This window comes from Mesoplodon bidens (assembly GCF_964165515.1).
Source record: "Mesoplodon bidens genome assembly, chromosome: 4".
NCBI lineage: Eukaryota > Metazoa > Chordata > Mammalia > Artiodactyla > Ziphiidae > Mesoplodon > Mesoplodon bidens.
This window is the reverse complement of record NC_138160.1, coordinates 36,875,754-37,019,932: the sequence shown is the minus strand read 5'-3', so window position 1 is coordinate 37,019,932 and position 144,179 is coordinate 36,875,754. Positions and strand designations below refer to the sequence as shown.

Here is a 144,179-nt window from a genome sequence, read left to right as displayed (position 1 = left end):
GGGAGGTCTGGGCGGCGGGCGCAGGTGCCTGCGGTTCCAGGGTCGCGGCGGGGGAGGCTCGCGCTGGCGGACGTCCGTGGGCGCGTGAGCAGCCCGGCCACGACGCCGGTCGCGTGATGTTACCCTCCCGGAGGCGCACTCCTCATACTTGCCCGCTTCTCCGCTCCCGCGCCCTCCCTGCGCCGCCCGCACCAAACACCCGCTGAGCGAAAAGCAGGCCCACCTTGCCTGTGGCGCCAAGCAGGTGGCACAGGCGCAGAGACCGGAAAAGCGGCGGGACGTGGCCCAGACAAGCGACGACAAGCACCACCCGCTGCCCGCGGCGGTCGCCCCGCACTCCTCCTCCGCCTCCCCTTCTTTGGGCCGGGGCTTCGGCTTCAGCACCTAGTCTCCCGATCCACGGCCGCCTTGCCTACAGATAGGTGTAGCGCGACAGCCGTAAAGCGCCGCAGCGTCGTGCTGGTGTCTTTTTCCCATCTTCATTTTAGTTTCCTCTGATTTTCCTTTTCTAGGGTCGCGAGATGAACCCTTTATTTTATCGTGTTTGTGTTTTAAATAAATGCACTTAGGCTCAATTTAGCTGTATCCTACCTGTTATAATAAATAGCACCTCTGCTGGTTTCCAGAATAAATATTTCGTGATTTCACTTTTAACCAACGAGTCCAATGCATTTTTTAGTTTCTAAGCAAATGATTTTTGTAAATTTATAAATATATTTTCTTTATTATTTAGACCCAGATTTTTAAACGGTTACTTTGCACAGGAACTGCCTCTTCAAACACTATATACTAAAAAAGAACTCAACTATAGATACGGTAAGATAGTGCTGTGATGTAGGGAAGGAAAAAAAAAATGTTTCCTTCTACCCTTCTAGGTTCTGTACTAGGACCCCTGTAACAAAAGACAGATTAACAAGAGAAAAGCATACAAATTTATTTAATGGGTGCTTTTGAGGCAGGAGATAGATGGGCCCCAAACTAGGCATTTACAACTGGCCTCCCGTTTACATTTCTTGGGGCAGGAAAAAAGTGGGCTTCAGGCGGGACCCTTACAGCTAGCCTCCTGTTTGCATTTCCTGAGACAGAAGTTAGATGGGCTCCAGGTTAGACATTTAAAATCAGCCTCCTGTTTACTTTCCAAAATGGAAGCTATAACAGGGACAGGGTAAATAGCCAAGCTTTGTCTCTTGTGGATGCCTTAAGATAACAGTTATGGCAAGAACAAAGAGGGGCAAAACCTTGTTTGAGTAAAGGATCAAGGGATCTCCTCCCCCCCCCCCTCCTTGGGGCAAGGGAGACACTAAACATACACAGAAAGTCTCCTTGGGGGTCAAAAGTCAGGGAACAACGCCAGGCCATGATGAGTCTTGCTTCCCCCCTCCCCGAATCCTTTGTGTTGAGATCCCTCTTAGCTGAGAAGTGCGTGCGCACCTACGGGGAGGGTCCTGAGACAAATTAGCCTAGGGGGACAAAGCAAGATGATTGGCCAGAAGAGAGACAAGGACCCAGAAAACTGCCCCCTCATAAAGGATTTCAACTTCCCAAAGGTGCGACTCTCTCTCGGAGTTTGCCTGTGCGTCTTTGCGCATGTACTCTGCTTTTGCAAAAAACTTTTTACTTTTCTCTTTACCTTCTGCCTCCTCGCCTGAATTCTTTCCTGACAAGGCAGGCAAGAACTGGGGGTTTAGGCCTTAGCCGCTGGCCTCTGTGGTCTAGCAGTTAGGACTCCCGGTCAGGGAACTAAGATCTTGCTTCCAGCTACTGCTCACTGCTGCTTGCTACAAGCTGCCGCTTACTGCTGCGTGCGTCCGAAATCACCTTCACGAGGAAATGAAGACCCAAAGAAGCAGTTTGAGTTACTGAAATGGAGCAGGACCCTATCGTCCTTCCCCCCACCCCCCATGTCCTCAACCTGCCTTTTATCTGTGGAAAAAATTGAGCCAAAGAATAAGTTTCATCAGAGAAGTGAGAAAATGCAGAAACAGGAAAACCAAAGGAGACCAAATTATAATAGTTTAGTCATTAAGCAAAGTCAAGGACTTCTAGTTTCTCCTTAAGGTCTATAGATGATATTCTGAGCCATATCCTGTGAGCTGTACATAAGCTGCCACAGTTCCAAGAATTGGCCTCGAAAGAAATGGGAACAAACCAATCCCGGAACTGAAGATTAACTGTACCTAAAACAATCGATATGACGCTGGTCAGACCACCGATGACTGTCAGAGCTTCTGCACCACGTAGCCCCCTCCCTCTGTCTATACAAGCTCTTGCCCCCCATTGTCGGGGGGGGGGGAGTCGGACTTTGGACAGGAGTCTGCCCTCCATACCCTGCCCTCACCCCGGTTGCCGGCATCCAAAATAAAGCAAACTTTCCACCAACCTGGCCTCTTTATTGGCTTTTGAGCGGTGAGCAGCTGGACCTGGGTTCGGTAACATTACGACTTATACATTAAGTTGGACAAAGAGTGGTAATTGTGAAAACGTGAGAAGACAAAGGAACTTGGGCTAAAGCAGTTAACCATGGAAAAGTGACTAGGAACATAAGGCTTAGTTTAACAAGGTTCGTTTGTGGTTCGTTTGTGCAGATTTTCCTTGTCTTCAGCTTCCTGTGGGGTGGAGATACCATCTCACTTCACCCAGAAGGTGGGGTGGTACCACCCTCTGCTGCTAAACATTTCTTTCTTCCCCAGATGTTGGGAGAGTACCTTTTACGTGGAAGTTTTCTCTCTTGCTTTTAGGAAGGTCATTTCTGCATCTGTTGGTTTTTTAAGTGGCTTTAACTTAAAATAATCAACATGCCAGAGAGGCTTATTTTGGGGTGGCGTGTTCTGAACTCTTTCAGTGACAAAACATTAGAAATTGTAGATGAAATGTACAATTTCTTAGAAAGCTAAGATATCAAAATTGACTGGAGAAGTTACAGAAAATCTAAATAAACATGTAACTACTAAGGAAGTTAAGTCAGAATTGAACATCTTTTCTTCAGACAGACAGCAGGCCTAAATGGTTTTAGAGGTTTTACCGAACATTGGAGGGACAGATAATCCTTGTCTTACACAAACTTTTTCAAATAATAGAAAAACAGAGAAAGCTACCCAATGCATTGTTGAGATTAATATAATGTTAACACTCAGAACATTCAAGGATGATATCAGGGGATAAAAGTATGGACTAATCTTTTTTATGAACATAGATGCAAAAATATAAAAATGCAAAAATAAAAATATGTTTTTATATTTGTCATCGAAATCAGAGGAAGTTCCTGGTGGTTCTTTAAAAATGGAAATATTGATAGGAAGCTGCTCTAGAAAACCTCTAGGGGGCAATGTTATCTAAAAGAATCTTACCTTTGCCCTAGTCCAAACCACCCTGTTAAGATTCTTCATTGCTTAACTCCTTGTGCACGCTTCAGAGGATTCCATCTTTCTTGGCCTTTTACATTTCCAGCTGCCTCACTAGGGCACCAGTCACATCTGTGAACATATGATAAATACTGGCTTGCCTTTCGATAGTTAATCTGTCTTAGGTTAAGTGATCTCCAGGTGAGCCCAGCCTACCTTTATGTCTGAGAAATATAATTCAGTTTATTAAGTACATATAGGTCCTGAGTGCTTTTCTGCCTTAAAACTGTGCTTTGAATTGATGTCAGCACTCCGAAAACTCAAATTCTTAAGCACATAGGTTTGCCTATGATTCTTAATTCCCACAATGCTTCTGAAAGTGCATTTCATATTTTATAGTTGCCTGGGTTACAACTAATAACAGAAGTATGTGTAGTAGTAACTCTTCATCTTTCTACCCCCAGGGCCCAGCATAGTGATTCACTGTAAAAGAGCTCGTAGACGTAGATATAGATAGCATTTCATTTATAAAAATTCACATAGTAATTCTTATATAGTAAGATGGGTGAATGAATGAATGGTTACATGAATAAACCCAAAACCTTGTTTGGGATAGTAAAACAGTTTGACTTGAAGAATGGGAAGCACAGTGTAGCTAAAGAAAGAAACAATTAGTTTAAGGAAATCAATGCATTAATAAATGTGAGGACAGCCAGTGTCCTTCTCCCATCGTACTTTTTAAAAAATTGAAATAAGGAATTCCCTGGTGGTCCAGTGGTTAGGACTTGGCGCTTTGCTGCTGTGGGCCTGGGTTCAAAGCTCAGCATGCCTCCACCCCCCCAAAAAAAGCATATAATTCGGGGAGTTCCCTAGTGGCCTAGTGGTTAGGATTCTGGGCTTTCACTGTCATGGCCCGGGTTCAATCCCTGGTCAGGGAATTGAGATCCTGCAAGCTGCGGGGTGTGGCTAAAAAAACCAAAAACAAACAAAAAAAGGGGTACAGTTCAGTGATTTTTAGTATATTCACAGAATTGTACAACCATTACCACTGTCTAATTTCAGCCTGTTTCATCAACCCAGAAAGAGACTCTTCACCTATTAGCAGTCATGTCCCATCCCCTCCTACTCCCACCCCTGGCACCCAGTAATCTGCTTTCTGTCTTTATGGATTTGCCTATTCTGAACATTTCATATAAAGGGATCATACAATATGTGGCTTTTTGAATCTGGCTTCTTTCACTTATAATCTCTCCTTGTCCCAAGAGCAGGGACCTCTATGGCTTAGAGCTGACACCACTGAGGGGTTTTACTCGTTTCTTTTAACCTCTAATTCAGGGGCTAACTTCTGTCTGTTATTATGAGACTGCCACCTGCAGCCACTGTTGACTATAATTTCTAATTTTTTAAAAAAAAATGTATTACCCACTTGGAAGAATGGGGAGCATAGAATACTGTGTGCATGTGGCATGTAGGAATTTGCAGATACACATTTTAGTAGGAAATTAGGTTTCCTTGCATATTTGTGTTGCCCTTTTCTCCTTATATCTGGGTAACATAAGCTCCTTCTAACCTGGCTTCCTGCCCCGGTCACTCCTCCCTTATCTTATCCCCACTTGCTCATCACTGCAAGACAAATTTTCCTAAAACCCTTCTCCTTTCTCAAATCTTTAATGGACTCCATTTCAAAAAAGATAAACCTCCTTAGACTGACCTTCAATGGGGTGTGACTTCAGTCTATGCTTTGAACATACCTCCCATTACTCAGCTTCCCAGCCACTCAGCTCAGACCAAGTGGTCTATTTTTCTCTATTCTCTAAATGTGCCCTGGGCTTTCCTATCTCAGAACTCTTGACCATGCACTTCCTTTGGCTTGGACAAGTTTTCTCCATTTTTCTCCACCCATCCAAATCCTTAAAGATTCAGTTAAGAACTTCCCTGGTGGGTCCATTTCAAACCTGCTCCGGGGACCCATGTGGTTGCTCCCTTCTGAGCTCAAGGGACACTTTGTCAACCTCACTTCTTTAAGCCAGCACGGTTGCAAGCCCAGTAACATCATCTGAAGCTGTTTCTCAACTCTTGCCTTGTTGTGTGTCTTTGCTTGTGCTTAGTTTTATCTCCCCGCCCCCAATACAGTGTAAGTTCTGGAGGGTAGAGACGTGTCCTGCCCTGGAGTCTGCATGTACAAAGCCCCCAGTAAGTGTTTGCCTCTTGCTTCAGTGGGTTAGCATTCTGTTTCTCTAGAGTCTTCAAGATAAGAGCCCGGGCAGTACTCGGTAAACTGTAAGAGCTCACATTTCTTTCTTCTCCTCTTTCAGCCATACTTCCCATTGCCTCCAGCTGCTGCACGGAGGTTTCACATCATATTTCCAGAAGGCTTCTGGAAAGAGTGACCACATGTAGCATTCAGAGAGCTGACGGGGACTGTGACTTGGCTGCTGTCATGTGAGTGTTCTTGGGCAGGGAGGTCTAGACCTGCAGCGTGGTCGTTTCTCGTCTAGCGAACAATAGGTTGGGGAGACTTTGCCTGATACACGGCATACAAATAATTATTTGAACAAGGGAGGGGAGGGTGGCGTGAATGCGCACTCTCTCTGTGCCAGGATGTCCAGAGGCACATGCTAACCCTCCGTTCCCTGCACTGCACCGCTGTGCTGAGAGGGAAATGCCTTTAGTCACCAAACAGTGTGCACGACTTTCCTCAGCCAAACAAGGGACATTCTGAGTGAAAACAAAAGCAAAAACAAAAATAAAAACAGAAGGTGACTCTATTCAATTTCATGGCTTTAACTATAATTTTTCCCTGCAAGTAATGGGCTGCTATCATTTTTCCTCTCTGAATTCATCAGAAGTGTATGTAAGATTCAAACAGAAGCGTGGAGGTGTCCGTACCTGTCACAAGTGCTGCATGCAGTCAAGTTCAAATGCCCTTCTTTGCTTTTGGTTCTGGGCTATTGGTTCTTGGTGAATCTCTCACCCCTCGTACCTCCACCCGTGGCTCAGCTATTCAGAACTCTGGACTTATATATGTACTCAACATCTCCACAGAGACCTTAGAATCGAAATGCATTGGTACTTAGGAAATCTGGGTTCTGACAATAATGCTGTGAGGAAGGCATAAATCATATCCATGTCACACAGGAGCACGCTGTCACTGAGCAGATGACATAGCTCACCTGGTGACAGATAGCTAGTGAACAGCAGAAATGAGATGAGAACCCAGGTCTCTTCATTCAGAAGACTATATTCCAAGGCCTCTCAAAACACCGGTGGGACTACCCATAAAATGTTCTCCGAAACTCCAAAGCATTTGGCACCTTTAAATCATAACAAGGGCACATTAGGCATCTCCCAGGAGTGCTGGTTTTAATACCACTTGTGGCTCCAGGTGACACAAAGAAGCCCAATGCCGATGCCTGAGTTCCTGAGTCACTGGGGAACCTCTTTATTTTATTTATTTATTTATTATTTTTTATTTTTTTGGCGGTTCGCCGGGCTGTCACTGTTGTGGCCTCTCCCGCTGAGCAGCACAGGCTCCGGACGCGCAGGCTCAGCGGCCATGGCTCACGGGCCCAGCCGCTCCGCGGCATGTGGGATCCTCCCGGACCGGGGCATGAACCCATGTCCCCTGCATCGGCAGGCGGACTCTCAACCACTGCACGACCAGGGAAGCCCGAACCTCTTTATTAATTGAATGAATTCAACAAATATATATTGATTAGCGATTATGTACCAAGTACCCTTCTATGTGCAAAGATACAGCAGTAACAAAACAGACTCTGCCCTCCTGCAGTCCCCAGGAGACTCTATCCAACGGGGTCCTGCAGACCATTCTCTGAGGTTTAAGATACATTTTCCCCCCTTTCCAAGGAACCCATCCGTTACTCATCCTTGAGAAACACTTCTCCAAGAAAAGATTCTCAGAAGTTCAGAGGAAGAGTTTGTAAGCTGTCCATGGATAGACTTTTTTCCGGTCAGGGGGCTATGAATTCCCTGAAATTTGTGGGTCTGAATGTGTGAGCATTTTCTTAGGGAGAAGGTCCATAGAATTTACAAGCTCCTCAAAAGGATCTCATATCCAACAAAGTTTAAATATCACACTTGGGGTTCGATGTACAGAGGAAGACAATTCCTGACCCAAACTTTTAATAAGCATGGGTGTCTGTGGGGGAGAAGCGAGAGGACCGGAAATCCTCTCAGTGTCTCCGCAGATCACACCCCCTCACTGAAGCTGTCAGCTCAGGAGGGTGGGTCGGCGGGAACCAGTGACTCCCATAGCAATCCGGGGAATACTATCTGACGAGCTCCCTTCTGAGGGGTTGCTTCACGTTCCCAACAGGCTTGAAAAGCTCCCATAGTATATGCCTGGCCAAGATCCTATCAGTTTTTATTTAATCTGAATAAATAGTGCTGGTAATAGTTGCAGAGTGAAAATTCATAGGCAGGTCACGGATAGGCAATGCTCTGGAAACACCTGGGTATTTGTGTCAGCCCTACCTAGCTGAAGTAAATCTGCCTGAGGCTGCTCTCAGAAATGGTAGATTCTCAGCTTTCAATTCCCTCCACCTCACTGGCATATGTCACCTCAGACTAAAAAAGCCTTCAGAACTTGTAAGGGCTCCCGTGGGACTCCCAGAAAGCCACAGAGAAAGAACCAGAGGAGGTGTCTGTGCGTATATGAGTTAGAGATAGATACCTGGGGACTCTCAGGGGACGCTATTCTCAGAATTTTCAGAGAAGTTTCTTTGGGTTAAGCAGGTGTGAGATAGAGATCTAAAAGGTATAGGTACAGGGACTTCCCTGGTGGTCCAGTGGGTAAGACTCCATGCTCCCAATGCAGGGGCCCTGGGTTTGATCCCTGGTCGGGGAACTAGATTCCCCACGCCGGAGCTAAGAAGCCTGCATGCCGCACTAAAAAGTCCGCATGTCGCAACTAAGGATCCCACATGCCTCAACTAAGACCCAGTGCAGCCAAAATAAATAAATGAATAAAATAATAAATAAATATTAAAAAATAAAAGGTATAGGTACAGAAATATTGCAAATCCTCACTTCGATAAGGGAAAATATGATCAAAAACATGATTCTTCATTTTAAAAAGGACTCAATCCGCCTGCCGATGCAGGGGACATGGGTTCGTGCCCCGGTCCGGGAGGATCCCACATGCCGCGGAGCAGCTGGGCCCCTGAGCCATGGCCACTGAGCCTGCGCGTCCGGAGCCTGTGCTCCGCAACAGGAGAGGCCACAACAGTGAGAGGCCCGCGTACCGGAAAAAAATAAAATAAATAAAATAAATAAATAAAAAGGACTCAATTTTAATTAAAGGGAAACTCTGAAGCCAATCACTTGGATCTAAAAATACTTCATCCAAGTACAAGTTTTTAAATTGGCCCCTCTGTGCTGATAAGACAGCTGAAAAATACAGAGTAGTTATGACCTGGTCTCAAATAAGATGAAATTGGACTATGTAGTATTTTGTAATCATAAATTACAGGTCATCTCTGTTGTGTTTTCTGATTCGACATAAATAAATAAATGTTCTCTTGTTTTCAAATTGTTTTACTACAGCCCATGTTTTTACTTATCCAAAATGTAGTCCCTTAACCTTGACTGTGTATAAAGACGTTAAGGTTTGAGACAAGTGTTTTAGATGTAGAAAATATTGCAAGCGTTGAAAATACAATTCCCCAAAAGCATGTATCAATATTATTAATCACAATTAACTAATATAAATGAACTTACATTGAACTCACTAGATTGATTTCCTTGTCCTTTCTGCCTAGGAATAGGTCCTTTGTTTCACACCCTTTAAACAATCACTGGAATATTTGATGTCTGAGACAGCAGTTTGTTTAAAATTTCTCTCCAGTGACTTCATTAAAGAGCTTCTAGCTCTTTCTAAACATAAACACAAGGCAAAGTTGTATATCTTGAGAAGAGCACTGCGTTTTTTTGTTTCTGTTTTTGTTTTCATCTTTTGGCCCTGCCGTGCAGCATGTGGGGTCTTATTTCCCAGACCAGGGATTGAACCCTTGACCCCTGCAGTGGAAGCGCAGAGTCTTAACCACTGGACCACCAGGGAAGTCCCTGAGTTTTCTTGAATCATATAGACAGTATCCGTTGGGAAGAAAATTTAGAGTTATTGAATAAAGAGATTTGGGGATCTTTAGTACCTTTTCAAAAGTGGTGTTGAAGGGCTGTTGTGCCTAGAGGAATAGGTAAAGAAATAAAGTTTAGGGATCAATTATAGGTATAGTCTATGGCAGGGCCACCCCTTTAAATCCACTGGACTGTCGCTAGCTACTCTCTTATGGGTAAAAAAAAAAAAAATCAAGGGATCAGCCTAATGGTTTCTTAGAGTCAAACCTCTTCACCTAGAAATTCACAACCAGGTGGGTCAGTGCCATCAGAATATCAGGGAGTTGGGGGGAGGGGAGGGAGTGTGAAATAGGCTACCTCCTTGCCCGACATTACCTCATCTCTTTTTATCCTGATGGAGACACATGGGATACAAGTGGAAGTTTAAGCAGTCTTTAAATTTTAGGGTTTTAAAACATCAGAGCATCTTGGATTTTGGAGCTGTGTTCTGGCAGCTTATTTTTCCCTTTGTATTGCACTGAGAGGTTGAGGCCCCAATGGGTAAGCCTTTGAAAAGCGTCCCACATGGCAGGTGTTGCCTGTTTTCCTGTGGCTTTCTTCCTCCCTGGATCCTCTGTCTGTATTCCCCCATCCAGGTCTCTCCTGCAGCCCCAGAGCAAGTGCCCCTCCCTGAGGCTCCCCCAGGAATAGTGGCCTTGAGTCCTAGTTCTCTGCTGTGTAACCAATGGGCTTATCTGGGTGTCGGTGGAGTCTTTCTCCACTGGATGTCCACTCAGGTTCTTGCTGACATCACAGGGAGAGGAGAGAATTTAGTCCTTTGGAAAGGGTAGGAGCTTCAGCTCTTTCTTGTTTGTTGTTTTTTCCTCCACATTAATGCTATAGCCACGTTTTCTCCTATAATAGCTTAAGGCAAATCAACTGGCCATAGTGAGAAGTAGCTTCTCTTTTGAAGCCCTCTCAATCTACTACACTTAGAGAATGTGTTGCCCTCCTATTAAGATGCCTCACTTCTTTCAAATTAACAATCCCGGACTTCCCTGGTGGCGCAGTGGTTGAGAGTCCGCCCGCCGACGCAGGGGACATGGGTTCGTGCCCCGGTCCGTGAAGATCCCACATGCTGTGGAGCGGCTGGACCCGTGAGCCATGGCCACTGAGCCTGCACGTCTGGAGCCTGTGCTCCGCAATGGGAGAGGCCCGCGTACCAAAAAAAAAAAAAAAAAAAAAAATTAACAATCCCACATGCTGGCTTTATTATGCTCAAGTACATTCAAGCCTTTCCCAACTTTTCCTCCCATTTTAGGAGTCCCCACATTAGCTGATGATTCCTCTTGGGTCATCTGGAGAGATGGCAGCCTGCTCTCTATCACGGTTTTTTCCCCCAAAGAAAAGGGTAGGGGGTTTCAATTGATGCAGATACAGAAATATTGTATATGTAGAGCCAACAGGATCTGCAACATTTAATAAAAAGCTGGATGGCATCTGATGGGGTATTAAAAGTCACAATATCTTTTGTAACAAGAAATCCTTCTAGTTACCAGAAATTGTGAATGGTGCTCTAGGAGCCCCCCACCCCAATGTCAACATTTCATACAGAAAAATGAAAACGAAAACAAATTCTGAGACATGGTATAGATCTATATTATATTAAAATGTTAATAAATGTCTGGAACATTTTAGTTGATTGTTTTGTTGAAACAAAACCAGATTGTCCTTATTTTGAACAATTTTCACTTCATATCCACAACTAATTACTGGATTCCTGCTCTGAACAAGGCCTTTTCAAGACACTTCCAAACTATTCCTCCTTCGAGGCTCCACAGAAAAAGGAGAGAGTCTGAGACAAGTACTCAGATAAAAGGTGGAGTAAACTAAGTGTCAGAAGAGAGGTAACAAGCACCACGGAGGTTCAAAGGAAAAAGGAGGACATTTAGCTGAGAGGATCTAGAAAAACCTTAAGGAGGAGGATGTGTTTAAGATGGGCAGTGAGGAAGGAATTGGTTTTGTTGGGTGCTTGGGGTCAGTAAAGAGAATTGTTTTCACGTGGTTTCTCTCCTTCCTTCCCCCTCCCCCTCCCCCTCCCCTCCCCTCCCCCTCCAATTCCTTCTCCTTCTCCTTTTAGTATTTTCTGCAGGTGTCTGAGGAACCACAGGCAGCACCATAGTAAAGATTCATCCTTGTGGTCCTCAGCTTTAGGATTCAGTCTATGTCCAAAGATACACTGTCCCAAAGTGGGAACTGCCTATAAGTTCACTAAGTTTTTACAGACTTGTACTTTCTATCAGTGATTTTTTTTTCTTCCCTTCTTGGCAGCCTTCACATCAAGCGCAGAAGAATCTGTGTCAGCCCGCACAATCACGTTATTAAGCAATGGATGAAAGAACAAGCAGCCACGAAAGATGCTAAAGGCAACATTTGCCATAAGAAGAAACACCACGGCAGGAGGAAGAGTAAAGGGGCACATCAGGGGAGGCATCAAACACATGGCCATAAAACTCCTTATTAGAGAGAGTACAGATGAAGCTACACAGATGAGTCCTGAGTGAACTTGGCCATGGCTGGCTATAAATATATCATATGAATGTTCCAACAGGGAACAGGGCAAAGCAAAATATTTTTTTAAAGGAACAATTATACAGATGCAAATGTAGCCAATAATATACTCAACTAAAAAATGAAATGAGGAGAGAATACTTATCTTCACGTAATATTTTAAGCGCAGCATACAAATCGAATTTCTCCAACTTTTTTATTATGATGTTTTCCAAACCTACAGAGAAGTGGAAAGAATGGTATGCCTTTACCTAGATTAATCCTTGGTAGTATTCTGCCACATTTGTTTTGTTCTCTTGCTTCTCTCCTTGTACATGTATATATAAAACATTATATACATAAAGATATAATTTTTTTTCCTGAACCATTAACCATTTGAAAATAAGTTACAAACATCATGACACTTCATTCCTAAACTGTTTTTAGTGTTACAACTTGGCAGCCTTCAAGAATAAAGACATTCTCTATATAATCACATAATCAGCTTTATACCTAGCAACAATTTCATCATATTTATGATACAATATATATGCTCATATTCCACATTTAAATTTCCCCAACGATCTCCAGAGCATAGATTTTTTTTCAACCAATTAATCAAGGTTCACATATTGCAATTGTTATATTTCTTTTTTTGGGGAATTTTGGAATTTTATTTATTTTTTTATACAGCACGTTCTTATTAGCTATTCATTTTATACATATTAGTGTGTATATGTCAATCCCAATCTCCCAATTCGTCACAGCACCACCCCCCGCCGCTTTCCCCCCTTGGTGTCCATACGTTCGTTCTCTGCATCTGTGTCTCAATTTCTGCCCTGCAAACCGGTTCATCTGTACCATTTTTCTAGGTTCCACATATATGCATTAATATATGATATTTGTTTTTCTCTTTCTGACTTACTTCACTCTGTATGACCGTCTCTAGATCCACCCACATCTCTACATATTTCTTTAGTATCTTTTCATCTAAGAAAGTCCCTCTGCTTTTTTTCTTTCTTTCTCCCCATGGCATGAACTTTTTTTTAAAAAAGAGTGTAGGCCAGAACCTGTTCTACATTCTGGGTTTGTCTGTTTCCTCAGGATCATGTTCAGATTTAACATTTTTTGGTAAGAATGCTTCCTTTGTGAATTAGTATATTTCTTATTGCACCATTTAGAGTTCATGAACAGTGGAGTTCATTTTCTACATAGAAAACTTTTAGCTGACTATCACCTTAAAACATGTACTAGTTTGAGTATTGCTGTTGTTTGGACTGACAAATTTGGCTGCTGATAAAAACGCCTGCTTTGCTCTGGGGGCCATCTGCCTCCTAGAGTCAGTTCTTGGCGCTTGTAAGCGGTCCAGAGTTGGGTCCTGTGTGGGATGATTTTATGGTGTCCTAAACAAGGAGCCTACATCCTTTCATTCCTAACCCACCTCTCAAGGCTCTGCTGCTCTTTTGACCTCCTTGCTCACAGAGGCTTCGGGATGTAGAGTAAGAGGTAGTTTTCATAAACAGCCACCAGATGGCAGCAGCACAGGGTCCACTCAGCCGAGTGTCAGGCGTCTGAGTCGCTGCCGGCCACTCTCTGGCACTGGTGTTGCCAGCATGACTTTGGAGGTGTTAATGAAGCACACGGAGGTGCTGAACCTAATGTAGGTTAAAAATATCACCAAATGACCGTTTGTCTAATACTCCTCATTGACACTAATTTAGCATGTGATTTATTTATTCTTACTGTCAATCCTGCGAGTTTTGTATTGATGTTTACACTTTATGGATGAGGAAACCAGAAGCTCATGGGGTAAAATGACTTGCTCAAGGGCACACAGTAAATGGCAGAGATGGCCTTGTACCCAGGTCTCCAGACGCTTCCTGTTCTCCCATCAGCCCCAGCAGTCGAGCCTAGAAGGTGTGGACATGGAAGTGGGGTAGAAGAGGAGGAATTCAGGTAAAGATCTGGGCATCAGGTGCTCCACAAAGGGCCAGGGATGCCTGCTGACAGTTTTGCTTGGGTCTAGAATTAAGACATGTTGCTACTGGCATTGGTGCTAACACTGGCAAAAAGCGTCTTCATAGATTAGAATAGGCCCCAACATGATTCTATTGTCTTGCACTCTTAGGCAGTGAAGGAAATTGCACACTATTTATGGCCTTTGTTCTGCAAAATCTCCCTTACCAGCTGCTTCTTTTCAACTTAAAGACAGATTTTGTCAGAAAATGAGGCATGCTTCCACTCAACTCCATCATGCTTTTTAATATGCTAATATGATAAAGCAGGTAATCCTGAGGAAAATAATTCCTAAATGTCTTAGTCCATTCCAACTGCAATAACAAAATCTAATACCGCAGATTGGGTGACTTATAAACAAACCTTTATGTCTCACAGTTCTGGAGGCTGGGAAGTCCAGGATCACAGTGTTGGCAGATTCGGTGTCTGGTGAGGGCTCTGTTCTGGGTTGGAGACTGCTGACTTCTCTCTATGTCTTCACAAGGTGGAAAGGACTAGAGAGCTCTCTGGAACCTCTGTCACAGGGCACTAACCCCATTCGTGAGGGTTCTATGCTCATGACACCTCCCAGAGACCCCGTCTGCTGATCAACTTTGGGGGTTAAGATATCAACATATGAGTTTTAGAGGGACACAAACATTCAGACCATAGTGCTAAATATTCCCTTTTGATCTTGTAGTCCTATCAACCAATGTCATCAACTTGCAAGTTCTAAAAGCTGAAGAAAGTGACATTGAATTAAAAATAATTAATAAAATAAGATAATAATATGGGAGTGACTTAAAGTCAATCACAAGTTTTAAAATTAATTAATCATAACAGACAACATTAATGAAAAATTAAAATAAAAACATTGGTCTCTAATCCTCTCAACCAACAACTTGAATTATTTTCAATTTTGTCTCCCTTCCAGTCCAGATCCAGAATTCTACACAATTTTTTGTAGCTATAAGGACAGTAAGTTGTATGCGATATTTTAAAATTTTGATTTTACTGCAATGCAAATAAATGAAGCTTTGTATAAGGACCACATGCCTGGGAGAACAGCTTCTTAAAGAAATTCCATTTTACAGGCCATCACATGTGCTTATTAAAACATTACTGTGTCACCAATACTGCACTATGAATATATCACACAGGTTAACCCTCTAAGTTTTTTTTTAGATTACATTTTTATTAAAATAATGCAAGTGTGTAGTAAAAAGAAAAAGTGTAGCAGAATTTATCATGAAAAACAACACCCTCTCACTCTGCCCTCCCTCTTCCCAGACCTGCTTCTTTGAGGCACCCTCTTCACCTTTTTAAAAGTTTTCCTTCTTCTGGAGGTGTAGGGGAGGAAACAGTTTTTCTCCTCCTTCTTATTGTCCCCGGCTGGGTCTGCAAACTAAACTGACAAAGACAGATTAACAAGAGAAAACATACACATTTATTTAATATACATTTTATGTGACATGGGAGCCTTCAAAGGGAAATGAAGACCCGAACAAACAGACCTGAGTATTTTTATGCCCAGTTTGATGGTGAGTGGATAGTCATAGAGGAATGTGATAGGTCAAAGAATACGAAGGCAGTGTAGTCAACTGGGGGAAACTTAGCAAGACCTGTTTGTTAGGATTCTTTTCTATGTCCCTTTGTCCTCAGAAATAAGGCTGTTCCTCTCCTCCATGTATAGGGAGAGCACCTGTCACCTGAGGGTTTTATGACCTGTTTCAGGGAGGAAGGGTGGGGAAAGGTCAGAGTGACCTTCCTGCTTCTGCTATTTTCTAAAACTCCTTCAGCCTAAAATATTCAATATTCAAGGTGCCGTATTTTGGAGTAGTGTGTACAGAACCCCATCAGTGGTTACCTCCATAATTTCAAGTGAAATGCTTAAAATATTATTTATTTGTTTATCAATTTTAGGCAATCTCTGTTGTCTCCTCATTACGTCCTATTTCCCTTCCCTTCTACCTCCTCATCTTGATAGTTTTTTTTTGTTTGTTTTTTGTTTTTTTGCGGTACGCGGGCCTCTCACTGCTGTGGCCTCTCCCGTTGCGGAGCACAGGCTCCGGACACGCAGGCTCAGCGGCCATGGCTCACGGGCCCAGCCGCTCCACGGCATGTGGGATCTTCCTGGACTGGGGCACGAACCCGTGTCCCCTGCATCGACAGGCAGACTCTCAACCACTGCACCACCAGGGAAGCCCTCTTGATAGTTTTATCACTATTGTTTATCCTTATCTTTATAACTTACAACATACCCACCTTCCATTCATTAGTCTGTTAATCCTAGAATTTCAGTCTCCTCTTTATGGAAGATGTAGATAATACCCCCATTCTCCTTTTCTTTTCCTCCTGTCCTTCCATCTTGCATCTTGTGTCATATCAGCTATATTTTTACATTTATGTAACTATAATTCTGTACTATAATAATAATCATCTTTCATGCTTTAAGGCAAGGTCTCTCAACTCTAGCACTACTGACGTCTTGGGCTGGGTAATTCTTTACTGTGGGGACTCTCCTATACGTTATAGGTGGATTAGCAGTATCTCTGCTCCCTACCTACTACGTGACATTCAGAAATGTCTCCAGATATTGTCAAATATCTCCTAGGAGAGAGGAGTAAAATTACTCCCAACCCTAGTTGGGAATCACTAGTCTAGAATCTAAGGTAGGTTCTAAAATTGAAAACTATATTGCTGGAAATTTTCTAAAATGATCCCCAAAATTCCCTGCCCTGACACACACCTTCTCCCAAATACTAATCTAGGTATTGCAGCAAAAATTTTTAAGGTCACAAATCAGTTGACCTTAAGATAGGGAGGGACTTCCCTGGGGGTCCAATGGTTAAGACTCCATACTCTCAGTGCAGGGAGCCCGGGTTCGATCCCTGGTCAGGGAACTAGATCCCATGTGCTGTAACTAACACCCGGCGCAGCCAAATAAATAAATATTAAAAAAAAAAAGATAGGGAGATTATCTGGGTGGGAATGACTTAATCACGGGTGTCCTGTAAGTCTGGGTCTAGAGGTCAAAGACAGGGTAGTCAGAGAGTTTCAAAACATGAGAAGAATTCAACATGCCATAACTGACTTTGAAAACAGGAGGGCCAAGTCCCAAGGAATGTGGATGGCCTGTAGTTGCTGAGAGAGGCCCCAGGCTGACAGATAGCAAAGAAACAGGCACCTCAGTCCCACAGCTATAAGGGACCTTATTCAGCCAGGAACAAGAATGAGCCCTGCAGCAGATTCTCCTGTGGAGCCTCCAGAGGGAATGTAGTCCAGCCAATATCTTGAAGATTTGAAAGATTTGAAGTCTAGAAGATTTCAGCCTTCCGAAACCCTAAGCAGAGAACCCAGTCACACCACGTCTGGACTTCTGGTGTACAGACAGTGAGCTAATAAATGGGTGTGGTTTAATTCATGGTACTTTGTTATGCGGCAATAGGAAATTAACACAACCAATAAATGGCGCTTTTATTTACCATCCTGACTATGTAAGTATTGTTCGCTGCCAGGCCAAGTAGTGTGCTAGAGTTTAATATCCTTCTCTAACAATGAACTGTGTATAATTCACTATTCAGGCAACTTGAGCCTAATGAAACATGACTACTTTCTATATTACTCATGCGGTTTAGGTATTTTACTTCTTTCTCAGGAGTAGCCAGGTCTCCCTGTGAGCTCTGGATTTTTATATTATCCATGAACAAATAGAAATCTGATGTGTTTCACAATTTATATAACCAATTTGATGCTCTTTTGACAATTGTAGCAATTTTCTTCTTATTATTTTATTTTTATAAAATCATGCTTTCCCTGTGGTAAATATAAGAGAACTCCAAGTTCATCCCATCTTACCCCCAATGCTGTGATTATGCTCTTCCTTATAATTCACTGATGGATAATTTGATCAACTGGTATATTGTAGTCTCTCCATCTTGTTGCCATTCTACCACTGCAGAAACTACTGAAAAAGTAAACATCTCCTTCTTTCATTCAGGGTTTAGCACATAGTAGGCACTCAGATAAATATTTACTGAGAAAACATTTGTAGGCAACTGACCTCTTGCTTGGCCAATTCCAATGAAAATAAGACACCACAGAAGAGTCCAGCATTCCTGTAATGACCAGCCTCTACTGGAGAGTGACAGGGATACTAAGGGTTAAATTCTGCAAGGTCCTGGTCTGGGAGAGTACACTAACTAAACCCAGGATGACTGGGCTCCATTGTCTTCAAGCTTTTCTTAATCTCAGAATTTTTATGTTTTTTTACCTCTTCCCTACATCTCTGACTCCAGCCTGTTCATAACATGGATTTTATCTTCATTTCTGATTATCTTTCTCCCAGGGCACAATCATCTGTATCGGGGAATTACAGAACTTTCTTTGCAGAGGAGGTAGGGCAGAAGAAACAGCTTCTGGCAGATTGACTTTGCTAAACCCAGATCACAGTGAAGGCAAATTGTACAATCTGTGAGAAAACCTAGGTTTAGGAAGAAGTGGGGTGATAGGGGTCTTGGGGATTATAAAGGGTGAAGAAAAGAGGCGACTCCCTGTTTGATTCTCAACTTTCAGAGTTACCCTGGACCCACCAAAATGGCTAAAATTAAAAAGGCGGAGAGGGCTTCCCTGGTGGTGCAGTGGTTAAGAATCTGCCTGCCAATGCTGGAGACACGGGTTCGAGCCCTGCTCCAGGAAGATCCCACATGCCATGGAGCAACTAAGCCCGTGCACCACGACTGCTGAGCCTGCGCACTAGAGCCCGCGAGCCACAACTACTGAGCCAGTGTGCCACAACTACTGAGGCCCACACACCTAGAGCCTGTGCTCTGCAACAAGAGAAGCCACTACAATGAGAAGACTGCACACTGCAACCAAGAGTAGCCCCCGCTCTCCGCAGCTAGGGAAAGCCCGCACGCAGCAACGAAGACCCACTGCAGCTGGAAAAAAAAAAAAAAAAAGACGAAGATACCAAATGTTAGTGAGGATGTGGGGTAATTGGGACCCTTATGTGTGCTGGTGGGGATGTAAACTAATAAAAATCACTTTGGAAAACTGTTCAGTAGTATCTACTAAAGCCAGATACCTACCTTATGACCCAGAAATTCCACACTTAAGCAATATCTGGTTAAGTAAATATGTTCACCAAAACACATGCATAAGAATGTTCATAGCACCCCCCAAATTACAACTACCTAAGTGCCCATCAACAGTAGAATGGATAGATTTTAAATGTTACACTCATTACTGGAGAGGGTATGGAGAAAATGGAACCCTCCTACACTGTTTGTGAGAATGTAAATTGGTGCAGCCACTATGGAAAACAGTATGGACTTTTCTTTAAAAAGGACTTTTCTTTAAAAAACTGAAAATAGAGTTACCATATGAGCTAGCAATCCCACTCCTGGGCATATATCCAGACAAAACTCTAACTCGATAAGATACATGCACCTCAATGTTCAAAGCAGCACTATTTACAGTAGCCAAGACATGGAAGCAACCTAAATGTCCATCCACAGATGAATGGATAAAGAAGATGTGAGTGGAATGGAATACTACTCAGCCATAAAAAAGCATGAAATAATCCAATATGGATGGACCTAGAAATTATCATACTAAGTGAAGTAAGTCAGAAAGAGAAAGACAAATACCATATGATATCACTTATATGTGGGATCTAAAAAATGATACAAATGAACTTATTTACAAACAGACTCATAGACACAGAAAACAAACTTATGGTGACCAAAGGGAAAGTGCTGGGGAGGGGTAAATTAGGAGTGTGGGATTAGCAGATATGAACTACTGTATATAAAACAGATAAACAACAAGGTCCTACTATATAGCACAGGGAACTATATTCAATATCTTTTAATAAACTATAATGGAAAATGATCTGAAAAAGATCTGAGTCACTTTGTTGTACACCAGAAACTAACACAACATTGTAAATCAACTATACTTCAGTAAAAAAAAAGTTACATTCATAAAATGAAATAGCATCCATCAATGAGAAATGACAATCTAAAACTCATGCATCAATATGGATGTATCTCACACGTATATTGATCAGACACAAAGGAGCCAGTATTATTTATCTATTGATATGTAACAAATTAATCCAAAACTTAGTGCTTAAAGTGGCTTAGCTGGATGATTCTGGCTCAGGGTCTCTCATGAGCTTGCAGTCAAAAAGTTGGCAGGGGCTGCAGGCATCTGACAGCTTAACTGGGGCAGGAGGACGCTCTTCTAAGGCGACCTGCTCACTTGGCTGTTGGCAGGAGTCTTCAGTTCCTTGATTATCTGAGTGTTGGTTGAATGCTTTGTGATCCTCCTCTTGCTGGCACTCTCTCTTGTGTTCTTGGCTTACTTGCTCTATTATTTTCCTAGGGCTGCCCTAACAAAGTACCACAAACTGGGTGGCTTAAACAATAGAAATTTATTGTTTCACAGCTCTGGAGTCTAGAAATCAAGGTGTAGGAAGGGTTGGTTCCTTCTGAGGGCTGTGAGGAAGAATCTGTTCCATGCCTTTCCCCCAGTAGTTTGCTGGCAATTGACATTCCTTGACTTGTCTAAACAGGAGCCTGATCCCTGCCTTCATCTTTGCAGGGTGTTCTTTCTGTGTGCATATATCTATGTTCAGATTTCCCCCTTTTATAGAGACATCAGTCCATGTTAGATCGGGGCCTACCTTAACGACTTCATGTTAACTGATTACATCTGTGATGATCCTATTTAGAAATAAGGTCACATTCTGACACACAGGGTGTTGGGACTTCAACATATGAATTTGTGGCACACAATTAAACCCTTAACACTTGTCTTAATGAAGCAAGTTGCCACGTGAGAAAGGCCCACTTGGCAAGGAACTGAGGGTGACCTCTAGCCAATAGCCATTGAGTATGAGAGTCCAGTGGCCTGTGAAGAACTGAATCCAGCCAACAACCATGTGCATGAGCTTGGAAGTGGATCCTTCCCCAGTTGAGACATGAGATGACTACAACCCTGACCAACACCTTGATGACAGCTTGTGAGAGGCCCTGGGCTGACATCTTGATTGAGCCTTTTTTGGGGGGGTGCGGGTGAAGTAGCAAAGAATAGCTTTGCCAGGCAAAGGGGGCCACAGCAAGCTGATGCCCTCAAAACTGTGTGTCCCAACCTGGAGGGAGTAGTGAGAAGTTTTAGAGTAGTGGTTCAAAGAGGGTGTGATCAACTCATGGACAATCTTCTGATTGGTTGGTGGTGAGGTAAGTGGGGGTCAGCATCATCCACCTTCTAGTTCCAACTGGTCTGGGGTCTACGTGCTGGTGGGCAGTGTACCGTTAACTTCTCCCAGCTGGTGGGGGTTTCAGTATACTGTATTTCCGAGCCTCTAGTACCTCTCATTTTAGGGTGGTCCAGGAAACACGTCCGTATGAGTGTGGATATGCACATTTGGAGGCTCTGGGCCAAAATTAAATTTCCCTGGTCTCAGGACTTAATGAAGCTCAGGTTCTTGATGTCTCATTGAAGAAAGAATTCAGTGACCGACAAAGTGATGAAGTGGATTTATTTAGAGAGATACGCATTCCATAGACAGCATGCAGTCCGTCTCAAAAGGCTAGAGCAGCCCCAGGGCATGAGGTTGTCTCGGAAAGTGAGAGCAGCCAAGGGCGAAACCAACTCCTCGGAGTATGGGTCATCTCAGAAGGCAAGAGGCCCTTGATTGAGCTTTTTGAGAGAGTCTGAAGCAAAGCACCAAGCTAAGCTGTACCTGGATTACTGACGCACAAATATTGTAAGATAATAAATGTGTGTTGTTTTAAGCCATAAATTTTGAGGCAATTGGTTATGCAGCAATAGATAATGAATATAAAGAATAGTGTAATCAAAGAAAAGCAAAAATGGCAACAAATTCTACAATTATAAAAACACACACAAGGGCTTCCCTGGTGGCGCAGTTGTTGAGAGTCCGCCTGCCGATGCAGGGGACACGGGTTCGTGCCCCGGTCCGGGAAGATCCCACATGCCGCGGAGCGGCTGGGCCGGTGAGCCATGGCCGCTGAGCCTGTGCGTCCGGAGCCTGTGCTCCACAACGGGAGAGGCCACAACAGTGAGAGGCCCGCGTACCGCAAAACAAACAAACACACACACACACACTGAGGATTGGGAATCAGATGAGGTAGCTTCTTTTTTCTTATTGTACTTTCTAAAATATTTATTTACTTATTTATTTTGGCTGCGTTGGGTCTCAGTTGCGGCACGCGGACTCAGTTGTGGCAGGCATGTGGGATCTAGTCCTCTTACCAGGGATCGAACCTGAGCCCCCTGCATTGGGAGCATGGAGTCTTAACCACTGGACCACCAGGGAAGTTCTGAGTTAGCTTCTTTTAAATATATTAATAGAAAATATGGCTGACTGTGAGAGCTATAGATATAAAAGGCAAAGAGAAGCTGAGGAAAAAAGGAAGAGCTTAATTTCAAACCCAGATATTCGAAGTCTGGCCGTAACCTGAGTGACAGAATATCTGAAGCCAAACGGAGTGAGAATGAGAGGAATGTTTGGGTTTGAAACTGATATTATCATGAGATGTCAGAAAAGACACTGAGGAATAAGAATTGTTTCTTATTTAATAATTTGAGAAGACCCCATTTCTGACTATATAAAAGCCAAATACTAGAATCAAATATCTTTCATTGTCATTGACACGGTGCCATACATCCGAATTTTTTATAATTAATTAATTAATTAATTAATTTTTGGTTTCTTTGGGTCTTTGTTGCTGTGTGCGGGCTTTCTCTAGTTGCGGCGAGCGGGGGCTGCTCTTCGTTGCGGTGCGCAGGCTTCTCGTTGCGGTGGCTTATATTGTTGCGGAGCAGGGGCTCTAGGCGTGCGGACTTCAGTATATGTGGGTCACAGGCTCCAGAGCACAGGCTCAGTAGCTGTGGCGCACGGGCTTAGTTGCTCCGTGGCATGTGGGATCTTTCCAGACCAGGGCTCGAACCCGTGTGCCCTGAATTGGCAGGCGGATTCTTAACCACTGCGCCACCAGGGAAGTCCCATACATCTGAATTTTTAAAAATCCTGATAATTACCTGATTTTGTTTTCAGTCAGACTCAGCCTAAAATCTGCTGATCAAAGAAGCCTTATTCATTGCAGTTCCCCAGGAAGTTCAAAGCCCAAACCAGGGGGCAAAATGTTAAAAAAACAATACACTTACAAGGAAGTAAATGCTCTAATGGGGAGGAGGATAATAATTAGTAGATGCAATAATAATAGTAATTAGTATAGGAACTAATTTGAGTAGCAAGAGAACCAGTTATCTGAAGAAAACTAGACAAGATCATTTTTTTCAACCATATAATGCTCTGAGAACAGTTCACTGAATTTTGACTTTGTGCCTTTGAATGGTTGTATGTCATTTACAGGAGTGTGCCCATTTTCTCCCTTCCTCCAACCCCAAATTATAAATAGCTTCCATCCAAAATAGAACATTCCACTTAGCTAACAGTTACACTGAATGCTGCTTCAGACAGCCTCTTCTGGTGAACAGGCTGCTTATTAATCATTGTTTGTTTTAGTTAGGACTCTGGTCCAGATTCTGAAACAAAAAGTAGTCCAAACCAGACACAAGTTTATTTCTCTCTCCTCACATAACGCTCCAAGTGTAAACAGTCCAGGGCTGAAACAGTGGCTCCGTGCTGCCTTTTGCCTTGTTTCTCTGCTGTCCTCTTGTCCACATGATCAAACATGCTCACCATCATGTGTGCTGGGGCCACCCCAGGCTGCAGTAAGGGCGCCTTAGTCTGCTAGGGCTGTCATAACAAAGTACTAGATACGGGATGATGTAAACAACAGGAATTTATTTTCTCAATGTTCTGGAGGCTAGAAGTCTGAAATCAAGGTGTTGGTAGTCTTGGATCTTTCTGAGGTCTGTGAGGGAAGGAGCAGCTCCCGGCAGCCTCCTTGGCTTGTCCATGGTCGTCTTCTCCCTGTGTCTCTCCCCACCATCTTTTCTTTACACATGCCTATTTCTGTGCCCAAATTTCCCCCTTGTATAATATAAGGACACCAGTTATACTGCATTAGGGCCCACCCTAATGACCTCATCTTAACTAATTACATCTACAACAATGCTATTTCTAAACAAGTCACATCCTGGGGTACTGGGGGACTAGGACTTCAATGTAAGAATTTGGGGGTGGGGAGCACAATTCAACCCAGAAGAGGGAGGATGAGTGAGGTGGGAATGAGGGAGGAAATGCTCTTTTCTTTTAAGTGCACGACCCAGAGGTTGTATATAACACTCCCTCGAATCCTTCAGCCAGGAATGAGCCACATGAACACCCAACTTCAAAAGAAAAAGGAAATATAGTTTCTTGCTGGTGGTCACATGCTCAGCCAAAACTATTACTAGAGGAAGAATGGGAGGATGGATATCAGGGCAATGAGTAGCTTTAGACACATTACAATTTGCAAAAATCTTAGGAAGCAGAGAGCTAATGTCTTCCTCCAAAGTGCACTGATAATTACTCTTTGAGTGCTACCTACCATACCAGAAATGTTATATTTAGTTCTCACAATAACTCTGAAAAGTTGATATTTTTTCCCCACGTATTTCAAAAAAGGAAACCCAGGCTCAGAGAGATTAAGCAACTTGCCCAAAGCTGAACCTATTAAAAGCTGGAGGCTGGAATCCAGCTGAGGATTTTGTCTGGTGCTGAAGCCTGATGAATTTCACCACACCCACCGCATCCTGAACACTGGCCAGCAGCCCTCAGCATGCCTGCCTTACTGGTAACTGCTCAGTTTCAGCTCACTTCAGCCTCGGTTCTGGTCAGTGACTTGAAGATTTGTATGGGAGACATCAGAAATGCCCATTTCTAGACTTCATGGGTTAGCAAAGTGATAGGCAACCAAAATTTCATATACAGACACACAATGGCATAAATATTTAAAAGATTATATACATATAACACCCTATACAATACACATGCATGCATAGGTGCACACACATGTATCCCACAAACACACACACATTTTGCTTTTGTGGAAAACTACTATTGAGACAGGAAGGGGGCAGGGCACAACTTTTAGAAGAATGGCAGCCGTTGAGGACGTGACATAAACTGGTTGGAACCAACTAGGTTCAAAATGGTGGACAAGTCAACTTCCACTAGACTTTGAGCCTCAGTATACGCTCATTGTAACACATCAGCATGCCACATGACACATCCACAGGTGCCGTGACAGTTCCAAGGCCAACCATATAGGTCAAAAAGTGGGTGGTGGCCCAGTTCCTGGAAATCCCCACCCTTTCCCCAAAATAGCTGGAATACTCCTTCCACTCATTAGCCTGTGAAATTACCCAGCCCTATAAAAACTGACAACCACATACCCAGGTGTCTCTCACCTTCGAGATGGCCCACACTCTGTCTGTGGAGTGTGTATCTCCCTGAATAAACCTTCTTTCACTTTACTATGGCTCGCTCTTGAATTCTTTCCTGTGCAAAGCCAAGATCCCACACTTGGCCATCCCAGGGACTCGCCTGAGACCTGGGACGTGAGCATATTCTCGTGTCCCACTTTCTTTCCTGCAACACTATCCTTTCTTTCTTGCCTCCCCACCTCCACCCGCAAGGCATCACTTTGCTCTGTGTTGCTCTAGTTAAAAAATAATCAAATATGCTCTCTCGTATGTGGAAACTAAAAAAAAACCCCAAATTCGTAGAAATAATAGAGAACAAATTGGTGGTTGCCAGAGGCAGGGTTGGGGCAGTGGGCAAAATGGGTGAAGGTGATCAAAAGGTACAAGCTTCCAATAATAAGATAAATAAGTCCTGAGGAAGTAATATATAGCACGGTGACTACAGTGAACAATACTTTATTGTATATTTGAAATTTGCTGAGAAAGTGTATCCTGAAAGTTCTCATCACAAGAAAAAAAACTGTAACTGTGTGTGATGATGCATGTTAACTGTGTTGTGGTGATCGTTTTGCAATATATATGTAGGTCAAGTCATCATCTTTGCACACCTAAAAGTAATATAATGTTTTATGTTGATTATATCTCAGTTAAAAAAAACCCCACAATGTTTATTAGAAAATGAAGTCTATAAATAAGAATTCTCTGGAGTTAAGCAGAGAAACTTTTATCCCTCTCCTTCTCCCCAAAGACGGAGACAGGTAAAGCAGGGCTGTTATGGTTTCAATGGTCTTAGCCTCTTTCTTTCTAGGCAGACAGAAAGTCACCTTGGAATGGTGATTTGCTAGTCTCAATTTTTCTCTGAAGGGTTTCCTGAGTGGCTTCCTTTTGCTGCATAAATGTAAGGTCAGTGGACGTAGGCAAACATCACAGTAAGAGCTCCCTCTCCCCTCTATGGCTTAGGAGCAGTTTCTTCTAAAATTCTGGGGAATGAGTGTACGATTTGAACAAGGAGACCAGAGCATCTGGGAAAAGGGACCAACAGTCTAACCTTAACTGCTGAGATGGGAGTTAATGTCATGGTAATTTCCCAAGGTCTGCTGGAAGGCAAGGCACCAGTTGCCACTAAGGCAACCTCACCTGAACGGAAGTATTCTTCTCAGCTGATGACTCAGGCTTGACACCAGGGGCTCGGTGTTTGGGCACAAAAGTATATTCTTTCTACCTCGGTGTGTGGTTGACAGTCAAAGCTCTCAGAACCTGGCCACTTGGTATATTGTCTGAGCCTGTGTGTGACCCAGGAGAACTGCAACTGTGGAACTAAGCATGGAGCATCTCCCTAAGCTGGTCCGTGTATCTGGTCCAGTTAGGGCATCATCCTCTGAACCATGGTATTGGGAAAGTCTCATGAGGATGGAAGCCATGTCTAGTGTGTTCTCAGCTACATCCTTGGTGTCCAGTGCAGCGACTAGTACATAGCAGATGTTCAGTGAATATCTGAGCATAAAATATCCTAATAAAGTATCCAGAATTCAGTAACAACACCCTATGGTAGCAACCGCACCAACTGTAGACTTCAATCTCTCTACCTGGTGTTTGGAAAGCAGGCATGCCTTGCTTTGGACTGAATTCTTAGACTATTCAGATAGAGGAGATAGAGTGTCCTTGAGAAGGAAATACTCTGGTTCTTGTGAATAAAGGTAAATTGATTTGCAATCAATTGATTGGAAGAATAAAAGAAATGTGAGTCTATTTATACATCCCAAGCCAGTGGAGCAAGTCTTATGGGTTGCATAAGATATTATTTCAGATATCTAAATCTTGTAGAACACAGGTGCCAATTGCAAGGTTCTGATTCCCTGAAAGGACAGGCCTGAACAAGGTTTATTTCAACTGGGTGCAACCCTTAATATAAATGAGACAGGAAGGGGGCAGGGCACAACATTTAAAAGAATGACAGCCATTGAGGACACGACATAAACTGGTTAGAACCGGGCTTCCCTGGTGGCGCAGTGGTTGAGAGTCTGCCTGCCGATGCAGGGGACACGGGTTCGTGCCCCGGTCCGGGAAGATCTCACATGCCGTGGAGCAGCTGGGCCCGTGAGCCATGGCCGCTGAGCCTGCGCGTCCGGAGCCTGTGCTCCACAACGGGAGAGGCCACAACAGTGAGAGGCCCACGTACCGCAAAAAAAAAAAAACTGGTTAGAACCAACTAGGTCCAAGATGGTGGACAAGTCAACTTCCACTAGACCTTGAGCCTCAGTATAGCTCATTGTAATTCCTCAGCATGCTAAATGACACACCCACAAGTGCCATGACTGACCATAAAAGGCCAAAAAGTGGGCGGGGCCCAATTCCCGGAAATCCCCACCCCTTTCCCAAAAAAGTTGGAATAATCCTCTCACTCACTAGCCTATGAAATTACCCAGCCCTATAAAGACTGACAACCCCATACCGTGGGGCCTCTTGTCTCTCTCACCTTCCAAGATGGCCCACACTCTGTCTATGGAGTGTGTATCTCCCTGAATAAACCTTCTTTCTCTTTACTATGGCTTGCTCTTGAATTCTTTCCTGCATGAAGCCAAGAACCCACACTTGGCGGCCATCCCAGATACGCCTGAGACCACTCTCTTTCCTGCAACATAAACACATCAATTTTTTTGTTAGAAATAGCTCTTTAATCCAAAATGGGCTCAAGTTACTTTTCCAGCGGTAAAAGGAGAAACTTGACATTTCTAGCTCCCCCAACGAAACCTCCTAATCAGGCTAATTTCCCCATATTTCAGACAGAGAAATCAGAGGCAGTGAAGATGGAGCAGATACTTTATATTACTTGGAGCTAGTATACTCATAATGATAGCTATGTAAATAACTCAAATAAAATATAAGTTTTAATTATCTTACTTGAGTTTTGTAGTGTTAGCATTTGCTATTTTAAAAACACACACACAGGGGCTTCCCTGGTGGCGCAGTGGTTGAGAGTCCACCTGCCGATGCAGGGGACATGGGTTCGTGCCCCAGTCCGGGAAGATCCCACATGCCACGGAGCGGCTGGGTCCGTGAGCCGTGGCCGCTGAGCCTGCACGTCCGGAGCCTGTACTCCACAACGGGAGAGGCCACAACAGTGAGAGGCCCGCGTACCGCTAAAAAAAAAAAAAAGAGAGAGAGAGAGAAAAAAACTTTTAGAGAAATAATGACCCAGATCAACTGTACTCATATCAGAAAGTAGTTATTCAGGATCTACTTTGGGCAAAGCACTGTGCTTGATGTTAGAGTAATAGAAACATGAGCTAGAACAGTATCTGTCCTCAAGGAGCTTCCAATCTAGGGATGGATGGGACATAACAGCAACATGCGGAATAACTGTAATGTAAGCAAGAGTATATGTGTGCCATAAGAGGGACAAGGTAGTAAAGAGGCCTGACATCCAGTTAAGGATATCAGGAAAGGATTCATGGAGGGGGTGTCATTCCTGGTGGACTTTGGAGGATGGGTGAGATTTTGATGGGTAGACATGGTGGTGGGAGAGAAATTCTAGGCAGAAGAAGAGCACAAGCCGAGTCAGAAATGTGGGAAAGTACAGACTGCTTTGGAGGAAGAGCAAATTACCTGGTTTGGGGAGAAAATTCTGCAATAGGCCAGTATAATATTACAGAGGGCTTTGAATGATGGTGGCTTGGTATTTAATTCTGTACGTAATGGTAAGCGCCTGATTTGTGCCGCTGGTAGGGAAGATGGGGCCTCTTACCTGGCTTGGCTTGGTGTTTTCACTGCAGAGTGGTAGGAGGGTCAGAGGCATGCTTATCCCCAGTGTGGAAGCAGAGCATAAGATGGACTGGGGGAAGGCATGCCCCTTGAATGAGGCGGGAACAGCCCGGGGAACCAGAGGGTCCTATAAGGATATGGGGCTTAAGTAGGGCAACTCAAGCATAGCCAGGAAAATGTGTGAGCCAGGAGGAATGGGACATGCATCAGAGTAAGGACAGATAAAACTTGCGGCCAGTTTAAGAACCAGGGAGACCAAGAGATGTCCTGAGTAGTGAGCTATGGAATAAGATGAAGGTGAGGCTAGGAGGTTCAGGAAACTACAAATAAGAGGCTCATCAGTCTGGACTGTTCTCTTATGCTGGGCATCAAGGGTGTAGATAAGGAAATTAAATTGATGTAATAGAAAATTCCAAGGTGAGTGCTAGAATAAGATGCAGCTTTTCAAAGGAAAGACTAAAGGACTAGTTTAACAATTATAAAGACATTCGACCATAATAAGGGTGTGATGGCCAGTTTTATGTGTCTACTTAGCTAGGCCACAGCCCCCAGTTATTCAATCAAACACTAATTAGGTGTTACTAAGCAGGTACTTTGTAGATGCAATTAAAATGCAAAGTCAGTTGACTTTAAGGGAGATTATTTTAATAATCTGGGTGGGCCTAATTCAATTAGCTGAAAGGCTTTCAGAGCACAGCTGAGGCTTCACTGAAGAAAACCAACCCACCTGTAGATGCAGCTTCAACTCTTGCCGGGGAGTTCCAGCCTGCCCTCTGGGAAGGCCTGCCCTATGGATTTGCTCCCACAATCACATAAGTTAATTCCTTGCAATAAATCTCTTAATATACATCTCCTATTAATTCTGTATCTCTGGTTGAACGCTGACTGATACAAAGGGTATTGAAGAGTTGACAGAGGACAGCTTAAGAGACAATACAGTGAGGAGGGTTTCTTGGGAGGGAGGTGTGCTTTGATTTCCTCCTCAAGTTAGGTGGGGCTTCGATGGGACCACTGAGAGTTTGACCTGTGTTCCCTGAAGCGTGGGACAGCACAGGCTGGTAACAACTGCTGAGAATGAGAGCTGGTGGGCTCAGTCCTTCAGCCAAGGAGCTACTGAAACCAGAACGGAGACTTCCAAGTGAAGACATGAATTAAACACACATTGACATTAGCTTCCAGTGAAAACTGACTCAAGTGATCATACACGGATTTACTATAAAGCCATAAATCTATAAAGGTAGGAAGATTAGAAAAAGAAGCAGATCAGATTGGTGCTTTGTGACCGCCTGGAGGGGTGGGATAGGGAGGGTGGGAGGGAGGGAGACGCAAGAGGAAAGGGATATGGGAACAGATGTATATGTATAACTGATTCACTTTGTTATAAAGCAGAAACTAACACACCATTGTGAAGCAATTAGACTCCAATAAAGTTGTAAATAAATAAATAAATAAATAATAAATAAATAAAAGACGCAACAGGAACAAACTTTAGTTGGGAAGGAAGTAAAGCAGTGGTTACAACGAACAAACAAAAAACAGCAAAAGCTATCAGTATCATCTGAACACATAACCAGCTATTTGAAGAGAAGAAAAATTCTCAGTATTCCTTTACAGGGAACAACAGAGAATGAAAATGCTTAAATCCAAATTCTCAGATGCCTTTGGATAAACACAGATTATTTACTACTTTAGTACTGGGTTACCCCGAGTTTTCAAAAGCAGTTAAGAGTGTCAGAAAATACAATTGACTTGATGTCACTACGAAATACAATCAAATCCATATTTAGGTGTACTGGTTATGGATTTGCTGCTTCTTAGCTCCAAATTCACCATTTTTGCCTGCTCTGTGAAAACAGTTCTGGTACCTTTAAATATTTTTCCTTTGCCGGCTGGCATGGTGTTTAGCTTTGTCGGTAGAGGGGCTGCTACAAAGACACTGTAGGAGGAAAAAGGCTCCTGCAGGACACGGTGCCTGGGGTGGTAGGGGTGGGTGACACCCAGAGGCCAGCAGCTGTCCCCCTCCCCTATACTTGCTCCCTCATCCTCAGCAGTTTTGTAGCCCAGTGCCTCTGGTGAGCCCCAGCTGCTTCCCCAGCACCCCAGAGGGTAAGTTCCCAGCAAATTATAAAGTGACTTCTCTGCCATTCCACGAGCCACAGCTAAGCTCTCGCCAACAAAGTGTGGATCTCAGCCTGGTGGAGCGGCGCTTCCCTTCCGTGCTCTCTCTCGGCCCTGGGGCTGCTGGCTGCTCCTCCTCTCTGCTATTCCTGTATGCTTTAGAGTTCCCTTTACTTCTAGCCGATCTCTCTTAGACCAATCAAATCATTTAGTAAGAATTCTTTCTATTAAAATTTTCCTGTTTAAACTATTGTGCATTTTCTCTTTCCTGACTGGGTCCAGACTGATGTCAGAGAGAAAAATAGCCAAATAGACCAATATTAAACTTTTAAAAGTTTACTCAGGGACTTCCCTGGCTGTCCAGTGGTTAAGACTCTGTGCTTCCAATGCAGGGGGCACGCGTTCGATCCCCGGTCAGAAAACTAGGAACCCCCATGCTGAGTGGTGAGGTAAAAAAAAAAAATGTTTACTCTGAAAGTACACATGGAACAATTTGTATAGAGACCTCCTAGAATTTCAGGGGCCTTAAATAAAAGCAGTCCTCTTCCGGACTCTCTTTCAGAACTGTCAAGTTCTGAAACAACTGTGGTTGAGATTTAAGTATTGCCTTTATTACTGATGAAAGCCAAGGTAAGGGACGTGGTCTAGGTGTGTGGTGTCTATGGGCTTCCCAATACTGTGCCCCAGAATCATAGACTCACCCTCCCAGGCATAGGCAGTGGTGGATGAGGGCAGGCCTCCTTCAGACGGGCCAGGCTGATACGGCAAGGTAGACAGCAACTGAGAGCATCTCCCTCTCTGCAGGCCAACCAACCACTCCCAACACCTGGTGTCTTCTTCCAAAGCCTCTAATTAGGTAAATTGCTCCTTCTTCCCAGGGGAGGGGGGAGTCAGTGGTATGGAGAGGCCAGTAGGATTATACAGTCATACCCTCCACATGCCTCCCCCTCACCACCCCAACAAGGTCTATGCCATTTTTATGTTATTTTTCTGGGTTTCACAAGGACCAATTTAAGAAAGACACAGGCATGGTTGGATTATAACACATATCAGTTAAAATCCCATGTTCATAATCTCCCAATACCAATATGGAGAATGAAGTAAATTCAGGGTTCTTTTTTTATTTTTATTTTTTGTGGTACGCAGGCCTCTCACTGTGGTGGCCTCTCCCGTTGCGGAGCACAGGCTCCGGACACGCAGGCTCAGCGGCCATGGCTCATGGGCCCAGCCGCTCCGCGGCACGTGGGATCCTCCTGGACCGGGGCACGAACCCGTGTCCCCTGCATCGGCAGGCGGACTCTCAACCACTGCGCCACCAGGGAAGCCCCAGGGTTCTTTTTTTAAATCATAAAATTCAGTATAATTACTTCAGCAAGGTGCAAACATAGAAAGTTAGCCACTGTATCAGACACCAATTCTGGCTGATTTAAACAGAAAAGGGGTTTACTGAAATGGTATTGGGCATCTTGGGGGAATTTCAGAGAAATTCCTTAAAACCAGGATTAGAAGATGGGCAAAAACGAAGGGGGGCCAGCCAGTCAGCACAGCAGCCAGAGTCATGCCCATCAGGAAGTGACTGTGAACACACTTTTGGACTTTGCCCTTGGAAAATGGATGGTGCAGCCACTATCAAAATGCTTGCTTCTTTGCCACACTAGCTTCAAAGTCCCAGGTGGATGCATCTGACAGATTGCTTTCTCCCTAGCTCTTGGGTGTTCTGGGAAAGTGATTATCTGCAGTTCTCATCTTTAGGAAGACATAAAGAGACATTCATGGGGAATTCCTCAAATATAGGAAAAAGGTCCACATGCTAAGAAGTCAAGAGAAAAGAATGACAAATGGGCATTGTCATTTTTGGCACTAGTGCCAATAACCAAATGTTTGCATGAATTAAAATAGGTCATGCTTAAACCCACAATTTTGTATTCTGTAGTACCTTTATGATCACCAGAGAGATGAAATACAAAGTGTGACTTAAAAAAAAAATACACAGTGAATTTTATTTAATTTAATTAATTTATTTATTTATTTATTTTTATTTCTTTTTGGCCTGAGTATTGCGGGATCTTAGTTCCCCAACCAGCTACTGAACCCAGGGCCACAGCAGTGAACGCGCCGAGTCCTAACCACTGGACTGCCAGGGAACTCCCACGATGTGTGACTTTTAAAGAATTAAAGTCCATAGGACAAAAAATTAATACAGCAATAAATGTTTATCTTCATTCCAACTAGGAATCAAGAAAATATGTAAACCAAGAAATATTAATAGTTCTCTGTGTATTATATCATACGTTTTTATTAGTTCTTAAACTGGAAGTATTCAGTATGTGGCGACAGTGCTTTAACATGCTTTTCTCATTTGAGAAAGTGAGCCTCAAGCCAGTATTCAAAAATGGCAACCAAACTCCTTTTTTCCCCCTTCCTGTCTTTTTCTTAAGTATTCAGATTTGGTAATTATGTTGATAACTGTTCTGGGCATATTGTTCCTTAATTATCCCAATTATCCTAACAGTTGCTACAATTTGGGACTCTCATTTTCAGAGTAAGGTTATAAGGGAATATAAACAGTATTTGAAAATAACTTTTGCAGAGTAACATTTCATTTGCTAGGTTGGAAGCCATGAGAGTTTAGAGCTCCCTGCACTTTTCCCACAGAAAGGAAACACATCCATCCTGGACAGGACACACCTGCATGCATCAAAGGTACTTTCAAAAAAGTGTTTTTTTAAACATTTGTTAACTGACATTTCATATTCTTGATTAAATATTCTCTCTGTACTTTTCCAGGCAACTATCTCTGGAACTGGCATTCTAATTATAATACACACCATAAATCTGGTTGATATGAGTTTACTTCTGTGCCTTTTACTAAAAGCTGGCTTCTGAGCCCACAGGGCCAAGTGCCAAATCCTTGAGCATGTTCAGTTCCTCAAAGAAATGAGAACTGGCCTGAGTGGCCTATCTGGAGAAGCGACCCACCTTCCTTCTTTCCAATGTCTACCACCTCTCTCTGTCCTTGGACACAACTGTGATTTTGAGGGGTACACAGAATAGTGGAAAGAACATGAGTTTTGGCACAGAAGACCTGGATTTGAATCCCAACTTTGTCATTTACTGTGGGCAGACTACTTAAACGGTCTGCAGCTCAATTCTTCACTTGTAAATTGGGAATAATATCTACTTATAGCTTGGTGGGTAGGATAATGTACCTAAGCTGTCTATTACAATGCCTAGAAAATAGTAGATGCTCAATAAATGGTAGCTAGTATTAAAATATTTTCAAGTGATTAGCAGGTAACTCCTAGAATCACAGTGAGGAAGGAGTATGCCACTGAACTCACTCTTTTAGCCCAGACTGGAACAGAGGAAAAACCCAGCACACGGAAGGATTTTTATGCTACTGACTATAACTTCCACATTTCCCCTTATTCTCATGGTCCACTGTTACTTTTAAGATAAACTTCTCTCTTTTGGTTGAAGGTATGTTTCCATCTCCAAGTCTGACTAACCCCTTTTACTTCTTCAAAACTCAACTCAGTCACACTTGCCTTTTGTCCGTTCTTCAAACAGGCAGAGTTTATTTCTATCTCAGAACCTTTGTACCTGCTGTTCTTCTTGCAACACCTAGAGCCTCGTATAGCTGGCGTCTTCTCATCACTGATTTCTTGGCTCAACTGTCACAGAAATTAATTTTTTTTCTAACCACCTCATGTATCACAATCTTCATCCCAGCCAATCATATTCTATCTTATTATCTTGGCTTATTTTCTTAATAATATTCAATATGGAAATATTTCATCTTATTTATGGATTTATTTATATATTTTTAATATATTCTCTGGCCCCTCCCCACCTTTGATATTGTGATTTATAATTAGAAATATATTTTTGATCTTCATTCTGCTTCTGGTACAGAGTTCCTAAAACCCCTGGAATGTCCTAAGTCATAAAAGTGATAGAGGTATCTCGTTATTCAGTAACAAACCCTGAGTTTCAACCATACCTGAGTTTATGTTAATAAGGTGAATTTTAAAAAGCACTGAAGATTAGGGGCTGGTTGCCAAGGGAACCAACCAGGTGATTAGAAGGTTGGAACTTTCAGTACTCACCCTTAACACCTCTGGGGAGGGGAGAGGGCTGGATATTGAATTCAATTACTAGTGGCCAGTGATTTAATCAACCATGCCTAAAAAATGAAGTCTCGGGCTTCCCTGGTGGCGCAGTGGTTGAGAGTCCGCCTGCCGATGCAGGGGACACAGGTTCGTGCCCCGGTCCAGGAAGATCCCACATGCCGCGGAGCGGCTGGGCCCGTGAGCCATGGCCGCCGAGCCTGCGTGTCCGGAGCCTGTGCTCCATAACGGGAGAGGCCACAAGAGTGAGAAGCCCGCGTACCGCAAACAAAAAAAAAAAAAAAAAAGAAGAAGTCTCCACAAAGACCCAAAAGGACAGGGTGTGGAGGGCTTCTAGACTGGTGAACAAGAACATGTCCACGTGCTGGGAGGGTGGCACACACCAAACTCCATGGAGACAGATGCTTCTGTATTTGAGACCCTCTGGACCTCGCCCTATGCATTTCTTCACCTGGCTATTGGGTCGTATCCTTTACTAACCTTGGTAATAAGCTAGTAATCTAGTAAGTAAACGGTTCTCCTGAGTTCTGTGAGCTGCTCTAGCAAATTAACTGAACCCGAGGAGGGAGTTATGGGAAGTTCTGATTTATAGCTGGTGGGTCAGAAGTGCAGGTAACAACCTAAACATGTGATTGGTGTCTGAACTGGGTTGGGTTGGGTTGGGGAGCAGCCTTGTGGGACTGAGCCCTTAACCTGTAGAATTGAGTTAAATTGTAGGACACCCAGCTGGTGTCGAAGACTTGCTTGATGTGTATAAAACCCAGGTCTGGTTTCAGAAGTGAAGCCATGTTGTAGCAGAGTATTGAGAGTGGAGGAGACACACAGTGTGTGTTTTCCTTAGACGACTCCACTAGAAAGTAAGCCCTCCAGGAGCAAGGCTTTGTCCTGTCTTGTTTCCAACTGCTAACCTTATAGGATGGGAATCTTGGGCAAGGAAGGAGACTTTCAGAGAAAAAGGCCAACACCAAGGAAATCATTCTTGAAAGATGGAGAGCACAATAATGGTAAAAGACATCAACTGACTTCTTGGATCCAATTATCCTTGAGACAAAACCAGCCGCCTGCATTTTTCATTATGTGATCCAATTGATTAGGTTCGTATGTGTTAGTTTCTGTTCTTTGCAACCAGAACAGTGACTAACACCCCAACAAATGGAATCTCCAAATTAGATCAACCAGCATCCAATTAGGGTTTAAAAGGAGTGAACTGTCATAAAACCAGCAAGCCTGGCTGGCAGAGTCCTGTGATGGCTTGGCCTCCAGGCAGCCCTTAGACAGCCACACCCACACATAGGAAATGGGCTGCTCAAGTGGAACAGCTCTCAGCTGGAGACTCCCCAGCATGGCAGATATAGTTCCTGCCTATCTTCAGCCCTTTGCTCCATTCTCCTTAGGAAAAGAGTCCAAATTTTTTTTAGGGAAGGCTAAAACTAATTATGATCATTCTATTCCCCCATAATGCTTGATTCTTGTCAACAACTGCAAACCTGGATTTAACCTGGGGGAGAGGAATAGAGGAAGAACTACCCTCCCTTCCTCCACAGGGCGGGAAGAAATTACCCTCTCCCCAAAATACTGAACCCCTCCCAGGGCTGATGACTCTTGACTTCCCTCTCTTTCTACCCTCACTGTCGCACCTTCTTTTAGGTTGTGAAGGTAGAGCAAGTGGTGGTTGATTTTAGAAAGATTTTTCTTTCACCAATTCAAAAGCCCTTTGTAGGACTACTGAAGCCCACATGCATGGAGCCTGTGCTCCACAACAAGAGAAGCCACCGCAGTGAGAAGCCCATGCACGGCAATGAAGAGTAGCCCCTGCTCGCCGCAACTAGAGAAAGCCCGTGAGCAGCAATGAAGACCCAATGCAGCCAAAAATAAATAAACAAATAAATTTATTAAAAAACAAAAGCCCTTTGTAGGAATGTATCTGGCCCCAGCACTGTTCTTTTCAGAGTGTGAGGTATTTAATACCTCATATCTTGTATCTCGGCTTTGGGCCTCTAGGTTCATGCTTGCCTGTGTGCTCCAATCTAGGGTGACTCACTTGTAACCACATTGCATAATTCAGGCTGTTTGTGGTCTGGATGCTGTCTTAATACATTCCTTCCATACACTACTGTGAGGGAGAGTGAGGGCAGTGTGGGCTCTCAGTAGGTGGAGTCTACTGTGCGGTGCCCCCTAAGGATATGGAAACAAGATCATCTGCTGAGGAATAAGCCTTAAGAACTTGACATATACTGGAGCAGAGATAGAAAAAGTTACTTGAAAGAAACCAAATGTCACTCAGGCAATCAAGACTAGACATTAACCTGACTGATTATACTGACTTGTTTAGAGAATTGAGCACTGGAAGTGAGGATGAGCCATGGACTCATGAAAAGGGGATTCATAGATACAAATGAAAACAGTGTCCAGTTAAGCACAGTCCACAGAATAAGAGAGCTTAGGAGTAAATTTCAAGTATTCTAGTCTCATTAGCAAAGCCGGTCTTAAAGGGGCCTGGGTGAAGGCAATCGATGGCTTATGGCCTTGGCATATCTCCACTCCTATTGGGAAGACCATCCTATTGAGAAATGGATACATCGTGTTATCTTAACACAATAGCATGAAAGAGCTGTCTTTCCAATGTCTTCCCAGTTCCATGTTTACTAATCAGTGTTCTGAGGATGACTTGATTTCCTGTGTAGTTAATCTAGAGGTTGGGTCATGTAGACTTTGAGTGTTGTGGTCCCTTTTGTATTATAAATAGTAGGCTGGTATTCTGATTTTATGCATCATAAACTTGATTAGTGTATTGCACCCCTCAGAGATGGACTTGCTACTAGCAAGCTGATAAAAGAGGTCTGCTGAGCCCATGAGCCAAGCACCAAACCTGTTCTATGGTAAGAGTCCCCTAACCACCTCGAGTGCTTACCCATCCCACAGTAAGTGTCTGTCTCATTACTCTGCATTATCTTCTTTGTAGTATTATCACTACCTGAAGATACCTCAACTTATTTTCTTACATAATGTTTAGTCTTCATCAACTAAGCTTGACTGGATCAGAAATTGTGTCTGTCTTGTTTACCACACAGAACCCCCCTGAGCCTAGAACAGCGCCTGGCACACAGTAGTGCTCAGTAAAGACTCCTGAATGTGATAAATGAATGAATATCACCTGCTCTGGAAAGCCTGCCTTAACCACCAGGATGGACTAGATACTCCTCCTTTGAACTTCCATTGTCTTTTGGGCATGCTTCTTTATGTAGCCCTTGAACTTTATTGTAATCGTTAATTGTGCTTTTTAAATTATTTTATTTTATTTTTTATTTTTTTTGCAGTATGCGGGCCTCTCACTGTTGTGGCCTCTCCCGTTGTGGAGCACAGGCTCCGGACGCGCAGGCTCAGCGGCCATGGCTCATGGGCCCAGCCGCTCTGCGGCATGTGGGATCTTCCCGGACCGGGGCACGAACCTGTGTCCCCTGCATCAGCAGGCGGACTCTCAACCACTGCGCCACCAGGGAAGCCCTCTCCTCCACTCTTTAGACTATGAACTCTTTAAGGACAGAGTCTGTCTTTCAACTGTGTCTTCCTACTGTCTAGCTCAAATGGGAGCCACAAATGGGAGCTGCATATGTAGTTTTACATTTTCTAGCAGCCACACTAAGAACTAAAAAGAAATAGGTGAAGTTAATTTAATAATATATTTTATTTAACCCAATATAACTAAAATATTATTGTTACAACAAGTAATCCATATAAAAATTATTAATGAGATAGTTCCTTTTTTGTACTGTCTTTAAAATTTGGTGTGTATTTTACACTTACGGTATAGCTCACTTTGGACTAGCCACCTTTCAAGTGCTCAAGAGCCATTTACAGCTAGCACTTGCCTTATTGGACAGCATAGGTCTAGCACAATCCCTGTCACAGAGTAAAAAGAAGACGGTTGTTCAATGGATGAATTTATAATACTAAATGTTATCATTACATCTTCCTGCTTCTTAAGAAACTTTTGCTCCTTTCCAAGTAGGGCACAACAATAAATTATACTTTCCCTTTGATGTACAGCATCTACAGTGCTTTACTAATACTACCTGGAACTAAATTTAGAAACAATGTAATAAAACATATATATTAACATGTCTTAAAAATGCACATTCAAGTATGACTTGCTTCTGTCAGATTGTAGCTAAAAGATGCTTGCAGCCCCTACCAAAGTAAATATATGTATTTTGTCCTCAATTGCATGGAGAGCTCATATCTGTGTAGCCTGGTATAATCTACCATTATATTTCACAGAATCACAGAGGCTTGTTTTTTAAAATTCAGTTGAGTTGTTCTATATTTCATTACTAACCCACTCCATTGTCTGTTGCTTGACTTCCCAATAACCATGCTCACTTCGCTTAATTGGAGATTAATTTGATCAAAAAGACAGTCTGTACCTTGTGGGAATTTCCTGTTGTGCAAAATGATCTTCCTCAAGACTATCTAGCTAATTATTTCCTATTGTGTACTCCTGGAGTTGGAACTATTTGCTATCTTTTTCTAAGGAGAAAGCTATATCTTCTTTCTTGTGTTTATCCTTACTGCCTTTCAATGCAATCTAATATGCCAAGAATGTGTAAACCTCCCCCTCAAAATTGCTGTTGGTCACAATCAAGCAGGGTCTCTTTCTCTTTGTCACCTAGTTACTTTATGAAGGTATAAATGACATTGATTCTGGAACAGAATGAATGTCATCAGCTACATTGTGGAGTATAACCATTATTGAGTAGTCCTCTCTCCCAAGTAACTTATGCCACCACTTCACAGTTGTTCCATTGCCAATATGATTGGCCACTTCCCAGCTGAGAATGTCTCTAACTAGGTTAGTATCTATAGTGGATAATGAATTTCACATAAAAGTAGTTCTGTGATGCATAGAATCATCAGTGACCCCTTATCAACAGCGTTCCTAGGTCATAATGAAACCGAGGGGGAGAGAGATACAAACAACTCTGAACCTCTCATGATCTCCCACCAAAGCTAAGTGCTACAGTTTCTCTATTTGAGAAGATGACGCAGAGTCTAATTTAAGGCCATAATTATCCTCCTTTGGATTCTCCCAAACAGTGTTTCAGTGATTTCCTCCAGCTTGCATTGCTCCTCTCTATCTTCTGGGGGAACTAGGCAGCGCTTATCTTGTGGATTTGCTACACTGAGAATTATGGGACCCCTTCCTTCTTTCAACAACCTTTTATTGGACAACTACCTCATATTAAGAAAATACAGTGGGGAATGGGCCATATGGAGCCCCTTCCTTCAGAATATATGGGCTAGCAAAAATCCTAGAATCAGGACCAACTCCCTGCTTAGGCAAGGCCCTTTACCCTCCTCACTGGTGTCTAATCCCAAACCATCCTGTTTTAGGTTTAGTTAGCTTGTATAGAGGTGACAGTATTGAGTATCTGCAAATCTGGTATTTAGAATATTTACAAAATTACAAATTCTTGGTGACGTATTCTCCAATTTGTCATGCAGGCACACTTGGATGCTCTGGGAAACTAGAAAACGTTAAGATTGAATTCAAATCAAGTATTTCAGAAATCTTACAGGTGAAGTCTAGCTCTGGTTGCTAGGCAACCTGACAGACTCTCCAGCAGGGACCAACTTGCCTTCCACACTTGACCATCTCTCCCCAGTGGTGGGACGTGGAGGCCTCATTGGCTCACATCTCCTCTAACTGGTTTCCAATTGGCCGGAGAACCTCTCACTCCGCTCCCGTTGGCTCTCGCCGTCTCTCGCTGCTCTGTCATTGGTAGGCCGGCTCTCGGGCCACCACACGTCACTCTCTCACCCCACTTCCTCGGCCCTCCGGCTTTGACCCCGCCCCTTCCCCCGCCCTTCCAGCCACGAGGGAAAACCCCAGCGAGTGCCCGCCTCTAGTTTCCTTCGGATTGGTTGCAACCGGGCTGGGAGGCGGGCGCTACCGGCCTACTCTGCCGGCCACGATTGGCTACTGGGGCCACGGTCCCGCCTCCCACGGACTCCGGGCCGTGCCGGAGTCTGGTGGGTCGGCGGCTATAAAGCTGGTGGCGGAGGGGAGGCGCCGTGGACTGTATCTTCGTTGGTCGTTCCTTTTCCACGGCCACCGCCCGCTCACATTTCGGTGAGTGTCCCGAGTGGAGGAAGAAACCTGGGCTGCTGAGGCCCTGCGAGCAGGGTGAGAGCCCAGCGGATCCGTGTCCTTGACTAGGCCCGAAGGAGCTCCGGCTCCGTCAGGGTCTGGGCTGAGGTGTGGACTTAGCTCGGGAGGATGGGGCACCGTGAGCGGGGGCCGTGTAGGGCCTCCCCTGTCAGGGACCTGGGGCCGACCGCGGTGGGTCCTAGGAGGGGCCGGGGCCACTGATGTGGGCAGGCGAGTCGCAGAGGGGAGAAGGAGAGAGGGCATTGAGGACTAGGCTTCTGATGACATAGGAGCTGGAGGTGCCAGGGGAGTGGCTGTGACCACCTTGAGGGGAAGGGGGGCGCCACATGAGGGGGGACGAGAAAGAAGTTGGACTGTCAGGGTGTTCCCGGAGCCTTGGCTTAGGGGTGGACGCCGAAGGATGGGGAAGATCACGCTTAGATGGAGGCTTGTAGGTTGGCAGGGGGTGTGTCCTCCTGCCACAGAGAGTTGCGGGGAGAAAGGGAGGTGGGCAGCATTACTCTTCGTCCCTAGCTCAGGTGCGAGAAAGCATCATAACCGTGGTTTAACCTGGCTGAGTACTTTGAGCTGTTGACTGCTTCGGTCTGTGCTTGCTTCAGATATCAGATCCTGCTTCCCACCTTCCCGCCTCCATATTTTTAATGCCCATTAAGATATATATATATATAGGTTTCCTCGGTGTTTTGAAATTCCGTATCTCCCTCCTGCCAGTAGCCTCAGGACCAGCCGGACTTGCTATGGTGATGTAATGGGCAGGCAAGCACAGGGTCTTCACCCACAATAGGTTTGAGTTGAACCAAGGACATTTCAAAGCTTGGTATATGGAATCTTTGAAAAACGTGTGTCCTGCCGTGACCAGTGGTAGAGAAAGAATTACTCTGACCCACCCTGGAGGAGAGAGAGATTTGGACAACAGGTAAAGTGAGGCTGGCCCTGCTGGTCCTGCTTGCCCTGTGGCCTTGGTTTAGCACATCACAGGCTTCTTTGCTCACCTCTGCTGCAACTCTTCCCTCCTGCTGATGCTCTTGCCAAACTGCTGCAGTGGATGATGTGTTCTGGCTGCTGCTGAGTAATATGTGCTCTATTTCAGGGATGAATCATGAAAAACAATGGCAAGGTAAATGACAAGATTGAGACAAATGGAAGTTCCCGTATAGTTAGCAGATTTTTCCTTCTGAGGTGGAGTTCGGACTTTTATTGCACAGATTTGTTAGAAGGCTAATTGAAAGTCCTTAACCTGTATCTGTGCCAAATCTAGGCAGTTTGTGTTCTTTATGTTTAAAATTTCAGTTATTTTTCTGTGGATACGGAGGGCAGGGATAGCATATCTTATGGGAAAGGAGAAAGACTTTCTTTTCTGTGTGTCTGAACTTTGTAGGTCTCTCTCCTAAGTTTGTAAGTTTGCCCGTAAATCAGTTCCAGTTTAGTTCAGTTCAATTCTAGTTTAGTCAGTAACCCTAGTTCTCAGAAGGTGTTTCCGATGGGGAGAGCTAAATGGTATTATGTTTAGGGCCATAGAAGGCCACGTCATCTGTTAGACTAATCCTGGGCCTTGTTTTTTCATTTTGTTTTTTTCTTAAATATTCCTCCAGGGTGCTTTTACATCTTGTTTCTCTTAACTGTGGGATTGATTTTGAGATTTTTTTTGATTGAGATTTTAGATAGCTTTTCTCACAGGAAATGCAAAACCCTAATATGGGTGTAATGTGTGTTTCCTGGGTACCCTAGCATTATTTAAAACAGTAGTAAGTCAGTGGAACTGAATGCAGGGAGATGCATTGGGGTTGTGGATGGAGGAGCTTGATGGGCTATATATCAGAATCTCTATTTAGTTTCATTGGGAAAGGGATATAGAGTCATAATTTTATGCTGGGCTATTAAGAAAACCAAATATCATAGAAGGGTGCGATATTTTTGTTTCTCAAGACGTATAGATAAAAAATGTTAGATTGAAAACATGTTACCCAATCTAATGTGAGGGTGGTAGGACTCAATTCTTAATAATTTAGTCACCCTAATGCTTAGCTTGTGGTGATGTCCACTTGCTGTTAACTGAGTGTAGTAAGAGCAGTAGAGGAGAAGCTAATCTTCCAAAGCTCACAGGCTTCATCTTTGCAGGGTTCGTGGTTGGGCGTGTGTGCATTTGGGAATGATTGTAAGACCGACAAATGTTCTCTTCTGATGCCATTTGAACTCCTTACGTCTTTCAAGGAATAATTGAAACCTACCATTTGCTTTGAACAGCAGCAGTAGAAAGCCAATTTTCTTAAACTTCTGGACGCCGTTTAGTGCTGCAGCTCATCTTAAAAGTGATAGTGAAAAGAACTCACTAATGAGGGCTGCTGCTATTGAGTACTTGAATCTAAAAGATTTTCCCTCTAATTATAACTCCAAATTCAGCCCCTCAAAAAATAGCAATTCTGTGTGCCCTTTACTCCAAGGTCTAAAAGGGATTTCAAAAGAATCAAAATATAGCCCTTCTCCCAATAGGAGGCTAAGTATCCAGTATTCTTAAGAAGACTGCCAATAACTAGTTTTCCATTGAGAGTAGAATATGAAGGCTTCAGTGTGGGTGTGAATGACATACCTGCTGTAGGAGTGCAGGGCCCTGATTAGAAAGCTCTAGGAAACCTTCCTGGAAGAGGGAGCTTAAAACAGGACCTTGAAATATGAGTAGAATCTCTGATAAGCAGATCAGTCCCTCTGTGGGGAGGCAGGGTGTCTGTGATTTTTACTTAGGGAACTAGACCAGAGTTGTACAGGCGTGGGCAAGGCTTTCCTAACAGTAGTTTTGCTTGCTTGCTCCTAAGGAGGAAAGGCTCATTCTCAGTTAAAAAGGATTCCCGGATTTCTCTCCTGTAATAGTGAAAAAGATCAGCAGGTAACTGCTTGTGGTTTATCGTGTACCAAAATGGGTACTGGGTGAACTTCTCCGACCATTTGTTTGAATCAAGGCTAACGAGGGAGCCAGAAAGAGGAATTCAGAACACTGAATAAACCCCAGGAGAAAGTTGGTTGGCCCTAGACAGTCTTGTCATTCTTCAGTTTTAATCTTTGCCAAACTCGAAACGCCTATATTTCAGCTCAGGAGTCTCCTCCAAACATGCTTTGTGATAACCTGCCCAGCCGCTTGTGATTCATAAACTGCTTTCTGAGCCACGCTGCTTCCCTCTATCACTTGCTCTGAAAAGACCTTCTGTTAGAAATAAGCTGATGACGTGCTTGAGACTTCGGCACTGCTGTTTTAGTCAGGATAGAGAACGCTCCTAGCAGTTGCAGAAGAGAATGGAAAGCCTAATCCCTTTCTGATTGACTCTTCTCCAAAGTGGCATTTATTGCTCCATTTCCTTTCCTGGACTCCAGGCCTCTCTTTCTCCTGAGAGCTTAAGTAGCATGGCAGTCCTCTGTGAGTCTTCTTTCTTCTTCTGTCTTTCTTTGCTTTCTTTTGTGCGCTGGAGTTCTCTCTCTCCCTTCTCCCTCCTGTTCTCGCTGCCTTCCCACCTAACCTCCCTCCCCAATTTAAATAATCAAAATTGAAAGAGGGAATATTGGCAGTTCAGGAGAAATGTCCTTGATGAAAATAGTGTCAAATGCATATGCAAATGTGGTTTCAAGAAGAAATATTATTAAGTTATTTAAATAGTCTCAACACTTAAGAAGGAATCATGTCCCCGCCCCGCTCCACCAGTGAGAACTAGTCCCCACGGAATGCTTAATTTGCAGATTACAAAGGGATAATTTGAGAGAATAAGGAACAAAAAGTTATTTTCTCAAAATGTATATATCATCCTGGAATCAGAGGTTTTTTGGAATATGGAAGTCTTTTCCCACAAACCTCAGGATCGATTTATGGGATGGGGGTGGTAAACTTAATGAAGGGAAAGGAACTAAGTCTCTAAGCTCTTAAGTGATCTAATCGAGTAAAAGAAGTAAAGCTTTGCTAACAGCAGCTGAGGGTAGTCTCCAGTTAATCAGGCAAGGGCGGATGCTATATTCACCAACAATTAAATAGAGAACAAAGGTAATTAATTGTTTGCGTTAAACAGGAACTATTGTCTCAAGTAACAGCCCTTCAAAACAGGTGGACTGAGGAAAATGCTCCAAAGCATTTTGTTTCCACATAATTTTGTTTCCACATAATTTAAATGATGATAAAGCTTAATGCTCCTTGGTCTTGATATCAAATACCTACCTTTTTAACCAAGCACTGAGGGGAAAATCACTTTCTGAAAGGTTGGGGCAGGTGAAAGTGACCATGTTGAAAACTAGGAGCGTAAGATTAAATAAATGAAGATAATTAGGTCTTGCTAGAAAGATACATATTTTGTTTGAAAAATACTAAGAGTTAGGATAATAGTAAATGCTTTATATTATTCCCATATTTTATCTTCTCAACCATCCTTCACAACGAACTGGGAGGGCAGGTATTAGCTCCATTTTACAGATGAGGAAATTGAAGCTCAAAGAGGCACAAATTGTTCAAGTCACAAACTCCCAAGTGCAGAGCAAGCTCTTGAATGTGTAAGCCTCTTTACTCCAGAACTTTATTAGCCTAGAACAACTAACTCATTTATATTCCTTTCCCCCAATTCTTGAAAACCCTAATTTCGTAAAGAAGACTACAACTCTGCCAGCATCATATTTGGTTTAAAGCCTGAATCAGTGATATGAACTACTCATATCAGTTCATTGCCAGGACTGAACCTACCACTGCAAGAGCTAATAAGATAAGGAGAAAAAAGTTTTTTAAGCTTTAAGTACCATTTTTTCTAAGCAAAGTCAAACTCTGTTCTACTTAATGTAATTGGACAAGGAAATGTTTATTTTAACTCACTTTGAATTGGAGTCATTATTTGAATTTGTGTGGTGATTTATGACTTTAAAAGAGGTTCTTATTTGAAATTCCTAGTGCCTGAAGGAGGAAACAGAGTGACAGACCTGGAGACTGCCGTTCTTTATCCCTCACACAGGTATGGCATCTTGTCATGCTGCTAAAGGAAAGTGTTCCTTTCTAATGGAAGGGGGAAATTTAATTTTTATCCTAAGACAAATAACCATTTGTGTACACCACACATTCTTAAAACCCATTATAGGATTATACCTTGTCTTTAAATATTAGTTAATGCCATAATGCTTCAGGAAACTGTCTGATTTTGTGTTTATTAGACTAATGTTTAAAATCTAGAAACTAATTTTAAAAATTAGTGTTCACTCATAAGAGAAAAAAAATCTAGATAATAAAATGTAACCGTATAAACTGCTTAGTCAGAAACAATCACAGGTAAGCATGTGTGCCAATAGTGCTTTCTGAATTACAGCCTTGAGAGATATCCATCAGGGCTGTAGACTGAATGTTTATGTAAGATTGGACAGTGGTTACAAATGTGTTTGAACCAATAATCTAATTATTTGCAGCTATTGCTTTCTTGTATTACCATGGAGCTCCTCTTATGAGTCTGCTTTTTTCATGCTTCAGTTTTATGATTTCCTATGGTTGTTAGTAATTTTAGATTAGAAGGCTAGTAGGGTCTCATTTATTCAACATCCAGCTTCCATCATATGCCAAGCATTGGCCTGGGTACTAGGGACACAAAGACGAATGGGTACATTTCTTGCTTTCTAGAAGCGCCTTTCTAGTGCGAGGAGGCTAACTTTAAATAATAGAGGATAAACTTGGAATAGTTTTAAATAGCATCTTATCAAAGCTCGGATGTGCATTTTAGAAAGGTTAGCATAGGACAGGGGAGAGATGGAGGCAGAGAGCTCAGTTAGGAGGCTCTGGGGACCGATGCCGAAGTCCCTCCCTGACGAGCCCTGAGGAGCTAGGTAAGTGCTGCCCTTGCATCAGCATCCTCAGCTGATTTCTCTGCTTTTTTGCCTTTTTTTTTTCTCTTTATCCTTTTCCTTCTCCAGTTGTCTTTCATTCACAGATTTAAAAGATTCTCAGGGGATCATATTGGTCCCTTTTGTGTCCTCCCGTGCAGGAAGCATTCAGAAATTGTTAACAAGGCAAGGCTTCTATATTATCTTGCTTTGCCAACTCTGGAAGTAGGACCTGGAGCTCCTTTTGTCCACCAGTGGGGGTGAGCCTTCACTTTAGGAGAACAGACTTGGGAGTCTTCTGTTGGTACTTGTTGGAAGATAGCTTTGGAAGGTTTACAGAGTTCTGTGGTAAAAGTGTACCTTTCTCTTCCTTTTTAAAGATGAAATTTAAAAAGAATATTTACATCTTTTTATTGGAAATACAGAATCCCCATTATCCTGCTTAGATTTTTTTTTAATTGTGAACACAATGCTCTGAAAAATCATGAAGTACTGTTTTTATCAGCAAAAGATTAAGAATACATGCAGGTAATTTTTTTAACTGTCAGATGTTTAAACTGTATTCTATTTAGAAAATTTTTGTGATATTTAGAATAGTGAATTAACCAGAATATATCATTCTTTGACTAAAGTTAATGCTATAATGTGAACATACCAGGTCTTTAGCTGGCCTTTTTTTTCTCTTTTTCTAATTTTTCTGGCCTACTTCAGAGAACATTTGAGAGCACAACATAAGAGCGCACACAGGAGAGTTAAAAGTGAAGATTATAGACCCTAAACTATATCAATCTTTTTGTTGTTCAAAATGCCATGAAGGAAATTACTCCCTGTATTAATTTCCCTCTTTTTTTCTACTTTTCTCACTCTCCCTCAATTTCAACCAAAAGGTAAATATTTCAAATTAGATGGTGTTTTACCAGGAATGTAATGAAAACACCTTGGCTGTCAAAAGTCCTCAGAGAACGAGCAATGTTGACTGAGTTAGACAATGTAAAAATTTTTTCCACATCAAGATCAGAGTCATGATTCGCTTTCATGAGTCGCTTTGATGGGTATGTGCTATTTTAGTTTAGCTCCCTTTTTTTCCCCCCCAAATGAAACAAGTCACTTATTTAACTCTAGGAGGCTTAAAAATAGAGTTACACCTTACTTAGTAAGTACCATATAGCAGTGACTGATAAGAGCTAGTTAGATTATGGCAAATATGGAGTAATTCTGGAATTAAAGCCTTCTTTCTGGCTTTTCATAAACTGGTTTATATCTTCAGAAGATTATATATATATTTGTCCATTTTATTTCCAACAGCACTGCAAGCTGTTGGGCCAGCCAGGGAAAATTATACTGTCCTTAGCATGTTTAGAGCGGTTTGAAGAGTTGAAAAGAATGTAAACGTTGACCTTGTGGGAAAGGCTGGGAAGGTAGTTAATCCTACTGCCTCTGCTTTGGTGACTTAAAGGGTAGCACGTAGGAGGGGTTCTTCTATAAGTATAGGGACTGTGTTTTTGTTTTTGACACTAGTTGAGTTTTTTTCTGTGGACTATGCAGAGGACTTTAACCTATTTTACTATAAACTTAGAATCTGCCTCATGACATATTAGATAGTCCCTTTATGTCTTCATTTCAACTTCCGTGTAGCAAAGTTTAGATTATCATAAAATTGATGGGTTTGCATGGAACAGGGGAAAGATAGGACAAAGTGGAGAGGTGCTTCTCTGTTCACTTGTGTATCTGACAGTGAGTGATTCTGTCAAGAAATAAAACAGTGGAGGCTAGAAATCTGAAGTCATCCTCAGTACTTCATCCTTTTCCTACTATCTAGTCAGTCACAATTTCTGCCAGTTTTCTGCTTCCATATTTTTTTGAAGCTGTTCCTTTGCTCTTCATGTAGTAATTGATCTATTTCATGACCTACATCTCATTGGGCTTCTGTATCAGCTTCCTAACTCAGATCCATTCTCCACAGAGCACCAGTGACTGTAAAATGGTGACTCTCAAACTTTTCTGACTATGACCCTCAGTAAGGAATCCACAGTTGCAACCCAGGATATTTGTGAATAATTGAAACAAAATTTTCATGAAAAATTCTTGTATTTAGAAGGAAGATTTTCTTAAGACCTTTGATTTAGATCTTGTGATTATATTTCCAGGTGCTTATTTCTCAGGTTTTAATATACTCATACCTTGATAACCTGTGGGCTAAGGTAGATCTCATGATTTAAGGACAGCTTCTCTGCTTTAGGTATTTTCTCAGATTTCAGTAATTAGCAACGCACTATGGCAATAGTCTGTAATTTCATTATCCCTAATGCTACACCTGAGTTGGCAGAGCGGCAGAGGACAAATGACATAGATACAGGATTTGCCTTTTGTCTGTGGCAGCAGCAGCAAGAGTGGGGGGCTTTGGCTCTAACTCAGCAGCAGAGGTGCTGGGACCAGGAGCTCTGGCAGCCTCAGTAGGAATGGGAGCTCATGGGGTCTGGATAGTAGCCACCTTCCTCCCCTTTGCTTCTCTAGCCCAGCCAACAAGTTGGTAACCATTTCCTTGTATTAAATCCTCCTCTGTTAGAAATATCTAGAATAATCTCTCTTTTTCTGATTGATACAACCTCTAAGGAACTTGAGGCTCATCATGATAGGTTATGTGACTTACCCATAGGCCACAGCAACACTCTCAAGTGGCTAGCACTGTTTTGTTTTTACTCTTGGTAAATGAATCTAGACACTAGTGTACAGTGTGGCAACAGTCCAACCTTTTAAGGCCCTTTTTAAAACAGAAAGGGTTGTTTTAAGGGGTGTTACCTAAGATGCCACACAAATAGTGTGTGGATTATCAGTTTTCAAATTTGAATCTGTTTGGGGTCTTTTTTTGCCTGATTTAGAAGCTAAGTGATAACTTTGTGATTTTATGACCATTTATTGCCTATACACCAGCTGTAGAAAGTATAGCATATTGACTTTTGACCTGTTATGGGTCCAGGAACTTGCCTTTGCTTTAAATTTTAATCATCTGGGTTCTGGGTGGAGGCTTCTTTGGAAAGCTGGGATTATAATAGCAGGGGCCTTGAGTAGATTGCTATGGTAGACTTGACAGTGTGGCTTTTCTACTTACTGGTATTGTTTAGATCAATAAGGACTGCAATATTGTTTGATCTAACAGTTTTAAAGTCCCATAAAGTCAATAGCTATGAATAACCAATATACCTATGATAAATGAATGAATGACTTTTTAAAAACTTTTTGAGGGGCCAGGAATAGATCAGATACTTGACTTCTGATTTGTGGGCCATATTACTAAATTGTCATTGTATTTTATCTTATAGTTCTTTACAACATAGAAGAATCTTATTTGAGTTTTCTTTACTTCTAATAATCATATTTTAAATCTAAATATATCCAGCTCTGAATAAATTGCAAGCCTTTCTAAAAGATGATCATTTTTTTGTTTTGTTTGGCCTTGCCCTGCGGCATGCAGGATCTTAGTTCCCCGACCAGGGATTGAACCCGTGCCCCCTGCGGGGGAAGCATAGAGTCTTAACCACTGGACCACCAGGGCAGTCCCTAAAAGATGATAATTTTAAATAATAATGGAGTTAATAATAACTCCATTATAGAATAATTATCATACTAATAATAATTATCATACTATAATTACTACTTCCACATATTAAAATTGACTCCCTAAGTAAACTAAACTTAGAAATTAATATTTTAGGTGATAATGAAAATCTCAATGTTGATTTCTCAAGTTTGAACTTGACAATTTGCAACCTATAATCTACAGCAATGTTTTTTCTGTTTTTCTTTCTAAAGTTCTTACACCATGCCTGGGTCACTTCCTTTGAACGCAGAAGCCTGCTGGCCAAAAGATGTGGGGATTGTTGCCCTTGAGATCTACTTTCCTTCTCAATATGTTGATCAAGCAGAGTTGGAAAAATATGATGGTGTAGATGCTGGAAAGTACACTATTGGCCTGGGCCAGGCCAAGATGGGCTTCTGCACAGATAGAGAAGATATCAACTCTCTTTGCATGACTGTGGTCCAGAATCTTATGGAGAGAAATAGCCTTTCTTATGATTGCATTGGGCGGCTAGAAGTTGGAACAGAGACAATCATCGACAAATCAAAGTCAGTGAAGACGAATTTGATGCAGCTCTTTGAAGAGTCTGGGAATACAGATATAGAAGGAATAGACACAACTAATGCGTGCTATGGAGGCACAGCTGCTGTCTTCAATGCTGTTAACTGGATTGAGTCCAGCTCTTGGGATGGTATGTTACATATTATTCCAAAGAAACTCTCCTTGAAGATGAAAACGCCCAAATGACCTTTAATTAATGCCATATGCAAACTTACCAGTTATGCTTGTTTGAACATGTTCAGAAAGCTAGCTACGACTTTCAGCTTATCTGAATTATGAATTGGTTACCTTTATCATGTAGGCAAAATTATCTATCAAAATTTAGTCAGAATATTTTTTTTCTTTACCAAAGATGGGGAAAGGATATTCTGGGAAAATATAACAGATTCAGTTTCTATGTATGATGTTGAGAGTGTTGATCACATTCTTGTATACTAATACAAAATATTTTTCAGGACGGTATGCCATGGTAGTTGCAGGGGATATTGCTGTATATGCCACAGGAAATGCTAGACCTACAGGTGGAGTTGGAGCTGTTGCTATGCTAATTGGGCCTAATGCTCCTTTAATTTTTGAACGAGGTGAGTGTCTGGGAAAGCATTTTTTTTTATTTGTACAATATGCTGAGAAATTTGAAAACAAAAATAGAAGCTAGTACTTGGTGTTCATTAAATGCAGGCACTACCTGCTAAGTGCTTTATGTGTTATCATATTTACTCTTCATAGCAATTGTATGAGGTAAGTGATGTCATCCCCACTTTACAGAGGAGTAAAATGGGTATAAGTAGGGTTTAAGTAATAACTGGGAGACGTAACTTACCCATAGTCATACAATAATTTGTTTTCAGTTCAGTAGAGCAGTTACGATCTCCTGGTTAGGTATATGAAACTTGCATAAAATGTTGTATATCAAAAGAGTCTTAGGCCTGTCCATGGATATTGTTATGTTTCATTTGAATTACATATTGGTTTCACCTTGTGACTTCTATTCTGTGAGTAGTGAGTTGACTAGATTAAAGGGAAGTTCCCAGATGATGCAGTATGCTTCCTAACATACATCAGAAGGCAGAGATACATGGACCTCTTTCTTTTTTGTTCTAATAGGACTTCGTGGGACACATATGCAACATGCCTATGACTTTTACAAGCCTGATATGCTTTCTGAATATCCTATAGTGGATGGAAAACTATCCATTCAGTGCTACCTCAGTGCATTAGACCGCTGCTATTCTGTCTACCGCAAGAAGATCTATGCCCAGTGGCAGAAAGGTGGGCTTTATCTATTTTCCTTGGTTTTGGTATCTGGTGAGGGCAGTATAATGTGCTGACTGTCTTTAGTGAGAAACTACTTCTTGGGCATCCTTCATTAGTGTCTCCTTAAACCATTTCTTTCTCACCCACCAAATAGCATAGTTTTCCCATAGTTTCTGGGAATGTGTAATTTAAGAGAACAGGTAGACTTTCCAAATGTAGTGTATTTCTATAAAAATACTTAGGATGACTTACCCCCAGTAAGAAAATCAAAAATAGGGTAAAAGAAAGTAACTTGAATTTTGTACATATTCTGAGAGAGGTATTCTCACAAGGTTTTAGTTTGCAACTGTGATCCGAAGAAAACTCTAATGAAAATAAATTATACCGAAGTGATCCCCCTGCCCACATAGTCTTTTTGCACTTGACCTGTGAATTCATACTTGCTTTTTTAGTGTCATCATCAGTCTCCATCTTTAACCCTGAGAAAGTTCTTAAGGTACTGAGAAGGACAGTATTTGAATTAATGCTATTAAAACACACAGTATCATATAAAGTATGCTTTTTCCATAGTCCAACTTTGCTTTATAGGGTTTGTGAGAGAGGGGTAAAAATAATATTCAATAACAGATATTAGGTAACATAGTGGCTTTGCATAAGAAGCATTCTTGAAGTATGTAAAATATCATACTGTTTGCCAGTATTTAACAATACAATGATTTTCTAACTTTTTATTAGGACCCACAGTAAAAAGTATACTTTACATTGTATGTGCAGTTAAATGGAAACCGAAGTGTCATGAAATTTCCTGCCCATGCTGTGGGTTATACAGTTTGCTATTTTCTACTCTAGTCTGTTTCATTAAAAACAAAACAAAAACAAACAAACAAAAACCTCTTAATTATTAAGGTTAAAAAAAAATACTGGGGCTTCCCTGGTGGCGCAGTGGTTGAGAGTCCGCCTGCCGATGCAGGGGACACGGGTTCGTGCCCCAGTCCGGGAAGATCCCACGTGTCGCGGAGTGGCTGGGCCCGTGAGCCATGGCTGCTGAGCCTGCGCGTCTGGAGCCTGTGCTCCGCAACGGGAGAGGCCACAACAGTGAGAGGCCCGCGTACCGCAAAAAAAAAAAAAAAAAAAAAAAATACTGGCCCTGACCCACTAAGTTGATTACACAACCCACTAATGGGTTGTGATAGTTCAGTTTGAAAACCAGTAATACAGTAGTGTGTATTGTTCTATTTCTAGATGTCTTTTTGATAACCATTTTTAAATATAGAGATATTTCATTATACAGTGTATTTTTGGTTGCTGCTTAAAGATATAAAAACATCCCAGCCCTGTTCTAAAATCAAACTTCAAAAGTTAGTGGCTTAAATGAATTTCATAATTTCTTTGGATTTCTCTTTCAGAGGGAAATGATAGAGATTTCACCTTGAATGATTTTGGTTTCATGATCTTCCACTCACCCTATTGTAAACTGGTTCAGAAATCTGTAGCTCGGATGTTGCTAAATGACTTCCTTAATGACCAGAACAGAGATAAAAATAGTATCTATAGTGGCCTGGAAGCCTTTGGGTAAGAGGAATTATGATATTTTCCCTTCTATGTGAGAGTATTTTTTATATCTGTTAAACCAATATTTGTACAGACATGAAAATTTTAGTCAAGAGAAGTCATCTTGTCTAACGTATTTATGTAATCAATGAAGAAGCTGAGTCCCAGAGAGGGGGTCGCTTACCTACATGAATTCTTTAGTCATTTTTACTCAGATTTTCTGATTTCCTCCTTTCAGATCTGTTGCCATTGTCACCATGATAACATAGCCCCACAAGTGCCTGTATTTATACAGCAGCCTCTTAACTCTTCTCCCTGCCTCTCCCAAGCCCTTGTGCCCATATCCATCCTGCACATAGCCACTGCTGACATCTGCTTTCATATTCCTTCCACGTTTTCCCCACTTCTAGGGCCTCCTAGTATGCTATACCTGTTAAACTCATTCTGTTTCTCCTTTCCTGTGTCTCTTCTCCCTCTGATAAAATTCTATTCAACTATTTAAGACTTGGCTCCTACAATGTGACTTTTCTAACTAAATGGACATTATTATGGACTTCAAATAGTAGTATATTCTGTTTGGTGATGACAGCTTTAGCGGTTATTAACCCATTAGAATTATGTTGTTCTAATTTGATTAAAAAAAAAAAACCTTTCAGAAAAAGGACCATATATGTACAACTGTTATATCTTACCTAGCAATTAGCATACTGCTACTTGGTTTTTAATAAATGGGAAATCAGAATCATACACACTTATAGTTAGGTCCACTAAGTAATATAATAAAAATACAGTCTTTGAATACTGCAAGATTTTCTTTTTTCTAAATCTTTCAGGGATGTTAAGTTAGAAGATACCTACTTCGATAGAGATGTAGAAAAGGCATTTATGAAGGCTAGTTCAGAACTCTTCAATCAGAAAACAAAGGCATCTTTGCTGGTGTCAAATCAAAATGGAAATATGTACACATCTTCAGTGTATGGCTCCCTTGCTTCTGTTCTTGCACAGTAAGTATAAATTTCTGCTGATTCACTCCCCTCGTTCGGAGATGTTAGATTTCTAAGACCAGATCTGGTGTCAGGCATGTTGGTGGCAGGTCGCAGAATGGTATTTTATTTCCAGGCTCTCTAGCCTATTGTCTATTGACTTGAAGGAGATATGGGATGAGGCTACAATTATTCCAGAGTATTTAATTTCATACTTGCTTTCCTGGCTATTGTTCTCATGGCCTTATTATTCTTTTTTTTTTTTTTAATAAATTTATTTATTTATTTATTTTGGCTGCATTGGGTCTTTGTTGCTGCACACGGGTTTTCTCTAGTTGCAGCGAGCGGGGTCTACAGTGCGCAGGCTTCTCATTGCGGTGGCTTCTCTTGTTGTGGAGCACGGGCTCTTGGTGTGTGGGCTTTAGTAGTTGTGGCACGTGGGCTCAGTAGTTGTGGCTTGCGGGCTCTAGAGCACAGTCTCAGTAGTTGTGGTGCATGAGCTTAGTTGCTCTGCAGCATATGGGATCTTCCCAGGCCAGGGCTTGAACCCATGTCCCCTGCATTGGCAGGTGAATTCTTAACCACTGCACCACCAGGGAAGTCCTGGTTTTATTTTTCTCGACCTACAGTTGAACCCCAGTTGGCAAATAACTTATATTAGGACATGATAACTTTCAAAAACCCCATCATTCCCAGAGAGATGAGAATTCTTGTTTTCAGTCAGCTTACTGTAATAGTAAAGCTTTAGGTTAGATCCCTAGGCTTAGGATGAATTTTATTCCAACTCGTGGTTTTCCACCCATTGTAGTTGGATCAGTTAAACTTTTTAATGTTTTTTTCCCTCCTACACAGGTACTCACCTCAGCAGCTGGCAGGAAAGAGGATTGGTGTGTTCTCTTATGGTTCTGGTCTAGCTGCCACCCTGTACTCCCTCAAAGTTACACAAGATGCCACACCAGGTACATGCTGAGTCTTTCAACAAGAATGTCTTGAGAGCCTACTGTGGTAAGGTTGACTTAGCAGGTTTCTCAAGTGAGTGCTTGAATCTGTCCCGTAGATGATTATGACATTTTAATCTTCATTACTTCTTTCAACATACTCTCCAAAAATCTGCCTTAACTGGGTAAAGGGCAGGATTATGTCTGAGTCAGAATATCTTTCCTTCCTTCCAAGTCAGAAAAAAAATGTATAATCAGCTGAAACTTCTTTTTTTTTAATGACATAGTGTGACTTTTCCTTCTTTGGCAAGTAACTTTATTTTCTCTTTTATCTCATTTTTAAAGGATATGTAGCCAGGGGACGTAGGTAGAGAAAGGGAAGTATACCTATTTAAGACAGGTGGCTTTTGAGTCTTCACAACAATGATTGAGTCTGATCATATGAGTGAATAATACCAGGTCATTTCTTGTTGTTGGCATTTGCTAAATGCATAGTCTTGCTCCTTGAGGTAGCAAGTCGAGCCACAAGTGTTTGAGTTGCAAACACAAGATGTGACAAGTGAAATACTGGGTATGGTGGATCTCCGTGGCCTTCCTCTCTCTTGCTACATGGATAATTGTATAATAAATTCACCATAAAGTAAAGAATGGATATTTAGCTCCCTCCATGAAAAGTTATATAGAATATATATTGAGCATAAGCCTCTCTAAAGTTGCCCTCTATCAGTTTTCCTATTAGAACTTTAATTAGTTACTGAGTTGTCTAATGTTTATAAGGGTATGGTCTTAGCTGTATTTAAGGACACTTTTGTGCCTTCCCTGAGCAGGGAGGAGCAAAAATATGGAGAAAAACTGATGGAAGACTTGGCATTACTCTAAAACTGTACTGTAGGTTGACTGTAGACAAGTTATTTATAGTTTCAAATCCCACCTGTTTCCTAGCTTGTCTGCTGGCTGATACGGAACAAACGTTTAGTCAGAGGTCAACGGAAGCTGTGCCAAATAAATAACAGCTTATCTTTTAACTAAACAATAGCCAGTAGTTCTGAAAAAATGCAAAGTTGTTTTTTTCGTTTGGCAACATTTTGTTCAGGCTTTGGGGCATGCTATTTTTAGTCTTTTAATGTTGGAATTATTTGCTATTTTAGGGTCTGCTCTTGATAAAATAATAGCAAGCTTATGTGATCTTAAATCAAGGCTTGACTCAAGAACTTGCGTGGCACCAGATATCTTTGCTGAAAACATGAAGCTCCGAGAGGACACTCATCACTTGGGTAAAAATATTAAATTGTTAATACATACCCAGAAGCCTATTGGAGGGCTCTAATAACATTAAACATGTTATGTATCAGATTAGTATGTCCAGATATCCAGGCGGTATTCGGTACATACCTGATGTTGGTGAAAATTATGGGGAAATAGCAACTTTTATCTTTAGTTTTATTACCAGATGAGCTGTATGTCATAACTAATTTTTCACATTCTTCACCTTTCCTTTAGTCAGCTATATTCCCCAGAGTTCCATAGACTCACTCTTTGAAGGAACATGGTACCTAGTTCGAGTAGATGAGAAGCACAGAAGAACTTACGCTCGGCGCCCCTCTCCAAATGATGACACTTTGGATGAAGGCGTAGGGCTTGTGCATTCAAGCGCAGCAACTGAGGTAAAGAAAGCTCGTTGTGTTTGGTCTTGGGCTTTGACAGGGTAAGAAACTTCCATCCCCAGATCTCAGGGCCTAGGGGATCTAACTGAGATTTAGCAACTTAAAGGAATGTCAATGAAGCAGAGTGATTCAGAGCCAGGGCTCTGGTACTGGATTCTAGCTATGCCATTTTCCAGTTGTATAAAGTGCTTTGCAGTTAAATGATTCGCATTTTTTTTTTTTTTTTTTTTTTTTTTTGCTGTACGTGGGCCTCTCACTGCTGTGGCCTCTCCCGTTGCGGAGCACAGGCTCCGGACACACAGGCTCCACGGCCATGGCTCGCGGGCCCAGCCGCTGCGCGGCATGTGGGATCTTCCGGGATAGGGGCACGAACCCGTGTCCCCTGCATCGGCAGGCGGACTCTCAACCACTGCGCCACCAGGGAAGCCCTGATTCGCATTTTTAAGTGCACAGTAAATACGAGGTTTTGTTAACAATACCAGAATTTAAAGGAAAACTGATCTAGAGAGAAGGCTCACCTGTGGTATGTGTCTTGGTGAGAAAGGAAGTAGGGGCAGGGTGTTGAGCCCCCCACATCGCTTCTCTCAGCCCACTGTCTAATCTGTCTCCAGTTGTCAAGAAGGAACAGAAATAGCTATGATTTGACTTCCTGTTACATGCTAGCCCCTTTTTTCATTTTCTAATTAATTTAATTTTTAAATTTAATCCTTATAAGAACCCCCTTGACTTAAATGATACTGTGCCCATTTTAGAGATGAGGCTGAAAAAAGTTAAATGACTTAACCAGGGTCAGAGCCAGGCTTCAAACTGAGGACTTTAAAAACTTTGAAGTTATTAATCTTATCCACTCATCACAAATTTGCTAAATGCATAGTCTTGCTCCTTGAGGTAGCAAGTCGAGCCACAAGTGTTTGAGTTGCAAACACAAGATGTGACAAGTGAAATACTGGGTATGGTGGATCTCCGTGGCCTTCCTCTCTCTTGCTACATGGATAATTGTATAATAAATTCACCATAAAGTAAAGAATGGATCTTTAGCTCCCTCCATGAAAAGTTATATAGAATATATATTGAGCATAAGCCTCTCTAAAGTTGCCCTCTTATCAGTTTTCCTATTAGAACTTTAATTAGCAACTTGACTCTTCCTTAAAGAAAACGCTAAGAGGCAACAACTCTTTTCTTCTGATTTTAGCATATTCCAAGCCCTGCTAAGAAAGTGCCAAGACTCCCTGCAACGGCAGCAGAACCTGAAGCAGCTGTCATCAGTAACGGGGAGCATTAAGATACTTCTGTGAGGTGGAGGACTTCAGGGTGGGGGGGTATGTATGGGAACGGTTGGGGGAATGGGTTGTCTGGGGACAATTTTAAAGGATTACATGTTGCTTAAATTTTTATGTGACTGACATGGAGCCTGGAAAATTATCGTGTTCTTGGGAAAGTCTCTTTGCTCGGTTTCCTAACATGCTTCCTGTTGTGGTCTAGCCAATGCTTAATGTACTCGAATGATGTTAAGGGCTCTGTAAAACTTCATACCCCTCTGGCCATTTGTATGCATGAAGCTTAGTTTTTAAATGTAGTGTGATGAATCGTGCACTTCTGGTGAAGAAAGCAGCGGTACTAGTCTCCAATTTTAATTTTTTTAAACACATAAGAATTTTATACTTTGAACAAACAAGATTACTGAAAGTTCCTGTGGTTTTTGGAAAAAGTTTCTGGTTTAAGGAATGTGGTCTTAATGAGATATGCACAAACCCTGTTTAAAAATGGCAAGACAGACATACTTTTTCTAGAATTTATGAATCCTAAAGAAGGAGAAGAGTTGGGACAGTTACACTAGTTCTAAAAACCGTTGCTTTAAATCCAGGCCAGCAGTGATGCGTTACTGTAATGACCTCTGTGAACAGAGAGATGCTGGCATTGAGCAGACGTCTGGTATAGAAAACCAGACGGATGTAGCTCTAGGTCTGCTCCTGACTCAGTTCAGGGTGTATTTTGCGGAACAACATTGAGATGTTATTGGAGTTGTGTATGAGGAAGTTGGTGGTTGCAATCCTTCTTTGCACCTTATTTTGAAGAATAAATAAAACATTTTTATGGCTGCCTTTTAAAAATTTAAAACAAAAAGGGAGGATAGGGGCAGGGCATTATTATTAGGTTATTTCTGATGCTTCAGTGTTATAAATTCAACTTAAAGACTGACAACCTAAACTCACGTTGTAAGTATCCATTTTGGTTTTTGTATCTGTTCAATGAAAATTAAAAGGTACAACCGAAGTTTTTACATAGTATGACCAGCCAAAAAGTATCCCACTTCTCAAGGTCTGGAAGTAGGATATATAAAGCATTTTCTCAGACTTTCACCTTAAAAAAAAAACCAACAAAAACCATCATATGGAATAAATAAGAAGACTGGTTAGACAGTTTTGTAGATCTTTTTGGTGCTGAACTATGACATGAGCCTTATAGATTGTAAAATAGAGATAGTTGGAACTAATGTACAGAACTAAATTTTTTAAACTTTGCCATTGAATTCTGTGACGTTTCAGTTATCTAAAATAAACTTACACAAGTATAAAATGTAAGTTTCAGATTGCAAGGTAATATGTAATGTAGTGTTTGTAAAATACTCTTTGTCTAATATTAGCTAGCGATGTTTTGATTTGTACAGTCATAATTTGTTAAAATGACTTCATTTTAACATCCACGGATGTAGATTAATAACTTAAGTTCAGATTTAAAGATTGATGGGGAAATGGTGCATGTAATACTTCTGCAAGTATTGGGAGTTCGGTATGTTTTGAAAAGAGTAATTTAACTTTTGGGGTGTCAGGAAATGGGTTTTCTCAAAGTCCATTGCCGGCAATGGGCAGGTCTACTAATAACGGCACACAGCATAAACTGTACACCTTAGTAACAGGGAGGTGAGTAACTTAGAATAAAGTTTTAGAGAAATATTTCAGATATTTGAGTGTTCTTTTTTCCCTCCTGAACTAACAGTTTAGGCAAGAAATCAGCTAATAGGGCTTCCCTGGTGGCGCAGTGGTTGAGAGTCCGCCTGCCGATGCAGGGGACACGGGTTCGTGCCCCGGTCCGGGAAGATCCCACATGCTGCGGAGTGCCTGGGCCCGTGAGCCATGGCCGCTGAGCCTGTGCGTCCAGAGCCTGTGCTCCACAACGGGAGAGGCCACAACAGTGAGAGGCCTGCGTACCGCAAAAAAAAAAAAGAAATCAGCTAATATGCTGTTTTAAAATACAGTCATTCATTTCATTTCAGTCCATTAATTCACTAATTCATTCATTCATTATTCAAAAAATGTGCAGACCTGATATAAGCAAGGTACTCTGCTTCCATCAGAAATAAAGATTTACAAGATATATGGTCTTGCCTTCAAGGAGCTATTTGTCTAGTATGGAGGAATTTATACTGATGGTTTATCATTCTTATACTTCAAACAAAGAAATTAACTCCCAAATTGGGTGCTAAGCATGTGTGAATTTCACTATAAATATTTATGAAGAGAGTTATTGTGTTTTCCTAAAAACAACGTAAGATTAAGGGTTGGCAATTAAACACTAAAAGCACATTTTACAGCCAATATAGAACTGCCATCTAGAGCCTCCAGCCTGAGGGTCTCGGGTTGCTGGTGCTTCCATAGGTTTTACAGAGAGAATTTCTGCATTGGCAGTAATATTGGACTAGATAATCTCAATCCCTGTGAACTCTTAGGACTGTATGACTTGGGAATTAAACCAGATGGTTTTCTAGTACTGATCAGCTATTTCATAATGCTGTCATGTCTAGATTCAATGTTTAGTAATAATTTCTTTTATTTTCTGGGCCAGTTTCCAATATCTCTGGGTCATTTAGAAGATGAGGCCAATGTTCTCGAATTCTACAAATTCTAGGATCCTGATTAATATGGCTTTAAGAACTCTATCCTTCCCCTCCTCCTTTTTGGAATTTGTGCACTTAACTTTTTTTTTTTTTCACCTTCTGGGTTTTGTTTACTTCATGAACAGTGATGAGTGTGTTTAAGATAAATGCTCAACAGGGCTTCCCTGGTGGCGCAGTGGTTGAGAGTCCGCCTGCCGATGCAGGGGACGCAGGTTCGTGCCCCGGTCCGGGAGGATCCCACATGCCACGGAGCGGCTGGGCCCGTGAGCCATGGCTGCTGAGCCTGTGCGTCCGGAGCCTGTGCTCTGCAACGGGAGAGGCCCGCGTTCGCAAAAAAAAAAAAAAAGATTAATGCTCGACAACTCAAACAGATGCAACAGCTCCTTTTGACCCTCCTGTGGCTTAGTTGAAACACTTTATCTCTTGTCTGCTGTTTGAAATGTCCTGGAACACTAAAGTGGAAGTGAAGAGAGCAAGGAATGTAACAGGATCTTTAAACAATTTACAGCTATGTAATCTTGACATAAAAGTGAACACCTTCTTTAAAATTTCTAGCAACTGCTCTTAATTAAATCATAGGTTCCTATTTTTTTCCTAATTGGTAGTGGAAGGAAATAGTTGACCTGTGATTTTTTTTTTCCTCCTCAAACTATTACAAGCGTGGTACTGTGGAGATGAAGATTATGAATACCAATCCTCAGGAAGTTTATATATCGGGGTTCTAGCTTATAATTATAAAAAATGCATTTTCATTTTAAATGTTTAGAAATGAAAAACAAGGAATTCACCTTTTACTTTTTTTGTCTTATTTCATCATTGTGTAGGCATCTACAGTAAAAATAATGAAAGTTTTGATCTCATTTTGCAAAAGCTTCCCTTTGCCTCCAGGTTTTTTTACATGCTATTAAATTAGCACCTCCGACCCATCTTAGCAAAACCTTGTTGATCTTTGGGGTCTCAGCTCAAGATCTGCTTCCTCCCTGAAGGCTGCCTGGACTACCTTAGTAGTAAGCACTTCTCACCCTGTGTATCAAATTCCTTATTCAAGCTTGCAAAGTCCTGAGGGATCTGGCCCCTGCCTACTTCAACTCAATACCACACCCACCAAGGCCTACTATGTTTTCATCTACCCTGCCTTCTCCGTTCCTCAAACATGCCAAGTTTACTCCAGCCTTAGAGCCTTTGATCTATGCATCAGAAACCTTGGGCCCACTTGAGGCCTTCTTTGCCCTGCCTTCTACTCTAGCCACATTTGTGGCAATTGCTTCCATGCAGTCTTTGACCAGGATCTCAGAGAATATGATAGTACCTCCCTCCGGATTCCTGCTCCACACCCCTCATTTCAGTCTCTGTGTTGCGGGGTGCCCATAGAAGTCATTCGGAACTCATAATATCATGGCCCAGAAGTGCAGAGAAGTTAAGTTCCCATGGGGCCACCCTTAACAATAGTGGACTCTTACTTGCTGGTAGATGAATGCTTCCTCCTTTCATTCCCTGGGCAGACAGTTCTGAGAAGCATTCCAGAAGGGGCCTCAGAAGATCCTGCTGAGTCAACTACCAGTTGCCTACAGCCAATTTGGCAACACATCCTTATATCGGCTCGCCTCTTATTTTTCACTCCTGCATCGTGGGATCATTTCCTAAATAAGTGACTTACATGCAAGCTCTTGTCTCAGGCTCTGTTCTTTTGGAGAATCCAGGCTCATACAGTTGGTACCCAGAACAGCCCCCTATAAAGCAGACCCTCAGGATAGGTGGTTGGAGCGGGTTTACTGACCAGTCACGGCAAAAATCCCATTGCTGTTTGTAGTAGGCAGAATGATTCCCACCTCTGATCTCCACCTCTGGGACCTGTGAATATGTTACGTTACATGGCAAAAACAGATGTGATTAAGCTTGAGGACCTTGAGATGGGGAGATTGGATAGGCCCAACCTAATCACAGGAGCCCTTAAAAGAAGACGGCCTTTCTGGGCTGTGGTCAGAGGGAGATGTCACTATACAAGGGTGAGCAAAGAGATGGCCCATTGCTGGCTTTGAAGATGGAGGAAGGGGGCCACAAGCCAAGGAATCTGGGCCACCTCTAGAAGCAGGTACAAACAAAGAAATGGGTTCTCCCCTAGTCTCCAGAAAGGAACCCAGCCCTGATGCCACCTTGATTTTGGCCCAATGAGACCCACGATGGACTTCTGTCTCACAGAACTGTCAGATAATAAATCTGTGTTGTTTTAAGGCACTACATTTGTGGTAATTTGTTAAGACATCAGTAGAACACTAACGTGCTGTTGGTAAGAGGGTGCGGACAACCCCTGGTTTGCAGGAGCAGCACAGTTACTACCGAGGCCATCATCTAGAGGTATGGGGGGGAGATGAAATACTGGACCATGCGGCCCCTGCGGCACCTGAACGGGATGGGGCAATGATAAATCCTCTGGATTTGGCTAGCTTTTGTTCATTGTCTTGGAAGCCTGAGGGGAAAAAATGTCAGGTTTAAGTCAGCCAATTATCAGCTCAAGGCACACCGAAAGCCCAAGGGCCTTTGTAGTGACAGTTAAGGAGAGGCTTCTCCCCTGCAGCAGAGAGAAAACTACCTAAAACAGGCGCAGGATCTCATTGTAAGGCTGGCTGAGCTGCAAAGGAGATAAAATATTCAGTCTTGACAATTCTCCTTTATCAAAGTCAGGGCCTCAACAGCAAGAGAGTGGGACACGGCAGCGTAAACAGGGTGGAGGAGCCTGCAAGTGCTGAACACCAGGATTCCGCGAGTGGGGGGCTGGCAGGGGCAGCTCGTACTTCCTTTCCTGAAGAGCCTGCCAAGGCCTCTGGGGAGGCAGATGCCTGAGGAGGAGGATGCTTGAGCGCCTCAAGATGCGCTTCCAACACCTTATTCTCCAAGCCAGGAACCAGTCACGCCTCAGCACAGCCTGAGCAGAGAACTACAACTGCTGTCAGGGAGGAAATACTCAGACCCTGAAGGAATTGCAGAACCTGTCTAATAGGCTACCGTCAGGAACCGGGCAAAACGTGTGTAAGTGGCTCTTGAGGGTAGTGAGCCAGGGATGGAGGTTGAGGAAAGGCTATAAGGCAGGCTAACGGAGAGTTTATTATCATGGGAGCATTTACCCATGACTTTGAGTGAAGGACACCTGAAGCTGGTCCTAATATTACTGCTGAGATAGCTACTGAGGTTTGGACGTGAGTCTGGCATACAAATGAGGTGGAGACGGGGGAACTGCTGTGCCATAGGATTAAGGAAAGGGTCAGAAAATTCCAGGAGGTGTGAATGTTAGAACGGATTCATTATGTGAGTCTGAAGAACCACCTAAGTTCCCAGGAGGACACTGCCTTCACACAGGTAATAAAGACTGCACGGGTGGGGCTTCCCTGGTGGCGCAGTAGTTAAGAATCTGCCTGCCAATGCATGGGACACGGATTTGAGCCCTGGTCCGGGAAGATCCCACATGCCGCGGAGCAACTAAGCCCGTGCACCACAGCTACTGAGCCTGTGCTCTAGAGCCCGTGAGCCACAACTACTGAACCCATGTGCCACAACTACTGAAGCCCGTGCGCCTAGAGCCCATGCTCCGCAACAAGAGAAGCCACCACAATAAGAAGCCCATGTACCACAACGAAGAGTAGCCCCTGCTGGCCGCAACTAGAGAAAGCCCGCACGCAGCAACGAAGACCCGACACAGCCAAAAATAAATAAATAAATTTATATTTTTAAAAAAAAAAGACTGCACTGGGGAGGGGGCGCCAGCATCTCCAACAAGCTCAGTGACTCCTGCCCTCTGCAGGCAGGGGGTGACAGTACGGAATGCCGTCATGGAACTGGGCATGCAGGGATAATGGGATTCCAGAGTGGCAGAGGCCATGTGTCATTACTTAAATGTCAGAGGCGAGGTGGACATAATATAATGGACGGTAAGGCTGGAGTGGGAGTCAGGGTGCCCTGATTTGCAGGGCTTTGTGACAGTGGCTGATAGATCACAGAGTCCTGAGGGACAGTTTGCTAGAGTGTTACTTGTATAGCCAAAAAAAAGAAAGAAAAGAGGCAAGCTGGTGAGCAGACCCATGAAGATTCATGGGTCTGGCCACACTGATGAAGTGTTTAGAGGACGAGTGACCTGAGGCACGCCTACGTATGTTGCACCTTGTACCCCTTAGCACTGAGATAGAGGCACAGGGTTTAGTAGGCCTATCTGGGTTTTGGAAGCACATGTATTATACTTGGCATATTCCTCTAACTCATTTGTCGGGACTGCTGGTTTCAAGTGGATGCCACAGGAAAAAAATCTACAGCAGTTTCAGGCTTCGGTGCAAACTGCATTGCTACTCTGACTGTCTACGTGGTGCTTAAGAATATGGTGTGGAGTCTTTGGCAACCGCTGTAGAAGGTTACAGCACAGCCCTGCAGGGTCCTGGAGTGAGGCCATGCTTTCTGCAGCAGAGAACTACTCAGGATCTTGGTGTGTTTCTAGGCTCTAGGAGAGACTGAGCACCTGATTATGGGTCAGTGAGGGACCAAGCAAATGGAGCTGTCTCCTCCTGAGCTGGGCATTATCAGATCCACAGAGTCATAACTTCAGACAAACACAGCAGTGATTCATCCTTATGGAACTGATGATATCTACTCAGGATATGGGTTCACCCTTCCTGCCTTCAGTGAATTCTCCAGTACAATCATGCTAGGTCCTAGAGAATACCTGGTCCATCATCATGTATATTACATAACATTGCCTCAAGGACCACAGTTTTGGTAAAAGCCGTGTGGGCAACGGGCACATGACCATGGGATGTACCCCTCTTACTATATACCTCAACACCAGATGCAGCCAGCATAGATGGATGGAGTGGCTCAGCTAAGGCACCGGTTATAGGGCAGCACCCTGCAGGGCTGGGGTGCTATCCCCCAGGATTCAGTATACATGATTTAACAATGGCTCATAGATACGTGTCCCCTGCTGTTAAAATACACAGGTCTGGGAACCACTGGGTAGCAGCATGATTGACTTTTCTTACCATCACAACCAGGGACCCACTTGAAGAATCTGTACTTCTCTTTCCTACAGTCTCGGCTTGGCTAGATTAGAGGTTTTCGATCCTGGGGGCAGGGGGATGCTTCTACCAGGAGACCCGGTAGGGGTCCAGTGAATTGAGATCTATGGCTACCACATGGTCACTTTGGGATCCCCATGCCAGGTGACAAGCAGGCAAAGAAAGGAGCTATTACAGTGGTGGGAATTACTGACCCTGATTTTCATAAGGAGCTAAAGAGGAGTATGTCTGAACCCAAGAGTGTTACTTTAGAGCCTCATAATAATGGTGAAGAGGCAATTGCAGCAGCCATGAGCCCACAAGAGCAAGGCATCTAAGGGTTCAGATCCTTTGATGATAAAGGCCTGGGTCATACCACCCAATCTAGACCAGCCGAAATGCTGGCCGAAGGTGAGGGAAATTTACAGTGGTTGATGGAGGAAGGAAGGTATGAGTCCAGTTACAGCCTCAGGACAAACTGCAGTAATGACTAGACTATCCTGCACAGGAGAGGAAGGACCTGGCCTATTTTTTTATTTTGCAGCACCTTAAACAGTGCCTGGCACATGGTAGGCACTGCGTAAGTATTTCTCGATTAACTGAGTGAATGCTAGAGTTTGAAAACAAGATGAGGTTGCAAACCAAGCCAGAATCTGAGCTAATGGACTTTTTCGGGGGGGCGGGGGGGCGGAGGGGAAATGCATATCTTAAATTTAAATTTATTTAAAAATTACAAAAAAGTCTCCACTCAAGTTGGTGAAAAAATTTGAAAGCAGCAACAATGATCTTGGTTAATTACCAGCAGTCTAATGCAATTTATAAAATTGAACAAAATTTGGATGTGTGTCTTATGCCTCTGTAGACACGGGACCCCTTCTTTAGGTCCCTGTCTTTAGGGTCTGGGAGTATCATTATTGGAACACTTTCCAAAGCCTTTTTCTTTTGGACTCTATGCAGAATGATTCGATAGACGCCTGTGATGGAGCTCCGGGCATCTCTCCCTTGGTTATTTCGAATATGCTCTTCCGTAATGCCCAAGTGTTCTAAAGTGCTTTTAACCTCATTTTCTTCTTCTTTGAGGGTGCTGGTTTCTGACAAATGTTTCGGATCCAGCTGGAAAGGCTCCAGAGGGGTGGGGTACGGCACTCCTTGCATCCACTCATTGTTCATGATGGAGTCGATGCCGTACCTCTCGGTGGGTACCTGCTGGAGGACTCCCCGGATGAGCCTGAGGCAAGGCTCTGACACGTGCGGAGGCTCACTGTACGTGCCCTCCAGGATGCTCTTCTTCAGTTTGGCCACGGTCTCTGCCCGAAATGGCATGCTGCCCGTCACCATGAAGTACAGAAGCACCCCCAAGGCCCAGATATCCACATAAACGCCAACGTAGTGCTCGTCTCGAAACAGTTCGGGCGCCGCGTAGGGAGGAGACCCACAGAAAGTGTTCAGCATTTCACCTTTTTTACTTACTGTGCTGAACCCAAAGTCACCCACCTTCACACAAGTATTATTGGTATAGAACACATTTTCTGCTTTCAGATCTCTGTGAATAATTTGGTTTTCGTGCTGTGGAAAGAAGACAAAGGGGGAGAAAGTCATCATTTTCAAAGTAAAATACCAACATTAGAGATGCATCAGTTGCTCTGAAACAATGAGGGGATAATGGTGTAACAACAGAAATTGAATGGAGGTCAACGTAAGTCATGTCAGACCTCAGATCTTGAGAGCTGCCCTGTCATAACCATTAGCCCAGGGTAAAGCCCACACCCTCCAAGCAGACCAAAGGTTCTGTTCTGTGGGGTGAGGGTTGGAGTCTGTCCCACACACGTGGACTCAGGAATTAGGGCCAGAAGTAAGACCCAGAGCTCGTGAAACACAGTAATCCTTCGTTTCTGAGACCACGTATGGGTTTTTCTGGCTGAGCAATCCCTTGAGTAGGGCCAACCCCAAGAAGGTGAGGAGCCCTCCCCCAAGTCCACACCCCTGCTCCTTTGGGTGGGCTCCTTTATCGCTACAGAATTCAATAGAAGGGAGGATACTATGTTGGGCAAGGTTCTGGCAGCAGATCCAATCCCTACCCTTGAATTCTGGATCCAGACAACCTTGAAGACCCTTGACCACTTTAATGCCAAGGGCTCTTGGAAAATGGTTTAATGTCACTTTTCCAGCTGGATCTCCTTTGGCAAGAATCCAGGCTTTGGAGCCTGACATCTTGGTTAATTCTAGATTCAACTATACCAGCTGTGTATGTGAGTGTCACCTTCCTTCTTTGTAAAATGGGACACTGAGAACCGCCTCATGAGGCTGTTGTGAGAACTGTATGTGATCGATGCTGTATCTATAGCATTCAGCATGGTCCTGGCACATAGCAAACAAACCCGATAAAATTCGGATCTATGTCTATCATTCACCCTTCCTCTTTTTGGAGACCAGAGAGCTAGGAGAAAGGTCAGGGTGTAGAGCCTCAGAGGACTCAGTCTGCATCCTCTACTGCTGGATCCGCTTCTGCTCTCCCACCAGATCTCTTTTCCAAGTAGAATGTGCAAGACTCTGCCCATCTGCTCTATTGCTTGGTGTGGGTCTGGCTTATTCCCTGGCCCAGGGAAAGTTCACCCCGGCACAGGGCCACTTAGGTGACAGCCACAGGTCTGAAACAGCCACTACCATCACACTCAGGTTCTCCCTGCTCACTTCTTTTTCCTCCCCCTCTCCCTCCCAGCTGCTCTCTTGGGCCCCTTAGGTCACTAGTAACCTGCTAATAACTTGGCCAGGAGCTCACTGATGCCAGTTCTTGTCTCACAACATCCGAACAGAGGAGCAAACTAGAAACAGCCTCTCAACTAATATAGACACCAGACAAGTGTCTCTTCCTGCCAGTTGGACTGAGAGATGGGCAAAGAGGGCAGAAAACCTTTGCACTAACAGAGTGGTACAAGTGGTCATCAGGTCTGCAAATCGGATTCCTCCTGTGTGCCCAGCAGGACAACCAACAACAGGGAGGGCACAGGAGAACCAGTTCACAGAGGAACTGGGGAGTATGCTTATGGAGTCCAGATTTATCTAAAGACATAATCAGAGAACTAAAATAAGAATGACACAAGCAAGTGTTAATGTGTTGAGCACAGAGGCAGCAAGAGCCAGTGGGTTCACCAAAGGCATGAAGATCAGCGCAGGCTGACCCAAGATTGAAGAAAGTTTCACAGAGGGAGACAGAACTGAGCTGGGTCACGAAGTGTGGATGGGATTGAGGATGTGAGATGTGAAAAGAGGGGAGAGGGCATCCTAGACACAGAATTAGGGAGGCAAGGCCAAGAAGCAGTGAGAAGCCAGCTCTCCGAGTAGTGGAAGACGGGGTTGGAGGAATGCGTGTGGCTAAGGAGGGGGTGATGGTCATCCAGCTGCTCAGAGTGACTCCTGCCAACTTCCACAGAGGCCAGGAGGCTGCCGTGGAACTGGAGATCCCTGGGTATTGCTTCGGAGGCAGGGAGCACAATCCCAGCCAGACATCTGACTCTCAAGAAGGGACTGCTGTCTGGCCTTGTAGGACTAAAGCCTTCGGGGATGGTTAGATGATGGTAAACTAAAGCCCCATGCTCCCACTGTGGGTAGAATGGGAGCAAGACTCTCCCTCCTCACCCCGCTCACCATGTGCTTCACGGCAGACACAATCTGGGAGAAGACGAGCTTGCTTTCTGGTTCTGAGAACTTCCCTTCAGTGCTGATTTTCCCAAAGAGCTCCCCACCCCCTGCATACTCCATCACCAAGTGGAGCTTGGATAGAGTCTCCACGACTTCATAAAGGCGGATGATGTTGGGATGGTGCAGTTTTTCCATGCTGGAGATTTCGCGGGATAGGAGCCTTTGGGTTTTCTGGTCTAACTTGGTCTTGTCCAGGATCTTAATGGCCACCTTTTCTGGAAAAAAAAAAAAAAAAAAAAAAGTCAAAGGATGTGCCTGAGTTCATAGCTATTTAGACCTGGAAGGAACCTAGTCCCTCTATTTCACTAGACACAGAGGATAAGTGTCTATTTCCAGCTCAGAAATCTCCTGAGCAGTAATGACAAACAGCAATTTTTGAGTTCAACATCCATGTTGGTCCCTTAGATCAGTGTGACTCTACCATGTACAGGTTTTAATGCCAACTCCTGCCTCCCAAGGAGGTTTCAGTTTGGTGAACTTTATCCAGTTTTCTGGATAAAGTTAGAGCACCTTTATTTAGCTGACAGAGCCCCTCTTGATCAGGCCCAAGCTACCTCTTCAGCCTCATGGCCCACCGCTCCGAACCACCTCCCCACACACCCTGTAGTCTAACGTTACAGAACGTTTTGCTGTTCACTGAAAAGGTACAGGACATTCATGCCTGGGATCTTTCCTCTACCTGGATCTACCTGGATTATTTCCTCTCTCTGGCTCATCACCTCTTCCTGTTCTTTACTCAGTTAATGCCGGATGAGTCTTCAAGGCCAGCCTCAGAACCAACCTCTTCCAGGAAGCCTTCTATGACACCTGTCCCAGGAAGATGACGGCATCCAGTTTCTGTGTATTCTCTGTACTATAATCTCAGCACATTTACCTATAAATATTGACTCCTCATCTGTTTCTTCCTCCTACCCCCTTCCTTGTGTGGGCTGTTTGATCTGATTGGACTTTTGTCAGTGCCTGGCACACCATGTACCAGTACAGGAAACACCAGTGCTCGGTGTGTCTGGATTGTTGGAAAGCCATGAAGAGTCGGGCACTGCAATGTGCTGCTGGTGGGAGGTCTAGTTGGTAAGATGGTTCTGGACTGTAGTTTGGTAGTACGTCTTGAGTCTTTAAAATGGTCACACCCTTTGACCCACCCTTTTTACTTTCGGCAATTAATCTTAGAGAAATAATCTGACACATGTACAAGATTGCTTGTGTAAGAAGACTTCTGTAACACTGGGAACAGCTTAAGTGTCCAGCAAGAAAGATGGTTAAAGTGTGGTTCATCTATCTCTCTAATGGTACAACATGCAGCTATCAAAATAATCACGTTGATCTTTATGTATGAACATGCAAAGTTGCTCAGTATAGAACAAGTGAGGAAAAACACAAATATGCATTCGCATAGGAAAAAATCTGGCAAGATATACACCAAAATGTTTACAATAGTTATTTTATTAATAGGGGGATCATGGATGGTTTTCTTTTTTTTAAAACTTTTATTGGAGTAGTATAGTTGATTTACAATGTTGTGTTAGTTTCAGGTGTACAGCAAAGTGAATCAGTTATACGTATATATATCCACTCTTTTTAAGATTCTTTTCTCATGTAGACCATTACAGAGTATTGAGTAGAGTTCCCTGTGTTATACAGCAGGTTATTATTATTATTATTATTATTTTTAAATTGCGGCACGCGGGCCCCTCACTGCCACGGCCTCCCCCGCTGCGGAGCACAGGCTTCGGACGCACAGGCCCAGCGGCCATGGCTCACGGGCCCAGCCACTCCGCGGCATGTGAGATCCTCCCGGACCGGGACTCGAACCCGTGTCCCCTGCATCGGCAGGCGGACTCTCAACCACTGCGCCACCAGGGAAGCCCCATACAGCAGGTTATTATTAATCTATTTTATAGTGATGTATATATGTCAGTCCCAATATCCCAGTTTATCCCCCGCCAATGGATGGTTTTCCTTTAATTTTTCTTTCTTTTTTTTTTTTTACTTATGTGTGTTTTCTAATTTTCCTACAATTAATTATACAATTAACATAGATTGTGTAATAAAAATGGTTAATGTTTGAAAATGAATGAATCTCTACTCCAAAGTAACACTTCATTTTTTGGTTCAAACTGGACCAGACTTTCTATTAGATAAGAAAGAATTTTCCAGGCAAATAAACGGGGAGAACGGGATGGCAGGGCGCCTGTTTGACCTACTTGCAAAACAACTGGTTTGAGGAACTTTGGCACAGTGGTTATGGGCATGAAGATAGAAGCTGCTAGTTTAAACTAGGAGTGTTATCGGTTTGTTAAAGTAGGTCCATTAGGACTCCTGGAAGACGAAGAGGCAGGGTTCGCTGGTGCCTGAGGTGGCCGCGCTTGCTCGGGTGGGGAACGAGGAGGGAAGCTACACGCAGCAGGACCCTCAGGGCTCCCGCGACCTCCGCGGGCAATCCTCCCGGCAGACGGATGGACCGCCACGGCGGGTCCCCGGGGCGTTCTCGCCCCGCTGCTCGCGTCCTTTCTGCTGCTGAGGCTTTAGGATTAAGATTCCCCGCCGCTGTTTACCTGAAACAGAAACTCTGGTTTTGTGTAGCCTGGTAGGCGAGCTGTTATTCCAAGGGCTAGAATAATGAAGTCCGTCCTTCAGCCTGGCAGCCTGCCTGCGGAAGGGGCCGCTGCTGCGGCCGGTCCTCCCCAGCGCGGACCAGGCTTCTGCGTAGGTGCGGGTCCCTCTCTGCCGCCCCCTCGGCCGCCGCAGCTGCACGCGCGCTGCTCACCCTGCGACCGCCCAAGAATCCGGCTGGGGTGTGCGTCCAGGCCGCTGTCTCAAACCTCCCTTTAGGACAATCCTAGTTCTAGATTTTCAGTTTTATATTTGAGCGGTTCTTAGGAAAGGCTGCCCTCCCACGGCCGGGACCAGAGTGAGGCAGGAGAAGGTTTGCGAGAGGAAATGCGTTCTGAAATTCTACACCCTTAGGCGTGCGATGGCTCACTCTAGTCCCAGCCTGTTTCCTCCGCTTCGTGTTAAATCAGATTATAGGGGCTTCCCTGGTGGCGCAGTAGTTGAGAGTCCGCCTGCTGATGAAGGGGACACGGGTTCGTGCCCCGGTCCGGGAAGGTCCCACATGCCGCAGAGCGGCTGGGCCCGTGAGCCATGGCCGCTGAGCCTGCGTGTCCGGAGCCTGTGCTCCGCAACGGGAGAGGCCACAGCAGTGAGAGGCCCGCGTACCGCAAAAAAAAAAAGAAAAAAAAATCAGATTATAGTCATGCCGCATAACGTAAATGTATAAACATAGGAAACATTTGAAAAAGCCCTGGTGTTCTGAATTGTCACTACGTGGTAGAAACTGCCGGCTTGTGAAGAACTAGGTCTCTCAGTCCACCCTTTCGACAAATGTTCAGGCAGCACCTACTCTGCACCAGACTGTGAAAAAGACAGACATGTTCCTACAGTCCAGTGAGACAGAGAGACTTTGAAAAAACCCTCATTACAAGTGTGGCACGTGTTAGGAAGGGGCGCACATAGGAGAACAGAGAGACCCCCTGAGAAATGACACTTGCCTTGTGAACAGGAGGTGAGGAGGGAGGCCCAATACTTGGCCGTGGGAAGGGGACAGTGTGCCAGGTCTGGGCAAGATGTCACGTGTGTGTCTGAGGATCTAAGAGGAGCCCACTCCGCTGGGCATGGAGAATTGGCAGGCTGGGGGGAAGGGGTCCCAAACCGGCCTGCAGCGCAGGCAGGCATCACATTACCCAGAGACCTGGAAATTATTTCAAGAAATGTAGTCTTGGGGGTGGGAAGACGAAGAAATACACTCTCAGAGAAAAAAAAAAAAACTTTGCCGGACATATCAGTAAAGAAAGGATGTTGCAGCCATTAAGCCTTCACATTACAGCCGCTCAAGGGGAGGCCTGAGGGAACTCAGGATAGAAATGGGATGCCAGCCATCGAGCAGTCAGCCCCGCAGCCACCCGACCCCCCCTGCACCCTGAGGAGACTCAGAATGAGAAAGCGCAGGATACTGGCCCCAGACAGCTGAGGTGCGTATCAAAGGAGTGATTTCAGTGAGCCCAGACTTTTGCATCTTCCCATACACAGAAAAGTGCTGAATTCCTTAACTTGCAATATCTGGTTTTCCAGAACTTCTTTTGAAGTTCTGACTACCTGGTCTTTGTTGCAAAAGCTCCTATATACCCTGGCTCCCCCCCCACCGCCACCTCTTCAGAGCCAACTGAGAGACTGTGTCCCCAGCTTAAGTCCTCAGTTTTGTCTGCTGAATAAAAGATAATTCTCAACTTTTAGGTTGTGCTTTTTTTTTTCAGTTGACATGATGATGGAGATTGAGGTACAAACTTCCAGTTATAAAATAAGTCACAGGGATGTAATGTATAGTTCAGGGAATATAGTCAGTAATATTGTAATAACTCTGTATGGTGACAGATGGCTTACCATGGCGATCATTTTGTAATGTATAAAAAGATTGGATCACTATGTTGTACTCCTGAAAGTAATATAGTTTTGTAAGTTAATCATACTTCAAATTTTTTTTAAAGTAGCCTTTATGACACAGACCTACTAGAGAATGGACTTGAGGATATGGGGAGGGGGAAGGGTAAGCTGTCACAAAGCGAGAGAGTGGCATGGACATATATACACTACCAAACGTAAAATAGATAGCTAGTGGGAAGCAGCCGCATAGCACAGGGAGATCAGCTCGGTGCTTTGTGTCCACCTAGATGGGTGGGATAGGGAGGGTGGGAGGGAGGGAGACGCAAGAGGGAAGAGATATGGGAACATATGTGTATGTATAACTGATTCACTTTGTTATAAAGCAGAAACTAACACACCATTGTGAAGCAATTATACTCCAATAAAGATGTAAAAAATAAATAAATAAAGTAGCCTTTATTTTTAGGGCAGTAGGAAGACACTACAAGGTTTTAAGGGATTGTCCTAACCAGGTATCCACTTTAGAACGGGTACTCTGGCTGCAGTGTGGGAAAGGGGTAGGAGCAGAACACACCTGAGGGCAGGGTGGTGGTTTGGGAGGTGACGAGAGCAACGGCAGGGAGAGGACTCTCTCGGTAGTGACGGAGAGGAGAGAGAGAGAAGTAGAGAAATTCGAGAGGTAAACCTCCCCTTTCTCCAAATTTGATGAAGAGACTGACACATTTCCTTAAACCAGGACTTGCAAACTCAAATGTCTCTAGAGGCCAGGGTGGAAATAGGGTGGAAAGCTTATTGTAAGGCAATAGGGAGTAGTGGGGACTGTGGAGTCCTGAGAAGTACATGCCCCAGAGCAAAGGGGCAGCTGCTACTCAACTCCAGACAATTGTTACTTTGGGGGATGTAGACTCAGTGTTATCAAATCTAATTTTTTTCAAGAGACATCTGAATTGTAATGCAATCATTCTAATCATTAAGTGTCAGCAATTAATTCAAAATTTCAAACCTAGAGTGGACCAAGCAAAATCTGTCTTTGGGACCAAAGGGACAGGGGGAGGGAGCAGATATTAGAACCTAGAGAGTGTTGTGTAGAGAAAGCTACCTTGAGGGGAGCTGATATGCCCTTCCAGAAGTACAGCTGGCCTGAATCAACCTCACAGTCAGGCTGGGGGAACAGATCTCAGGCTCTCCCTCTCCTTCCTTTGATCCAGTTCAAGGGCTCCCTACAAGCCAAAGCCAACTGGAACCCATAGGACTAAAGAGACGTGATGAAGTCTGGGATAGAGAGCAAAATGAAGGGTGGAAAATGGATCTGGGGAAGCAGATGGAAGAAGTCCAGCACAGTGCGCTAGGAGGGTAAGAGAGCCGGATGCAGTGGAGCAAAAAACAAGGGGATGTACCCCGAGTCAGAGGGTCAGGGAAGATTTTTAACACTTTCCCTGGGGTCTGAGTGTTAACTAGAGGAAAGTAGGGGAGAAGCAATAAGGAGAGTTTGTAATAGTAGGGTTGTATAGGAGAGAAGATCTTGAGGCAGGAAAGACCCCAATACCTTAGGGTATCTATACGCTTTTTTGATTAGCTTCCTTTACTAATAAATATTTTTGAGCATTGCTCTCTATGTATATTTATTTATAAATTATATGCATGCACTACTAATATACACATTTTAAATGTATGTAATCATGGAAATTAAAAATGTAATCACAAATAAATATAGAAAAGAAGTTCTAATATTTTCTTCCCTCATCCCAGTGGGCACCCCCATGGGTATGTGCACCCTATTTTGGAGACCATTGCCTTTGAGGAATTGAAAGAAGAGAGTGGAGCTGGCACATGGGGAATGAAGGAAAAGATAAACCAAGAAGAGGCTGGAAAGTCAGCCAGGGCCAAAATCCATGAGTCATATTCTGGACCTCAGATTAAGGGCATTGAGAAACCACTGGAGAGTTTCTTTTTTTTTTCTTTATCTTATTTTATATTGAGGTATGGTTGATTAACAATGTTGTGTTAGTTTCAGGTGAACAGCAAAGTGATTCAGTTATACATATACATGTATCCATTCTTTTTCAAATTCTTTTCCCATTTAGGTTGTTACATAATATTGAGTGGAGTTCCCTGTGCTATACAGTAGGTCCTCGTTGCTTATCCATTTTAAATATAGCAGTGTGTATATATCAATCCTAAACTCCCTAACTATCCCTTGCCTGCACCCTTCCCCTCTCGTAACCAAGAGAAATCTCTAGAAAGTTTCAAGCAGAGAGCGAGCTACATGACCAGGCTTGCATCTTCTAAAAGACCACTTCTGGGCTTCCCTGGTGGCGCAGCGGTTGAGAGTCCACCTGCCGATGCAGGGGACGCGGGTTCGTGCCCCGGTCCGGGAAAATCCCACATGCCGCGGAGCGACTGGGCCCGTGAGCCATGGCCGCTGAGCCTGCGTGTCCGGAGCCTGTGCTCCGCAACGGGAGAGGCCACAACAGTGAGAGGCCCGTGTACCGCAAAAAAAAAAATAAATAAATAAAAATAAAAGACCACTTCTGGCTGCAGTGCAGAGGATGAGATAAATATGGATGAGGGAGACAGATTATAGCAATTTAATCCAACTAGGAAAGGGTGAGATATTTAGAAGGGAGCATCAATAGCACTTGGGGTTCAGCCAAGGGTTAGAGTTGAAGAAGAGGTAAAGGTTTCTGGGTTGAGGAATGGGGAGGATTGGTGGCGTGCACTGGAGGGGCATCTTTTTTCTTTTTCTTTAAAATTTATTTATTTATTTATTTATGGTTGTGTTTGGTCTTCATTGCTGTGCACAGGCTTTCTCTAGTTGCGGCGAGCAGGGGGCTATTCTTTGTTGCAATGTGTGGGCTTCTCACTGCGGTGGCTTCTCTTGTTGCAGAGCACGGGCTCTAGGTGTGAGGGCTTCAGTACTTGTGGCATGCAGGCTCAATAGTTGTGGCTCGCGGGCTCTAGAGTGCAGGCTCAGTAGTTGTGGCTCACGGGCTTAGATGCTCCATGGCATGTGGGATCTTCCAGGACCAGGGCTCGAACCCATGTCCCCTGCATTGGCAGGCGGATTCTTAACCACTGCACCACCAGGAAAGTCCTGGAGGACCATCTTTATTGTTGTTGTCATGGCTCTGTGTACTCCCTCAACATCTCTGGTCTCTCTCATCGTGTTTTCTCAGCTGAACCACACCCTGGTTAAATCCTACTCTCTGCCTACACCCGTGCAGTGACCATGACGGCTTGTCTCACTTTGAATCATGATCTATAACCTCAGGTGCGTCTTAATTGCTCCTGGCAGACACACTATATTTCCCTGGTCCAACAGCGCCCCTACACTTTTAGATGATGCTTTCATGGCTTCTCTTCTCCTATCAAATCTCTAATACCTTCTCCCTCTCCTCACTCATAGCTGATGACTTTGATTTCTATTTTATCCAGTAAAGAAAGTCATAGAAGAGAATTTCTTCAAGTTCCTTCTGCCACTTCTTCCAGCCTACCTGAATCTGTGCCCATAAACTCTGTCTTCCTGTTTCTCTGGGTAAATGGTCCCTGCTCCTATCTAAGGCCTAGCTAAGAACCCTTTACATGTTGAATAGATTCCATCTACTCTCCTCTACTCAAGAACAGGCATCCAAAATTTCTTCCTCTCTACTGCGTCATAAGTTTTAACCTTTCTACTGAATCTTTTCCATCTGCATACATTCGTGCTATTTACCCATCTAAAAAGAAAAAAGTCTTCCCCACAAAAATGCATACATGTTACCAAAATACTTGTACTAGAATGTTCATAGTAACATTATTCATAATAGCCCCAAATTGGAAACTATCCTGATGTTCATCAGCAGTAGAATGGATAAATAAATTGTAGGAAATTTGTACAATGGGCTGCTATATAGCAATAAGAATGAAGCATCTAAACTACATAAAATAATACGGATGGTTCCCCCCCCACCTTTTTTTTTTTTTTTTTGGCTGTGCTTTGCAGCTTGCACCAGGGATCGAACTCGGGGCTCCGGCAGTGAGAGAGCCAAGTCCTAACCACTGGACCACCAGGGAAGTCTCCAGCTTTCACAAGTTTAATATTGAGCAAATGAAATAAGACAAAAGAAGACATATTATATGATGCCATTTATATAAAGTTTTACAGGCAAACCCAATCTGTCATGTTAGAAGTCAGGGTAGTGGTTATACTTGGGGATGCAGTAAATAGAAGGGGGGGATAGGGGAGCCTCTAAAGTACTGGGAATGTTCTCTTTTTTGAACTTGGTGGTGGTTATATGGGTCTTTTTAGTTTGGAAAATTCATTTAACTGCATATTTGTGATTTTCATACCTCTTTTTGTATTTATGTATGTTAAACATTAAAAAAAGTTTTTGAGAAGCCACAAAAAACCTCTCTCGACCCCACTTCCCCCTCTAGCATCAGACTCTTCTTCTCATTCTCTTTGTAGGAAAACTCTCTTAAAGAGCTGGTTCTACGTCACTGTCTCCAGTCCTCCCCTCATTATGTCTTGAACCTAAGAGCTATTGCTACCAGAAAAGCTCCTCTGAGGTTCACCGATGACCTCCAAGTTGCTAAAACCAATGGCCAGTTTTCAGACTTCCTCCTTCCTCCTAGAAACACCTTTGTCACTGGGTTCCTAGGAAAACACACGTTCCTGGTTTTTCTCCTACCTCTTGCCACTTCTTCTAAGGCTCCTTTGCTGTGTTCTTTTCATCTGCCCAGCCTCTAAATGTTCGACACCTGAAGGCTTAGTCCTTGGACATCCCTACAATTTCCTCAACAATTCCAGATGCATAAATACACCTGCCTACGAGACCTCTCCACTTGGTTGTCTCAGTTTGGCTTCTTACAGAAGCAGAGCATGAGGCAGTGATTCAGGTGCAAGTAGTTGATGCAGGAGGTGGTACCCAGGAAACACTGGTAGAAGAATGAGGAAAGGCAGCCAATTAAGGATGTGTTACTAAGCAAGTTACCTAAATCCTGCATGGCTGTTAGCATAACTGACATCATCTCGGGCTCATACAATTCCTCCTGTCCTTCCACTGACCCCACTCAGGACTGCACTACGCGGCAAATCACTTCTCTGTCAAGGGCTTTGTAGTTAACGGATATTGTTTAATGATCGGTAGGTCCAGGTGGCCTCTGTGCTCTGTTAGTCCCCAAATAATGATGAAGACCTTCGCTGACATTTTCCTGGTACCCACGAGACTAGTTACCCATTCAATCATCTTGACTTAGGAATGTACTTCCTGTTTTCAAGGGTACTCCCATACCCTAGGTTAGCTATAAAATTGCCCCAGTGGCCCTTCGGGCGGTGCAGAGGATAGCTGCAAATGCTTGCAGACCTTTGTCGGCCCAGTCCTGATCCCATCTTGTCAGGTACCCTACCATAAACTGATCCATTGAGTATATGGAGCTGCCTGCCTCATTTTTCAGTCTCAAGATGACTTCTCAGCTCGATGGGCATCTTTTGTTCCCTCCGTCTTCCAACGATCCTGCTGCGAGTTATCCTTTGAGATTTTTTTTTTTTTTTTTTTTTTTTTTTGCGGTACGCGGGCCTCTCACTGCTGTGGCCTCTCCCGTTGCAGAGCACAGGCTCCGGATGCACGGGCTCAGTGGCCATGGCTCATGGGCCCAGCCGCTCCGCGGCATATGGGATCTTCCCTGACCAGGGCACGAACCCGCATCCCCTGCATCGGCAGGCGGACTCTCAACCACTGAGCCACCAGGGAAGCCCCTATCGTTTGAGTTTTATCATGAGAAGAGTGAGAGAGCTGGGGTACTTGTACATCAACTACTGCCAGTAACTAGCTGTTGGCTGTTCCTGGCAGACATGAATTCCCCTCTATTTCCCACGCATGCAGGCAGAGCAGCTCCAGCAGCTAGAGAAAGCCCAGAGGCAAAGAGATGGAGAGACTGGCATTTGAAGGTCTGGCCTGCATGCACTGAAATGGTAAGGCCCAAGGAGACACGGGTGAGGCACCAACAGCCTCTGCTGTGCGTGTGTAACAGGCACGCCCAGCATAACACGTCCAATACTGATCTCCCCCACCCCAGACCTGTTCCTTCTACAGCCTTCCCAGCTTCAGTAAATGGAAGCTCTATTCTCGCAGTCATCCAGAGCAAAAACCTCAAGTATTTGACCCTTCTCTTTTACACTCCACTTTCAATCTGTCAGCAAATCCTGTTATCTCTACTTCTAAATACAGCCAGAATCCAGCCACTTCTCAGCCTTTCACTGCTCCCTTCCTGGTCCAAGCCACCATTCTCTCCTGCCTGGATTATTCCAATAGGCTCCTAGCTGATCTCTCCTTTTCTGCCTTTGACCCCTCGCAGCCTATTTTCAACAGAGCAGCCAAGGTGATCCTATTAAGCGTAAGCCAGGTCGCGCGAGTCACTTCTCTGCTCCCTCAGAGGGCTCGGGTTTCCCTCATAGGAAAAGCCAAAGTCCTGACTTTGCCATATTGCATATTAACCCTATGTGACCTGGTCCCTGCCACTCTCTGCTGTCACACGCCTCAGCCGTTCCTAGAGTTTTACAGGCACTGTCCCACCTTGGCGCTCTTCTGCTTGCTGTCCCCTCTGCCTGACCATGTTCCCCCACGGACTCCAAGGCCAGTTTCCTTACTCCCTTCAGTTCAATGATCACCTCCTCAGGGAGGCTGTCCCTGGCCATTTTGTCTAAAACTGCAGCCCCCAATGCTCCCTCCCTTCCCCTCTGCTCTATCTTCCTTCCTGTCACTTATCACTACGTAGCATAATGAATATTTTACTGGCTTACTTTTGTCTGTGTCTCCCCGCTAGAACATAAGCTCCACAGGACAGATTGTGGTCTATTTTGTTCACTTCTGTATCTCCAGTCCCTAGAACAATGCCTGTTACACGGGAGGTGATCAACAAATATTTGTTGAATAAATGATTTCACTTAACACTCACAACAGCCCAGGATAAGTATTCCCATTGCAGTGTAACTCAAGTTTGCGCTTTGCTTTTTCATTTATTATTGTGTCCCATGCATCCTCCATTTTACCACAGACTCTCCACAAGTGTGATTTTTAATGGCTGTGTGACTTCCATCCAAGTGCATATGCTTTAATATCCTTGAGCATTCCTGCATCATTGGAGCATATAAATTATTTTGAGTCCTTTGCATTATAAATAGGGAACTTTTTTTGTTATAGTAATACTGAATTTATTTTTAGGATGGATTCACCAAAGCCAATAACTAACCATTCTTAAAGTAAGAAAACATAATTTTATTTATTTTTAATTTACTTTTTTATTGAAGTATAGTTGATTTATAATATTGCATTAATTTCTGCTGTATAGCAACATCTTTTTTATATTCTTTTCCATTATGGTTTATCCCAGGATATTGAATATAGTCTCCTGTGCTCTACAGTAGGACCTTGTTTATCCATTCTATACATAATAGTTTGCATTTACTAACACCAAACTTCCAGTCCATTCCTCCCCCATATCCCCTCCCCCTTGGCAACTACAAGTCTGTTCTCTACATCTGTGAGTCTGTTGCTATTTCATAGATATGTTCATTTGTGACATATTTTAGATTCCACATCTAAGTGATATCATATGGTATTTGTCTTTCTTCTTCTGCCTTACTTCACTTAGTATGACAATCTCTAGTTGCCTCCAGAAAACATAATTTTAAACTGCTGTTTTAATGACCGTACTCAAGAGGAGGGACCCCTTTTTCACAACCACTGGGCCTTCTCGGTTAAGCTTTACTAGAGCCTGTGTGAGTCCCCCAGCCCTGTCCTTCTAGGAGATTATATCATGAAGAACCCACCAGAGAAGACTGCCATGCATTGCTCTCTCCCATATCTCTTCCCACCACTACTGGATTTTCCAGGGAAGTTATTATACTAACTTAATTCACCAAATATTTGTTGAATATTTATTAGTTATAATGAATGTGGGGGAAGTCTGAGGATCAATATGATACAATGTCTGACACCAAGGAGCCTATGACGAGGACATACAAGACTTTCACTATACCCCAGATGTGTTAGGCCCCAAATCTTGATTTCTCATGCATACTTTCTCTTGGGTTCCATCATGGTCATTGGGCTCCTTTACTTGACCTCCATGTACCCCCAAGTCAGTGCTTCCAGATCTGCACTCTCAAATCCACTTCTTCTTCTGTATTCACTATTCACTGCTAAGTCACTAAGGCTGGAAACCTGGGAGTCATCTTTACTTCTTCCCCTCCCTGTCCTCTCCCACTTTCCCCCATGCAGTTGACCACAGGTTTTCCGATACTCTAAGATCGTTTTCAAATGCATCCCCTTCTCTCCATCCTCACTGTCCCTTCCTTAGTTGAGGTGGACATCATCATTCATCTGCATCATTAGACTACTATTTTATTCTGACATGCCTGACTCTTGTCATGTCCCAACTTCAATTCACTTTCCTCATTGAAGTAATTAATAGTTAATCATTTTATCAACTGCTTGCTTAAAGCTCTTCAATGGCTTCCTGATACGTAAATGACAAAATCCAAATATGCAAGAAGATTCTCCATGATCTAGTCCCTGCCTCCATCACCCACCATATCTCCCACTACTCTGTGGGTACATCCCATGCACTAGCCTCATTGAATTACTCTTAAATCTCCAAACACTCTGCACCCTGGCTCAGACCTCCAGTCACTTTACATCCTCTCTCTCTGACTGGAATTCCCTTTCCTCTGTGTCCTGCATTACTTCTTCGAAAACCTCAAGACCTAATGCAAGCCTTTCCTGATCAATTGACCCTTTCCTGATTTCAGCCACAGTCGAGCACACCCTTTGTTACCTCACCCTGTGACAGCACTTATCAATTGTTTCCTGTCTGTCTCCATTACCTACTGTGACTTCCTATCGGGCAAGAGCTGTATCTTATTCCTCTTTGTGAGGCTCAAGAGAGTTTATTATATTTTTTAAAAAAGAATGAATGAACCGATGCATAAATAAATTGAGAGAGAAGAAGAAAGCCTTCTAGAAACATGAAACTAGAGTAACAGAGAAGAAGACCAGGGATGAAGGGGTCAGAAAGGACAGCAACAGAGAAAGGGACAGGCACCCATGGCCTCTTTTACTTTTGTTTGAGGCAACAGATGGGACATAAAATATTCAGAAGCTGAGTGCGTCATTTCTTTTGAGAAATTTCTAATCAGCCTAAAAGGGGACTCATGATGGCTTCAGCCTGCCCTATCAGCTTGCAAGGCCCAAGAGAATCTGAGCCATTAGCTATAAAAATAAACTCCAGCCAGCAGGGGCCTATACTGGAGCCTCCTCTTTAGGGATCCAGAGCAGCTGGTGTCTTTTTTTAAACTCCTGTCTTGGGAGCTGCCCCTGGCACAGAAACCCTCCGCTTCCCTGGGAATCTCCTCCGTTATCTTATCCAGGTTGTCCATCTTTCCTAGAAAACCTAATGACAATTCTGGGCAAGCTGGCTTTGTATGGGAACCATATTTATACAAATCGCTATTCAGACTATGCCATCTGACATGGCCTGGGAATGGGACAGGGTATTTGTAATTCCCAGCAAGGCTAAACCACTCCCTGATAAATCTCCTTCCACTGTAGAGGTAAAGATTTTAGAGGAGGGCTTCCCTGGTGGCGCAGTGGTTGAGAGTCCGCCTGCCGATGCAGGGGACATGGGTTCATGACCCGGTCCGGGAAGATCCCACATGCCGCGGAGCATCTGGGCCCGTGAGTCATGGCCGCTGACCCTGCGCGTCTGGAGCCTGTGCTCCGCAACGGGAGAGGCCACAACAGTGAGAGGCCCGCGTACCGCAAAAAAAAAAAAAAAAAAAAAAAAAAAAGATTTTAGAGGAATGTCCCTCTGTCTTTCCATCCCAGTCTGCTCCCAGTAGCCTAACGTCCCCCCTCTTTTCATAAGTTGCAATCTTCCAGTCTTACCTCTGTCATCCTCCCAGAGTTCTCACTTCCTAGTACCTACACCACCCGTCTCTTCCTTCATCCCCACATCGCTTCACGTCTGGGTCTCCCCTCACCATCTCAGTTCCTTTTGTCCTCACCTTTCTACTCTTTCCTGGGCTCCCTTCTGATAGAACCCAGAAGAGAGGTGAGCGCGGTACCAGGATGAGGCCGTCCTGGGATGAGCCTGCAAGTTGGGAGGCGAAGTCTGGGATTCCTTTTCCTGTTGCATCAGTACAATGTGCACAATGACCTGCTGTTAACATTTTCTGGCTTGTTTAAACGTGCTTGTTGAACTGATTTTTCCTCTGCCTGTGCTTTTGGCCTTCCTCTCCTTTTGTGCACCCATCCCATCCCATAAGCAGAGGCTGACATTGAGCCTTTGATAATAGGGCTACTCTGTGGCGGTTTAGGAGAGAGGAGAGCATGACAGTGAGGCCACTGAGGCCCCCATCCACACAGCAGGAAAACACCGCACTCTCTGAAACTCAAGGGACTAGAATTAAGTCAATGCTGTAATACGACAGGCGAGAAGCCTCTGGCATTCAAGAAGAAAGTCGCTACGGAAATGCCAGTCGTGGTCCTTCCTCATTCTTCTGTCCTCCTCACATAACAGCCTGTCTGAGGAATTAGACGCTCTCCTGCTCCTGGCTTGTGGTGGTTTCCCTGCTTAGCTGGTTATCGTCGCGGTGATGATATGTCCGTCCATTTACTGTGTTCTCCACTCTCCCGTCTCAGAGACGCTTCTTTGGACCTTGGGCCCTGCTGACAGTGCAGTGGGTCGTGTGACCCGAAAGGTTGCAGCTGACTTGACATAGGCAGGCCGTTGACTCAGCGGTGGCCCATCGCCGGCTGGTCGGTGAGCGATTATATTCTCTTTTCAAAATTTGAGCTGAAATACAATGAAACTAGTGGGATGGAGATGGGATAAAGCTGAGAGGTTATGTAGATATGGGACTGGAAACAATCATTCTTGGCCATATGCCTTTGGATAATTAAGCCGAGAAGGCCACTCCGCAGAAAGAAGTACGAAGTAGAGATGAGAAGCCATGCAAACCCAGAGAAAGGGGAGATGGGGAGGGTAACGTCCATCCTTGGAACGTGGCTCTACCTCCGTGCTGAGGGGCCACAAAACTCCCCTGCACACCAGTCACCCTGTCAGCGTGAGCTCATCTGAGTCGGCTTCTGTCCCATGAAACGAATGACGTGTGACTCACACAGGCCTGAAGGACCTGGACTTTTTGGAAAGCAGACTAATACTGGCACTTAATGAATACTTGCCACATGCTCTGTCTAGGTACATGGTAAATATTCAGTATATTATATCTTTCTAAAATTCGCTCCTCCTAGCAATCCTAGGCAGCTGATATATTTTCTTCACGTATACATAAAGAAATTGTGGTCTAGAATGGTAAAATAACTTGTTCGGGGGTCACACAGCTAGAGGAAAAAAGAATTGGAATTCCACGCAGGTCTGGCTGACTCCAAAGCTGATATCTTTCCACAGTAGTGCACTACCTTCTGCCACCTTCAAGACAAGGTGCCGCTCTGTTTTACACACTGTCTGAACAGGGAGGGCGGGCAGAAGGTAGGTGCTGCTTCTGAGTCTTGGTTATACACTCTATGACTTGCGCATTGTCCCCTGCTTCCCTGTTGCAGGCATTGGAGGGCAGGATCACTCCTCGGCAGTCCTGCCGCCAGGAAGGAGAATGGCTGGTGAGCAGGGTGGGGTCTGGCGGGGGTCTGGGGCTGAAGAAGGCAGTGGTAGCCCACTTGGTCGGCTTGTCCAGGGCAGCATGTGAAAGAGCTGCCCCCTCCACCCAGCACCAAAATCCTGAGGTAGCTTGCAGCGAAAAGGAAGCTGGGTTCTAACCCTGTCTCTGCCGTGACCTCGGGACAGCCACTTCTGAGCCTCCGTCTCCCCATCTGTAAAATTCAGGAGGGCTAGATGAGGTCAGTGTTTCCCGAAGTGGAACCTTGAACACTCATGGGGCATGCAGTGATTTTAGTGCATGAAAACAACCTTAAATAGCACCAAATCACAGCATAAAAATGTTATTTCCGTATCGGTTCTCCCTTCACTCTCCTAAGTAAGGTAAAGAGAAACTCACAGATGGGTTTTTGGCATGTTTTAAATTACTTTCAGTCACTTCGTAAGTTTCCTTTAATTTTTTTTTTTTTTTTTTTTGGCCATGCTGTGCGGCTTGCGGGATCTTAATTCCCCAACCAGGGATCAAACCCATGCCCCCTGCCGTGGAAGTGTGGAGCCCTAACCACTGGACTGCCAGGGAAGTCCCCCTTTAAAATTTTTTGCAAGTGGCTAAGAGAATAGATTTTAAAAGTTCTCACCACACACATACGAAATTGTAACTATATGAGGTGATGAGTGTGTTAAATGACCTTATTGTGGTAATCATTTCATAATATATACATATATAAAATCAGAACATTGTACGCCTTAAACTTACACAATATTATGTGTCAATTACATCTCAATAAAGTTGGAAAAATAAATAAACAGAACTTTGAAATTTGTGTGCATTGTATTTATTTTTACCACTACCTTCTATTCATGGGTTTTCATGACTTTAATATCAAATTTCCTTCTGAAATAAGTTTAAGTAAAAAACAGACTTGCACAATGATAGCTACCATTTATTGAGGGGCTACTCTGTGCCACTTCATATATACTACTCTGTGTACTTCATATATATTATTCCTAATTTCCCCAACAATTCTAAGATAAGAATCATTATCTCTATTTTATAGCTGAGGCAACTGAGGACCAAAAAGGCTAAGTAATATGCATGAAGTCAGATACCTAGTAAGTGACTGAACGAGGATTTGAACAGATTTGTCTGATTCTGAAGCACATGTTCTTTCCACTATCCTATCCTCTCCACTAGAATCTAATATCTGAACCTACACTAGGGAAGCAGTTCCAACACGCTTTGCTCAGACTTTAGCCCCTGTGACCTCTCTGCCACAACGGACACTCTCTCCTTTCTGAATTCCTCTCCTGGTTTGCCTTTATGCAACTTCTCCTCTCCACTTCCTGATCATGTCTTCCTCTCAATTTCTGGCCCCTCATCTCCTTATGTGTTTTATGTTGTCTTTCACTCTTGCTCTAGACTATTGAAAAGCAACATCTTTCCCAATTAGATGTGAATCGCAGCCCTAGAGCTGCTTTTATGAGTAACGTAATCAATGCTACTGGCTGCATTTTGTCAGCGCTGAGGGCTGAGGAGCGCTGTAATGTCCCCAGGTAGGTAAGGTGAGTAGGCATGAACCCAGACACTCCGGCTCAGAGCAAGATAGAAGGGGACTTGGAGCTCCAGTGACTTGGGTGTGTGTGCACGCATGTGCGTGCGTGTGTGTGTGTGTGTGTAGGTAGAGGAAGTTGTGGTACTTTCTCCATAGGGGTCAAACAGGGATGAGTGGGGAATAGGATTGGGGGTTGGAGAAGAAAAGAAAACAAAACTCTTGACACAAGAAAGAGCAGCCCTGGAGACGTGGTGGCAGCCTGAGTGCAAGGAGAATAAATGTCAGTATGGGACTCTCAGGGAGAGGGCAGAGCCCATGGGCTTTAGGAAGTCTGTAGATTGTACCGAGTTGCAGGCATTCTTCCTCTGTCCTGTGACTCTGTTATGACTATCTCCAGGCTTAGTTAGCTATATTAGAGGTAACTTGGAGAAGTGCCCACAGGGGTTGGGCAGCAAAGGGCTGCTGGTCTCTCCATACAGCTCCTCTCTGAGGCCAGAGCGGTGGGCACTGCTGGTCTAGAATCCAGAGTGACCAGCAACCAAGCAAGCGTGGCTATTTGGTAGCAAGCAAGGAGCTAACAACAATGAGAACTAGTACAGAGCAGACTGAAGCAGAGACGTTCTTGAGATCAAGTCCCTTTTCCCCAAACCTAACAGAAGCAGCAGCCTCTGGTAAGGAGGAGAAGCTGGACCCCACTATCCACTGACCATCCGGGAGGTTCCCTGTGCCACTGGTATTGACAAACAAACACAAACAGAAGTTACAAATAAGGACCCGGAATCCGAGTGGCCTTGGAACCAAGCCACACTCCCCTCCGCCTCTGCAAGGTGTAACTGGAGGGGACAGATTGCCCTCAACGTTTGAGTGACTTCACCTGCATGCTATAGTGGGAGAGTTTTTGGAGTCAAAATCATCTAAGATTAAACTGCTAAAGCCACATTTGACGTCTTTGGATCTTAGTTTCCTTATCTATAAAGTGAAATAGAAATACTGAGCTCACACCATCGCTGTGAAAATGAACTGCGGCAACAGTGGCCGGTGGCCGGCACAGGACTTGCACTTAGCAGGGGCTCAGTGATGACGCCTCACCTGCCTCCTTGGCCCTGGACTCCTAACCCGACCCCCAACCAGGTCCCAACACTCTGGGCATCACCCGTGGAGGTCGGATCCTACCTTTGGTTAAGGAGTGAATCCCGAGCTTGACCTGGGAAAAGTTCCCACTTCCGATTTCCCCTCGGATGCGGTAAAAGCCGATTCGTTTCCCCAGAGTGATCTCCCTCACCACCTTCTGGTCTTGGGACATGTCCTGGGTCAGCTTCTCGAAGGGCGTCAGCTGGCGAGGCTGCCCCTCTCCGTCCTCCTTGGCGCACTCCCTCTGGCCGCCGCTCTCCACGCTCTCTCGCCGGTCCCACCTGGCATAGCGGGGGTTCTCCAGGCCGCCTCCATTCACATACACGGCAGTCATCGTCCTCCGCAGGCCCACGTTTCCATCTCAGCAGAGGCACCGATGGGGGGCAGGCTGGGGAGGGGCCGAAGGGGCCGGGCGGGTGGGAGATGGGAGTTGACTGCCAGAGCCCTGTGTCCTTGAGAGCCAGGCAAAGACTCTTGAATGCGCAACCCCCCTTTTCAGCTTCAGCCGGGGGAGGGCAGAGGCCAGTGCCAGAACCACCTACCAGCCAAGCCCGAAGCCGCCCTCACTCGAGACCTTCCTCCACGTTGAACTTCCCAGCTCTAACTGAACCATCAGGCACACGTCCAGGTACCAGAGCCGCTTCCCTGATCAGGCTCCAAGAACTTTCTGGCTGGCCGTGCTGGTGCTCTGTGGTAGGTGGCTGTGTCCCAAAACAAAGGCTCCAGTTTGCTATTTCCTTTGATGGCCAGAGGATCTTTTGCTCTGGTGTGTAAAAGCCCCGCAGAGGCCCTCAGGTCTCTGCTGCTGGCGCGTATCTCTGACCTTCTTCATTTTGCACTTTTGCTGTCAAGTTGCAGGGCCCTGGAGACCTGATAATCTGGACCCCAGGAAAGAAGAAACTTGCAAATCAGCCTTCTGGTCACACGGGCAGCCAGAGGAGGATTAAATCCCTGCAATGCCACTTTAGCCGGCCTTTATTTAGATGAGCCTTCCTCTAAGCCGTGAGCTGTCTCAAAAATTTGGTGGGTGCTACTTCATCCTAAGAACAGAGAATAAGGAAATGTATTAGCCCATGCTAATGTACAGTACGGGATTTATAATGAATGTGAAACTGCTTGGTAAGCACCAGTCTAAAAGCACTCTACAAATTTCAGTTATGACTCATATCAGTAGTAAATGCTTGATCACATATGATTTAATAAGAAGAAAATGTACGCACACACACTCCTCGATCTACATTTCAGAAAAGCCCTCACAGCCTGTAAATATTTCTAGCAAAATAATTTTTCTACTTCTGTTTCTGGCTTGCTTTGAAGCCAGACTTTTAAAATAATAATACAGTAGGGAATTCCCTGGCGGTCCAGTGGTTAGGACTCCACACTTCCACTGCCGGGGGCCAGGGTTTGATCCCACGAGCCACGTGTCACGGCCAAAAAAAAAAAAGGAATTGGTAGGTACAGTAGAAACGCCTTTAGTAAAATCTGTCAGCTTTTCTGGTCACATCATTTATAAAATAAAGTGACCACGATGTCAAATTTTGAAATAAAATGATAAGACGATCATCATAATGACAAAGATTTCCTATCAGTTTTCAAAAGTTCTTACACTGATTCAAATAACAATGTGTTATATTTCCTTTACACTGTATGTTCTCATACACCGGCTAATTTTTCTCCTAGGCTTATTTTCTAGGTATTTCTAATCAGGTGTCAGCCTCCAGGCCCAGCAGCTCATTTTGAAGGTTCAGAAACAGGGTAATGTTACTGGAGGGCAAAGTCTATGGCCTCAGGCTTCCCTGGTGGCGCAGTGGTTGAGAGTCCGCCTGCTGATGCAGGGGACACAGGTTCGTGCCCCGGTCCAGGAAGATCCCACATGCCGCGGAGCGGCTGGGCCCGTGAGCCATGGCCGCTGAGCCTGCGCGTCCGGAGCCTGTGCTCTGCAGCGGGAGAGGCCACAAAGGGAGAGGCCACAACGGGAGAGGCCACAACAGTGAGCGGCCCGCGTTTACCGCAAACAAACAAACAAACAAACAAAAAAGATCTCCTCAGATCCCTGGCAGAAAGAGACCACGCAGACAAGAAGTGGTGTAACAATTTTAATTCTGAAAGAAACTTTAGCTTCACCTATGCAAAGAGAGTAGGCCTTTCAACAGGATGCAGTGCTCGATTGCCTCGTGTTCCTGCAGGTTCCAGAACTTCTTGGCTCTGTGTCCTTCCTGGGCCTTGCTCAGGACTCCAGGCTTGCCTCTCTCCCAGTGCCTCGCCACAATGCTGTCATTACCAACCCCAACTAGATAAGCACCTGGAGGGCAGGAACCTGCACCTTATCCTTCGAACTCCCAGGGCTCAGCCCAGTGCCTGGAAGTTTTACGATAAGCATTTGTTGAAGAAGGAATGAATTAACTTACCAACTGATTGATCGTTACATTCAGGTATGATCTATGGAGTAGAGGTAAATATTTTATTTATAGACACATAACACTATCCCAACATATACTTGAATTATCTCAGAAAGCTTATTTCAGTCCACATTTCCAAGGCCTGGGCTACCTTCTACTGGCCAATAGTATTCCTGGCCCCGCCTTCTTGTGTAGGTGAAAGCTTAGCCTGAATTCCACCATCCAACTGAGAATTGCTACAGTACTGCTTAGAAATCCCAAGTCTTCAAATTATAATGCACTGGTTAGAGAGGGAAACAGGAGCTCTCATTCATTGTTAGAGGGCATAGATTGGTACAACTGCTTGGAGAACAATTGGCTATTAAAGTACAAGTGTATGTATCCTTGCTACAGTACTGCTTAGAAATCCAAAGCCTCCAAATTATAATGCACTGGTTAGAGAGGGAAACAGGAGCTCTCATTCATTGTTACAGGGTATAAATTGGTACAATTGCTTGGAGAATAATTGGCTATAGGTATTAAAGTACAAGTGTTCGTATCCTTTGCCTCAGCTATTCCACTTGAATTTACCCTGCACGTACATTCACAAAGGTATACGTATTTCTAATATAAAGATGGCTAGATAGATATTCACTGCTGCATTGTTCTGTAGGAAAAAACTAGATATTAATTAATTAAATGCCCATCAGTAGGGACAAGTTAAATAAGTTACAATACATACATATATAAAAATAGTGGATTATTTGTGAAATAATTCCTTGTACGTGTGAAAAAGAATGAGTTATGATATCCGAGATACATTGTTAAGAGGTCAGTAGAGTTTACATAATGTGATATCAGAAGTATAAGAAAGAGGAGGGGGCTTCCCTGGTGGCGCAGTGGTTGACAGTCTGCCTGCCGATGCAGGGGACACGGGTTCGTGCCCCGGTCCGGGAAGATCCCACATGCCACGGAGCGGCTGGGCCTGTGAGCCATGGCCACTGAGCCTGCGCGTCCCGAGCCTGTGCTCCGCAACGGGAGAGGCCACAACAGGGAGAGGCCCGCGTATCGGAAAAAAAAAAAAAAAACAAGAAAGAGGAGGGTATACCTGAGAAACTGGCAATATTTACTGCATTCGAAGAGGGGAGTTGTTGGACTGGGAACCAGAATGAGAAAAAGCTGTGTATTTTTCACTATTTACTCTTTTTATATGATTTACCTTTTTTTCATGTGCATGTATTTACCTTTAAAGAGAAAATTTAAAATATGTAATATGTTGCCATCTTACACAATTGGTATACAGAAAGTTTGCTTTACTTTTGGTTATACAGGGAGATTGCCACACCTGATTGTCTAATACTAATGGACTGCTTTTAAAATCAAAAGATAATTAGGGACTTCTAGTTAAATACAGAATTTTATGCTTTCATTTATCTCTATTTCCTTCCAAACCCCCACAGTAGGAATAGGAGGGGAAAAGGCATAAACCCATAAGGACAAACAGAGTAAGTGAGGTAATAGCAGGTGTAAGATACCAACACATCTGGGGGAGATGGAAAGCAAATTGAGGAGTAGTTAATGACTCTGCAAAGACAGTGAAGAAAACTGCAAAACTGGACACGCCAATGAGATATACCTTTCTGAACGCTCAAGAGACTTCAAACTATAAGAGACCAACTACCTCAAAGTTTGGAGGATTGAAGCAGACCAAAAATGGGGATTGTCTGAATGTAGAGCAGTGAGACCCCCAGCCCCTTTCCTCCTCAGAGCCAGTTTGCTACTCTCTCTGCCCACTCCCAGGCCAGCTCAGGAGCACAAGGCACAGGAGAACCCATTAGCTCTGATCCAGTTATGGGATCACTGTTTCCCTCTTCTCTCTGCACCCCTAAACCCTTGAGTTTCCAGAATAAAGGGAAACACGTATATAATCTGCCAGGAAGGGGATTCCTCTTTTGGTTAAAGAGAAAAGATCTCCTGAAACCCATATTCGGAGGTTCTCCAACCCAAAGCCCGCCTGACCACCTACTGTGCAGTCCTCCAGGTGCCAGTTTCACTTGCAGGCAAGGAGCTTCCAATCAGATTTATGTGCCTTCTGCTTAGAATGAATGTCCAGCCAAGAGGCGCCAGACACCTGAGGAAAGGCTCCACAATGAAAGGAAGAAAGCATACCTACCCCCCTCGGCTGCTCGCCCGTGGGGTGAGGCAGGGATTCCGTGTGGCTGACAGGGTCTTGGTGCACTGGCCACGTGTCAGGCCTGAGCCTCTGAGGTGGGAGAGTCGAGTTCAGGACATTGGTCCACCAGAGACCTCCCAGCCCCATGTAATATCAAATGGCGAAAGCTCTCCCAGAGATCTTCTTCTCAACACTACCCAGCTCCACTCGATGACCAGCAAGCTACAGTGCTGGGCACCTGATGCCAAACAACTAGCAAGAGAGGAACACAACGCCACCCATTAGCAGAGAGGCTGGCTAAAATCATAATAAGTTTACAGACCCCAAAACACACCACTGGACGTGGTCCTGCCCACCAGAAAGACAAGATCAGGCCTCATCCACCAGAACACAGGCACTAGTCCCCTCCACCAGGAAGCCTACAAAAGCCACTGAACCAACCTTACCCACTGGGAGCAGACACCAAAAACAACAGGAAATACAAATCTGTGGCCTGCAAAAGGGAGAACCCAAACACAGTAAGTTAAGCAAAATGAGGACACAGAGAAATACACAGCAGATGAAGTAGCAAGGTAAAAACCCACGAGACCAAACAAATGAAGAGGAAATAGGCAGTCTACTTGAAAAAGAATTCAAAGTAATGATAGTAAAGATGATCCAAAATCTTGGAAATAGAATGGAGAAAATATAAGAAACATTTAACAAGGACCTAGAAGAACTAAAGAGCAAACAAACAATGATGAACAACACAATAAATGGAATTAAAAATTCTCTAGAAGGGATCAATAGCAGAATAACTGAGGCAGAAGAATGGATAAGTGACCTGGAAGATAAAGTAGTGGAAATAAATAACGCAGAGCAGAATAAAGACAAAAGAATGAAAAGAATTGAGGACAATCTCAGAGACCTCTTGGACAACATTAAATGCACCAACATTCGAATTATAGGGGTCCCAAAAGAAGAAGACAATAAAAAAGGGACTGAGAAAATATTTGAAGAGATTATAGTTGAAAACTTCCCTAATACGGGTAAGGAAATAGTCAGTCAAGTCCAGGAAGCACAGAGAGTCCCATACAGCATAAATCCAAGGAGAAACATGCCAAGACACATATTAATCAAACTATCAAAAATTAACTACAGGGCTTCCCTAGTAGCGCAGTGCTTGAGAGTCCTCCTGCCGATGCAGGGGACACAGGTTTGTGCTCCGGTCCAGGAAGATCCCACGTGCCACAGAGCGGCTGGGCCCATGAGCCATGGCTGCTGAGCCTGTGCGTCCGGAGCCTGTGCTCTGCAACGGGAGAGGCCACAATAGTGAGAGGCCCGCGTACCGCACACACACACACACACAAAAATTAACTACAAAGAAAAAGTATTAAAAACAGCAAGGGAGAAGCAACAATTAACATACAAGGGAATCCCCTTAAGGTTAACAGCTGATCTTTCAGCAGAAACTCTGAAAGCCAGAAGGGAGTAGCAGGACATATTTAAAGTGATGAAGGAGAAAAACCTACAACCAAGACTACTCTACCCAGCAGATTTCATTCAGATTTGACGGAGAAATTAAAACCTTTACAGACAAGCAACGGCTAAAAGAATTCAGCACCACCAAACCAGCTCTACAACAAATGTTAAAGGAACTTCTCTAGGCAGGAAACACATGAGAAGGAAAAGACTTACAATAACAAACCCAAAACAATTAAGAAAATTGTAATAGGAACATACATATCGATAACTACCTTAAATGTAAATGGATTAAATGCTCCAACTAAAAGACACAGATTGGCTGAATGGATACAAAAACAAGACCCATATATATGCTGTCTACAAGAGACCCACTTCAGACCTAGGGACACATACAGACTGAAAGTGAGTGGATGGAAAAAGATATTCCATGCATATGGGAATCAAAAGAAATCTGGAGTAGCAATTCTCATATCAGACAAAATAGACTTTAAAATAAAGACTATTACAAGAGACAAAGAAGGACACTGCATAATGATCAAGGGTTCAATCCAAGAAGATATAACAATTGTAAATATTTATGCACCTAACCTAGGGGCACCTCAGTACATAAAGCAAATGCTAACAGCCATAAAAGGGGAAATTGACAGTAACACAATCATAGTAGGGGACTTTAACACCCCACTTTCACCAATGGACAGATCATCCAAAATGAAAATAAATAAGGAAACACAAGCTTTAAATGATACATTAAAGAAGATGGATTTAATTGATATTTATAGGACATACCATCCAACAACAGCAGATTACACTTTCTTCTCAAGTGCTTAGGGAACATTTTCCAGGATAGATCATATCTTGGGTCACAAATCAAGCCTTGGTAACTTTAAGAAAATTGAAATCACATCAAGTATCTTTTCTGACCACTACGCATGAGACTAGATATCAATTACGGGAAAAGATCTGTAAAAGATACAAACACATGGAGGGTAACGAATACACTACTAAATACCAAGAGATCATGGAAGAAATCAAAGAGGAAATCAAAAAATACCTAGAAACAAATGACAATGAAAACACGATGACCCAAAACCTATGGGATGCAACAAAAGCAGTTCTAAGAGGGAAGTTTATACTAATACAACCCTACCTCAAGAAACAAAAAACAGGGCTTCCCTGGTGGCGCAGTGGTTGAGAGTCCGCCTGCCAATGCAGGGGACATGGGTTCGTGCCCTGGTCCAGGAATATCCCACGTGCCGTGGAGTGGCTGGGCCCGTGAGCCATGGCCGCTGAGCCTGCGCGTCCGGAGCCTGTGCTCTGCAATGGGAGAGGCCACAGCACTGAGAGTCCTGCATACCGAAAAAAAAAAAAAAGAAGCAAGAAACAGCTCAAATAAACAACCTAAACTTATACCTAAAGCAATTAGAGAAAGAAGAACAAAAAATCCCAAAGTTAGCAGAAGGAGAGAAATCATAAAGATCAGATCAGAAATAAATGAAAATGAAATGAAGGAAATGATAGCAAAGATCAATAAAACTAAAAGCTGGTTCTTTGAGAAGATAAACAAAATTGATAAATCATTAGACAGACTCATCAAGAAAAAAAGGCAGGAGACTCAAATCAGTAGAATTAGAAATGAAAAAGGAGAAGTAACAACTGACACTGCAGAAATACAAAGGATCATGAGAGAATACTACAAGCAACTCTATGCCAATAAAATGGACAACCTGGAAGAAATGGACAAATTCTTAGAAAAGTACAACCTTCCGAGACTGAACCAGGAAGAAATAGAAAATATAAACAGACCAATAACAAACACTGAAATTGAAACTCTGATTAAAAATCTTCCAACAAACAGAACTCCAGGACCAGATGGCTTCACAGGTGAATTCTATCAAACATTTAGAGAAGAGCTAACACCTGTCCTTCTCAAAGTCTTCCAAAATATAGCAGAGGGAGGAACACTCCCAAACTCATTCTACGAGGCCACCATCACCCTGACACCAAAACCAGACAAAGATGCCACAAAAAAAGAAAACTACAGGCCAATATCACTGATGAACATAGATGCAAACATCCTCAACAAAATACTAGCAAACAGAATCCAACAACACATTAAAAGGATCATACACCATGATCAAGCGGGGTTTACCCCAGGAATGCAAGGATTCTTCAATATATGCAAATCAATCAATGTGTTACACCATATTAACAAATTGAAGGAGAAAAAACATATGATCATCTCAATAGATGCAGAAAAAGCTTTTGACAAAATTCAACACCCATTTACGATAAAAAACCCTCTAGAAAGTAGGCTGAGGGAACTTACCTCAACATAATAAAGGCCGTATATGACAAACCCACAGCCAACATCATTCTCAATGGTGAAAAACTGAAACCATTTCCACTAAGATCAGGAATAAGACAAGGTTGCCCACTCTCACCACTATCATTCAACATAGTTTTGGAAGTTTTAGCCACAGTAATCATAGAAGAAAAAGAAATAAAAGGAATACAAATCGGAAAAGAAGAAGTAAAGCTGTCACTGTTTGCAGATGACATGATACTATACATAGAGAATCCTAAAGGTGCTACCAGAAAACTACTAGAGCTAATCAATGAATTTGGTAAAGTAGCAGGATACAAAATTAATGCATAGAACTCTCTAGCATTCCTATACACTAATGATGAAAAATCTGAAACTGAAATTAAGAAAACACTCTCATTTACCATTGCAACAAAAAGAATATAATACCTAGGAATAAACCTACCTAAGAAAACAAAAGACATGTATGCAGAAAACTCTAAGACACTGATGAAAGAAATTAAATATGATACAAAGAGATGGAGAGATATATCATGTTCTTGGAATGGAAGAATCAACATTGTGAAAGTGACTATACTACCCAAAGCAATCTACAGATTCAATGCAATCCCTATCAAACTACCAATGGCATTTTTTAACAGAACTAGAACAAAAAATTTCACAATTTGTATGGAAACACAAAAGACCCCGAATAGCCAAAGCAGTCTTGAGAAACAAAAACAGAGCCGGAGGAATCAGGCTCCCTGACTTCAGAGTATACTACAAAGCTACAGTAATCAAGACAGTATGGTACTGGCATAAAAACTGAAATATAGATCAATGGAACAGGATAGAAAGCCCAGAGAAAAACCCACGCACATATGGTCACCTTATCTTTGATAAAGGAGGCAAGAATATACAATGGAGAAAAGACAGCCTCTTCAATAAGTGGTGCTGGGAAAATTGGACAGCTACATGTAAAAGAATGAAATTAGAACACTCCCTAATGCCATACACAAAAATATACTCAAAATGGATTAAAGACCTAAATGTAAGGCCAGATACTATAAAACTCTTAGAGGAAAACATAGGCAGAGCATTCTATGACATAAATCACAGCAAGATCCTTTTTGACCCACTGCCTAGAGAAATGGAAATAAAAAGAAAAATAAACAAATGGGACCTAATGAAACTTAAAAGCTTCTGCACAGCAAAGGAAACCATAAACAAAACGAAAAGACAGCCCTCAGAATGGGAGAAAATATTTGCAAACCATGTAACTGACAAAGGATTAATGTCCAATATATACAAGCAGCTCATGCAGCTCATTATCAAAAAATGAAACAACCCAATCCAAAAATGGGCAGAAAACCTAAATAGACATTTCTCCAAAGAAGATATACAGATTGCCAACAAACACATGAAAGGATGCTCAACATCACTAATCATTAGAGAAATGCAAATCAAAACTACAATGAGATATCATCTCACACCTGTCAGAATGGCCATCATCAAGAAATCTAGAAACAATAAATGCTGGAGAGGGTGTGGAGAAAAGGGAACACTCTTGCACTGCTGGTTGGAATGTGAATTGGTACAGCCTCTATGGAGAACAGTATGGAGGCTCCTTAAAAAACTACAAATAGAACTCCCATATGACCCAGCAATCCCATTACTAGGCATATACCCTGAGAAAACCATAATTCAAAAAGAGACATGTACCAAAATGTTCATTGCAGCTCTATTCACAATAGTCCGGAGATGGAAACAACCTAAGTGCCCATCATCAGATGAATGGATAACAAGATGTGGCACATATATACAATGGAATATTACTCAGCCATAAAAAGAAATGAAATTGAGCTATTTGTAATGAGGTGGATAGACCTAGAGTCTGTCATACAGAGTGAAGTAAGTCAGAAAGAGAAAGACAAATACCGTATGCTAACACATATATATGGAATTTAAGGGAAAAAAATGTCATGAAGAACCCAGGGGTAAAACAGGAATAAAGACACAGACTTACTAGAGAATGGACTTGAGGATATGGGGAGGGGGAAGGGTAAGCTGTGACAAAGCGAGAGAGAGGCATGGACATATATACACTACCAAACGTAAGGTAGATAGCTAGTGGGAAGCAGCCACATAGCACAGGGAGATCAGCTCGGTGCTTTGTGACCGCCTGGAGGGGTGGGATAGGGAGGGTGGGAGGGAGGGAGACGCAAGAGGGAAGGGATATGGGAACAGATGTATATGTATGACTGATTCACTTTGTTATAAAGCAGAAACTAAAAAAAAAAAAAAAAAAAAAAAACTACAATGAGGTATCACCTCACACCAGTCAGAATGGCCATCATCAAAAAATCTACAAACAATAAATGCTGGAGAGGTTGTGGAGAAAAGGGAACCCTCTTGCACTGTTGGTGGGAATGTAAATTGATACAGTCACTATGGAGAACAGTATGGAGGTTCCTCAAAAAACTAAAAATAGAACTACCATACGACCCAGCAATCCCACTACTGGGCATATACCCTGAGAAAACCATAATTCAAAAAGAGTCATGTACCACAATGTTCATTGCAGTCCTATTTACAATAGTCAGTACATGGAAGCAACCTAAGTGTCCATCGACAGATGAATGGATAAAGAAGATATGGCACATATATACAATGGAATATTACTCAGCCATAAAAAGAAACGAAATTGAGTTATTTGAAGTGAGGTGGAGGGACCTAGAGAGTGTCATACAGAGTGAAGTCAGAAAGAGAAAAACAAATACCGTATGCTAACACATATATATGGAGTCCTAAAAAAAAAAAGAAGGTTCTAAAGATCCTAGGGGCAGGACAGGAATAAAGACGCAGATGTAGAGAATGGACTTGAGGACATGGGTAATCTGGGACGAAGTGAGAGAGTGGCATGGACATATATACACTACCAAATGTAAAGTAGATAGCTAGCGGGAAGCAGCCACATAGCACAGGGAGATCAGTTCGGTGCTTTGTGACCACCTAGAGGGAGGGTGGGAGGGAGATGCAGGAGGGAGGAGATATGGGGATATATGTATATGTATAGCTGATTCACTTTGTTATACACCAAAAACTAACACACCATTGTAGAGCAATTATACTCCAATAAAGATGTTAAAAAAAAAAAAAGAAAGAAAGCATACCCAACCAAAACAGCAGTGAGAGAAAGGAACTTGAAGGAAACAGAAAGCATTGCAGGAAGCAGAAGACAAAAGACAAAATACTGCATCCATAAAACAAGAACAAAATTCTAAAACCAAACCAAAACAAAACAAAAACCCTCAGAGAACAAGAAAGAGCTCTATTAGAAATTTAAATTAAGGAATTCAATCGAAGAGTTTTTCAAAAAAATCTAGAAGAGATGAACAATAGAGAAATAAAGACAAGAAAAGTGGGTAATCAATTCATGAAGTCCAACATCTAATTATTAGAATTCCCAGACTCACACTATTGTGCTCCCAATAAACAAAGACATACAGTTTCTACTGTACTTGAATTGCCAACAAATCTCAGAAATTTCAAAATTAGTAATGAGTGAGGAAAAACTCCAGATTCTCACATATTCCAATAGAATAAAAAAAGTAAAAGAAAAAATCGAACTAGAAAGATAAATCCTGTTTGGCTGTGAATATTCATTTTTATTTTGCAGGATTTTTTTTCCTAAAGACTTTTCTCAGATGTCTGGAAACAGAAATCCTGATTACAGGTTGTGGAATTGCTATAAATAGTTTATATTTGGACTGCTTTCTAGTAGTGTCCTAAAATATCAAGCTATATTATGTTGAAAATAAGCAATAATGGAAATTATGACATACCTAATTGCAGACAAAATCCTCCCTTTTCTTAGATGCAAGCATGGTTTGCTGTCATTTTACTCTCTGCCCTTTTGATTTTGACCAATTTTTATGGACATAAATGAGAGCTTAGAAACCCAACCAGCCAAAAATATAGACATGTCATTATAGATCAAAGCCTCTGAGGAGGCAGAATGTTCCTTAATTATTAGCTTACTGTGGCTGCATAGCAATGCATTAAATAAGATTAAAGAAAATGGAGCTTACTTGGTAATTTATTTTCTTGACTTGCAACCCACTGTGAAAATAATATCAAAGAAAACCATTTCGTCTTTGTTCTCTTTGTCTGAGTTTAAATTATAAAACTTCTGGGCAAGGCTCTCAGACAACCTCTTCCTTGGTTGGCAAGGCCAGGCACTGGGTTGCTTAGAAAATAGCTGGGTTTTCTCTGTGTGTGACAACAGAATGCGAGGACAGCCAAAGCCCATGTAATCCTCCTCAGACATGATGGGCCCTCGGGGGAGATCATTAGCAAACATGCTTCATTTGAAAATCTATTTTAACATTTAAAAATTATTTGCACCATATTAGCTTTTGGCCCTAGCTTTTTATTCCTCAGCATATTTGTCAGGCTCCCCATGGGAGGGGAGTTGCGGGTGGTGGCAGCTGGGAAACTTTGAAGCAAATGCAAAATGAATGTGAACTGGTTCTGCCCTAGTGATGAACAGCAGCGCGGCTCCTGACACGCCCTCTTGCCCCACTTGATCTCACAGGCTGCTTTCCCAGCCAGGAGGCTGGGGTCTCCCCATTCCACTTACACTCACATCCATGGCCAGTCCATCCAGGCTGATGGGCTTACATCAGCTCTTCCCTCACTGAGCTCTACCCACTTGAGGTTCTCTTGACCATCAAGGTCGCAGACGCAAATGCCCAGGAGGGCCGTACAGGTGTTCAGTGGGGCTTAGTGGAGCCCCCATGCCCAGCAAGACGAGGCAGCCCAGGCTCAGCAACAGCCTGGGTAGCCATGCTGGAAGGCAAGCTTACTTTTTCCAAGCCTTTTAATTCTTTAAAGGCAACTGGAAATCAATAAATTTTTAGTCAACTCTCTCAATTTTTAAATGGTGGCTTAAATATTTTAAAAACACTGTGTGGCCTAGTGAAACTGAACCTTCAGGCCAGATTTGGCCGTCAGGTTGCTAATTTGCCAATTCTGCTCTAGGTTTTATAGGAACATCATCAGAAAAAAAGGGGATGGCAGTCCATAGGTCCATAGTCAAATACATCTGGGAATGGTACATATTATACCCTTCTTAGATATTTGTATTAGTACCTTATGATCTTCTGGTGTTTAAAACACACACACAAATAAAATCTGGTTTTTGTTTGTTTGTTTGTTTAATTCAGTGTTCTCCAAGTTTATTTGACCATCGAATTCATTCTTTTTTTTCTAATAAATTTCTTTTTTTCTTCACTTTTTGGCTGTGTTGTTTTTTTCATTGCTGGGCGTGGGCTTTCTCTAGTTGCGGTGAGCAGGGGGTTACTCTTCTTTGCAGTGCACGGGCTTCTCATTGCTTTGGCTTCTGTTGTTGCGGAGTACAGGCTCTAGGCTTGCGGGCTTCAGTAGTTGTGGCTCGCAGACTCAGTAGCTGTGGCGCACAGGCTTAGTCGCTCCACGGCATGTGGGATCTTCCCGGACCAGGGCTCGAACCTGTGTCCCCTGCATTGGCAGGCAGATTCTTAACCACTGTGCCACTAGGGAAGTCCCACCATCGAATTCATTCTTACAAATCTTTTTCTGGCATTTTCTTACAACTCTGACTTCAGAGTTAGATAAAGCTATAAAATCCTCAATTAACTGTCAGTTAAATAGTTGAAGAATTTGGGTCCCAAAAGGAAGATTATGAAAACAATTCAGTATAGAATGAAACAGAAAACAGAATAGTGGAGTTTAATCCACAAATGTAGCCAGCTGGGTGGGAAGGGCCCACCTCTGTGAGGTCTAGGATGACATAGTAGTTTCTTAGTGATTAAGGTTTTTTTTGTTTGTTTGTATTTTGTTCTTTTGCCACACCACGTGGCTTGCAGGATCTCAGTTCCTAGACCAGGGATTAAACCAGGATCTCAGTTCCCCAACCAGGGATTGAACCTGGACCAGGCCAGGGCAGTGAAAGCCCGTAATCCTAACCACTAGGCTGCCAGGGAACTCCCTTCAATTAAGTATCTTTTAACCTTGGGAAGATTTAGCAGCAAAACCAGAAATGTTTAAGAGACTCAAATCCCATATTATTAATATTTTTGTTTTGATGAACCTGTATGAAACTGGTATTTTATATACTTGTAATGTGAAGAAAATTGGCATAATAAAGTAACAAAATAGTTTTGTGACTCTAATTTAAAAATGAAGAATTGAATAATTGACTTTGGTGGTTTCATGTTGAAATTTTAGTTTATAAGTAGCATTGGAACATATTTAAGAGAACTTAAGGTTTACCCTGTTTGTATGCTTATAATTATATTTATAAGAATTATTAGGGCTTCCCTGGTGGCACAGTGGTTGAGAGTCCGCCTGCCAATGCAGGGGACACGGGTTCGTGCCCAGGTCTGGGAAGATACCATATGCCGCGGAGCAACTAAGCCCGTGTGCCACAACTACTGAGCCTGCGCTCTAGAGCCCGTGCTCCGCAACGAGAGAAGCCATCGCAATGAGAAGCCTGCGCACCGCAATGAAGAGTAGCCCCCGCTCTCCGCAACTAGAGAAAGCCCGCGCGCAGCAAAGAAGACCCAAAGCAGCCAAAAATAAATAAATTAAATAATAAAAAAAAAAAAAAAAAGAATTATTAGTTATTTTTGCTAATCAAATATAGTACTTTAAAAGGAAATGAAATAGAAATAGATTAAATTATAAAGGCAGTTTAAAATGCTAAAAAATGGTTTAATTAGGTTTTTAATAGGATAAACATTAATCTTTAAAAATGATTGTTAGATAAAATAATATGTCTGGAGTTTGTTTCAAAATAATGAGTGGAGAAAATGATGGGAATTTATTTATTTATTTTGTGGTACGCAGGCCTCTCACTGTTGTGGCCTCTCCCATTGCGGAGCACAGGCTCCGGACGCACAGGCTCAGCGGCCATGGCTCACGGGCCCAGCCGCTCCGTGGCATGTGGGATCTTCCCGGACCAGGGCACGAACCCGTGTCCCCTGCATCGGCAGGCGGACTCTCAACCACTGCGCCACCAGGGAAGCCCAATGATGGGAATTTAAATGAAACAAGACTGACCCATGAATTGATCATTTTTGAAGCTGGGTGATGAGCACATGGAGGTTTATAACGTTCTTTGCACCATTTTTGTATCTGTATTAAATTTTTCTATAATGCAATTTTAAAATTTGTTAAAATCTACTAGATGAAAAAATATAATATTTGTAATTTTATAATGCTAGGTATTTTACAACAGACAACAGTGAAATGGATGAATAAGTGAATGAATGGATGAATGACATGACAACCCTGTGAGGTAAGGTACTGTCATTCCTTTTCACAGATTAAAACGAAAAACAAAACTAAGGCCAACTGAAATTAAGAAAGTCGCCCTTAATGTCTTGACTGTTAGCTCCAAGAGCGTGGAGATTGTATATTTAAGTTAACCTTACAACATGTGAAACCAGGAATTTCAAACGCATGAGGAAGACAATGGGGTCAAGTTCCAGAAGCAACATGGCAGAAACTCAGGCCCTTCCCCATAAAGATGTGAATCTCAGTTATAATTCATTTCCAAAACACTGATCTTCCCAGCTCTTCTGAGGGAGCATGGTTGCCTCCATACAAATAAGGAATGGCATTAAGGTACAGAATGAAACCATGGGTTGAATCACAAGCAGGTGGCCCTAAGCAGAAAAACAAAATGTATTCTACATCTCCTCAGGAATAACTAATTTAGGAAACACAGTACAGGAACACTCATGCCTATTTGCAGCTCGTGGTTTATTTTTAAGGGATTAAAAATATTTGCAAGTCAAAGCAGACACTGCTCTTTTGCTGCCTTGTAACTTCCTTCAACTCTAGTGTAGTGTGTTCACTAAGAAGGAGGAACAACGTTTGAGTGATGGTCATAGGGGGTGTTAGAAAAAACATTTTTTTCTGTTTGAGCAGAACTCAAGAAAGTCTATCATGGCAGGAGGGCTGCAATGCTATGGTCATGGAGGAGGGCAGCATTTCAGAATAAAAGCTCTTACTTTCACCATCATAAAAAATTCATCATAAAAAATTCAAATTTCAAGCAAAATTTGAAACCTTTACTAAGATCCTCCCATCCATCATAAGTGAGCCCTTTACATGCTATAAGAAACACATCTGAGGATTCTTAAATAGTTACCCAGCAGTGGAGGTAAGTGAGGGGTGCTGGTGGCAGGGGGACAAGGGGATGAATTCCAAAGCATTTGTAGGGGAAAAAAAGCCCTCCTGAAGTCCAAGAGTCACATTGCCCTCTTCTGGACCTTTGCAGTCTTCACACAAGTGAGATGATTAAAAATCCATAAGCCTGCATGAACCTGCTGAAATAGGATAGTCAAATTCCCTTTACCCCTCACAAACAATTTAGAAAGCCAGATTTGAAGGTTTCTAATAGAGGTATTAGAAGACAACCTAGGAAAGGAGAAAGGGCAAAGGGCATCAAAGGAGTAGGTGTTGACATGGGGGTGGGGCTGAACTCAGGACAGTCTGACTCACAATTTTATCTCCATTATTCCTCCCATGTAACACCTACTACTAGATATCCTTTCTCAAGTGCCTACTATGTGCCAGGAACCAAATTTTTAAAATCCTTCTGACAACCCTTCCAGCCAGGCCTAGAATATCTGTGTCTCTAGTGGTTCCTGCTTAGTACCACAGTTTTGCCTTTTCCTCTCTAAGTTTTCCCCAACCTGTGAAGATGGCTCCTTTCCCATTTCCTTCTAGAAGCATACTTTAAGTACTCCTGACCACACTGCCACTATCCTGTGGCACCTGAGATCTGTATCCACAATCTGGTCCTTGACTTCACATTTCTTCCATTTCATTTGTGTGAATCAAGCCCCCTCGCAGCTCTCCTCAAGAGCAGGGTCCACGTGCAGGGGTCATGTCCATTCCCCTAGATTCCCCATCACCTAGGACAGTGCTGCTCACACTGGGCTTGACGACTTGCATGATGACTTTATCTCCACCTGGTTTCTCTGTAGGGGAAATGGCTCGTACTTTGGGTAGTAATCTCTCATATTTACTCTAAAGTAGGAAAACCGAGCTTCTGATTTTCTTCTCCAGACTTGCTCTCACATATTGGTGAGTGGCAACACATCCTTCTAGTTGAAGCCGAAAACCTGGACTCCTCTTTTTATCTTATATTTCATGTTCAATCTGTCAGCAGATCTCATTGGCTCTATTTTCAAAATATATCCAGAACATAATCCCTTTATCTCATTATTACCCAAACCACAGGCTTCCCAGTTTTACCACTGAGTCCAAGCCACCATCAGTTTTTGATTGGATTATAGTTACAGTCTCTGCAGCTGGTCTCAGAGCTTCTGTTTTATCTGGCACCCACCAGCCAGGTAAGATAGAAGCTCTGAGACCACCTCAGACATCGTCTGTTTCAAACAGAGCATCCAGGAAGATCCTTCTAAAAGACGTCAGATCATGTCACTTCTCTACTCAAAACCCTTGGATGGCTTCCCTTCTCACTCAGCGTAAAAGCTAAGACCCTTAAAATGGCCTTCAAGTCTCTGCCCAATGTGGTCCCCTTCTTCTTTGATGTCATCTCTTCCAATCTCCACCTCACTCAGTCCACCCAGCCACACTGGTCTCCTCACTCTTACTGGAGGGCACCAGGCCTACTCCTCTGCAAGTTCCTACTGATCCCTTAAGGATCATTTTAGGTGTTACCACTTTCAGGTAGCTTGTGTACCTACACACCTAAACCAGGTGGAGTTCTCTTTTGTACTTCCAACATCTGTGGCTAGCACTGTGATTTTCTCCACCTCTTTGTACTATTATGACTTCTATGTTGACTGTCTCTCTCATAAATCAGATTGTAAGCTCCTTCAGGGTAGTGACCATATTTGACTTTTATGGACTATATTCATAAGAGCTACAGTAATTGAGACAGTGTGTAAGGATAGACCAAAAAATCAAAAGAGAGTCCAGGAATTGACCTATATATATGGTCAATTGATTTTCCACCAACGTGCCAAGCCAATTCAGTGGGGAAAGGCAAGTCTTTTTTAACAAATGGTGCTGGATCTACTGGATGTCTGTGTAAATAAAAGTTGAACCTTGACCTTTATCCCACACCATGCTCAGAAATTAATCTGAGATATGTCATTGACTTAAACATAAAACCTAACACCATAAAGCTTCTAGAAGGATATCTCCAGGACTTTGAAGTAGGGCAAGTTTTTTGGATTGGATACAAAAAACACAAACAGTAAGAGGGAAAAAAAATTTGATAAGTTTGACTTCATCAGCATTTAAAATTTACGGGTATCAAAAGATACCATTAAGAAAACCAGCAGACAGATCACAGACTAGATTATATATCCAGGACTCTAAACAGTATTTGGCACCCAATAAGAGCTCAATTAAATATTTGTTGAGCAAATGTATAAAAGACCTGGCTCTTTTCCACCAGAATACATGGATATTCTAGTGGGTACAGCCAGCTGAGGTGTCAATATCCTAAGACTATTGAGTGGGCAGTGCTAGTTAGAGGGGAAATCTATCTTATAGGAGGAAGAAAAGTTATCAAGATTCACTAGTAGAACTGAAACGTGTCATCAGCAAATTTAGGAGAATGTGTACAGGGCACCAGGACCTGTAGAAAATCAGACAAAATAAGGTGTGAATTGGGCTTCCCTGGTGGCGCGGTGGTTGGGAGTCCGCCTGCCGATGCAGGGGACGCGGGTTCGTGCCCCGGTCCGGGAGGATCCCACATGCCGCGGAGCAGCCGGGCCCGTGAGCCATGGCCGCTGAGCCTGCGCGTCCAGAGCCTGTGCTCCGCAACGGGAGAGGCCACAACAGTGAGAGGCCTGTGTACCGCAAAAAAATAAAAATAAAAAATAAGGTGTGAATAACAGTAGAACACTCACATAAGGAAATTAGCTAAAAACAGAGGAAGAATTTCACCAAACGGAGCAGAAGGCATATGCCTCATTCTTAGTTGCCTAGGTAATGCTAATGATTTTATAATGAGAAACACAGATGCTGTAACTAGCAAATAAAGCTGAAGCTACAAGTGATCTACCGTAGATCTTAAGAGGATTGAGAGTTCTATCACAGGCAAACGGTGAGGTCAGGAAGGGAAAATTTTTAGTTAGGCAAAAAAGGGCAAAATTGATCCTGCACACTTGAGACTGCTTCTGGACATGGCATAGACCCAGGCTGACTGTACATTCTGGTTTGCCTAATAGTGTCCATGCATTTCCCAATGAAATTAATATTACCTCCTTTTTTTATTCTCAAAAGTGTCAGTTTGGATGATATATAAAGTGATCATTTTACTTAAATGTGTTATTTCTTCCTCTTACTTTGGATAGTTAATGAGGATAAATAATTGTGTAGCTGCATATCCACTGTGCTATTTGTTTTACCTGATAGCATCCCTCCCTGGAAGGCACCTCAGGCCAAATAAGAGTGAGTGCTCACCTTCCTGACAACCAGTGTTAAGACTGTGTTGACAAATGTATAACCTGATGTTTAGATTGCTTCCCGGCTCCTTGCTGTAACCAGGTGAGCTCGGCAGTAGAAGTCTTCAGTGTAATTATTTTGAATTAACATAACTCTAGTCTACTCCTAAAACCACGAATTATATCAATACTTTCTTTTAACGACATGGAAACCAAGGCATGAAATGATCTGGTTAAATGACTTGTCTGGGATCATTCAGGGTGAAAAATCTAGATTAGACTCCTATTGATGATAAATGTTATTTTCAGCTCACCATCACCACCATCATTCATTCAGTTAGCAAACATTTATTAAACACCTATTATGTGCCCAAAACCCCCTCTCCACATGATGAGTTTACTAAGGCTCCAACGACCTGGACATTCACTGTGCATGCATGACTTAAAATAGGCGATCTGCTGCTGAGATAAGCACACTGGGTACCAATGTTCGGTGTTTGAAGTGCGTTCTATGTTTCAACTGAGAAAACTGACTGGAAGGGACCCTGCAGTTCTACAGTAAGACAAATCTTAATTGTATAAGTGAACTTTAAGGGTCCAAGCAATGCAAGTGGGTTATGGAACACTTATGGGGAATAGGGGAGTAGGGGGGGAGGGGCGGTCCTTGCATTCAGCGATGGAAATAAACATCCAACCTTTCTACTGTATCTTTCTAATCTAAAGATTTTTTTTTAAACCTTAAAAAAGAATCTTTCATGACACTGCTCTTTTACATGATACAACCAGCTAGGGACAGTCATTAATCAGTGTTTAGAATGGCTCATACATTTACATTAGAAACATCACCTTTGGTGTCTTTGATTCCTGAGTCCATTGATCTGCCATAGCTTTGAAATCTCAGGCAGGAATTCATTCAGATCAACCTAATTTGAAAGGAAAGCAACTGCTCTCCTGCCCTCTGAATTATCCATCCAGGGGGCTTCTCTCTGTTCTGGTAACCTCTGGAGTAAAGCCGGTTTTTCAGAGGTAGAAAACAGCTCTTTACCACAGTAACCACATAACAAAATGAAATAAAAATATATAAGAAGAGAGTTGTTGTTTCTCATTCGCTCAAGCTGTAAAATAAATAAATACATATATACATAATTGGCTGCTACTAAGGAGAAGCCTAGAGAGATATGTAGTATGGAAAATGGGAAGTCTAAAATTTTATTGAAATTTACTGATAATCTCAACTATTCTAGTCTTTGTTTAATAACAATTATTACATCGATAATAATAGCTAGCTCTTACATAATATAATACATACGATGGGGTGGGCACTATTCTAGGTGCTTTATGTGTATTAACCACTGAATCCTTACATGAATTCTTGGTTTTAACAGAAACGGAGGCCAGGCGACTCCACCCATCCAGGATTCATGCCCAGGCAGGGAGGCTCCAGTCTCAGGGCTCATCTTCACCACCACAGCGGGGTATATAGTTATTTCCAGAATGTTTTTACAATACAGTAATTTTTTATGTCTAGGCTTTAATAATTGGCATAAGGAAAGCTGAACACTTTGTTCTATGCGAGCTTTCAATAGATGTTGTGGGTGAATGAATGAGTATACAACTGTAGAAGATCACAGGTTTTCTCTCAGTTGCCTCCGCCAATCACTAATAACTTTCTTCTTCCCCTTCTCACTGCCCAGCTTCCACCCTACCAGCTTGGTTAATGATAAATTTATTCTGTCTTGCCTCTGCTCAGTCTTAACCAATAGGCTTGCACTTCTCATCCTTCAGTAATTGGACATCCTGCTTAGGATCCACAAAGGGAGCAGGTGGTCCAGGCGGTCCAGTGGGGATGTGGGACACAAGGTGAGACCCCAGGAGAAGCACCAGTTTAGAGCCAGAGGCACTGAGAAGAGACAGAGATTGTATTCATTTGGGGGACACAGGGACTTCTTCTTTTTTTAAAAAAATATTTTATTTATTTATTTATTTGGCTGCGCCAGGTCTTAGGTGCGGCAGGCGGGATCTTAGTTGCGGCAAACAGGACCTAGTTCCCTGACCAGGGATCGAACCTGGGCCCCCTGCATTCGGAGCACAGAGTCTTAACCAATGGACCACCAGGGAAGTCCCAACACAGGGACTTATAAGACTGAAACTCTTTTGTCTCATCCTCCAAGATCTGCACCAGCCATAGGATGCATCATTCATTCATTCAACATTTATTAAGCATCTGCTATATGTCAACACCATGTTAAGCCTCAGACACATATGGCACTGAATGAGAAAGACACTCTCATTTCTTCTCACTATGATTATTACCTCTCCCCCAATATACACAACTCACGCAACCTTATTCTCTTAATCTTAATCTCTTCATTACTCATCTCTACATCTTATTGGGACTGTCTCTCTCTGGGACTTCATTGACTGTCTGTATGGAGATCATTATTCATTCATTTATATATTAAATGAGCATCTACTATGTGACAAACACTGTTCTTGGTGCAGGGGATATGATAATGAAGCAAAGTAGAGAGGATTTCTTCACTCAAGGGGTTTGTAATAATCCTCAAGTCTATCTACACTTGCTATCCTTTCTTCTCTCAGCTTCTTTAAAAGACATTAAATCATATAAATGAATAATTATAACAATATGTTGTTTTATATTTAACGTATAAAGGTACAATAGTTATAACAATAATAGTACAACAAAGAGGAGGAGGGAATGGAGCTATAAAGGAGTAAAGTTTCTTGATTTCACTAAAATTGAGTTAGTATAAATTTAAACTAGGTTCTGGGAGTTCCCTGGTAGTCTAGTGTTAAGATTTGTATCGAGAATCTATAAATAAAATAACTCAATTAAAAATAAAAAGATAACACAAAAAATAACTCAAATAAAAGGACAAATAACCCAATTAAAAATGGGCAAAGGGGACTTCCCTGGTGGTGCAGTGGTTAAGATTCCGCCTGCCAATGGAGGGGACATGGGTTCGAGTCCTAGTCCGGGAAGATCCCACATGCCGCGGAGCAACTAAGCCCGTGCGCCACAACTACTGAGCCTGAGTGCCACAACTACTGAAGCCCGTGTGCCTAGAGCCCGTGCTCCACAACAAGAGAAGCCAGCGAGATGAGAAGCCCGTGCGCCGCAACGAAGATTAGCCCCTGCTTGCCGCAACTAGAGAAAGCCTGGGCGAAGCAACGAAGTCGCAACTCAGCCAAAAGTAAGTAAGTAAGTAAATAAATAAATAAATAAATAAATAAAATAAAAATGGGCAAAGGATCTAAATAGACATTTCTCCAAAGAAGATATACAGATGGCCACTAAAAACATATAAAGATGCTCAACGTCGTGAGCCATCAGGGAATGCAAAACCACAATGAGATACCACTTCACACCCACTAGGATGGCTAGAATAAAAAAGACAGGTAATAACAAGTGTTAGAGAGGATGTGGAGGAACTGGAAACTTCATACACTGCTGGTGGGAATGTGAAATGGTGCAGCGCCTTGAAAAACAATCTGTCAGTTTTTAAAACAGTTGAATATAGTTATCTCATAAACTAGCAATTCCTCTCCTAGGTATATACCTTAGAGAAATGAAAACATGTCCACACAAAAACTTATATACAAATGTTCATAGCAGCATAATTCATAATAGCTAAAAAGTAGAAGCAACCCAAATATCCATCAACTGATGAATGGATAAATAAAATGTGGTATATCCATACCGTGGATATTATTCATCAATAAAAAGAAATGAAGTACTGACATATGTACAGCAAGGACAAACCTTGAAAACATTCTGCTAGGTGAAAGAAGCAGTCATAAAGGACCGTATATTGTATGATCCCACTTACATGAAGTGTTCAGAACAGGCAAATCTATAGCAACAGAAAGTAGATTAGTGGTTGGCAAGGGCTTAGAGGGAGGAGTTGGGGATACTGGCTAAGCAGAGCAACATTCCTTTTTAGGGTAATGAAAATATTCTAAAACTGACTGTGGTGATGTAAATATGCACAGCTCTGTGAATATACTAAAAGTCATCGAATTGTATACTTTAAATGAGTCAATTGTATGGTATTTGAATTACATCTTAATAAAGCTGTTAAGATACATTTGAAACAATTAAGGGAATTAAAATGTTACACTAGAAAATATTCACTTAATGTAAACTATCCAGCCAGCTGCCTTCAAATCTTTTTCCTACTACCTTGACCATATTTTTGGATTAAATACAACCTTCTGATTCCAGACCATTCATGTTCCCTTTCTTCCATTCACATTTCTGCGCACATCTTCCATCCCAACTCACTTTCTGTTTTTTGGCTGCGCCACAGGGCATGTGGGACCTTAGTTCCCGTAACTGGGATTGAACCTGCACCCCCTGCAGTGGAAGAGTGCAGAGTCTTAACCACTGGACCACCAGGGAAGTCCCTCCAGCTTGCATTCTTAACAGCTATCTATCTCCTCTTTCAGACTTTTATTTAGATCTTGCCTGCTGTTCTTTGCCTACACTGTCCAAAATGGCTAGAACAAAGAATTACAGGGCTTCCCTGGTGGCGCAGTGGTTGGGAGTCTGCCTGCCGATGCAGGGGACACGGGTTCGTGCCCTGGTCCGGGAAGATCCCACATGCCGCAGAGCAGCTGGGCCCGTGAGCCATGGCCGCTGAGCCTGCGCGTCCGGAGCCTGTGCTCCGCAGCGGGAGAGGCCATGGCAATGAGAGGCCCGTGCACCGCAAAAAAAAAAAAAAAAAAAATTACAGAATGTTAGAAACGGAGGACACTTCAGTGCTCCTTCCCTCCCTGCCCTTCACTTTAGGGCTTAGGAGACAAGGGCCAGAGAGATTACATGACTTGTCCCTAGTTCCCAAAATACTTCATCTTTGGCCCACCTCTTCCAAAAAGCCTGCATTCATTAAGTGAACACTTCCTTATCTTTCTACCCGATCTCTGACACCATTCTTTATTGTACTACTGAACTGTACCAGATGCATTGATCTCAAGATGTCATTTACATTTAAACACAAATTTTGCATCCCAGAGGGAAAAAAGCAGCCCTTTTATCTCCATGGCTACTATATCTGACGTCTCAGCTGCTGTAGCTTTTTCTTATTCTGTTGTCATGAACAATTTAAAACTCATAGGAGTATGGACACCAAGGGGGGAAAGCGGGGGTGGGGGGGTGGGGGTGGGATGAACTGGAAGGTTGGGATTGACATGTATACGCTAATATGTATAAAATAGATAACTAATAAGAACCTGCTGAATAAAAAAAATAAAATAAACCTTCAATAAAATAAAAGAAAATTCATAGGAGGCTGGCCAAGAGCAAACACAGGGAAAAACCCCTCACCCGGTTTCCATAAAGGACATTCCCTCAACTCACTTCACAGAAAACCATTCCTGAGGTCTTCAGTAAAGAGCAATTTAGCCCATAGAAAATACAGCATCTCCACATTTTTAAATGCTCTCACGAAAGAAAATGGTAATAAAGGGTATTTACATGTCTTTATAGGTTGATACCCGTAGGTATACCAGGATCAAAGATTATTTGTTTGTTTGTTTTTTTTTTTTGCGGTATGCAGGCCTCTCACTGTTGTGGCCTCTCCCGTTGCGGAGCACAGGCTGCGGACGCGCAGGCTCAGCGGCCACGGCTCACGGGCCCAGCCGCTCCGCGGCATATGGGATCCTCCCAGACCAGGGCACGAACCCGTATCCCCTGCATCGGCAGGCGGACTCTCAACCACTGCGCCACCAGGGAGGCCCCAGATTATTTGTTTTTTTAAATCAAATAAATATTCATCTTGATGAGAAACAGAATATCCTCTAGGGAGGCAGGAAATTCATAAATCATGTAGGTATAAGCAGTCATTCTGGATTTTACATGAAGAGAAAATACATTAATACCAAACTGGCCTTCCGTGTGAAGGGAGTAACATAGTAAATAATAATGTAAAACCATTAAAGAACATGAGTCATGAAGTCAAAGATCACGCAGGCCTACCTGGCTTGGAAAAGCAAAATTCACTGCTCTCTAAAAGGAGGGGAAGGGCCCTCCTGTCTGGCTGCGCCTTTGCTGCTCCAGGAACTGCTGAGCACAGGCGTCTGCACAGAGGACCCTGGCGACTGAGGAAGAGAAAGGCAGATGTAATTAGAGGCGTTTTCTTCCCCAGAGCGGGAACAATCTGGGGCTGGTTGAAGAAGAAGTGATTACACAGTGTTGGCGAGGCAGTTTAAGGGGCACCCACCAGGGAGCCAGGAGGCTTCTGGAGCCAGTTCTGAGAATTACATACTGTTCCATGGTGCTTGCTAATTGACCCGGTATTTCAGGCTGAAAATATTTCCCCAAGGAGGTGAGTGAAAGTAGATAACAAGGATCTCATCTCATGGGGCAGCCCACGAACAGAGCATGAGCTCTAGAGACCAGGTATTATTATTATTTGAATGTATAAAACTGCAGAAAGATCACAGACTGAACACGGAAAGATTCTGAATTATGCATCAAGAAGATTTCTGCTGTGATTCTCAGCCCACACTCCCCCTCCTCCCTGCCCTGTACTACTTTAGTTTGAATTTTATGAGTTATTTATCATTGTAAAGATAAGGGGATGTACGGATCTATGAAATGGGCACATCTCTGAGAGCTTCATGATAACAGTCACTTCATTTAAATGGCGATCTATGCACACATAAGGAAAGATATCTACAAAGTGCAGGAAAAGTTCTGGATGTGCAGTATCCGACTGTTGCCAAGGAGGAGGGAAATGAAATAGGGGAGGAGGTGGAGAATTCAAGAAGCTCTTTCACATTTCACCCTGTGTACTTCAGTGTGCGCTTTTGTTGTTGTTACTTGGACTATTTATGATTATGACAGCGATTTTCTTGGCTTAAGGACTAAAAATATATGTTTACCTCCACCAATTTCTGGGGAACGTGGCCTCTCTCTGGTGACTGTGTATGTAAAAGTAACTCATCTCTGATACAATAAACTGGCCTACCCACCTGGCATGGTCTAGTCCAGCATTCCAAAGCTGAGATTTTCCAGAGTTGTGAGTTCAGAAGTAGGGTGACTTGGAAAGAAATGAAATCTGGCACTTTGTGTCAAGTGGTTGAAATGGTGACATAATTACCAACTGACTGTAGAATACACCCCCAGGCAGAAGGGGGTGCTCCAATATTGGTGATGAAAACAATACATGGCACTATGGTGCCAGTATCTGACACCAGGCCTGGAGGAACACGAAGAGGGAGTTAAAGCCCTCATGGAGAATATTAGCTGGTGTGCACTCTGCACTTGTTTTTGTTTCTCTCAGAGTTAGGGCTTTGGGGCTTCCCTGGTGGCTCAGTGGTTGGGAGTCCGCCTGCCGATGCAGGGGACGCGGGTTCGTGCCCCGGTCTGGGAGGATCCCACATGCCGCGGAGCGGCTGGGCCCGTGAGCTATGGCCGGTGAGCCTGTGCGTCTGGAGCCTGTGCTCCGCAACGGGAGAGGCCACAGCAGTGGAAGGCCCAAGTAACGCCAAAAAAAAAAAAAAAAAAAAAGTAGGGCTTTGGAAATCCCGAAGAAAACAGTATAATGAACTCTAGTCCCAGGATCATGGGGGGAATTCTCTTCCCAATTGAGTTATGGATATTTCAGAATATTCAGAAACAATCCCAGAGATATATGTAGCTGCTGCCTGGGGCCTTTTGTTCCCAGACAGATTTGGGGGCTGGCAGTGGGTGATGACATGATGCATGTCATCGGGATAAAGCTGTGTCTCCACAGGGTGCATCTTCTCCTTTTGTCACTGAGCCACAGTTCCAGAGTAAGTAAGGGGACCAGGTTACCTTTGCACAGAGGAGCCACCTACAAGGGGAGGATGAGAGATGGGTGAAAGGAATGGGGGCCCCTGCTGAGCCCTCCTATCTGAGCCAAGGTTGTGTCAGGAGCCTCATGACAGAGCTGTGCTGAAATGGTGGTTATGTCAGAGGCTGAATCTGGTCCTGAGGATTTTAAAGTCTGTGAGGGATTTATTGGGGGCCCTTGGATGAGGGCATTTAAAAATACCCGTTGGAGCCTGGACTAAGTGCAAAGGATGGGGCACTCTGCAGAGGGAACAGATGCTGGAAGGGTGCCTGCCTGGGAGGGGCCACGGCCAAAAGTCAGCAGTGATGAGCAGTAGAAATCCAAAGGCAGGGCACAACCCTGCCACCCAAGTCAGAAGGCTCGGCGCCGTCCCTGGCTTCTCTCTTCCCCTCACCCATCACTCAGTCCTGTTGATTCTCCCACTTCAAACCACTCCAGTCTTTTTACCCATCACCCTGACCAACGCCTGTACTGGGCAGGCTGGATCCCACAAGACACAGTGATGCACATGCTTTAGGGCACCAGCAGACCAGGGCACCAAAGAGAAGAGGCAATAGAAGCCTTAAAATATTTTGATATTTGACATAACTTTTTCAATGCATCTAAACAATCATCATAAGAAAAATCAGAACCTGGGTTCTATTATTCTTATTTTATGGTTAGCTTTGCTTAAATTTTGAATTGCATGTGGGGGATGATGGTGATGGTCTTTGAAGGTCTCAATCCCACCCGGTACCTAGTTGGCTGAAACAGCCTTCTAGCGGGCTTTTCTATTTCCTGTCTTGCCCAGTCAACTTTATTCTCCAGGAGACCACCTGCAGGATCTTTCTAAAATGTAGATATTACTTTCCCACTTAAAATCCTTCATTAAAATGACTGCAGGAGGCCGCTCTCACCTTCTGAGACGGCCCAGACTCTTGAGAGTGTTTCTCTCTAAATAAATCCACTTCTTACCTATCACTTGGTGTCTCGCTGAATTCTCTCTGCGATGAGACATCAAGAACCTGAGCTTCATTAAGTCCTGAGACCAGAAATGGGAGCAGTTGGAGGGCAATTCTAAGCTGCAGCACGTGGGCAGCACCCTGTGCCTGGACAGCCCGGACGGGGGCCCAGAATGGCGGCCTGAGCGTGCAGGTGTGCAGCCCGGCGCTGTCCCAGCAGTGGAAGTTCCCGCTCAACCCGCAGCAGCAGCTGGGGAGCCGCCTGAGTCCTCCCACGACGAGCACGTTGTTGATTCCGTTTCTCAAACTTTCCGAGAAACTATATACCTCAGTACTCCATCACGGTCTGAAGGTCGGAGGACCTCAGCTCCGGGCGGGCGGCCCCGGAGCGGCGAGGACAGGGAGCTTCTCCCTCCCTTCCTCCCTCCCCCCCGCCCCCCCGCTGCCCCTGCCAGCCCAGCGCCACCGCGGGTGGATGGTGGGAGCCCCACGCCTGCGGGCGGCAGGACCGGGAGGGAAGGGGCAGCTGCCGCAGCACAGCGAGGGGAGCTCTCCAACCTCCACTTGGACCCACTGACATCACGTACGGTTTCCACGCCGCCGGTCACGGTCAAGGTCCGGGTCTCGGCATTTTCCCTGCCCCGCCCTCCCGACTGTCTTCCTAGCGCAGAGCCCCTTCCACGTGGCGTACCTGCTCTCTCTGGATACGAACTTTTCTATGGTGGGACACTGAACACAGATAAGAAAGGATGTACGGTCAGTTCCTACGGTTTCTGTAGGTCATCCTCATCTTGTAAATTCTGCACAAAGCAGATCACAGCTGTGAGGAGGAGGGGCTGAGCTCTCCGGGGCCAGAGGGAGGAAGTGGCCTCCTAGTGGCTCCTCCCCTGGAGACTTATAGAGGGGTAGGTGCTGCTGTGGCCGCCACCATGGGGGGCTAGCACTGCCCTGAGGCCCAGACCCAGGCATCTCGGTTTGGCTTCAGCTGGGAGTCACGTCATGCTTTGTGTTGGAATCCACTTTTCATGCCTTTGGTGTCTGTAAACCCTGGATGGGTTACTTATTTTGACAAATTGTTGCTTCGGTTCTTTGTAAGTTAAATTTCTTTTCTCTAAGGATAAAATGAATAAAAAAGAATGCCCCAGCAAAAAAAAAAAAGACTACAGGATAAAATTCAATTTCCATTGCATGGTCTAGAAACTCTTCAAAGATCTGGCTCTTGATTTTATTTCTAGCTTCATTTCTCATCTCCCCCGCTCCCTCTCATTTGCCCCCTCCATATACCCTGATGGGGTTCAGGACATGCTACCCCAAAATATGGCCCCATAGTATTTTAAGCAGGAGAGTCACTCTGACTTTCTTCTTGCCTTGCCCCTCTTCCCTGAAACATGTTATACAACCCTCAGGTGAGATGGGCTCTCCCTATACCTGGAGGAAAGAAGCAGCCTTATCTCTGAAGACAAAGGGTCATAGAGAAGAATCCTAACAAAGAGGCTTTGCTAAGTTTCTACCAGTTGACTACACTCAGCTCGTACTCCTTAGCCTATCATATTCCTCCATGACTGTCAACTCTCCATCAGACCCAGTGCAAAACACTCAGGCCTGTTTCTTTTGGGTCTTCATTTCTTCATGAAGGCTCCCATGTCACATGAGATGTATATTAAATAAATTTGTATCCTTTTTCTCTTGTTAAGCTGTTCTTGTCCATTTAATTTCCAGACCCAGCCAAACTTTTCATCCCTTATAACCCTATATTTGAGACATATCAAAACACCTGAGGTCTCATAAACATCCCAGGCTGCTTCATGCTTCTCTGCCTTTGTACATGACATGCCCTCTACATTGACTGTTTCCATGACCCATTCACCATCAAACCTCCAAAACTCTATCCGTCCGTGAAGTCGTCCTTGACTCTCTTACACCCACGGGGCTCTCAAGAGTATTTCATGCATCCCTCTGGGTATATCTGCCTCTCTGTGGTGTCACTGTTTGTGTGCACATCTCTGTCTACCTGTTTAGACAATGAAGGAACTGAAAGCAGAGACGTTCTATTCCTTTTCTATCTCTGAACAGTGCCTGGCACATCATAGGTACTCAATGCTTGCTTATGGAGTAGAAGAATTAATAAATGGATTAAAACAGGTTTATCTTGTTGGTAAGCAGAAAAATTATTTTAAATTCTTGTTTTACAAGAGATTAATTTCATTCCTTTTCTTAATTTCAGTCACCTAATGGTTGAAATTCTACGTATTCAAATTAAGACTACATTCCATTCTCTTTCCTTTCCTTTCCTTCTTTTCCCTTCCCTTCTGTTCTCCTTCTGATACTCCTCGCAAGAATTTAGCTCCTCCTCTGGTTTCCCCCCATAAACTCCAACATTTTCCTTCAACATCTTCAAATCCTGTCTGGTGTTTGAGTTACATGGGTACATATTTGTCCTCCTGACTGGAATGTGGGTTTCTATGGGGCAGGTCCTCAATCTTATTAATTTCAGGATCTGGGCACCCAGTACCCAGGAGGAGTACATAAATGCTGGCTGAATTGACTTGAATCGTACAGATGCTTTAAAAGGTAGTGTGGATCTTGGAAGAAACAGATATTTCTCTCACAGACATCCTTCTCTGGCTGAAAAAACAAAAAACCCACCACAAACAACTGTTGTATGATGAAGAAGAAAAGGCAAAAATCTAAAAAAGACAACCAAACAAAAACCAAAACTCTTTCAAGTGCTGTCTCCTAAAACAAGGGCAGGTTTGTTACAAGTGCCCCTCACCCGAGCACCACTAGCTGGAAAATTTCTGAAACCTTGTGAGTCTGAGGAGATGCCCTACTGCTTTTGTACAGCACTCTAAGGTTCCCAGTGAAGCACACCTCCAATGTGGGTAGACATTCCTAAGTAGGTTATTTGAGTTGGAAGCATCCAATGTTTACAGACCAATGCTTGCTCCAGCCCACAGACAATAAAAACAACCCGATTACGGGTTCCCTTTGCAAGGCTACTGAGGTTAAAATGATCACAGTGCAAGTAAAGAAGGCTCCGTTTCCCTCTGTTTTTATTTTAAGGGTGTGACACATTAGTAGCCTCCAGCAGATTTTGCTGGGTTTCAAAGCATGAGAAATAATCCCTGCTCTATTTTCAAGACCTTCTCTGCACTCCTCAGTTCCTCCAAAATGGTTCTGCAAATATACACACCCATGCACTTGCCTTTGCCCTTCTCCCTACTCCTTGCCTTCTTTGTGTTTACAATTCCCCATGGGAGCCAAAACCAACACTAATTAGTGGTGAATTAAATCCTACCACTAGGACACTAGAGGATCAGTGTTTACCCAGGATTCCAAGGCATTGCTCGTCCCTTGTCCCAAGCTCAAAGACTCACAGTTAAATATGCAGCCCTGAAAGGAATTCTGAGATCTGAATCTATTATGCAATTTATTCCTAAAGTTTTACCATCCCTATCGTAAAATATCCTTTCATGCCCAGGTAGCCTGACATACCCAACTTGCCCTGACTGGAGCACACTTGCTCCTTGTCTCAGTCAGCCTTCAGGACCCTGCTGAAGTATCATCTTCTTGGTGTTAGACCAGACAGAGTTAGCTGTTCCACCCTAATCACTCCCACTGAAATTCATTTCTTGATATTCTCAGATCTTATCCTGATATTCTGTCTTGCTATCTCATATCTGATAACCTATCAGCTCATATTCTAATTACGTTTGGCCTTTCTAGACTGACCTCAGCTGCTTGTTTACCTTGTATTCTTAATATTCCCCAGCATCTAGTCCTAGGATATGGTAGGCACCAAAAAAATATTTGTTTTAAAATAAAGAATTAAAACAATATACGAAAGGTGAAGTAACATAAACGTATAAACCACAAACTAATAGCACCTTTGGAAGGACGACTGTAAGTAGTCATGCTTTTAGTTGGTGTTAACATAGTCTTACTAGCATTTTATTCAATATGACAGAGAAGGTATACTAAAAGCTACTTTTATAAGCAATTACTATATACCAGACACTGTGCTTTTATATTATTGATTAGTCATTATGACAAACCCTGTAAGACAGATATTAAAATTCCCATTGCACTGATGAAATAACTAAAGTTTATAGAGGCTGAGGAATTTGTCCAAACTCAGAGAGCCAGTGAGTGTCAGGGCAGCATGGACACCAGGCCCTCCTGACTCCACTGGCTGCCTTCACGTGGTCTACACTACAGTAGAACATAACGCTCAAAGGAACAAGCCATTGCCCTGAGGTCCAAGCTTGGGCATGAGTTACAGATAGCAGCAAGGGCAGGCAGGAGAATCAGAAAGGAAGAGTCTTTAAAGTGCTTTGTTTTCTAATAAACCACTGGGCCTGATGAATATCAGTGACAGTAAATATACAAATGGAGTATCTTTTATTCTGCAACTACGTAATAGACTTGCCTTCCCCACTGCAAGTACCCGACCTGACTTGATGAAACTCTAGATAACCCTATGCTATTGGATGACAACCTACACGGAGAAAAATCAAAATGGTTCACTATGATTATTATTATTGCTAAACAAGTTCAAATGCCTCAATGGAAGTTATAAATAAATAAGAATACACAGCAATACTTGCTGTATATGTATACACCAGAGAAGAAACAAGCTAGATCACAGCTCAGGCCATCTTGGAATAAAATACCTGTTGAAATTTAGCAGACTGCACAAAAAAGTGAAATTATAAGCCAATTTCACTCCCTAACATAAATATAAAAAATGTAAAATACATAGTAGTAAATGAAATCTGGCAGTATATTTATAAAAGTATGACAAGCTAAAACTTCTCCCAAGAATGTAAGCATGGCTTAACAATAGAAGATGTGTATATTTAATTTAACACATGAATCAATTAAAGGAGAAAGATAAAAGAACAGCTCAGCAGGTGCAGGAAAAGCATTCGATAAAACTGTACACTTGAGCTATTTGTGAGGATTTGGTTCAAGATGGCGGAGTACAAGGACATGCACTCACTCCCTCTTGCAAGAGCACCAAAATCACAACTAACTGCCAAACAATCATCGACAGGAAGACACTGGAACTCACAAAAAAAGATAACCCACATCCAAAGACAAAGGAGAAGCCACAATGAGACGTTAAGAGGGGCACAATCACGATAAAATCAAATCCTATAACTGCTGGGTAGGTGACTCACAAACTGGAGAACAATTATACCACAAAAGTCCACCCACTGGAGTGAAGGTTCTGAGCCCTACGTCAGGCTTCCCAACCTGGGGGTCTGGCAATGGGAGGAGGAATTCCCAGAGAATCAGACTTTGAAGGCTAGCGGGATTTGATTGAAGGACTTCAACAAGATTGGGAGAAACAGAGACTCCACTCTTGCAGGGCACACACAAAGTAGTGTGTGCATCAGGACCCAGGGGGAAGGAGCAGTGACCTCATAGGAGACTAAACCAGACCTACCTGCTAGTGTTGGAGGGTCTCCTGCAGAGGCAGGGAGTGGCTGTGGCTCAACGAGGGGACAAGGACACTGGCAGCAGAAGTTCTGGGAAGTACTCCTTGGCATGAGCCCTCCCGTTGCCCACCATCAGCCCCACCAAAGAGCCACTAGGCTCCAGTGCTGGGTCGCCTCAGGCCAAAAAACCAACAGGCAGGGAACTCAGCCCCGCCCATCAGCAGACAAGCAGATTAAAGATTTATTGACCTCTGCCCACCAGAGCAACAGCCAGCTCTACCCACCACCAGTCCCTCCCATCAGGAAGCTTGCACAAAACTCTAAGATAGCCTCATCCACCAGAGGGCAGACAGCAGAAGCAAGAAGAACTACAATCCTGCAGCCTGTGGAAAGAAAACCACATTCACAGAAAGGTAGACAAAATGAAAAGGCAGAGGACTATGTACCACATGAAGGAACAAGATAAAACCCCAGAAAAACAACTAAATGAAGTGGAGATAGGCAACCTTCAAGAAAAAGAATTTAGAATAATGATGGTGAGGATGACCCAGGACCTCGGAAAAAGAATGGAGGCAAAGATCGAGAAAATGCAAGAAATGTTTAACAAAGACCTAGAAAAACTAAAGAACAAACAGAGATGAACAATACAATAAGTGAAATGAAAAATACACTAGAAGGAATCAATAGCAGAATAACTGAGGCAGAAGAACAGATAAGTGACCTGGAAGACAAAATGGTGGAATTCACTGCTGCGGAACAGGATAAAGAAAAAAGAACAAAAAGAAATGAAGACAGCCTGTGAGAACTCTGGGACAACATTAAATGCAACAACATTTGCATTATAGGCATCCCAGAAGGAGAAGAGAGAGAGAAAGGACCCAAAAAAATATTTGAAGACATTATAGTCGAAAACTTCCCTAACATGGAAAAGGAAATAGCCACCCAAGTCCAGGAAGCGCAGAGAGTCCCAGGCAGGATGAAACCAAGGAGAAACACACCGAGACACATAGTAATCAAACTGACAAAAATTAAAGACAAAGAAAAATTATTAAAAGCAGCAAGGGAAAAATGACAAATAACATACATGGGAACTCCCATAAGGTTAACAGCTGATTTCTCAGCAGAAACTCTACAAGCCAGAAGGGAGTGGCATGACATATTTAAAGTGATGAAAGGGAAGAACTTACAACCAAGATTACTCTCCCTGGCAAGGATCTCATTCAGATTTGACAGAGAAATCAAAAGCTTTACAGACAAGCAAAAGCTAAGAGAATTCAGGGCCACCAAACCAGCTCTACAACAAATGCTAAAGGAACTTCTCTAAGCGGGAAACACAAGAGAAGAAAAGGACCTACAAAAACAAACACAAAACAATTAAGAAAATGGCAATAGGAGCATAATATTGATAATTACCTTAAATGTGAATGGACTTAATGCAACAACCAAAAGATACAGGCTTGCGGAATGGAAACAAAAACAAAACCCATATATATGCTGTCTACAAGAGACCCACTTCAGACCTAGGGACACATACAAACTGAAAGTGAGGGGATGGAAAAAGATATTCCATGCAAATAGAAATCAAAAGAAAGCTGGAGTAACAATTCTCATATCAGACAAAATAGACTTTATTTATTTATTTATTTTTAAAATAGACTTTAAAATAAAGACTATTACAAGAGACAAAGAAGGACACTACATAATGATCAAGGGATCAATCCAAGAAGAAGATATAACAATTATAAATATATATGCACCCAACATAGGAGCACCTCAATACATAAGGCAAATGCTAACAGCTATAAAAAGAGGAAATTCTCAGTAACACAATAATAGTGGGGGAGATTAACACCTCACTTACACCAGTGGACAGATCATCCAGACAGAAAATTAATAAGGAAACACAAGCTTTAAATGACACAATACACCAGATAGATTTAATTGATATTTATAGGACATTCCATCCAAAAACAGCAGATTACGCTTTCTTCTCAAGTGCACACGGATCATTCTCCAGGATAGATCACATCTCAGGTCATAAATCAAGCCTCAGTAAATTTAAGAAAATTGAAATTATATCAAGCATCTTTTCTGACCACAACGCTATAAGATTAGATATAAATTACAGGGAAAACAACGTGAAAAACACAAACACATGGAGGCTAAACAATACATTACTAAATAACCAAGAGATCACTGAAGCAATAAAAAAATACCTAGAGACAAATGACACATCGTGAAAACACAATCCAAAACCTATGGGATGCAGCAAAAGCAGTTCTAAGAGGGAAGTTTACAGCAATACAATCTTACCTCAAGAAACAAGAGACATCTCAAATAAACAATCTAACCATACACCTAAAGGAACTAGAGAAAGAAATACAAACAAAACCCAAAGTTAACAGAAGGAAAGAAATCATAAAGATCAGAGCAGAAATAAATGAAATAGAAACAAAGAAAACAATGGCAAAGATCAATAAAACTAAAAGGTTGTTCTTTGAGAAGATAAACAAAATTGATAAACGTTTAGCCAGACTCATAAAGAAAAAGAGGGAGAGGATTCAAATCAATAAAATGAGAAATGAAAAAGAAGTTACAACAGAAACTGCAGAAATACAAAGCATCATAAGCGACTACCACAGGCAATTCTATGCCAATAAAATGGACAACCTGGAAGAAATGGACAAATTCTTAAAAGGGTATAACCTTCCAAGACTGAACCAGGAAGAAATAGAAAATATGAACAGACCAATCACAAGTAATAAAATTGAAACTGTGATTAAAAATCTTCCAACAAACAAAAGTCCAGGACCAGACGGCTTCACAGGTGAATTCTATCAAACATTTAGAGAAGAGCTAACACCTATCCTTCTCAAACTCTTCCAAAAAATTGCAGAGGAAGGAATACTCCCAAACTCATTCTATGAGGCTACCATCACCCTGATAGCAAAACCAGACAGAGATACTACAAAAAAAGAAAATTACAGACCAATATCACTGATGAATATAGATGCAAAAATCCTCAACAAATACCTGCAAACAGAATTCAACAACACATTAAAAGGATCATACACCATGATCAAGCGGGGTTTAACCCAGGGATGCAAGGATTCTTTAATACATGCAAATAAATCAATGTGATACACCATATTAACAGATTGAAGAAAAAAAACCATATGATCATCTCAATAGATGCAGAAAAAGCTTTTGACAAAATTCAACACCAATTTATGATAAAAACTCTCCAGAGAGTGGGCATAGAGGGAAACTACCACAATATAATAAAGGCCATATATGACAAACCCACAGCAAACATCATTCTCAATGGTGAAAAACTGAAACCATTTCCTCTAAGATCAGGAAAAGACAAGGATGTCCACTCTCGCCACTCTTATTCAACATAGTTTTGAAAGACCTAGCCACAGAAATCAGAGAAGAAGAAGAAATAAAAGGAATACAAATTGGAAAAGAAGTAAAACTGTCACTGTTTGCAGATGACATGATCCTATACATAGAAAATCCTAAAGATGCCACCAGAAAACTACTAGAGGTAAACAATGAATTTGGTAAAGTTGCAGGATACAAAATTAATGCACAGAAATCTCTTTCATTCCTATACACTAACAATGAAAGATCAGAAAGAGAAATTAAGGAAACAATCCCATTTAACATTGCAACAAAAAGAATAAAATGCCTAGGAATAAACCTACCTAAGGAGGTAAAAGACCTGTACTCAGAAAACTATAAGACACTGATGAAAGAAATCAAAGGTGACACAAACAGATGGAGAGGTATAACATGTTCAAGGATTGGAAGAATCAGTATTGTGAAAATGATTATACTACCCAAAGCAATTTATAGATTCAAGGCAATCCCTATCAAATTACCAATGGTATTTTCTACAGAACTAGAACAAAAAACCTTAAAATCTGTATGGAGACACAAAAGACCCCGAATAGCCAAAGCAATCTTGAGGGAAATAAACAGAGCTGGAGGAATCAGACTCCCTGATTTCAGACTATACTACAAAGCTACAGTAATCAAGACAATATGGTACGGGCACAAAAACAGAAATCTAGATCAGTGGAACAGGATAGAAAGCCCATAGATAAACCCATGCACATATGGTCACCTTATCTTTGTTAAAGGAGGCAAGAATACACAATGGAGAAAAGACAGCCTCTTCAATAAGTGGTGCTGGGAAAACTGGACAGCTACATGTAAAAGAATGAAATTAGAACACTCCCTAACACTATACACAAAAATATACTCAAAATGGATTAAAGACCTAAATGTAAGGCCAGATACTATAAAACTCTTAGAGGATAACACAAGCAGAACATTCCATGACGTAAATCACAGCAAGATCCTTTTTGACCCACCTCCTAGAGAAATGGAAATACTAACAAAAATAAACAAATGGGACCTAATGAAACTTAAAAGCTTTTGCACAACAAAGGAAACTGTAAACAAGACAAAAAGACAGCCCTCAGAATGGGAGAAAATATTTGCAAATGAATCAACGGACAAAGGATTAATCTCCAAAATATATAAACAGCTCATTCAGCTCAATATTAAAAAAACAAACAACCCAATCAAAAATGGGCAGAAGACCTAAGTAGACATTTCTCCTAAGAAGACATACAGATGGACAAGAGGCACATGAAAAGCTGCTCAGCATCACTAATTATTAGAGAAATGCAAATCAAAACTACAATGAGGTATCACCTCACACCTGTTAGAATCGGCATCATCAGAAAATCTACAAACAACAAATGCTGGAGAGAGTGTGGAGAAAAGGGAATCCTCTTGCACTGTTGGTGGGAATGTAAATTGATACAGCCATTATGAGAACATTATGGAGGTTCCTTAAAAAACTAAAAATAGAATTACCATATGACCCAGCAATCCCACTACTGGGCATATACCCAGCGAAAACTGTAATTCAAAAAGACACATGCGGACTTCCCTAGTGGTGCAGTGGTTAAAAATCCGCCTGCCAATGCAGGGGACACGGGTTCGAGCTGTGGTCTGGGAAGATCCCACATGCCACGGAGCAACTAAGCCCATGTGCCACAACTACTGAGCCTGTGCTCTAGAGCCGGTAAGCCACAACTATTGAGCCCATGTGCCCCAACTACTGAAACCCTCACGCCTAGAGCCCGTGCTCTGCAACAAGAGAAGCCACGACAATGAGGAGCCCACACACTGCAACGAAGAGTAGCCCCCTGCTCACTGCAACTAGAGAAAGCCCATGCACAGCAACAAAGACCTAACACAGCCCCCCCCCAAAAGAGACACATGCACCCCAATGTTCATTGCAGCACTATTTACAATAGCCAGGTCATGGAAGCAACCTAAATGCCCATCGACAGAGAAATATATGTATACAGATATGTATCCATATCTGTATACATATATACCATGGAATATTACTCAGCCATAGAAAGGAACAAAATTGGGTCATTTGTAGAGACATGGATGGACCTAGAGACTGTCATACAGGGTGAAGTAAGTCAGAAAGATCGTATATTAACACATATATGTGGAATCTAGATAAATGGTACAGATGAACTCGTTTGCAAGGCAGAAATAGAGACACAGATGTAGAGAACAAACATGGACACTAAGGGAGATGTGGGAGGAGGGGTAGTGGTGGTGGGATAAACTGGGAGATTGGGATTGCCATATATACACTTGTATGTATAAAATAGGTAACTAATAAGAACTGCTGTATAAAAAATAAATAATAAAATTAAATTTAAAAACCAAATAACTGTACACTCATTATTAATAAAAATGTTAGCAAACTAGGTATAGAGGGGAACATGCTCAACCAAGTTAAGTCTATCTGCCAAAAACCTACAGCAGACATCTTTTTAAATGGTGAAATATTAGAAGCATTCTCTACAAAATCAGGAAGAAGACAAGGCTGCCTGCTAACACTGCTTCTATTCAATATTTATTGGAGCCTCTGGCCAATGAAAGAAGACAAGAACTAAATGGTGAAAAGAAACAAAACTTCTGATTTGCTGACAAAGAATTTTTTTTTTTTTTTTTTGCAGTACGCAGGCCTCTCACTGTTATGGCCTCTCCCATTGCGGAGCACAGGCTCCAGACACGCAGGCCCAGTGGCCATGGCTCACGGGCCCAGCCGCTCCGCGGCATGTGGGATCTTCCCGGATCAGGGCACGAACCCGTATCCCCTGCATCGGCAGGCAGACTCTCAACCACTGCGCCACCAGGGAAGCCCTGACAGAGAATTTTAAACATTGAAAATCCTAGAGACTTTACTCACAAACGATTAAAACTAATATATACGTTTAACAATGTTGCTGAAGACAAAATTAGTGCAAATTCAATAACATTTGTATTCACCAATAATAATCTGGCAATAAAAAGAAAATATAATAATAAAACATATTCCATTCATATGAGTAGCAATAAAAATTCATGAGATACCTAAGAATAAATCCAACAAATGAGATGAGAGAGACATAAATCATGAAAATTATGAAAGCTTATTGGAGAACATAAAAGAAGAACTAATACATGGAAAAAACATACCATGTTTAATAAGAGAATACTCTATCATAAAGATGTAAACTCTTCCCCAAATGAATATACAAACTTAGTGAATTTCAATTGAAATCTCAATTGTTTTTTGTTTTTGTGTATGAGTATGCTTAAAATGGCATATTTAGTCTTGCATTCCATAACACATGGAACAGGCTTGTTCCAATTTCATGCTTTAGATTGGTACACCTGCTCTCAACTCCAAATTTCAGGACGGCAAACATCTTCATGCCTTCTGAAAGAGGTATGAGCAAAACTGTTAACATGAGTCATTTAGAACAGCCACAGAAGTGTAGGGTTTTAAGCAACTTTCCAAAAAGGCAATGAGTTGTCCTGGGCATAAAACAGGGGAGGGGGCTTCCCTGGTGGCGCAGTGGTTGAGAGTCCACCTGCCGATGCACGGGACATGGGTTTGTGCCCCGGTCTGGGAAGATCCCACATGCCGCGGAGCGGCTGGGCCCGTGAGCCATGGCCGCTGAGCCTGTGCGTCCGGAGCCTGTGCTCCACAACGGGAGAGGCCCGCATACCGGAGGAGGTACCTTTTTCAACACTTCCGTCAGTTAGCTCAATCAGGAAGTGCTCAGCAGATGTTTCTATCTTCTGACAAGTGAAAAGTTGATAAAATGAAAATCTTACCTGAGGAAGATTTCATAAAAATAAATGCATTTTTAAGAATGGGGAAGAGAGGTTAGCAGAGAAGGTAGAGGTGAGAACTTCCAAGGAAGAAAAATTCCAAAATAATTATAAACTACATTAAGGGTGGTCAGAGGTGGAAGCCTGGAATGGGTCAGGAATAGGAGCTCTCGGTACCTTTAAGACATTAGTCCAGCATCACCATTTCAATAGGCAACTGAAATGTCAAAATCTATAACATGGTTACTCCTTAAAGTGGCAGTGTGACATTGGAATACTAATATATTCAGATATTTGATAACATGATTTCCCAAGGGAAAATCTAAACAAAAACTAGTCGGGATGATTGAACATGCAAATTTTCTAGATTCTAAGTCTTTCGTTTCAAAAATAAAAGTGATAGGAAAATCATGTTGCAAAACCTAAGAGATGTCCTTTAGAAAGGAGGTCATAGTGAAACCGTGCAACTCAGATTGGGACTTGAACCCATGTCTTTTTTTTTTCTTTTTTGGGTGTGTTGGGTCTTTGTTGCCGCACGCGGGCTTTCTCTAGTTGTGGTGAGCAGGGTCTACTCTTCGTTGCAGTGTGCAGGCTTCTCACTACCGTGGCTTCTCTTGTTGCAGAGCACAGGCTCTAGGAGTGTGGGCTACAGTAGTTGTGGCTCACGGGCTCTAGAGCGCAGGCTCAGTAGTTGTGGCACACAGCTTAGTTGCTCCATGGCATGCGGGATCTTCCCGAACCAGAGATCAAACCAGTGTCCCCTGCATTGGCAGGTGGATTCTTAACCACTGTGCCACCAGGGAAGTCCCTGAACCTACGGTCTTTTCATTGAGATTACACACCTGGTCTCAGGATTTAATGAAGCTCAAGTTCTTGATGTCACAGAAAGAATTCAGTGAGAGACAAAGTGCTGGGTAAGAAGTGGATTTGTTTAGAAAGAAACATACTCCACAGATGGAGTGTGGGCCATCTCAGAAGGCGAGAGGTGCCGAAATATGGGGTGGTTAGTTTTTATGGGCTGGGTAATTTCATAGGCTCATGAGTGGAAGGATTATTCCAACTATTTCAGGGAAGGGGTGGGGATTTCCAGGAATTGGGCCACCACCCACTTTTTGGCCTTTTATGGTTAGCCTCAGAACTGTCATGGCACTGGTGGGTGTGTCATTTAGATGCTAATGTATTACAATGAGTGTATAATGAGGCTCAAGGTCCACTGGAAGTCAAATCTTCCACCATCTTGGACCTAGTTGGTTCTAACCAGTTTTGTCATGTCTTATGGCTATGTCATTCTTTTAAAGATTGTGCCCTGCCCCCTTCCCTCCTGTTTCAGTAGGAAACATGGGAGTGGGAGGGGTGGAGCTGAAGATCAACCAGCCACAGACTGTGTCAAAACGGTTAGACCTATGAAGTGCTGTTAGACCACCACATGTAATCTTGGCGTGTTATTTATCTTATGGTTGTGGTCTATCTCCCTTATTAATAGCTACTGTTTAATGAGAGCCTACAATAAATAGCAAGTGCTTAGTAAGTAGGGTCAACACAGAATTTGTCACTCAAACCAAGACACTTTTGAGAGTAGAAGGGGGTGCTATTAATAATCACACTGGGACAACACATGTAATCCAGAGCCTTCCCTGATGAACTGGGACACATGGTCACCCTATCAATCAGTGATGGTGTGGCAGTCACCGTAGGCTGGCTCACTCAACATCTTTATTAACTCTCCCTTCCTTGCCTTGTTCTGCTGTAGGAGCTGGAAAGCCCAGTTTCTCTTCTTCCCTCAGAGCTAGGGCTGTGGGATACTCCTCCAATAACAAGATGAAATATCCAGTTCAGCAGACTATATTTAAGTGCCTGACTACTTTAAGCCAGTGGGTACGAGGTCCTCCCTAAGAGCCACGTAGGTACGATTAAATCATCAGCTAGTGGGGCAAGGTAGACACCTAAACAGATAATTTAAATATAATGTTCAAAGCACTGGGCCAGACATATGTACAGGTAGGGCGGGCACCCAGAGAACACGTGGGGTATGGTCAATGTTCAGGGAAAACTTGTGAATGAGATGAAACCTGAAAGTATTTGCCCCTGTGATTAAGCAAGTGCTAAGATAAGGAAATGTAGGTCAGGGAAACAGAAAGTGAAATGTGGTTTGTTGTTTTTTTTAATGGCCATTGAATGTGAGGCAATGTAAAGGGTAGGAAAATCTGTACCTCACTGTCTGCTACAAGAACTAGTGCTGTTGATTATGTCCAAAGGGTATTTGTCTAAACTAGAAGTTCAGAAAAGTTTAAAAGGCTTTTTAAAAAACCTTCATAATTAAATATGATCAGAGTGTATTTTATTAGCCAAGAATGGGAGTAATAGTCTGTATTTGCATCTTAGTCTCTGTTCTGATGGGCAACTTTCACCAATTAATCTAGCATTGAACAAAAAAGGTTTAAGTTACCAAATTTCAACTATCACTGAACATTCCATCAATGAGACAAACAGCTTTAAACCCAGAGTCTACTTACTTAGCACTGCTATATACTAACTTAGCACTGCTATATACTAACCTTTAAAAAAAATGTTGCATCCTGTTTCCTATAGCTATTAACTATGTCACCTGTTTTATTGTTTTAAATCTTTTTTACTTTTCTTGGCAGACAGTAGTCACCAAACCACACAGACTAGTTCTCACATGGATGTGATGTGCTATACAGAGAGGGTGACTCCTAAGGAAGCCTGAGTTTAGGCAAGACAGAAGTGTTCCTCCTCACCTTCTACATCACCTTCTATATATCTCCATCCAAAACCCACCACGCAGACCACAAACCTCTGAAGAACTTCTCTGCTTCCTGAGAAGACAGTAATTCTCTAGCACATGCAACATGACAGAACACAAACCCACTAAGATAAATTTGTCTCAGTGTTACATGGAGTGCTCTCAAGAGGCATGAATCTTCACTGGGGCTGCTCAAGGCTTACTTCCAGAACTCTGGAAACATTGCTAAGTCGACTGCTTCTGGCTACATAGGTCCTGTGTGAGTGAAGCAGACGTGACTGTCATGCACTGGGGAAGATCATGTCGGATCTCCCAGGAGATCAAAGAAGCCTCAGCTTTCAGGATGTGTCTGCACACAGAAGCCTTTTCACTGGCTTCCCAGCCTCATTTAATTGCTGAGGTTCCAAGGAAAAAATCAAAATATCAGATCCACATTCCTTGTGGTCTCTGCCGTGCGGGTTGGGAGACCCACACCTCCATGCTTAATGGTCCCACTGAGTCCCACCCCACCACTTCCATTCTGGTTGTCACCCAGCCCTCCCTCTCCTCCTCCATCATCTTTTCATGTGAGTATCCCCTCATTTTGTTCTAATCCACACTTTTCAGATGCCATCTCCAGATTCTTCAGATGCCAGAATGCTTTCATTGTCTAGAGAAAGATAAGACCTGTCTTAACGGTAACTGAGTCTTCTCGAATTCATGACAGGAAGACCTCTTTACACCTGTTCCAAACCCAAAGGGTCCAGAAGGAAGAGTTTGCTTCCCAGTCAGTTAGTACTTATGAAGAACCTAATTTGCAAGGCTCTGTGTTAGGGCCAATACAGGAAGCAAATATACCACACAGAAGAATATTGAACAGTCAAGCTTAAACTATAAAGACAAGTGGAAAAAGCAACATTAAAACTGTATGTACAATATGCCTTTTTTTTTTTTGCTTTATTTTTAACTACCAAGAAACAACCCTCAGAAATGTTAACCATGGTCATCTCTCTAGTTGGGATTATAGATGGTAGTAGAGACAGAATTAAAGATAATTATTTTTTTAAAAAAAGATAATTATTTCTATCATTTTAACATTTGTTTCTGTACTTCTGACAAGAATACTAGCGACATTGATATTTATTGTATGCCAGGCACCATTCTAAGAGCTTTACATGAATCAACTCATTTAATTCTCGCAACTATCCTAGAAGGTAGGTACCATTATTATAGGCCCCCAAAATTGAGGTACAAAGAGGTAAAATAATGTGCCCAAGGTCACATTGTAGGTGAGTCACAGAGCCAGGATTCAAACTCAGCAAGCTATTCCAGAATTAGACTTAACCCCTACTTCTTGCTGCCTCTGGAATATGTACTGTTTTAGAACATATACTTTATGTATAAATATAATATGTCTTACAGTAAAGAAATATAATATTTCTTTATTTCTTTATACTAAAGAAAAGAAGATTAAGAAATGAAAAGAAAAAGAAATATAAGACAAGGTAGCCAAGCAGAGAGAGGAGACAAGGTGAAAGAATAGTGGTTTAGAAAGGAGTCAGGAGAAATGACTCCACACTTAACATCTCAGGATTGGTTTCCTCCACTGTAAAATGTGAAGCTGAACAAGTCTATATTCTAGAGAGATATTTTACTCTGCAGGTTACCAACAGTTGACATGAGAGGTCATGAAACCTGCACCATCATTTTAGTCTTGGCCTTCACGTCATTGATTAGTCTGTAGCAAATTTGCTGTCTTTGTGTTTAGATTAACATCTTCAAACCAATATGTACCATAACGCAGATGCCCAAAGAGTACCAAAACTATTAGTAGAGCTAAGGATATGATACTATATGAATGAGAGTAGAGATCAGTTTTTAAAAGACCAAAAGTGGTGAGAAAAGAGAAACTGGTTTGGCAGCATGCATGATTCCAAAGGGCAGCAACCAATTTATTCAAAGCTAAAAATCCTGAGTTGATACAATTAACAATAATCAATACATGACAAGGAAAAGAAACCAATAAAATGGAATAATTTCCCAAGTATGCCTACATTATTAATTCCCTGTAATTGCAGGACATGAGTTTCCTGGCTCTACCAAGTATATGAACATAATCCATAGAAAGTGAATCCATACTTACTGAAATTTCATAAAACAATGAGAGAATCCTACAAGGTTCCAAAGAGAAAAAACAGATTTCACGCCAAGAATCAAACATCAGAATGGCAATGAACTTTCAGAAACATTGGAAGCTGGAAAACAGTAAACCAATCTTCGGAAATTTGCAGGAATGAATTGCCAGTCTAGAATCCTATACCTAGGCAAACCATCAATTAAGTGTGAGAGTGAAATAGACTTTTCCAGACATGTAAGGTCCCCCAAATTTACTTCCTGTACCCTTTCTTAAGAAGCTAGCAAAATGGATGCTCCATAAAATGAACACATAAACCAAGAAAGAAGAAAACAAGAGAACAGGGGGAACAGGGAATCAGCACAGAAGGAAGGTAAAATCTTGGAATGCCAGTGTGTGTCAGGGCCATCAGAAAACTGGTTCAGACTGGAGAACTGAGGGGTCCATTTTGGAGGGCTGGAGTAGGTCCCAGAAAGAAGACGATTGGCCGATGCATTCCATTGTGTGGAAAATACCCAGGAGAGACATTTTAAAGAGCCACTAGAAGAAATGGCGATAGGTTCTAAAAAGTAAACAAATGAAAAACTATTTTCCTCAAGATAGTTGTAGAGAAAAAGAAATACAACCATAGTTCACGATTTGGCCCTGCAGTGAACAATAATCACACAGTCACAGCAATGCAAACACAAGGCTGATTTAATTAACATTGCGATGTCACTTGTGAGAAGCACTATGGGGCAGGATTTTCCACGGAGGCGTGTGCAAGTCCTTGTCTCCTGCACTCTTCCTCCTCACCGTCCTAGCACAAGACATTAGCCCCTGAATCTTCCTCCCCATTCCCCTGTATAAAATCCAAATTACTCAAACAATGGCTACAAATCCAAAAGAGCAATTTCTCCCTTTTCTATCCTTGACCAACTATTTCTGAAGTTAGCAGAACTCTGGCTGCTCTGGCTAAAATCCTAGGAAACCTTTCGTCCTCCTTGCCTAAGCTTGATGCTCTATGGAGCTCTCCCCTGCCTGGTATTTGCAAATAAAGGGTTATACTAATAGTGCTCTGGCTGATTTTCTTCCACCAACTACGTTGCAAAAATGGAGGAAGGGGAAGTTGGACGGGTGGAGTAAGAGAGCTATATCTTCCCTTATAATAAGAGAAAGTACATAGATTCTGTCTAAAACTGGTAACTCAAGGACCAGCCACGTAAGTGAATTATTTGGAAATGGGGAGGTATGTGATCAAACAGCTAAGAGCAGAGTCTCGCAAGGAGGGGGACTGTTGTTTTGTTAGAATCTTTTCACATGCTCTAATTCACAAAATTAGATGAATGCCTTACTTTGATAACAATTTAAGCAATTTTTAAAAGTGAAACTTGCAATTTAAAGTTTAAAAATTGCAATTACGTAATCAAGTGTGTCTACAAATTGTCCCAACTAAATGATCCCAACAAGTGTAAATGTAGAAAGCTTTCTTAGTGGCTTAAGGATTGGGAAGAAGGAGGTCTAGCGAGCAGATGGGAAGGCTGCCTCAGCCCATACTACTGAGAGGAAGCAGGGACCCAGAGAGATTTTTGGTCCACCACTCAGGCCTCCCAGAGATCCTCTAAGTTGGAGGATTTTGCTAAATAGGATAGTGGGGGCTTTCTGGAAAAGCATCAGATTCTCTGTTCTCCATGGAAGATGAAGAGTAGAGTTCTTTTTAGCTTCCTGTTCTCCAACTTGTTTTTCTTTTGTTTTTGTTTTTGTTTTTCTGTGCAACTCTCTTTACACTCAATTTTTTCTTTTTACTCCCTTTTCTTTAATCTGTGAGTTTTCTTCTCACTTAAGAGTTTTCCCCTACTGTTTTATTTTTCTCATAATCTTAAATTCTTCCTGCCACTCTACCTTGTCTCTCTTCTCACCTAGATTTTCTCTAAGTCCTACCTGATACTCATGTTCATAGACATGCCAGGTAATTTTAGTTTTTCATCTCTTAATTTTCCAAGTAGTTAGCTGAGATGATGTGTTCTTTAGAACACAACTTGCCCATCCATAAAACTGGTTAATATTCCTCAGTATACTGTATGATAATTGAGCTATCTTTGAAGTTCTTGAGAAAAAAGTAATTTAAGAACTGTGATCTGATTAATTCAAATTGTAGACTACTGTCTTCATAAGAAATCTAATATTTTCTTCTTTTCTTGAAACTTCAATTCTAGAGAACTTTTTCTAGAATGACCATAGGAAGTGACAACCATAGAATGAGACTAATTTTATAAACAGTTTGTCCTTTCAACAACTGAAAGAAAATCAGCCAATGAATTAAGGCTCTTTAGTCCCTAGAGAAATACTGTAATGAGATGCAAAGAATGCAGTTGGATTTTACATTATATTTTAATTTTTAAGTTTCTTAAAATGGAACTAGATACTTGGCTGAAAACATTAACCTACTAAGACAAATTCTTTTTTTTTTTTAACTGTAAGTGTAGGGGCTTTCAAATTTCCCAGTCATATGCTATCAATATGTAAATTTAATTTATAGGATTCAATGCTCAGGAATTGTGAATGTGTAAAAAATTATGGTCCTTTAAAGACATCAACACTTACTAATAAACGTATTTGAATGGGACCATTGCTCCGCCCAAATTAAGCCTTTTTAACTGAAAACCTAAGGCCAAACCAAGAGCATAAAGGGCTCTATGGCCTATCTGTAGTTATTACTGAAAAATTGAGATTTCACACAAAACTGTCTTTATTTTAAATGCAGTGTTATTAGAAAAAAGCACACACCTCAAACTAAATATCAATCCACATTTTTTTCCTAGCACAGAATGAGGCCTCTCTGAAGGTTTTTACAGGCTTACCACTTAACAGTGGTCAAGCCAAAAATAAACCTATGTGGACTTTACTAGGCAATTCAACAGCACACAAAACACCAGTCCATGGCGAGCTGGACTTCGCTTTTTCCCTATTAGCCTCTTTCTGGGCCTCCCACTCACATTCCCCCCTCTTCTAATTAGAAAGCTAATTAGGATTCCAAATTTAACGCTTAATGGGGAGAGAGATCTGGTCACAGGCCAGGATTCCTTTAGCATCAAACACTCTCCTCGGCCTCCGTCCTTAGTGCAGAGAGCTGTGGGAAGGGAGCTGGGCCAGCGGGACTGATTGGCTGGAGGGCAGTGTTTACTCTCAGTTGTCTGAGAGGGAAGATCTGTTTCACAAATTGCACACTCTGAAAAGGTAAAATTAAACAACAAAGACATGCCTTGGGCTTTTAGTACTTTAAAGAAACAAGTATCTTACAGGCTCGATTATTATTACCATGGAAACATGAGGCGACGTGGGGAGATCTCCTCAAGAACAGTTCCTGGATCCAGCCAGGCAGCCTCTCAACAGTGCCGGGCGACTTCTTCAGTTACCATGGCAACCAAAATTAGAAGTGCTTTTGCCACACTAACAGAAACCATCTTTTGAAGCTCTTCTGTGAATCAAATTGAATACTGACGATGCAAACTTGAGTGATACATATTTTTCAAACATTCAAAAAAATCATATCGCCATGAACAAATATACTCGTTCTAGATTCCCCTTTGCAATCTTGACTTAACTTGGAATCGATTTTTCGGTCTGGTTTTGTTTGTTTCCCTTTTGGATTCCCGCGGCCTCGAGTGCAAAGGCGATTTGTTTAACTTCCAAACTTGTCTGAAATTGCACGGGTGAGAGCTTAGAATGTGGTTCCTTCGCTCTCGGTTTGAAACGGGGTGAGGAATGGGGTGGGGGAGGGTGGGTCTAACAGAGAGCCCTCTTGTCTAATAAAGTCGGGAGGACGAAAACGGGGAGGGGGTGGGGAGACAGGCCGGGAGGGACGGCGGAGGAGGGAGAGAGAGAAGGGAAGAAAAAAAGTGCAGAGGGCTGAACCTCCGCTACCCTTATTAGGGCTAGGAGCACCTTTATCTGTTGCCTGGACCTCTCCATCCGCTCCGATATTGTGTCAGGCACACAAAGCTGATCGGAGACGGCATTTTAAAGACCCTGTTGCGATCCTCTCCGGGTCGCATCGCCCAATCCTCGAGCTCCTAATATTCCTGAAGGGACCTCAGGGAAGAGGAGACAGGTTCTTCCTTACTTGTACAGTCTTTCAAAAGGAGCGTTTTTCTTTAGGGCGCGTCGTGGCGTGGGGGGTGGTGGAGGGTTCCTTCCTCTGGGCCACAGCCGTTCACTGTCAGTTTCCTCCACTGCCCACTGCCAGCCGGGGTCACGCAGGTCCCCGGCCCTCGATACAAACTCTCGAGCTCTGGGCTTGCGCGCGGGAGCGCTGGTGGCGCGCAGCTGGTGTGCGCGGGGCGAGGCTCAGGGCGCGCCCCCAGACACGGGTGCCCGCACCAAGCCGGGACTCCGGGACACAGGCGCACACGCCCCCGGGCACGGGCCCCACGCGCCGGCACACTCCGGTCTCCGCCTCTAAGGCGCTCTCCTCCCAGGCGCGCTGGGCCTGGGAGGGGGCGCCCCTAAAAAGCACCTAACCTTCTCCTAACCCCAAGTCGCCCACCCCCGCCAGGAGTTGTGTCTCTCTTTCCTCTCGGGTCACGGGGAGGAGAGGCGTCCCTCCTCAGCACCCAGGTCGTCAGCCTGGCGGAGGAAGGGGGCTGCCGGGTGGGGTGCTGGCTGCGAGCCCCGCGGCCCTCGCTTACCTTGGTGGCGAGCTCCTCTCGCGGGGTCGGCTGCGAGGCGCCCGGCCAGGCGCTCCCGGTCGTTGGCGCGGACGCGGGCGGTGCGTGGGTGTCGGGGCGCCGCGGCCGAGCTGTAGGCTCCCTGAGCTGTCAGGGGTGGCCGACCTGATGGACGGCGGCCGCGGCAAACCCCGCCCACCGGCCCGGCCCGGGCTCCTCCGAGGGGACCCAGTAGCCCCGCAGCGTTTCCCGAAGGACCAATCCGGACCGGGGGGCTGGCCCGGCGGAGGTGGGGAAGGGGAGGCCCGCGAGGTGCCGGGACGCGGGCCTGGACCTCGTAGGTCGGTTTCTATGGCAGCCAGGAGGGAGGGGCTGGAGGGAGTGGGGCGCGCGGCGCGGTGACACCCGTCGCAGACACTCGAGGAGGCGGTTTGGCCCTGCTGCCGAGAGGACGCCTCCTAGAGCACGGATGCGAAGTGGCCACACAGCCGAAAGAGGGTTGACACAGCTCCCATCAACTAACGCTTCGTACTGAGCCGCTCCAGTCTCTGGATAAAAAAGGTTTCCGTGTCCTTGGGAGACAGCGACCCAGTAATCTTCCTAACAGAACGGGGTTTTCTAGCAAACCACAGTGACGGCTCCTTCAGGTGAGTCTGGCAGGGTTTAGGCTCTGCAGAAATAAGCGCTAATGCCACCCTCAGCGCGGAGTCCTTGCATATATTAGGCCCTGTTCCTTTGGTGCCACTTAGGCAGTGGACCCCTAAGTTCCTGTGTACTCCGCAGCTATGACTCTCTGGCTAACGGTAGGTGCCAAATATTTTTCCAGTCTACAAACAAGGAGGGAATGTGATTCACCGAATACTGAAGCATAGAGATGATTTATTGAAGTTCAAGTCCTTCATTTTACAGAGGAGGAAATCGAAGTCGGAGAGGTCAATTAACTTAACAAGGGCCACACAGCTAGTTAATGGCAGAGCCATGATCAGGGGCCCTAAGTCACAGCTCAGTGAACACTCTTTCCTCCTCCTCCTGTTGCGGCATCCTCAATTCATGAGTACCAGGGAGTATTTACAAAATCGAAAGAGCTGAGGAGAAAAATAACCTAAGTTTAAAACCCTTTTATGGTAGAAATTAGGGTATCCAAAGATTCCTTTTTTCACTACTTGCCAGGAACTGTGACACTTGCACAAAGAGTAACCGATTAAATCCTCACAATAACCTTTTTAGTTAGGTGCTCTTACTACCATCCCTGCTTTGATAGATGAGGAAACTGAGGCCCAGAAACGTTATTTGACTTGCTCAAGGTCACACAGCTGTCCAGTGCTGGTGCTGGGATTCAAACCTGGCAGTCTGACTCGAGTCTGCAGCTCTTCCTTACTACCCTCTGCTGCCTCTTTGTATGATGATTAAAGGGGCCAGAACAGGAAAGACAATAAAACCTTGGACAGCTCCACAGACTGACCATTGAGATTGGCAGGAAAACCAAGAGAACCTAGAATAATGGCTTCCTTGTTTTGTAAGAGTGGTCATCTACCTGTGTAGGATAAAGGGTCTCTGTGAGAAAAGTGTGACTTTGAAGGGAGGACTTCTCCTCAAAAGACAAAAGGACTTTTTTTAAAAGGAGTAATCTTAATACATGTCGTCAGTCTCTCTAAAACAATAAAATACAGGATAAATCATTGCATATTTTTAAAATATAAAATACTCCTTGAATCCTACAACATGACAATACACAGAGCAGGATTTCATAAAGAAACTGCCTAGATCCCAAGAGTCTCAAACTCCCAACCTGACATGTACTCTGTCATAGGCCCTCCCACCGTGTACCCGTACAGCACCAGAGGGCAAAGCCGATGCTTGATTCTAGAGAATTAAGAGGTTACTGAAAACTTTAGGCTATCATAGAAAAGGAAAACTTAAAACTCAGCATCAGAAACCGCTTCTCTTAAAGTCCATTGGCCAGACTCCATTCCAGGAGCCCCCTATACCCCAATTTCTCTTGCAGACATGCTGCTAGGGCCTGCTCCCTTTCAAATCATAAACACTTCCTTCATGCCTTCCCTTCCCTTGGGAGTCCCGGGATACCCAGCCATACAGGGCTGACCTCATGGTTCAATTCCCTTCACTTGAAAAAAGTGTTGTTTTTCTCCTAGAAAGGGCCATTCAACAATAGGTTGATTACAGTGTAACAATAATATATAGAGGTTAAAGTTTCTTTTTTCTTTTTTCTTTTTATGTGTAGGCCTTGTGCACAGGGCACGCTTTTACATGAATTATTTAACATAATCTTTATAATAACTCTTTGAGGCAGATTTAGTTTTACTCCCTTTTTTAAAAAATAAATTTATTTATTTATTTATTTATTTTTGGCTGTGTTGGGTCTTCGTTTCTGTGCGAGGGCTTTCTCTAGTTGTGGCAAGTGGGGGCCACTCTTCATCGCAGTGCGCGGGCCTCTCACTGTCATGGCCTCTCTTGTTGCGGAGCACAGGCTCCAGATGCGCAGGCTCAGTAGTTGTGGCTCACGGGCCCAGTTGCTCTGCGGCATGTGGGATCTTCCCAGACCAGGGCTTGAACCCGTGTCCCCTGCATTGGCAGGCAGATTCTCAACCACTGCGCCACCAGGGAAGCCCAAGGTTAAAGTTTCTTGTTTTGAATAGTATGGGGAAATATTTTCAACATGTTAAGTGAAAGCAAAAGTTACAAAACAGAATGACACACATTTGTGATATATATAACTAGAAGGAACTATACCAGACATTGGAAATGTTTTTGGTTATGTGGCAGAATCTCAGGTGATTTAAACAATCTTAATACTTTTCAGTGTTGTTTGCATTTTCTACAATGGGTGTATATGTCAGAAAAAAAATTTTAATGTCAGAAAAATATTATTTTCCAAAAGAATTGATGAAACTGTAAGCCCTATAAAGACAGTATAGACAGTTTCATGTTATTGCAGAGCTCATTAAAATTTAGTTTGCTAAACCCTGCTCCCTTGTGTTAGCGGAAAAGAAGTCAAATCCATTCTTAGGAACACTGACTCTAATGCAGGAGGTCCTTGTTCTATACTTTGAGTAACATTGACAGTGGCTAAAAGTTTAGATTTTTGAGTCATAAAGCTACACCTTGACTCCTAGCTCTGTTACTTACTACTTATATGACACTCTGGTTTCAAGCACCTTCTAGTCTGTTTCCTCACCTGTAATCTGAGAGTTGTGAGAATTGAGACAAAGTTTCTGGAAAACATTAAACTAGATTTTCTTAATCTGGAGTCCATGGGCTCAGGTTGTAGTCAGGAGGACCCCCCCACTGACAATGTATCTGTCTACTCCTTTCATCACAGTCTCTAAGGAGTTGGGGCCCAAACGTCAGAACCTCCTCTAATAAATACCTAATAAATGGTAGCTATTATTTTTATTTCAGGTTTTGAGGGATCTTTCCACCTTTAGTGCTGTTCTAGGGCATATAGGGACATTCTACTCTAATTTTCTGGTCATTAAGTTACCTGATACATAGCATCCCTATTGAATGTGAACCTGGGCTATTCATGGGGTTTTCCTACCTCCACTCTCCTTCCTCTCTCCTGGTAGGGATATTTGACATATCTTGGGAGCCAACACAGAGCAAAAGTTTTCTAAGACTGCATATTGCTGTAGAGTTGAACCTGTAACTCAAAAGGTATATCCTGTTCCAGGAAAATTTGTTTTCTTTATGCTGTTAAGGTTCTGTGTGCTACCCGAGTCTGAGACTTCATGTCTTACAGACAATTCAGAAACATTCTCAGACAATATCTCTTTGAATATGATCCCTGTCCCATGTTTATCTTTCTTTCAGGTTTTCCAATTGAACATTATGTGTGTCAGACCCCCTCATTCTAGCTCATGGCTTTTTTCATATTTTCCAGATTTTTACCTTCTGTTTACCTTCTTTCACGTTCTGGGTAATTTCTTCAGCTCTATCTTCTACTTCACAAATTCTCTCTGTGCTGTAATTAATCAGCTGTTTAATCTTCACACTGACTTTATAAGCCTTGATGATGCAAATATAATTAGCAAATCAAATTCAATCACTGACAATTAGTATTTATTAAAATCCCTTTTTCGTTAATTTTATAGGAA

General features: G+C 43.1%; 3 protein-coding genes across 7 annotated transcripts in view; 2 read left to right on the top strand and 1 right to left on the bottom strand.

The window, feature by feature from the left end:
• Nucleotides 1–12,288, top strand: part of CCL28 (C-C motif chemokine ligand 28) — a 21,704-nt gene extending 9,416 nt beyond the window's left edge. The window contains exons 2-3 of the mRNA XM_081233220.1: nucleotides 5,657–5,783; nucleotides 11,748–12,288. Coding sequence (XP_081089346.1) covers nucleotides 5,657–5,783; nucleotides 11,748–11,940 — 320 coding nt within the window. The 3' untranslated portion in view covers nucleotides 11,941–12,288. The remainder of the gene's footprint in view (nucleotides 1–5,656; nucleotides 5,784–11,747) is intronic.
• A 29,091-nt stretch (nucleotides 12,289–41,379) lies between these two features.
• Nucleotides 41,380–60,861, top strand: HMGCS1 (3-hydroxy-3-methylglutaryl-CoA synthase 1). 5 transcript variants are annotated; one of them, XM_081231980.1, is made up of 11 exons: nucleotides 41,421–41,510; nucleotides 46,459–46,519; nucleotides 51,183–51,640; nucleotides 51,966–52,091; nucleotides 52,615–52,779; nucleotides 54,171–54,336; nucleotides 55,149–55,319; nucleotides 56,151–56,257; nucleotides 57,385–57,510; nucleotides 57,737–57,900; nucleotides 59,093–60,861. In XM_081231980.1, exons 3-11 carry the CDS (start codon nucleotides 51,193–51,195, stop codon nucleotides 59,180–59,182), a joined length of 1,563 nt encoding a protein of 520 aa, XP_081088106.1. In that variant the 5' UTR covers nucleotides 41,421–41,510; nucleotides 46,459–46,519; nucleotides 51,183–51,192; the 3' UTR covers nucleotides 59,183–60,861. The 5 variants fall into 5 exon arrangements, with proteins under 5 accessions (XP_081088110.1, XP_081088106.1, XP_081088109.1 ...); XM_081231983.1 differs by having other exon boundaries at nucleotides 41,461–41,564; XM_081231981.1 differs by lacking the exon at nucleotides 41,421–41,510 and adding an exon at nucleotides 42,311–42,465.
• A 6,786-nt stretch (nucleotides 60,862–67,647) lies between these two features.
• On the bottom strand, nucleotides 67,648–115,165 carry NIM1K (NIM1 serine/threonine protein kinase; the record flags this gene model as incomplete). The annotated part of the gene is made up of 4 exons (XM_081230808.1): nucleotides 115,105–115,165; nucleotides 89,352–90,349; nucleotides 70,477–70,745; nucleotides 67,648–68,397 (listed from the first exon to the last, which is right to left on the bottom strand). Exons 2-4 carry the CDS (start codon nucleotides 89,641–89,643, stop codon nucleotides 67,648–67,650), a joined length of 1,311 nt encoding a protein of 436 aa, XP_081086934.1. The 5' UTR covers nucleotides 89,644–90,349; nucleotides 115,105–115,165.
• Between the last annotated feature and the right edge of the window lie 29,014 nt (nucleotides 115,166–144,179).

Coding starts and splice junctions, on each gene's coding strand:
- HMGCS1 (XM_081231984.1), top strand. CDS start 51,193: ATGCCTGGGTCACTTCCTTTGAACGCAGAAGCCTGCTGGCCAAAAGAT. Junction 52,780..54,170: donor CTATGCCCAGTGGCAGAAAG/GTGGGCTTTATC, acceptor TTTCTCTTTCAG/AGGGAAATGATAGAGATTTC. Junction 57,511..57,736: donor AGAGGACACTCATCACTTGG/GTAAAAATATTA, acceptor CCTTTCCTTTAG/TCAGCTATATTCCCCAGAGT.